Here is a 143,756-nt window from a genome sequence, read left to right as displayed (position 1 = left end):
TTTAGAAATGTCTCTCCTCCTCTGAGATGTGTGTTTTCCCTATGGAGAAAGCTATATATAAATAAATATATATCTATATATCTATATCTGTACACTTTGGGCTTCAGAAGATCAATATGTCCCAAATTAAATAAACAAATAAATATGAAGTTTACAAGAAATCTCTTCTGTTGTTGAATAATATTAGTTACTGGTAAGCCTACCACAGAGAAGGCAGTAAAAAATGGGTTTCCTGGGCAGACGGCTGCTGTCATTTAAGACCTGATTCAAAGCCCATGGAAGTCAGGGGAAAGGTTTTCATTGACTTCAGTGGTCTTTGGATCAAGCACTTGAACTGCAGTGTTTCCTGACACTGCAGCCTTTATACAAGCCATGGTGCATGTACAACACTATGTGCAGTGTAGGATGCACTCCAAGATAGGGTACTGAGAAGAAGCAATCCCAAGGTCAGTCAGTTTCAGTCTCTTATTTCAAGCTAATTTCTAAAACTAACCTGCTGTATAGGCAACATCTAAACACCGTCCAGCAGGAATAAAAACAAACTAGCTTTAAAAAAATCACATGTGCTCAAAAACAAAACAAAAAAAAACCCACCTTGCAGCTGACACATTAAATATGGGGTATGATCCTTACCTCACATAGATGTAAATCCAGAGCGGAGCTCAACCAGTCTGAGATTAGAATCTGGTCCCATTTTCCAGCCTTGTGCACCTTGTGTAATCCCTTATACTTTTGTGAAGTGGGTGTAAAGTGTTCCCATTCTGGTCTGGGAGTGGTCTACACCCACTCTGCATTAACATTGCGCAGGGCTGAATGACGACACACAGAGCAAAACATTGGAGAATCAGGCCCACTGATGCCTGGTGTACCGTGATTCATGATAGCAAACACACACACAGAGTACCCTGTTCTTAAAGGCATTGCTGTTGTCCAAGTTGGTGTTTGCTAGGCCCTGATTTCTCCCTTTCATAACCTAGAAATTGCTGGGGCTTTTAAAAACAGACCAAAGCTGCATCTGTAGCTTTAAAATAATAATAATAATAAATAATCACTTTTACCTGATGTCAAACTAAAAAAAAAAAAAGATAGCGGGAGACTGGCTGGAATTTTTAAAGGCTAAGTCACATAGAAGCAGAAGTCCTAATGACTTTCAGTAGGACTTCTGCTCCTAAGTCACTTAGGCACTTGTGAAAAAAGCACCCAGGATACACACACAATATAGTGTGTGTTGGGGACATGTGTTGGCTGCAAAATATCTTTCGTTTACTCAGATTGGAGTGAGGGGCTTAATTCTGCCACCTTTAGTCGAGTAGCACTTTCTCATGCATGTAGATATTGATGGCAGTGTTGGTATAAGTATTGCTCAGTATGACTAAAGGTTGTGGAATCAGTCTCCGGTAGAAAAGCTTTCCTCGTCAGAGCTCATGAACTTGAGTTACTACAATTCAGATGGCTCTTGCTAATTTATGGCCAGATCCTGAAGTTTTGACTCATGCCTTTCTCAGATAAAACTCAATAAAGACTGAGAAGAGACATCAAGATTTAGGACCTGATCATGCGGTCACATGCTACCAGTTGTAGTGCTTAATACCACTCAAGCTCCTGGGAATAATGGCTATGCCTGGTAGCACAGCAGCCTTGGGCTCCGCTCCGGCACCAGAGGGAGAGCAGACAAACTGCTGCATCCAGATGGAGTGCTCCATGTGGGGACCAGCAGCCCGCCTGCATGTTGTCAATTGCACAATCAGGGCGTCAGTGTGCTTCAGACGGGCGTATGATGAGTGCAGCTTTTACATCAACGTTTCCAAAGTGAAAACCTCTTGCAACCTGCACTGCTATAGGAAACAAAAAGACCTCGTTTTATGTGAGGCTAAGTCAGACCCTTTGCTTTAATTTTCCTTTTTAAACCAGGCCTTTTTTCCCTCTTGTGTTGAATTTGTAAGCAGACAGAGCAAGAGAAGGAATTTGAATGTCTAACAATCTGCAGGGCAGGTAGTGTCTGTTTCTTTGAGCCTGGCTATTGAACATATTAGGTAGATTTGAAAGCTAGTTGTGACCAAAAAGTTTCTTGTACGTTTTACTATAATATAAACAAAGATAATCATTACTTATAAAGGCTTTTATGAAGACCACCCATATAGAAGGAATCAAATACAGCATTTGTGTTTTCCAACAGGCCCCTAAAGTGATTAAGATGAGGCTTTGGGTTTTGGGTGGGGAATTATCTGCTTAAACATAACCCATCCCCTTTCTGTGTCCGGCATTCAGTCTGCAATTAGATCCTCTCTTTGCTCAATCATTGGCGATTTCATTTCTCCAAAGCAATAAACCCACAGCAGGGGACGGTGCTTGTGCAGTGGGGCGGGTCTTACTGAGGTCAGAGTCCCATGGACTAAATTGCATTGCTTGTTACTGTCACAGGTGAGCTAGTCCTTGAAATCCCTCCTGCTGTGCTGATGTCAGAATACAGCAGTTGTTCACTGTCCATTTGGGACCTAGTATTGCCCATCGACGATGAGAGTTTGAAGTGCTCAAGGAGTGCCAGATTGGGGCCCTTAACAATATAAGGGACACCCACAGGGACAATTGGAGTATAAACTCTGTAGTCCAGTTGAATTACAATGTAGAGGGGAAAAGACTGGCAATATAGCTACATAATCGTGTATATTTCTCTCTACGTATACACGTGAGCTGTGTGTGCCTACATAGTGTGTGCAAGTGTGTACGTATACACCGATGGGACCGAACCAAAACCTCAGACCTAAACTCTCTCAAACTTTGGGGAAAATCAGATCTGGACCTCCAATTTTGTGTCCAGGCCTCATCTTGAGCGTGTGTGTGTGTGTGTATTGCTGTGTTCTAATTAAATGCAGGCTATCCAATGAAAAGTACAGTTTGGTACTAAATTCTCTGTGGTAAGACTTTAGTCTGATAATGGAAAATGCTAAATAAAACCACGTACTGCTGTTAGCAGCTGCAGGCCGCCAGGTTATATTAGTCCATCATTGAAATCCAAATGTTTGAAGAGCCTTAAATCTTCCTTGAAGGGAAATGTAAATTGGGAAGAAAACAGAGCTCTTTAGGGGCCGTTTTTTGTTTGTTTGTCTAAAAGGGTCCTGTTGGGTGGGAAGGGAAAAACCAGTAGCATATTATTCTAGTTATTCAGGGTTTGATCCTGCATCATTCAAGCCAGTGGGAGTTTTGCCACTGTCCCCAGTAAAAGCAGGATCAAACTTGCATAGTGCAGGGACAAAGGGAGGTTAATTCTTATTTTTCTTTCTTTCTTTTTTCTTTTTTTTTCTCTTTCCCCCACCATAGAATCTGATGGACATGATGTTCCATCTGCAACTGCTTCTACTTACTACTTGTGTACAATTTATCCAGGTGGATCAGTGGGAAACTTAACAACCAGTTACGATTTAGTTTATTATTGTGTCAGAAAAATAGCAGGTCCAAAGATCAGACGGGCTGTTGGATTCTAGTGTTGGACTATTTGTCTTTCTGTTGTTGTGTTTTGGGGTTTGTTTGGGGGCGGGGGGTTGTATTAAAAGTGGCCTTTCGTAACAAAAATAAAAATAAATAAAATAAAATGCCTTTGAGTGGGTTAGATGGAGGTGAGACTATATTGCTGCTTTTGTCAATGTTGGTGTGATTGTCTGTTTGCACGCCTGTTTATAAATGTAGAGAAGTTCAAGCAAAGATTTTATTGTGTCTCTGATTTTTGTATGTAGCCTGTGTCTCTTTTGGACTGATCTGCATCCTGAGTGAATTTTTTGCATTTAAAAAAAAAAAAAGTGTGACAATTGTTTCGGGTCGGGAGGGGCGGGAAAGGGGGATTTGAAGAACATCACCGTGTGTGTATGGGGATGGGGGGGGGGGGGGGGGGAGAGAGAAGACGTAATTTGCCTCGTGTGAAAAAGATACATTTGATGTTTGTTTGTTTTTTCCCCCTTTGCTTTCTGTGATGTATATTAAGAAGGGTATTGAATAAAGGTAAACATTTCTTAGCTGGGTTACTGTGAGGTGCTGAAGGTCTCATCCAAAGCCCAAGGAAGTCAGTGGAAGTCTTTCCATCAACGTCAGTGGGCTTTGGATCAGTTCCAGAAGGCCCCAATTCAGCACTCCCTTTCTATTCAGTAAAAGCACTTAAGCACCTGCTTAGGTCCCATTGACCTTAATGGGAGTTAAGCACGCGCTTAAGTGCTTTGCTGAATACGGATGGATTTAATCACATATGTAAATACTTTGCTCAGGTGGGATGCCTTAACTCTCTTGTAGTCAATGGGAGTTGAAGGTGCTTGGCAGCTGCTCACCCCTTTCACGGTCAGGCCCTTAAGTCTCTTCTAGAGTAACCAGTTACCAGCGTAACCTTTTTATATTTATTTTTAAAGGACAGTGGAATTACGAAAGGAAAACCCCAATCTTTTTGACCTGTTCTTTTAGAGTTCTTTCCCATTCGTGGCTTTGTTTCTCCTCCTCTGTTTTATAGTTGTTGTTTTTTTTTAAAAGTCCCAAACTTGAACAGCCAACAAGCTACCAGCACAAACGCAGACTCATGTGCCAGGATCAGAGCAGTGTAATAATGGGCAGTGGTTCAGGGGGATGTTCTTTTTCTCATTAAAGTGATGTGAAAATGTTCAGCCTTTTCTGAACTCTAATTCTGGATTTCTACACCAGGTTGCAAAAAATATCGTTGGCCTGATTCTCGTTTACCTTAAGGGCTAGTCACACTGTTAGGACAGTGACAAGGGTCCTTAAAGTCATTGTTAGTTACATTTATGCCTAGTTTATGCTGCTGGAGTGGTGGTAAGGGACTTCAGTGTAAATCAGAATAAGTTCCATTAATTTGACCCCTTTCCTGGTGCTAATTACATTGTGAAATAGCATTTTTGGTGCTCTCCAGAATGTCCCGACATCTTTCAGAGTGGCAGACTGCATTACACAGGAAACTTACCAATGCTTTTGCTTCCAGGTAAGCACGCCGACCCTCGTCCACCTCCTCCCTACCCGTTGCCATCCTGTACTTTGGTACCTTTCTTGATTCCCCCACATATCATGCTTTCCTTGTTCAGAAAGGCAGTAAACAGTCAGTTCTCTCAAGCAGGCTGCATAACACACACACACACGTGCTCAAACCAAAACATAAAAGTATCACGGACCCGATCCTGCAAAGTGCTGAGTGCACGTGTCGATGGGACAGCTCCCATGAGTAAAGATTTCAGGATTTGGCCCGTACATGCACAGAAGAACTAATATGGACGCCTTACAGACACAATTACTACATTCCTGATTCAACAAAGCACTTAAGCATGGGTTTAAATATTATGCATGTGAGTGGTTACGTTGACTTCTATATGACTACTCCCAGGCTTAAAATTAAGCATGTGCTGAAGTGTTTTGCCAGATCAGGGCCTACGGAGGGAATGGAAAATCAAACCATCCCATTCCCACGCTTAAGTCGTCTAAAGAAACCTTCTTTCTATATAGATATAGATACAAATATCTCTGTCTAGATATCTACAGATATCTAGCTATAAATAGATCATTTAGGCACCTTTGTGGCTAAAAGTATTTACCTTTATCAGCTCTGAGATCTTTTCATTAAGAATCCTTCGATTAAAGGCATTGGTTATAAATGCAAAGTTACTTCCAAATGCTTGCCAGTGATTCAGTGGCAAGCAACCCTATTGTCCTTCTATTGAGCATCACAGGAAAGCCAAGCAATCTGAAACCAATCACACTGGGCAAATGCTGTCTTTGTTTACAGTGCGGACTTGTCACTGTGTTATCAATTTATTGAAATATTAAATATTGAAAAACCTAGACTGTAAAGATTTTTATGTGTTTGGATACATCTGCTCTGTGGAAAAAAAAAAACTAATTTTGTACATATTGTATTTTTACTATTCAGCTGTATTATATTGGCTCTTCATGCTCCAGAATTTAGGTATCAAACATGAATAATATCCATGTAATAAGCACTTGCCTGAAATAAAATATAAAACTGAAATAAACATGCACTGAAACCTGAAACAGGATTTTGCATCTTCATCCTTGTGCTTTATATACAGATGTTCCAATTTATTTATAATTTCCCAATAATAACGATGACATTTGATTCCCCATCTGGCAAATATATATTATCGGGCTTCATACTTGGGACTATTGATGGAAGTAACCACTATAGCCACTGGTATGAGTTTGCAAGATCAGGTCTTTGCTTTTCCCCCAGTGTATTGATATTTAATCTAGAAGCCATTCTCCTTAGTCTCCAGAATATGGTACATGCATCAAAACTGGAAAGAGAGACAAACAGACATCACCTTAAAAATCATAAGCCTTTTTCAGTCATCAGCATTCCTCAGAGAAGGCCAAATTTTATTATAGATCGAAAGCACAAATAAGAAGTCCTGGCCCCATTGAAATCAGTGGGATCAAATCAATGGGGCCACAATCACCTAACTTGTAAATAAGTATTGAGGTTCTTTCAGTCTTTCTTTTGGGAAGCTCTGCTGGCTTACGGACTCATCTTCCACCTGCCGGTTTCAGGTGAAAAGTAGCTGCTGACCCAGCTTAAGTTCTTGTTTTGGCCAGTAGTTTGCATCACCAATTCCTCCTACTGCAGTCACCCATCTTGACTGAGGTGCAAACTTTGCTTTGAGCACTGAAATGCCTCGGCCTAGGAAGAGCTGCAGTGCTAGATCAAGGTTAATGATGTAAATTAATCCAGTGCACAGGATCCTAACCTCTGGCTGAATGCACCAGGCTTACCCTGTCAAAGATTTTGATTTCTCCATGGGCCAGAGGCCCGGCTGCTCAAGATAGTTGGACGCCTAAGTGTGAAATCAATGGAAATTAGGCACTCAACGTGGGTCAGAATCTATACGGGTTTTGCTATAGACTTCAAAGGGGCCCAAAATGTGACCTTCAGACTTTAAGGCCCATCCTACTGGAAATCAGACTAACAATTGCCATAATTAGGGACCGCTGTTACCAAGTTCCTAGAATGTTTTTTCTAACTGGTGTCAAAAGAATATGTTTTGCCTTAGAGGTGTGTTATTAAACTCTCCCCTAGGCTATTCCCCTCCCAAGTAATTTAGAGCAGGGTATTATAACATGATTATAAGCAACAAAAACTCTGTCCACGTGAGGCAGTGAATGCAGGCTAGGCCCCTGCTGCAGAATGTTACAGTTTCCAACATGGTTTTTACTAGTGTTAAGGGCCTAATCCAGTGAAGTTCTGAGCGGCTACAGTAAGGTGCCCTCAGGGACAGATCTTCAGCTGCCATTGGCCATTGCAGTCAAGGATCTGCCCCATAGACTCCAATGAGATGGGAAAGGGGTAAAGCATTGGCAGGATTAGGCAAAAAACGTACGTCCCCTCCAATGCATCCTCAAGAAACTAAAGGAAAAACCGACCCAATGTATATTCTAGCGCCGCTGCATTCCTGTCGGACGCCTTATCGAATGTGATCGAATAAAGCGGGAGGGGGAAAGACTTTAGAGCCATGACTCTTTCAAGGCTTGCCCCCAACTGTTCTTTGTTGTTGCTGTGCTCTGTGTTTTACCCCAGAGCTGGTTTCTTTAGTGCCTTTCATCAGCGGGCAAAGTGGCCTGTACTTACCAGTTCTGAGTTTGCAGAGTGTCCTCTGCGAGAACAGCCGCTAGTTAAATGCAAGACATTATGATCTATTGGTACAAGCTTCCCATGATAATGAGATCAATTCATCTTACCCCTAGGCACTTTACAGCTCTTTTTAAAAAACATCCAACGCTCTAAGCAAGGCCCTGTCAACAGTGGTTCTCCACTTGTGAGGTAACTCCCTTCTCTTCATGTGTCAGTATAATAATGCCTGCTTCTGTAATTTTCACTCCATGCATCTGAAGAAGTGGGGTTTTTACCCACGAAAGCTTATGCCCAAATAAATCTGTTTTCTTTAAGGTGCCACCGGACTCCTTGTTGTTTTTGTGGATACAGAGTAATACGGCTACCCCCTGATAGGATGGTATAGTCACAGTGCATCCTCAGAACAGAGTCCTTGGGTTTCATTTCTGACTGAGTTGCGTAGCAGGCGAGAGTGGAATCTCGGCAGCCTTGTACCCAGGAAGTAACGTGGTCCTCAGAGGGAGATAATAGGAAGTATACACACCCCGTAGCAAACTCACTAGTTGGGGCTGCAGATAAGGAATATTTAGGTAAGAGGGATCTCAGTGCCCTCTGCTGGCCTGCGGATGCATCAGAGTGGCAGAACTGACAAAAAGTTACCCTACAGACCAGGTGGGCGAGGTAATATCTTTTATTGATTGAACTTCAGTTGGTCAGAGAGACGCGTTTGAGCTTACACAGACCAGAAGAAGAGCTCTGTGTAGCGCAAAAGCTTGTCTCGTCCTGTAAAAGATATTACCTCGCCCACATGGTCTCTCGAATACCCTGGGATCCACACGACTACAACAACCCTGTGTGCAAAAAGTGACTGTAGTCCATAGACACTAAGCTTCCTAAGGCGTGTAGGGCTTACGCCCAGGCATCAGCACAGCCGGCGGGACTGCTCCTGGTAGAAAACGTTTGCAGACTCAGGCCATAAAAAATGAGTGAAGTGGAAATGTGGGCTGGGTAACGTCCCGTTGCTGAGCACAGGTTTGAGAGATCTCTTGATGCAAGGAAGGTTACACAGTCAGAAGGCTGAAGATTTGTGTCTCTGTTCTCTATCCTTTAGGCACGTCACTGTACCAGGAACTGCACTGGTATAAGGCAGGCAGTGCCTTGCTGGCACTTGGTGCTTTTGCATGTGTGACCATGTGCGTGGATGGCAACAGGCAGAGACACTCGCTCGCTTTGATTTTCCGCTCTGTCCCGTATCTCAGCTCAGCACGGTAATGGACATTCACAGGGGAGGGACACCTCAGGTGCTGTAAATGCTGAAGTGCCAGGGACAGTGACTGTGCCTTGAGCAGCACTGAGGATAGACAGCACAAGCAGCTGGAAGACAGGCTTTCCCAGGCTGCCTCCGGGGATGAGAGACCAGCTCGGGCTCCTGAATCCTCCGCCCCTCTGCTGAGAAGGCTGCCAGCTAGTGCCACGGGTGGCCGGAGGTTTCGTGATGTGGATGTGACCGCTGAGAACTACATTTAGGCCACCGAATTCATGGCACCTACTGCAGTCAGATGGCAACTCACAAGCTACTGGCAGAAACAAGGCTCTGCAGTAGAACCGTAGGTGCCATAGCTCTGACTTCAGGAGCTCTGCTAGGTCAAGGGCCGGCCCTGGCAAATGCTGCTTTGTAAGCACCTTACGAATGGTGTGTTCTCTCCTTGCTCCCTGACTTGCACTCCTAGGTGGGAATTACTGCCGCCCCCTGTGATGCACACAGCCAGGACAGGGCACAAACCAACAGAAGGTTGCTGAGGATTTTCCAGACCCGCTGCCTTCCCCCTCTGCACTGTCTTTTGCCAGCTGCACATGAAAGAGAAGGTGTTAAAAGTAAACACTCAAGGGTGTCAGGCCACCTAGCCACTTGCTGCATGGAGATTGGTGCAAGCTGTGCTCACTGTAATGAGTGTCCATAACAGCTGTGCCAATTACAACAGCAAGCCCCTGTTTGATCAGATTGGAAGGAGGAAAGAGAAACTTGAGGGTGGATTCCTAAAACTGTGCTGTGCCCTGGCTGACTCCAGACCCCCCCAGACTTCCTAAACTGCAGCTTTAGCACCAAGTTGCTTCTACATGTTCTACAGTTAACAAACTTCAGTGCAGCCTCCTGTCTGGGCCTCTCTCCATTGGAGTCTGGGGTGAAATGACTTCCCAGCTCTCACTTTCTCCATTGGTTTCTGGATCTTCTGGAGGACCTTCTTTTCAAAGGCTTATTTTAGGGCTCTGCTCATCAAAGGAGCCTGGATACCACGGCAGAGGGACAGCAGACTGGGAGGAGAATGACTGTGAGTTAAACACTTTATTTATTTTATTTTTAAGGGGCACTGGGCAAGGGACTACAGCCTGTGCTCCTCAGCAGCTAGGTCATTTGTTCTGTGCTCTGCCTTAAAGCCAGTGGTTTGCATGTGTTTGTCCTTTTGCAATATCCCAGGCCGTGTCTATACTTCTGGTCGCTTCCTCAAAAGATTTGGATCCAGTCTCTTGTTTTCCTCCGCTTTCTCTGCTGCTTTGCCACTATTTCTACAGGCCATAGCAGTGCCTGGCATTTAACACACAGCTGTAGGTCTTGGCCCTCGGGCGCGAAGATTCTCTACCCCTAACAGCATCTGGGAGGGACAGACCAAAAGGGCGCTATGCGGGGGTTGGCCCACGCAGATGTTGCAGGATTTGGGTCCTCAGTTAAATCTACTGCAGCACTGGATGATTGTGGCAAAAGTGTGCAGCGTGAAACATAGAACGATAAGGACTGGGACACCCTAGGGACTGGGAGATATGTTTATCCTGGCCATAGCCTGGTTGGCATGCATACCTGGAGGGAGGCAGTGTGGTCTAGTGGATAGAGCACTGCACAGGGACTCAGGAGAACTGGTCCTATTCTCAGGTCTACCACTGATTTGCTGGGTGACCTTGGGCAAGTCACTTCTCTCTCTGTGCCTCAGTTTCCTCACCAATAAAATGGGACTGTTCACACTGAGTTCCTTTGTAAAATGCTTTGAGATCTATGGATTAAAAGTGCTATATTAAAGCCAGCTATTCGTTTATTATTATATAATAAACACTATGTCCAGGTCAAAGATCATCCCCACGGTTTCCGTAATCAGAGGGTCTGTGTGGTACCCCATGAGACACAATAGATGCTGCTCAGGGACAGCTGGGTGATGACTGTGGAAGACCATGTGATGGGATATTGTCCGATCACTTTAATGTAACAGAATCCCCCGATGCCAGGCTTGCAAACCTGAGCATCCGAGGAACTAACGCTGTCCTGGGCACCAAGGGGTCAGGGGCATGAATATCCAATGCAGAATGGCATACCTATGTGTGTGTGGGGGGGTCTCATTTGCAGATGAGGGTGGGGGGAGTTTCCCACAGGGGATGATCTCACAGGGCGCTATTAAGAGGAAGTACAAGGAACTCCCCAGTTAAGCCTCTTCTAAAGTCACTCTTTTGTTGCTTCAGAAGCTGGTTTAACGTACTGCTCCAGAAGGGATATTCTCTAAGAACACAGGGGTCCGGTACATGGTTATTCCCCTTGCCCTGCGGAGTTAATGCTCTTTTGGGGCTTTACAATGTGTCTCTTGGATGTGTCTTGCCCCAAGCACCTTGGTGCAGAGGCTACACAGTACTACACGGGAGCATGTTGTCGTGGTTAGACCAAGGGGCTGAGAAGCCTGGGTTCAACGACCTGCTCTTTCATTGAGTTTTGTGAAACCTTGGGCCAGTCTCCTCAACACTCTGTGCCTCAGTTTCCCTCTGGGTGACAGAACACTCGCCCCCCCTCCTGCGAGGTCTGTACAGTGCTTTGAGATCCTAGAATGTAGGAGTGCGACGTTCCATTGGTTTCTAGCCTTGTTCACTTGGCTTGCTGGATGAGGCCATGATATGTTCTGAGCGAGGAGAAGGGTTTCCCTCTGGGAGTAAAGTTTCTGGTGCCCTAGAGCACAATAATGAGCTGAGTGTGAAATGTTTCAACGGTAAAAGTCCTCCTGATGCCTTGAGTGGAAACGAACTCATTACATTTCTGACTTTTTACCTCTCCCGTCGCTGCCTGCTGCCAGGTGAGCTCAGGGCTTTCAGTCTTAGCAGCTGGTAAGGGTACAACAGGGACTGCCTGTATCTTCACTAGCGCTAGTCTCTTGGGAAACCTGCATTAGAAGGATCACGAAGGGCAATTCAGTCTTAATTTTTGTTCAAGGCTTTTTGGCATCGTGACATCACTTGGGTTTGAGTCTCTTGGGCGAAAGACCTAGGTGAAGTGCTCTCAAAATTATATTCCTAGTCAGGTAGTTGGTGACTGGGATCTTTCTCCTTGTCTCAATCTGCCAATAAGCAGGACCACAGACAGAATAACTTAAACCGATACCTCTGATCAAGCCAAGCCCAGAAAAGTGGCTGATTCTGTGTATCGTCATAGAGCGTACAGGAAATAAAATACCCACCATGAGACATCAGTGTCTGCAAGTGTGTTTGGTGAGATGGGTCTCGCTCCAACTGCTGGTGCACAGGTGTTGGCATCGCGAAATTCACCAGAACTGGCGTTGTTTGTTGGCAGCCTCAGCTGAGGGGCCCAGGACTGAATGGACCATGGTAACTTTACTCCCCTTCAAGGTCAGGAGTGACTTGCACGGCTCGTGCATGGATGCTTGTGCTGCTGCGCTCTGTTCTGGGAATAGGCTGAGAATGTTGGTCTCCAAGGTTGTCAAGTGACCACTTCCACCACTGAGAAAATCATTACCAATCAAAGGCTACAGCAGGGGTGGGCAAACTTTTTGGCGCAAGAGCCAGGTCGGGGAATAGAAATTGTATGGCAGGCCATGAATGCTCACAAAATTGGAGTTGGGGTGCAGGAGGGTGCTCTGTGCTGTGATCGAGGGGTTTGGAGGGCAGGAGGGGGATCACGGCTGGGGCAGGAGGTTGGGGTGTGGGGAGAGGCTCAGGGGGTGCAGGCTCCAAGCGGCGCTTACCTCAAGCAGCTCCCAGAAGCAGTGGCATGTCCCTTCTCTGGCTCCTATGCGGAAGCACGGTCAGGCGGCTCTGCATGCTGCCCCATCCACAGGCAGTGCCCCTGCAGCTCCCATTGGAGCGCGTAGGAGCTGGAGTGGGGCCATGCCGCGGCTTCTGGGAGCCCCATGGTGCAGCCCCCCGACCCAGAGCCCCGGCCGGAGTGGGGCCAAGTCGCGTGGTGCAGCTCGTGGGCCGGCTTAAAACAGTTCATGGGCCGGATCTGGCCCACGGGCCGTAGTTTGCCCACCCCTAGGCTACAGAATAGCCACCCCAGTTATCGTAGGGTAGCACTTCAACTGGGGTTTGAATGAACAAGGAGAAGTTGGGGGAGGAAAAAGTGGGATAGAACCGAGCTCTGAGCTTAACTTCACACTAGAATTTAGAACTCCCCTTGGAGTCAGCTGTTGAGAGTGGCCGGCTGTGGGCAGTGCTGGGAGCCAGGAACTGACTGACCTGCTGAATGACCTTGGGCAAGTCACTTCCCCTCTCCGGGCCTCAGTTTCCTCTCTCTCTGACTGGAATAATACTTGGCCATAGACGTGAAGAAAATTCCCTACCAAGCCACATACCCTGCCTATGGGACTCTCCTCCTCTTGGAGCATACACCGTGACTTGGGTATATGGAAAATAACCTCACTGAGCATCTTCTGCTCTGGTGAGACAGTAAGATCTCCTAGAGAATCTTCGCCCCCGCTCTCCTCCTTAATGTTAACTAGTCACATGTTTGTGTATCCAACTGTGAACTCTCTCATGAAGACAGGAAGACTATTTCAGCCAGCACTGTCTTAGTAGGCAGGTTCCCTACATAGCTACACCTATGATTTCTCACCATGCATCTGTGATACTTGCTTTACTAAGACTTGTGGGAGCTGGCACGAAGTCCCAGTCAGCACTGTGTGAATTTGACTCTGGAGTTGTGTTCAGCATGATTAGATTTTTGTAGTGAAGACAAGAGCAAACATCATCTTGATCCTAGTATCTTTGGTACAAAGTCCAGCCCTCAAAGGTCGACCCCAGAGCATGTACATTTCAGATGCTGCCTGATGTTCGACCCTGGGTGTCTCTCTCCTTTTGCAGGTGTGATCTTACACCCGCAGTGAACTGTGCCCACAGTTTCCTGTGCTGAATGAATCATCAAAAGCACAGACAAACTGAAAGTGCAAAATCATGGGTGTAATTCGCTGCAGGAACATTCTTATCCCCGGCACCGCCCACAAAAAGGCAACCTGGTTTGACCATCAGACTAGCTCTGTGCCAGCTCTCCCTGTGCTCCTGTAGCCTTTAGAGAGGTTTCTGCTTTATGTGAATGTTCCAAGTAAGCACTAAAAGCATGCTGGCGGTTTCAGTTGTTCGCTCATTGTTGCTTCTTAGTCTGACCTGTGTGAATTTCAGCTGTGGGGTGGGGCTGGTTTGTTCATCCAAAGCAGTCTATGTGATTTAAGCACCCAAATCCCACTGAATAAATCCCTTAAGCACCCTTGAAAATCCAAGCCCTCCAGCTGGGGATCAGTGTTTGCCTAGATATGGCTAAAAACCCTTCCCTGGTCAGAGCCACAGAAAGGAAGGCAGAAACATCTGCATTGGGTGTAGGCCCTGGAACAGTCTTTATTGTTCATTCCAAATCTCTGAATATCTCTACGGAAGAGAAACGGATGACGGGCTCCATTTGCTGGGGACCCCACCTGTGTGCCCTTTGGTGGTGAGGGGGCAGCATTGCTAAGGTGGATGTGTTGGGGGGAGGGGGGGTCAGCATTATCCAGCCGCTCGGAGTCCAGTCAGGGGGGTAGTTAATCAGTAGAAGGGATGTGGCTTGGAATCGGACAAGGCCTGGCTCGGGAAGGCCCATGGCCCTAATGTATTTTGATCTAAGAAGTGGCCTGGTCCTCGGGCTCATGGGTGTGTTTTTCAAGCTCTGGTTCAAGGGAATGTTTACGTCAAACTAAAAATCATAAAGAGCCCGGCCTGGATTTCCCCCCCTCGGAGAGGGAAATCTTGCAGGATGAGCATGGCACTATTCTGCTGCGTGGTGTGGAGGCACCAGAAAGCATGAGGAGTCACAGGGAAAGCAGTGCCCAGACTCCCAGATCCTAGGGTGGCCACAGGGGTAGCATCTGGACTCCTTGCTAGGTGCTCTAGTCTCCACGTCTCACCCTAGTTGTACAAGTTCCTCATTTAGAGGCTGGCTTTTTCCCCATCTGCCTGTATCAACTGAGCAGAGTATCTGAGGGGGCTGGGCTGGGATTCTTAAAGGAGCTGAAGGGAATTGGGCGCCTCTGTCTCATTGAATTACAATGGGGCAGAGGCATCCAACTCCCCTGGGCTCTTCAAAAAATCCCAGCCTTTATTTTGGGGGATTTTTTTTAAAAGGATATTTCCTCCCCATTGGATCATTGTCGAATCACGTGGCAGCTGGCCTGCTAGTTGACGTATGCATAGTGGGGGTTAGTAACTCAAAGGCCAGCCAGCAGGGTCTTCGGACCCACGTGGGGGGAGCAAATATTACCAGTAGAAAGAGGCTACTTAGAGAACTTCAGTTCTCAGCCTGGATGGGAGAAGAGGATCTTGGACTAAGCACTGTTTCAAGTTCAGATTTGCTCTCTGACCCCGGGACACAAAACGGAACCAGAAGGCTTCACAAAAGCACCAGCCTGTGACCGTGAGCTGACCATGTTGAGCCAAACGTTCTTTAGAAGAGTGAAAAACACCACCATGAAACTCTCTTTGCTGTTTTAACCTAATACAGCACATGTCAGTTTCCCAAACACTGTTCCTGATGTATTCCGGCATCAGCACAGGAGACAAGCGGGCTGTGGCAGTTTGGCTCTGATCTCTCTTGGCCCAGAGCAATCCTCTGGTGTTTTAGAAGGAGTTGCTCTTGATTTCTATACCAGTGTGAGAGCAGAATCAGGCCCTCCCCCAATGAACTAAGTCCCAGCTCTGTTTGGCACCTCTCACGCAGTGGATCGCTTGAGAATTTGGATCACGTGAGTAGAGCTAGCCAATCGGAGGAAGCTTTTTGGCTGCCAACAAATAGCCATGTGATTGACATCAGCGTGTTCCCTGCTAAGGACTGTACGGAGTTTGTTTGGAGGAGGGCGGCACTGGCTGCCTGCCGACTCCTTGCTTTTGTTCTTGCCATAAAGGCAGCCTGGGATTTTAACTAAATTCAAAGACTATCCGTGTCCCCTTTTAACCCCGCTAGCCTGGGGGTGGGGGGTATTTGTGACTGGGCTCCTAGCTAGCCTGGGTCTATTTGAGCTTAAGGCTCAAACACCTCTACGCTTTGGGGTGTTCGGACTCTGGGTTTGAATGGTGTGGTTTGGGGTCCATCTCCAGGGTGTGCCTGTAGCCATACAGAGTATGAACTTATATAGCCGTGCAGTGCAGCGAACCTGCCCCTTTCCCCTCTGATGGGGATTCAGCGTCCAGATCTGCCTCTGAACTTCTTCAAAGTTTGGGAGGACATTTGGGTCTGGGGTTTTGGGCCTGAGCTGTTAGCGAGTGAGGGGGCCGGATTCTAGTTCAGGTTTCAATCAGGAGTGGCAAGGGGGAGGAGGAAGATCCTGGGCAGGACGGGATTGTTTTTTGCGCTAGCGTTGAGGTGCTTCCCCCGCTTTTCACAGATTGTTTAGTTACAGGTGCAATTCCAAGCTTACCCTTGTATTTGATCATGATCTCACGGTATCCGCAGCTCCCCTGGCCAGACCTCTGGGTCCTGTCTCCAGGCCCGGCCTACATACTTCTGAGATGCTGTTAATTATGCCCCATTTGTTTTCTAAACCTCTAACAAAGGCCTTTCTGCTGCAACATTGTTACTCTATTTTCAGCACGCCTTGTTAGCTTGAAGTCAATTTGGTTAATTAGATGCTATTTAATAGGCAAGTCGTCCAGGATTCGTTCCCACTGGCATGAGAAAGGGCTGTTCCTCTTCTGCCAATGCTCTCGAAATGTCGTCAAATTATATAGGGCCTAATCCATTCTTGGCTCACAACTTACAATGCACTGCTGCAGGCTTCCTCTCTGGAATGCACAGCGGGCGTGTTCACGTCTTTTGTTTTATACCCAGGAACACATTAAAAATGGACTTTAAAGCCCCACTAGGTTGGCGGATGGTGTCAGATCTTAAAGCTGTGTGGCTTTTTTGACAGGTTGAAGTTGTGCTCACTAGTTTAGTTGTGACCATTTGTTTTCAGCATAAGGATCTTAATGCCAGGGTGGGAGACTGCAAAGCATAGTGCGAGCATGTGTCAGGCTTGGTCTACACTTGCCCCCCAAGTCGAACTAAGGTACGCAAATTCAGCTACGTGAATAACGTAGCTGAATTCGACATACCTTACTTCGAATTTACCGCGGTTCAGACGCGGTCCACACGCGGCAGGCAGGCTCCCCGTCGACTCCGCGGTACTCCTCTCGTTGAGCTGGAGTACCGCAGTCGACGGCGAGTGCTTCCTGGTTCGATTTATCGCGTTCAGACCAGACGCGATAAATCGAACTCGGAACTTCGATCCCCAGCCGCCGAACTAGCGGCTGGGTGTAGACGTACCCTCAGAAAATATGTCCGCTTTCCTCCCTGTGTAAGAGTTGCTATATGTCTCCCCACGTTCACCCCCAGAGGGAGTTAAGTGCTGGCATTGCATGGTAGACAACGGTGTCTTACTAGCGCAGTCCTTGGTGGCAGGCAAAAACTCTTGTAGGAATGAATTATGGAAAAATCTCTTATTTGGAATAAATTTTGTGTCGGTCTCCATGATATTACTATGCAAAATCAGGAGTCTCTCTCTCTCTCTCTCTCTCTCTTTTTTTTTTTTTTTTTTTTTACGTTTGTCCCCTGTAGGACAAATAAATCCTAATATTGCACTTCTCAGTGTCTAGTGACTTAACAGAGCTGTGGAGAGTCTTAAGGCTAAGCATGCATAGAAAAACTGATTATTTTTTTCCCTGTGGAGTAAACAGGATTGCTAAGGCCTGGGCACTCCAGAAGTATTATGGGTGGATACTTTGACACTACTGCGTTCTACAGTTCATACCATGAATGTCTTGTCTTAATTCTCTAGAAACATTTTTGGGAGCACAACTTTGTACGTGAGAGTTTGCACACAAAAGTAGCCTGTAGTACATATTGTGTGTATCTACTTTAATACTGCCTTGTGGATTTTTAGCCCAGCTGATCAAAATGTGAAAAATGTCAGTAATAAAGGCGATTGTGTCTAGTATAGTTCTATCGAACGTCCTTTGTGTAATTGGCTGGGTAGGTAAGTTTGAAAAATAATATCTTAGAATAAGTGGTTTGATACCTGGAGGTTGACGGGCCTTATATTGTATAAGAGCAAAGTCTGAGCGGGAAAGAATTACAGAAAAGAACGTTCTTTGCCGTAAAGATCCCCAAATCATCAGCTTTCTAGCAAAACACATAGATCCACCCCCACCCCTCCCCAGATCTGTTGTGTTTCTTTAGCCCAACACAAGTTATGCTTCAGTTAAACCCAAGTGACCGGGCTCAGTACAGGGATAACGTGGTGAAATTCTATGGCTTGTGTTATACAGGAGGTCAGACTAGATTATCATAATGGTCCCTTCTGGCCATGAATCTAATCCGCTTGCTGATTTTTTTTTTTTTTTTGGCGCGGGGGGAGGGGAGAGGAAGGAGGACAAGGAGAGGAGTTAAAGTTCCTGGTTTTACTTAGCATTTCTCATGTAAAAAAATCAGTGAATAACTTTACTGGTTGAAAAATGTCTCATCGTCTTTGGTTTGAGGGCAGCCCCTAGTGGTGGGTCCTGGGATGTAAGACTGCCTGATGGAGCAATAATGGAAGCTCCAGTTACATCCTCACTAGCAACAGGGTGGCTTTAAAAGTCCCCTCTAGTCTATGGTACTTTGATATGGACAAACCCAGGTAGCAGAGGCTCTATTTAGAAAACACGCTACATCCTGAGCCAGAGAGCGGCAAGGGCCGGCGAGGGGGGGTAATCGTTAGCTGGGTGTGTGGTGTGACCATGAACTGCTGAGTGGCTTGCCTCTCCTGGGCAAAGCTGCTGGATCTCTGAATGCAATGAGTGTCAGGGAGAAGCCCGTATTGGTAGCTATGAGACAGAGAGAGGAGTCTTGAATCCTTAGTTTAGATTGGTTCAAGCCAGCCGCCTCCTCTCAGCTGGTTCCATGTTCAGGGGAATTTCAGTGGGTCAGGCCAGAGGCTAAGGGAATTAGGCTCCCAAATCCAAGCCTTAATGTGTGACTGAGAAGATGAAAGAGTTTTAAACGTAATTAGGCACCGGGGAACTTGGTGGGGAAGACACGGGCTCCATCTTAACCATGGAGAACCAGACTGTGCTCACAAGAAATTGACACGGATTTGCATCAGATAGTTTAGACGAACAGCATGGTGAATGTGCGGTGCTGGGGAAACCAGCAGGGGCAAGGGAGTATCCAAATCAAAGACAACACCTGCCAAGCAGGTGCCAGTAGCTATGTAGATAACTCTGTAGCCGGGAATAAAGGATAGGACAAAAGTCACACCTCTGCTGGAGTTGCCTAGGTTAGGATTGCAGAGGTACAGTCCAGAGAAAGGGTACTGAATGAAGGAGTGCGGTATGAAAATAAGATACCTGGCAGAAAAATAAAACCTATAGAAGTCTATATCCCATGTTGAGGAGCTAAAAAGCAAGTGGAGATGAGCTAGAGTCCTTGACAGTGGAAGAAGCACGTTGACATAATAGGCATTTCTGACAAATCAATGGGTATTGTAACACCTGGCTATATAATATACAGGAAAGGGCAGATTAGGGGCATCGCGCTACACCTACAAGAGTCAGTATCATCTTATGCGAGAGCGTCTCTCAGGGGAGAGGAGCACGTGGTACGATCAGTATGGATACAAATACAATAGAGTTACATTACCTGCCTCCGGAGCAGAATGATAATATGTGCACAGTGTTGAATAAGATCAAAGGTGCAAAAAAAATTCTAATAATATTGGGTGACTTCACCTACTCGCTTCTAATGTGGCATTTTACCAACTGAGAACACCATTTAGAGAGAGAATTTCTCAACACCTTTAAATTGTTGCTTCTTGGAACAGCTAATTGTAGATGAGACAAGAAGCTACGCTCCTAGTTCGAAGTAATGCTACGGGTGAGCCAGTGACGACAGCGTAAATTCGCTGTTGTCTGAGATCCTACCAAAAACTAGCTGTGGAGCTTGAAAGTCTTCAAAAGGCAAACTTTGGATAAAAGAGGGAGCTAATCAAAAAGACCCAAATGAGGGAAGTAAAACTCAACCTCAGGGTGAAGCAGCTCAGAAAGCATTAGTGCATTTCCCTAAACAGGAAGGCAAGGTGAGAAAAGAAGTGGGATTAAATGGGTGAAAGATTATTTGCACCAAAGTTATTGGTCACACTTTTTATATTAAGGTTCCATTTTTGTAAGGGTGAACAAATGATTACTAGATGGACATTGGAGGTCTGTGTTTTGATGGTTATAAGCACCTCAGTAGGAGTTGCTGTAGATGGTTATAAGCAATCTATTCAGCTCTTGGACTCCGATTAGCCATTTATTAACCATCTATTACCCCCTTTATAAACTACTTTTAATTAGAAAGCGTGACCAAGGTATCCTTAAAAAATGGAAAGGCAGCCTGAACAAAGCCACTAGCAAGGAACATAAATGGGTTATTAAAATGTAAGATGGGCACGTGAAGAAAAAATAGACTGAATAAAGAGTTTGGGTTTTGTTTTAAAGTATATCGGCAGCAGCAAGCTTGGAAGAGAAGTTGGTGGGTCCACTGGAAAGAGAGTAAAGGGAACAATTAAAGAGGAAAAGGAGCCATCATGGAAGCTCATTAGCTTTGTTGAATTAACGTTGGGTGCGATCAGGCCCTAAAGTTGTAGGAAAATCCTTCAGCCTAAACACCACTCCCATTACAGTCCAAGGAAAAATCCCAGTTGCTTAACTGCAACACAGTCTGGTGTGTGTGTGTGTGGGGGGGGGGTGGTTATATATAATGCATGCATACACTGGATAATGGTTGAAGTTATTCAGGGAACCTTTAAAAATCTATTTGGTGGTGACCTACTTACTTTGAAAAGGGCGGCGTAGTACAATAGTCCATGCAGATTATGCATGGAAACTTAATTACATATCACTTACTATTCAGACATAAGCATAAGGTCAGCGTTCTCTGTTCAGCTTTTGAAACCTCCCCTCCCCCCTATTAAATGAGACTAAAGTTCACAAAAAAGCCTTGACAATATGTATTTATTCATATGTTACATTTAAAGATAAATAATTTTGAGCAATAAAGGAAAAATATTCTGCTCCTGACAAAAATAAATAAGGCAATGCACAATAGTCATAAAATACAATTATGCAGAACAGATACAACATTTGCAGAGATTTTTTTTTTTTTTTTATGTAGTAAAGAGTTGTATAGTACATTCCAAACAAAAAATAGTGCAGATTTTTTTTTTTTTTTTTTTTAACAAAAATTCTTCAGGCTGGGTTTCTTGGAGAGATTTTTTTCTCTTGGCGGGATTTTGAATGGAATTTGTTTTCACCTTTCAAAAGAACAAACAGATACACAAACTGCAAAGCATTTGGGAAGCCCCTCCGGCAACCATGCATTGATCTATAATACAATTTGACACCAAGCTATAAATAATAGTGGTTTTAGGTGGCTTAACACGCCAGCAACAGAATGTTTTTGTTGTTAATTTAATCTTGAGCATTCCCAAATTATTGGATGGTAACTGTTCTCCTCCCCTTCCAAATGCCTTTTATTTTGGCATTGAGTTCTAGGTTTCAAAAGGGCTCCTTCCCCTTTAACAGTCTCCCGCCGCCCATCTAACTTTGGCCCTTTTGCATACACCTGAATCGTATGCAAATTTTGACCCTTCTTTGTCCTGAAAATGCAAGGTGCAGCTTTTAAGGTGTTCAGCTACCAGCGCAGAACAAATGGCTAGCTAGATCTAACGAACTGCTCCTGGATGAAGCCTGCTAGCTTGGGAAAGTAGGCAAAGATCTGAGAGCGATGCTACGATGCATCCCAGGAATTCAAAGAAACAATCATTAAGTTGGTTGCACTCAATTTATTTTTCTTTCATAGATCCACTGGTATCTTCCCAAGGCAGCCTACTGTTTTAAGAGAGAGACTTTTGGGCCTTTTTAACTCATTGCTCCAATAACCACCGATACAGCGACACATTGCATAGTCTTAACACCTTTTAGGGCCAAATCCGGCTGCTTTTACTCACTTGAATAATCCCACTAAAATCAGCGAGACTACTCAAGGGAAGTTAGCACGACTCACCTTAGAAAGGAACTGTTTACCACTTTGACAACATTTAATTCAAATAGGTTTGGTTTGGTTTCTTTATTTAAACCACTGTCTTTTCCTCATCCCCTGTTCTATGAATTCAGTAAAACCCAGCTACAAGAACTGACTAAGCAGTACTACTGGCTAGCAGGAGCGCTTTAAATACCCGTCACTTTGACCCCTTCGCACATCATCTCTGCAGTGCCTGGGGTGCACCTCCCTTCAATGCTAATGAACTGCATTTTGGGAAGAAGCTCTAGTCCTCAATTTCAAAGGACCAGTAGCGGGCTGCTTGCTGCTATGGAGAATACATACTTCTGCACAACCTCTTCTCCACCTGTGCAGAATGGATTCTTGCTGAACAGCTGATGCATCATTCTGCAGAGAGAATGAAGCCCTGGGGAAAGTCCGGATGGTTCAAAAGTAAGACTGCACCATCCTGCAATCAGCAGCTTTTCCCATGGAAAAGAAGCAAGGAGAGGGGGATCTTTATGTATCGGCTAGAAGGGAGGGTAGGGAGCAATTCATTCCTGGAATGAATTAAGACTGAGAGGCATTTCAAAATACACCGAGATTTCCTCTGCCCTATTTTGTGAAATCACAAAGGAACATGTCACCTTAAAACGTCTCATTTCTCTCCTTAGTTCAGGTCACATGAAAGTTGATAGTGGTAACTGACTGCATGATATTTGGGTGTATCTGAAATGACGGACAGTCCTCGTAAGGGACCAAGAAACTATACAAATGGCACAGATCAAATGGACAGACTAGTGTAGCCAGGACGTTGTTGCAACAATATTCTGGGGGGGGGGGGGGGGGATTTTTTTTTTTGACTGAACAAGGAAGTTTTGAACACACCATTTTCTGGGCAGCTTGATCAAGTAAGGCATGAATGACAAATCCTCATTCATCAAAGTCAAAGGTCTACAGAAAGGGGATCAAATTTAAAAGTGACTTCCCCCTAACTTCACGAGGTATGGGCACATTACAGATTTATACATCTTCAACTCTACATTTAAACATTTTACTATTTTTTCAAAAAACTCTGAGCATAAGGGCCTCTACCCATTTTATTGTATAACAAGGTGGAGATACTGTATAGTCTCATAATATTAAGGATACAAAAGTTTGTTGTGTCTTTATACACCTGAAACTTATTTTTCTTGATTTTTAAAAATATAACAAAGACGAATGAGTGTCCTGTACTGATTCTTTGGCATAATTCAATCTGTATCTTTGCACAGACTGTAACTGAGGGTAATGTGCCTCAAATTTCACAGTGGGCCACTTGTGGATTATAATCTGTTTCAGAAATGCATCGGTTTACCAAACAACTTATACTGTGTAAAAGATGCAAGTGAAACAATGGGTAAACAGTCACGGTTCTAATACTGGCCAGTAAAAACAACACTTTAATGTTTAGTATTTTTCTAACTCTGGTCCTGTTAGTTCTACTGCTGAAATTTGGGTAGAGTTTTTCTTTTGTATTTTCAAACATACAACACTGATTTATTCCCTTCCTAGGAGAAATCTGTTAAAGATCATCTAAGATAGACCAATATGTGATGGGTGGGCTTTCCAGAAGTGCTTAGGGTTGGCCTAACTCTGCTTTCACTAAGTCCAAGGGGGAGTTTCACCAATGACTCCAATGGGCGCAAAGAGTAGAATTTTCAAAAGGACTCTCAAGATGATCTCAAATGAGAGCAACTCAAGATGATCTCAACTTAAGGGTGTTTGGATCCAGGGCTTTGGTTCAGGGCTAAATTTAATTTTAATAGCTCTCTTGGAAGAGATTTGACCATTTTTAATATTGAGGCACATTGGCAAAGGATGGAATTTTCAAAAGTGCGTAAATGATTTAGGAGCACAAGTCCCATTGCAAGTCAGTGGGATTTGTGCTTCTGGATTTTTTTTAAAAAGTGCCCACGTGCCTGTTCTAGTGAAATCAACGGGTAACTTCATTAGACGTTCATTAGGATCAGATCTTATCTCATGCTGGCACAGTGATAATTCTCTTTCTGCTGTATCATTAAACTTTCAATCTAACTGATCAGTTTGAAGACTCTCACAGTATGTCTTGGATCTAGGCATGTACTATAGGCTATGTGGTGACACTGTGGAGATATAAACACACTGACACTACACTTTTGACAAACGAAAGCCCGAGGACAGCTCCTCGGCTGGTGTAAATTGTCACAACTCCTTACCCCAGCGGAGGAGGTGTAAGTATTGTGCCACCACTATAAACTTTCAGCCTGATACGGAAATGAAGGCTGTAGGACCTCAGGAATACAAGCGAATGACAGAGAGAACTATTGCATGTTTACATGGAAACATTCCAGAGACAGCAAATGCAATAAAATAAAGGATAGCCCAATAAAATACACTTTGTTAATCCGGCAAATGCTGACACCTCCATGGGAATTAGTGACGTCCTGGATTTTATTTTTCAGAAGTCATGAAGTTCTAATAAGATAGGTCCTAAAGCTCTCTGAGAAGTCAGGTGTGCAAACTGCAGGGCACGTGTATTCGTGAGGTTCTACAGTACGTTAAAGCCCCCCTCCTGCCCTCCGTTTTCCTGTTGCAGATCCCCCTGCGCTTGCCCCACTCCACATAGGTGCAGGAGTGGGAGATCCAACCACACGAGCAGGGGCTTAATTGCCTATGCACTAAGCCAGATTTCTAACCTGAAAGTGTAAACTATATAGGGCCAGATTCTGCCACCTTGGAATACTTGCAGAGTAAGGTACTGACTACTTAGTGTGGGGCAGGATAGCAGAAATGTATCCCTGGTAGCTGGATCCTCTTTTTATTACAATTATTTATATGGTGGTAGCACCTTGGGTCCCCAGCCCAGAACCCTATTGTGCTAGGCACTCTCCAAACAGAACAAAAAGCCAGCTCCTACCCTCAAGAGACTATAATCTTTCTGGCCCAGATTCAGCACCACACTAAGCAAATGTGTAGTGGTCAGCGGCGTAGGGATGGATTTAATCACATGCTATGGGGCTTTGCTGAAGTAGGGCCGTGGGCATTGAAAATTGTTCTGAATGTCTTCTCAGACCAATTTCACTGCAATGTTAGCAAACAATCTGGACAGGATGATGTAGCATCTTGTATCTCTGGAGGCAGCAATTTACAAGTTGCCCCCTCAGATTTTAATCCTCTTCTAGTACGAGCTGAAACAGATGGTTGCCTAAGTGTACCTGACTCGCATGGTCCCTGCAGATATGCTGCAGCTAATGATATACTGCCAGGAGTCACTGTGGATCGACACCTGTCATGTTTTGGCCTAGTGAAGGTATTTGACCAGGATTTTTCTGAGTAAGCTGGCTTGGCTTTTCTGGTTCTCGGAGGCAGGGTGTTTTTATTCTCTTCAACGATCTGATTTCTAACCTGATTACAAATGGTTCTAGATAATGGGATGGACAGTCATCATACAGCCAAGAACACTCTTGGGAGCTGGGGCATCCTTTCACGTATCCTAGGTGAGCTCCACAGCATTTGCTTTTCTAAGATCCCGATCCAGAGCTCACAGACTTCACTGGGCGTTGAACTGGGGGCCTTAAGTCTGCATGCCCAGGGGAGTTTTGGTCAAGCACAAAATATTCCTAGTGTGTTAAGGGTCTGATAGGTCAATATATGACTCCAAAAACCAAAATTCCTTCTGTATCTCAGACATGTAGCTGGACAATATCTAGAGACTAGGAGAGGGTAGAATGCCAAAAAAAAAAAGTTTTGCCTCACAATACCAAGTGAGCATAACAAGGACTATCAAACACAAACCTCATCATCTGGTGGTGGAAAATTTCGTTTGTTTTAAAAGTCTATTACAAATCTCTGGACTATTTACTACATTACATGGAAGATGCAATTAAAACATCATCTGAAGTTACAGTGCAAGAAATGCTTCGTCCCACAGTCAGTACTAAGCCCGTTTCCCTTTCAGTCTGCAGTCACTTGTTTTCAATCAGTGTTTGCACTTTGTAGACGAGGCCCCTTGCGATCATCAGGATTTCCTGGGCATTGTGATGCTCCGCCATTTCTACAAGAGAGACAGACACCGATTTGTACCTGCCAGCCTCAGGCGTTCAGGCTCCTGCAAGCCAGTGAGACACCAAAAGCACTGCATGACGGGTGACTTGCACATTCAACGGTGTCATCAAAGTTCCAGGATTAATCCTTGGGAGCTAACGGTCCAGAGATCCTACCTGCAGTGCTAACAATCCCTTTTGTTTCAGTTTTAGTGCTGGGGAAAATCCCTACAGCCATAGGGATCGGAGGAGGAATAGGCTAGCACTCTGGTAAGCTTGAACCATACAGCTGACCTTCACACCCATTCCTCAGTTGCAATACAAGTCTCATACTGCCATCTATTTTAAAACGGTCTCATGCTGCCCACAGGACAGAAGTTTTATAGCCGCCCCGGAACTTTTTCCAACAAAAAAGGTAGAAACTTGTCTGAGAACAGGCTGCCCCTGAGCCTTGAAAACCCATTTTCTTCCATCACCCACATAGCTCCCAATCTATGGCAGCGGCTCTCAACCAGGGGTCTGGGGCCACCTGGGGGGCTGCGAGCAGGTTTCTGGGGGTCTGCCAACCAGGGCCAATGTTAGACTCGCTGGGGCCCATGGCAGAAAGCTGCAGCGCCGTGTCCTGGGCTGAAATCCAGGGCCCTGCCACCTGGGGCTGACACCAAAGCCTGAGCAACTTAGCTTTGTGGGGCCCTGGGCAATTGCCCTCCTTGCTACCCTGTAATGCTAGCCAGGGCTTTTATATGCAGAAAAACAGTGGTTGGGGCACAGCTGGGCCGTGGAGTTTTTAGAGCATGGTGGTGGTGGGGGCTCAAAGAAAAAGGTTGAGAACCCCTGATCTACAGCCACCAGAGAGGTTACCTGCATATAAACACTGGCTGTGAGTGAGGAGTGAGTCTGGGTTCCTCTGTTTTTTAGGTGCCCACCTTGAGACACCTTCTTAAGAGTCCTAGCTTTTGAAAAGTGCAGAACACCCGCCCTCTGGAAAACAGGCCCATTAATGTGTTCAGACCCAGAATCACTAGAAAAGCTTGGCCTATTTCCCACACCCTAATCTAAAAAACCCACCAGACAGTAATGGGGAAGGGGTAAGGACAGGAGAATGACACAATTCAGCTGTTTTTTATCAATGTTTAAAAAAAAAAAAAAAAACCAACAACAACCCATCTCTTACCATTAAAAAACTTGATGATATCGGTGAAGTCCATGTTGTTATCACGGATAATCTCGCGATAGACCTCCACTAGTGCTAAGGCAATGAAAAGGACAAAATGTTCTGAAGAGATGTGCTTTGCTGCCCAAATAACTTCCCACACTGTAAATACATCCTCGTACAACAATTCTGAATGGGAATAAACATTACAAGAGCATCTGATTATTCAAGCTGACCATTTCTGTTTCTCAAAGGACATCTTTTCTAGGGCCTTAGGCAGAGGTCAAACAGTACTAGAAGACAGATTCTGACACTCACATGAGTCATGGTGGCAAAACCTGCTCCTTAGTGGTTATACAGGCTCAGGGCGCTGTCAACGAATGAGCTTACTTTGGTTCTGAGTTTTTGTTTATACAAAACTTCCTATGAATAGGAACATTTTCCAGATTGAAAACTAAAACGACAGATCTCCCTTTTGGGAATGAAACGTTCCCTTCCAACACCGGGGATTTAAACAGCACTGGGCTGCTCCCTGGAGACTAGAAACTGACTAGTTCCATTGTGGGTCTTGAGTAAAAAGCAAAATATAACCAGCAGAGGGGGGTTATGGGAGTAGATGAGATTTTTTCGTAGATTATGAAGACAATTAACTAGTAATTTCACAAGACATACAAAGTAAATACAGATCACAGTGCAGGCATGTAATAACAGACATGAGTTTACCACTAGGTGTATAATCTCAGTGGCCTGGAGCACATTCCAAGCAAGACAGACACAAAGGAGTCAGTCAGTGTGCTCTGTGAGGCAGAGAGGTGGAGTGACTTGTCCCCATGCAGGCCAGAGGCAGAGCTGGAATCAGGCTCCAGTTTCCCCTTCCTCTGCCTTGTCGATTTAGATGCTAGGGGCCAGATGTGTAAAGGTATTTTGAGGCCAAGTTGGATTTTCAAAAGTATCTAGGTGCCCATTTTCCATTTATTTCAATGGCTTGAGGCATCTAGATGTTTTTGAAAATCCCACTAGGTGCTTTTAAAAATCTAGCCCTAAGTTCGTTGCGCCAGGTATCAGCTCTTACTTTGTTTATGGACAATATGTAGGGCCCCAATTTTGACTGGGGCGTCTAATCCTAAATCTTCACTATTTATTAACAAGAAACAACCTCGCTTCCTTGAGGGTTTGAAAGCACTGTCTGCTCTGCTGAGGTTGTGGCTTTAAAAAAGGTGCACAGGAATTGTTACAGCAAAGAACAAGCCCTAAAAGTCTCATGGCAGTTTCTGTATTTTGCTGGGCTGAGAGTAGCTGCTTCTTGTCAATGTTGTTGGGGGTACAGGCAGTGAGGCATGAATCGGACGCAGAAACAGACCATTAAGGGCTATCGGGTGCTGGTGGAAACTGGAGCAAGTCCATAGAAAGCAGTGGGGTTACTTCAGCTTTCCACCGACGTGCCCGCGAGCAGAGTCTGGCTCGAACAGTTCGAAACTCTCCGAACACCTGGGCCCAGTGACTGCGTAGGCTCTGCAGCAGTAACACTCAGACCTCAGTGGTTCAGGAGCCAAATTAGCCATCAACATGACCCAAAAGTCATGTGACTTCATTGTTTCATTTACTAGAGTGCTATATATTCACATTGAAACAGTATGATGGGGAACTACTTTGTTTTTATACATATTATGCTCAGAGCAAAATGACAGGCCAAGTATAACCAATTGTAGTTGATAAAAATAATAAATCAGATAGTAAAAGCATCCTGATTGGTTAATAATTTAATGAAATCACACAGTGTTTTAATCTCATGTGGGGTAAAGAGCCACTTGCAGCTCACGAGCCTCAGTCTGAGTATCACTGGTCTACAGAGTGCGTTTGGTTGTGAGCCTCGTTGGAGGAGGACTTGGGGGTCCCTTCAGAATCCTCTTCCCCACCCACTATCTAAGAGCTGCTCCAGCGAGAGAGAGAATCCACAGGCTCTCGTTTTTTCTCCTCTTCCATCTCTTCTCTGCAAGACCCGCACTTAAAGCATGTGAACATCTGTACTTTTCATAGCTGAGTGTCAACATTTCTTTAAGCATCTGATCTGGGGAAAGCTGGCGTATGTGTGTTTAAATGAACTATTGACTTGTTCTACAGCAAGCAGCGTCTCTTGGGTTGTAGCGATTGGTTATGATACACTTCTATTTAATGGTGGGAAAGGACATCTTGGTGTTTGGGATAGAGCAGGGGTGGCCAACCTGTGGCTCCGGCCCCACATGCGGCTCTTCAGAAGTTAATATGTGGCTCCTTGTATAGGCACCGACTCTGGGGCTGGAGCTACAGGCGCCAACTTTCCAATGTGCTGGGGGGGCTCACTGCTCAACCCCTGGCTCTGCCACAGGCCCTACCCCCACTCCTCCCCTCGCCCCCCACAGCCTGTAGTGCCCTTGCTTCTTCCCCCTCCCCGAGCCTCCTGCATGCCATGAAACAGCTGATCGTGAGGTGCGGGGAGGGAGCAGGAGGTGCTGATTGGCGGGGCTGCCGGTGGGCGGGAGGTGCTGGGTGTGGGGTGGGGGAGCTGATGGGGGGCTGCTGACGTATTACTATGGCTCTTTGGCAATGTACATTGGTAAATTCTGGCTCCTTCTCAGGCTCAGGTTGGCCACCCCTGGGATAGAGGATTATGTGTAATATGGTAGCATCTACAGGGCCCAACCAAGACTGGGTTGTGCTAGGTGCCTTGTACTATCTTCAGAGCTAATGCTGGGCTGATTTGTTAGAAGGCAAATTGAGAATTATAGGTAGGGTCCTTGGCATGACCATGGCAGCCTCTATTTACCATTCCTACCCCTAAAACCAACCCCCACAGCTGCTCGCTGCATTACACGCCACTGAAGTCAGGCTCTGAGTGTTATTACCTCTTTTAAAATCAAGCAGGAACCAACGATAGCAGAAGTAAAAGTGGGTGTAGTCTCCGTTTTGGTGCATCAATTCAAAGAGCTCACAGTCTAGAATCTGGAAAACAAAACCTTCAAACTTCAGTATCCTGCCTCCGACAGCACCAGTACCAAACGCTTCGAGCTGATTCTCTGTGCCCCACCCAGCCTGACCATGTGGTTCGAGTAGCTCCTTAGCTGCTCTAACACCACTACCTCTCTGTCTCCCTCCCTGTCGTGACCCTACACCAGAGGTGGGAGGGGAAGACAGCTGGTGGAGGAGACTTCCCCTACAGCAGGGGAATTCTCCACTGGTCACCCCCAACCAGAATACAGCTCAGGCCATAGTGGGCTAGAGCATCCAGCCCCTTGGTTTGGAGCGGTTGTGCTGGAAGAGGAACAAAATCTTTGCTCACAAGGGTACAGAAAAACGGGGTAGGAAGTTTGTATAAACCTCTGGGGCCAGATCCTCAGAAAGTGGCTGAGTTTCACTGAAGCGGACAGTAATGGCAACATACCCCAGCTGCAGATGCTTAGCTGAGTTCCCACCAGCACACAGGCAGGGGGGTGGCAGTTGTGTACAGCTGTTCGGACGGCACTTCAAAAACCAGGGGACAAAGCATCCAGCTGGCATAGCCGGATTAATATTGCTGAATGTGAGGTGTCTGATCACTCTAGCCCCTTAACGTCTCACGTGGGTGAGGGGGGAGAGACAGGATGGGACTGATACAGCAGGGCAGAAGTCAGGACTGCAGGCTTTTATTGCCTACTTTGCCACTGCGTGTCCTTGAATATGTCATTTAAGTTCTCTGTGCCTCAGTCTCTTCATCTGTACGATGAGGATTACCCTTACTTTCCTCGCCGGGGGGTAGTAGGCAGGTTGATATTTGTAGAGCTCTTTAAGGTCCCCAAGGGATAGGGCTGTTACCTGTCTGCAGCAGCAGCATCCTAAGGTCCCATCTGCACCTTTTGAAAATCTCTCCCCCCATGGCCTGAGTTCTTGGCAGACCATATTTCACCACCTGCCCTCGCTCCGGTAGGTCAAAGCAATGGTTAGTCATTGCAGCGCGGTAAAGCACCGGTTTGGGAGCCATGACGCCCCAGAGGGGTCCCAACACTGGTTGCAGTTCTAAACGTGGGGGTCATGGGAGGGGAAAAAAGATTGGGAGCTACTGCTTGAATGTCGGCAGCTCTGCACGCTGCTCACCCCAGCTATTTTAAGGGCTGGCTCGTGTGCACCGACATTTATAAAAACAACAAACCCAAACGGCACAAATCAAGACGTGTCAGTCACTTGCCATGGAAGCTCTTTGGAGCAGAGACCATTTGTTTGTTATACATTTGTGCAGCGCCTAAAATGGTGGGGCCCAACAATACAAATAACAGACATCTACCAGCCTGCATTGTGGTCGAAAAGTTCAAAGAAGCTAATGATGCGTCCAGTCCTGCAAGCCTGACTCACAGGAGTGGTCTCACTGATTTCCACAGAATTACCCATTTAAGGAGTGCAGGACTAGATTTTATAATCGGCTGCATTTTGTTATATGGAGTAATCTCTACTTACAATTCATAGTCTAACTCGCTGCAGAATGGAAGATCCATAAAATGCGAAGACCTCTCACCAGAGGTCAGGTGAATGTCTCAAACATAAAATGTGGAAGCGAATCAAAGTTAAGATGATTTCTCCCAGAGGCCAATTGATGGGCTAGTGCGTGAGCGCCTCTTTCACTGACGCCCGCCCAAGGTTCTGAAGTAAGTTGCTGTTCAGCAGCGAAATCGTTGAATGTGTTGGCCCTCCTAGCCATCTTCCTTATTTAATCCGTTCTGATATTTTTATTGCCCTTTAAAATCTGCCACAGAGCCACAGTATTGGACAGCCAGACACGGAAATACAATTTCAGCAAACTCCACTGCCCAGGATCTGTTCTAATGCATTTGCTCATTCAGCACAATAAGCCAAATGTAACCATTTGTTTGGATTAGCAGTGGCTCTCAAGCTTTCCAGACTACTGGACCCCTTTCAGGAGTCTGATTTGTCTCGCATACCCCCAAGTTTCACCTCACTTAAAAACGACTTGCTTACAAAATCAGGCATAAAAATACAAAAGGGTTACAGCACACTATTGCTGAAAAATGGCTGACTTTCTCATTTTTACCACTTAATTATAAAATAAATCGATTGGAATATAAATATTGTACTTACATTTCAGTGTCTAGTATATAAACAACTCATTGTCTATGACTTTGGCAGTGCTTTTTATGTAGCCTGTTGTAAAACTAGGCAAGTATCAGATGAGTTGATGGAAGCCCCTGGAAGATCTCTGTGTACCCTCAGGGGGACGTGTACCCCTGCTTGAGAACCACTCAGCTAGTTTACCCACCAAGTACCACCGGATGAATGATAAACAGAGACATCTAGGGGTGCCAAAAAATAACTTCCTCTGATTAAGAAGCCCCTATCTTAGAGTGTTATCAGCATATTGCTTACTTACAGTTTATGGTAATAAGTGCTACATGCACAAGTCTTTAAAAGATTGGGGCCTCCAATTTGGATATAAATAAACGTGTATTAAGTAAAATAGCTTCTTGTTAATGTTTTCACATTATGTGAATAACCTAATTATTTTTATTTTAATCTCAAAGTCTGCATTAAGGTTGAGCTGAGTTTTCATATTTAAAGCAAGGATTCAAGCGCTGACACACGTATGAATACAGCACATCTTCCCCAAAATTACAGCACTTAATCTCTAAGTACACAATGACTCTTCTGAGAATCTGCAATTAAACTGGTTGATTAAAATTTTATCCTTTAAGATACTCAGTGAGGTTTTTTGTCTCCAATGATTTTAACAGACACAAGCTTCCCATATTGTTAAAACTAATTTTATAAAGATCAAATGTCATATCTAAATATCTGTGTGTAGACATATTTGTAGCATTGGAAGTGTTTAGATCTTAACTGGTTAAGCTCAGTACCTGTCAGCCTCCTTGCATGCCAAATCTTTCCTTTGTTAATTTTAAAACGATAAAACCATTATGTTTTGTTCTTATTATTTGTAACCTATTTACCCTGCAAAACTGAGATCAGATGCAGCGGGGTGTGGGTGTGTGTGGTTTGTTTGGTTTTCCCTAAAGAGTTGTGATCTTCTTACAAATAACCCAAGCACTGGAATGGGTTACCTAGGGAGGTGGTGGAATCTCCTTCCTTAGAGGTTTTTAAGGTCACGCTTGACAAGGCCCTGGCTGGGATGATTTAGTTGGGGATTGGTCCTGCTTTGAGAGCAGGGGATTGGACTAGATGACCTCCTGAGGTCCCTTCCAACCCTGATATTCTATGATTCTATGAACCCAGCTAAAAAATTATGTGCATGTCTGTCCCTCTCTCTCTCTCTCACACGTACTTTGCTCAAGATACACACAATGAAGCAGTGGCCCAAACAGGATTATATAAACCAGGGGTCGGCAACCTTTCAGACGTGGTGTGCCGAGTCTTCATTTATTCACTCTAATTTAAGGTTTCGCGTGCCAGTAATAATTTTAACATTTTTAGAAGGTCTCTTTCTATAAGTCTATAATATATAACTAAACTATTGTATGTAAAGTAAATAAGGTTTTTAAAATGTTTAAGAAGCTTCATTTAAAATTAAATTAAAATGAAACCCCCCGGACCGGTGGCCAGGACCCGGGCAGTGTGAGTGCCACTGAAAATCAGCTCGTGTGCCGCCTTCGGCACGCGTGCGATAGGTTGCCTACCCCAATATAAACCATCACTGCTCCTGACTGCTTTTCCCCCACCCCCGCCCCACCTTCCTTGCCTTGCAGTGGAATGTTGGGGCGAAATAAATTACCCAAAGGTTATAGCCAGAACAGCCTTTCAGTCCAAGCCCTGCAGGTGAGCTCAAAGAAAAGCCAAGACAATTCAGTGTTCTTTCCTTCTCAATTGCTCTAGGGGGGCCTGAGCCTTCTCCCATTGAATCAGCCTGTAGACCCCTATGTCGTCATTACTCTTTGTAGCTGGTGTGCAGGATTGGTCCATGCGCTTTGTGGGCAGAGCTGTGCTGTACCAGAGAGCCTCAGCGCTCCTGCCAAGAGCTGTGTACGGGACTCTGCCCTATGCAGGTAGCAAGGGACGTTTGGGATCACAGACACCCGGGAATTGAGATGCTTAACCTCCCAATGGAGCTGTCACCACCAGGGGCGGCTCTATGTATTTTGCCGCCCCAAGCACGGCAGTCAGGCGGCTTTCGGCGGCGCGCCTGCGGGAGGTCCGCTGGTAACGCGGATTCGGCGGCATGCCTGCGGGAGGTCCGCCGGTCCCGCGGCTTCGGTGTACCCGCCGCCGAATTGCCGCCGAATCCGCGGGACCGGCGGACCTCCCTCAGGCATGCCGCCGAAGGCTCCCTGACTGCCGCCCCCACTGGCACGCTGCCGCCCCAGGCACGTGCTTGGTGCGCTGGTGCCTGGAGCCGCTCCTGGTCACCACCTCATTGCATCAGCAGGAAGAGCTTGCCCAAGAGCAGGGCAGCGTTAAGCTAGTGGGACACACAGACCGATACAAACATGCTTCCCCTGCCCTAACCCCAGCTCCTCTCCAATGAGGACTCGCCTGAATTAGCGATCGCATGTTGGCAAAATGTGTGTCCATAGCACCTCCGTTGGGGAAATTCTGGCTCATTCTCTTCATTAGGTGGCTGAAGCAGCTGTACGCCAGTTGATCTGTGGATAGAAGGTGGATGGATTAGAGTGCTGCAAAACCTGGGACCCACGTTTGTACTGGACAAGGCAATATGCTGCAGGGTAAGGTGGGGGTGCAAGGGGGGAGGGGGGGCAGCTTTGTCCTTCCAAATCTGTTGTTTTCCCCCATGACCAGTGCTGGGTGAAAACATGAGGCGGGCCACTGGAATGTCTGTTCTGATTGCAGAGCCTCTCTTACTGGGGGTGACTTGAGAGGCAGAAGGAACCCAGCTAGACTTGCAGATCCCATGTTGAGTTTGCAGCGCCAGCAGCTACAACAATACTGTTACCTCTGTTTACAAGTCAACTTTAGTCTGAGGAGAATACATAGGGAATCCCCAAGAGGCCATTGTGAGTCACTTCGCAACAGGAAGATGACTGGAACGCTGCAGGCTTCCGTTTGGGGGAGTTGCCGTTACATAATGCACACAGCTTCCTCCCAAACGTGGTACTTTTTTGACTCTGTGTGTTCCAAGGCAAAGCATTACAAAAGGAAAACTCGGCCCGCCTACCATTATCAAGTATAACCATGAGAGGAGCCAGTAGGTCACACATGCCCTGGACGTATCCGACCTCCAGGTGCTCCCAAACATAACTGCATGAAGAAAGAAACAGAAGAGACACTAGCAAACGTAGTCTCTAAATCCCCTCTGCTGGATTGTTTTTAGTGAACGTTAAGACGTTAAGTGTAGCTTCAGTGGGTGAATTCCCCAAGGAGGAAGCCAGTTGTGCTTACAGAAATCACCCTTAAAAACCTCTACAATTTAATAGAGAATGAGATCCTTTCTTACAGCTTTTTGGCACCAGCCTATAGCATTCTGTGTGAGGGAGAGAACTTTCTACTGCTCCAAAAACCCCCTATGGGGAGGTGCTCTGGGAATTCTCCGTGAGGGAACAGCTGCATATTAGTCATATTACAGCCAGCGGGAATCCAGCCCCCGATTCCAGTTTTCGGAATCATGCCCTAGGAAACTAAGTAGATTTAAAACACTGTATGAACTTCTAATACCACTTGACTGGGGCAGAAGGTAGCTCATACCACACAATTTAGATGCAGAAACTGTAATCCGGAGGCTTATGGAAAACCCCAACCAACGCACAGCCTCGAATGTCGGAGCATCCAAACTTTTCCGATGAGAAGTAAGCTTTAGTTTTTGGACTCACTTATTCTGGCAGAGCCGGATACTCCGCTAGCAGCAACATTGTTAAAGGGATGGTAATGACCGTTCTCAGGGGTCTGGGGTACTGGAGGGGGTTTGATCTGGAAATGTATCCTTCCCACCCACTTAAATATCACTCTAGCATCTGAGCACCTCAGTTTCCTTAATTAATTTGATCTCTGCTACACCCCTGGGAGGTAGGGAAGCATTATCCCCATTTTACAGGTGGGGAACAAAGTAGATTACAAAACTTGTCCAAGGTGATACAGAGAGTTGGAAGCTGGGACTTAACTAAACTATCCATCCTACCTCATCTTTTTTCTCTAGAAGCTTTTGGCCATACTTTACTGCACTCTGGAGGGATGGGAGAGGCACGCACTAGCTAATATTAACCCAAGTTAGCTGCAGTACAGTGAGGAGACGCGTTTGCTTTGCAAGCTGTGTTACCTGCACATGATGTTTCTGAGTTTCTCCAGGTTAGCAGCAGTAAAATACCAGTAATTCCGGTCGCACCTCTGGACATCTTTGTCGATTCTATGCAGATTTAAGGCAACAGTGTCCAGTAATTCTATCTAGGAGGTTTAAAAAAACCCAGTGAGTCACATTTGCTGTTAAACAAAAGATGCTTCTAGAGATTAACCTGAGTTAAGAAGCAGGAAGACGGCTGGATTCAGCCTCGTCCCCCTAAACCCCACGGGAAAGCGCTTTGAGATTGGCAGATGAAAAGTGCTCTATCCGTGCTAGTTATTATCATTACCAAGAGGGCGCTCCAAGCAGCACCGGAGCTCGCTTACCTGGCTCCTGCACTCACCGCAACAGCACAGGGGGAATCCTGGGGGGGCCGTGGCCTGAGTACATTGCGCTCTGGCAATTTCCAGCTGCGTATAGGCCCTTGGAGGCCAGCTGGCCCAGTTTAGAGCAACCCCTAGGATTCTTGAAACACCGTGGGAACCAGGGGCTGGTGCAGGTTGGCCCAGAGTGGGCGCCAGAACTGACTTCCCTCATTGCTGTTGAACTGAGTAGATTTTGGCACAGCAGAGGATTTGACCCCAGATGTGATTTGATTCCACTGAACCCGGAAAGCCTAGAATCCCACACTGCATCTTAAATACATACAGCTACCTGGGAGGCATTAATAGAGCAGCTACCCACTTCACTACTGTTGAAAGTTCCAGGGACAGTGCATCTGCTCTCACTGCTCAGCCATCCAAGCACATCCCAGCGTTGCAGGGGATTATTAATGGGCGATGGCAGGCTTTTAGCAGCAACAGGCCTGAAGCAAGAAAGCTTAAATCTGCCTCTAGCAACGCTAATATCCGAACAGGTGGTGTTGGGTCCAGATTAGGGCTAGGGTGCAGTTTCACGGGTTAGGATTTGGATCAGACGGCGCTAGACTCTCATGAGTTGTTCCTTTGAGATTTTGGCCACCTCTGAATTGGACCCAGAAGAAAGGCTGCTTCTGGATTTGGATCCAACCCAGCAGTAAAACAGCTCGGATGGATTTGGATGCAGGGGTTCCCCTCCCGCTCCCTGACATTCAGAGAGTTTAGGTGCTGGTTTTGGCCTATCCTGCTTGACAGAAAGGCTGAAATACATGCAGGGCCATGGGGAGGAAGAGAAGGCAGAGTGCTCTACAGACATAGGTCGATGCGTAATAGGATAAATGGTGACCTACTGTATAGGCAGCTCCACAAACAGAACCAATGTCCTCTCCAGACGTTAAATAATCCAACTGGGAGCACAGTTGTTCCTCCGTTACAGAATCCTGAGGCTCTGAGGGGACCGCCTTGGCTTTCTGAGCCTGGGCCAGGTCCAGATCTGGTCTTTCTAAGTCCGCGCTAACTTCTTCCTCCGCCCCGTCCTCAAAGCAGACACTCTGCCCGTCGTCGATGCTGGACAGGATGCCCGAAGCGACCGAGTAATTCCGAGAAGAAGGTAGCCCGGAGTCGGGAGAATCAAATTCTACTGACTGCTGTTCTGCTGCAGCCACGGCGACCGGAGTGTCGACGTTCACCACAGTCAAAGCGGGGTCAACCCGCCCTTTTAAATCTCGCTCTGCTGAGTCCATTTCATCTACAGAGATGAAGACCTGATGATGATGATTGCAGGAGGGGGAAAAAAAGGCAAGACCAAATGAGTCCCAAAGTCGTGTGTGGGGCTAGGTTATTTCAATAGATAAGATAACTGAGTCAGTAAAGCATCTGTATATTATCACACGCAGCATCCGTGCGTGTTTAAATTATAGCTGAACAGAGTGGATCTACCCAGATTTTACAATGAACTTAGAGGCTGGATGTGGCCAGAGAAGGGACTCTAAAAGTAATATCCACTTATATCTGCACACCGTGTCCTACATTTTCAAAAATGATTTGACGTTGAATGTCTCCGTTTTTGGGCACCTAACCCGAGTCACGTTTAAAGGGGCCTGACTCTGAGCACCCACCTGCTGAAAAATCAAGCCCCTTTATAAAACGTCTCTAGTTGGGCACCCAAGTTGAGCAATCACTCGTGAACCTGGAGATCCTGGCCTTCAACCTCATGTTCGCTTCCTTGTGTTGGGCAATCAAACTTCATCACTTTTTTTTTTTTTTTAAACTTGCTACAGATTTTGGGGACAAGTTCTGTTCTCAGTGAAGTGAGCTGACTCCTTATTGTTCGGAAGAGAAGTGCATAGCTTAGACTAACCTTGAATGTGTGTGTGATGGGGCTTTTATAGTCACAGATGGCTAGAGACGGGAGAGGCTGTTAGGTCATTGTCTATCCCTTCTAGCAATGTGGGTTTGTTCTGGACAATACAGTCTTACTGTCCACCTGACTTTCATTTTTTCCCTACAGCTTTGATGACTAAGATTTTTTTTTTTTAAACATATCCATGTGCATGAATTTAAGTTCTTTTGAAAAGTGCCAGATTAGCAGCCCTGGAGATGCAACCAGGGCAGCGCCCGTCCCCTACTCCAACGCACAGCCTACCGCTGTGGCTAACGCCTAACCTTATGTCATAAGGGCTATTCAGTCTGCCTACCTATTCTGTTCTCAGCATCTAGGCTTAGAGTGATGAGGGTGGAGCCAGACACTGGGGCCATCACTGATCTGAGCACCTGCCTACTAGCGATGAAACGGAGACCCACCACATGGTTGCTGGAATAGTAACTGCCGATCACTATTGCTCTTGGCTGGATTTGAACTCGGGACCCAAAGACAAAAATATCTTCAGAGCCATTATCAATCCCTTGAGCCAATCCATTCCCCAGAGGCTCTTAACTGAGAGGGATTTTCTGCTGCTGTGGTAGACAGGGGCCATAAAAGCTCCTTAGGCAGCTGGGGGAGAATACCCCCAATGCAGGCTTAGGAACAACCACAGACTACCCTACACGTGCCCCGTTGCAAGCCCTGGCATGGTACAGCCCAGGGGCCATAGCCCAAAACTCGACAGAGATTCCAGGATGCAGAGCTGCTGGGCAGGCTCTAATTGAGAGCAGCTCCCTGGACTGCCTAAATTATGCAGAGGGCAGTTTCCCAAGGGTGCCTCTGCTACTGTTGTTCCCCCCCAAGCTGTGCCTGCGTGCGCTAGGTTTCCAGCATCGCCCGTTGTACTGCAACATTCCTTGAGGATGAGTGCACAGGAGAGCAGAGAGCTAGACAAGACCGCGTACGTCGTTGCTGATGGTGGAATCCCTGTGGATCAATCGCTGAACGTGGCTGTCAATGCTGCTGCCTGAAGAAAACTTAGCAAAGATGGCAGAGTGCGACTCTTTCTCCCGCTGCTTCACGATGACCTCGCAGGCTTTCCACTCGGCCATGACCTTCTGATACTTGAGAGCAATATCTTCATCCACCTTCAAACAAAGACACAGACAGATACAGCTGAAATGCTAGACTCTCCTGGCAGGAGGGCATCCGAGACTGTCAAAGGCCCAGACGGCATGGCTTGCACTTCAGGAGAGATTAAAGCTAGTGAGGTGGCCAGACAGGATCTGAAACCCTGTTGAGCTCCAGGGAAACTGGGTTTGGGGTCTAGATCTCAACTCCAGGATGGGGCCCATCTCCAGCAACATAAGAATTGGGGGGCGACTAAATTCAGGGGTGGGTGTGTGTGTGTGTGTGTGTGTGTGTGTGTGTGTGTGTGTGTGTGAGAGAGAGAGAGAGAGGAAAGATGATCTTGTGATCACTGAGCTGGGATTTGGGACATTTTCCCTGAGAGACCTTGGGCAAGTCACTTAGTACCCCTGTGCCTCAGTTCTCCATCTGGCCAGTGGGGTTACCAGCCCTGCCCCCCTCACAGGGTGTTGTGAGGATAAATACATTTGCTTTTTGGAAGAGGTCAGCAAGAGGGAGCCACAAATAGCTAGACAGACGGGCAAAGTGGAATCAGGCGCATGGACAGAATGAGAGGCAAAGGACTGTAGTGAAATTTAAGGGCAGGTCAAGCTAGAACCAATGAAAAGGGAACAGTGAAGGTGCAGAATTCGCAGCTGCAGCCAGCCACTAACATCAGGCTTGTTAAATAGGAACAATCAAATCTCATGCTTCAGGGTGTAAGCTGCCACCACAAAGGGCAGGAAGGATTTTTTTTAAACAGTGTCATGTACAGCACTTCATGACTGGCCTCAGATAAATGAGAAGGGTGCTGCCCACCTCCTGAAATCTCATCTAGAGGTGAGGTGTGACTTGATGGACCAATAGCCTGCTCTAATCAAATCCTATGGCCTCCATACTGTATTTCTGCCCCCACCCCCACTTCCATCTTTGTAACCTAGGCCCCTGCAGTGAGCTCCCAGACATGTGTGCAGACCTCATTGCAGGATCAGCAGCTGAGTGCGATTCTAACAGTGGACGCTCCAGCTAAGACATCGTCGCACGCTAGCCAGATGCACCCGCCCTGGGTCTTGTTATTGGAATATACAGTTTTGCTACTGCTGGTTTCCTCTGTCGAAAGGAAAGAGCCATACTAGCGAGCTGGCTTCAGGCTCTGGGCTTTGCCAGCTGGTTGCTACTGTAGCCTTCTCCCTGGGCGCTGGGGGATATCTGTCAGGCGAGGTGGCTGTGGAGTCGTAAATCAGAAAGTACGACCCTTAGTGGGAGGCGGGAGGAGAGCCGTGGAAGGCAGTGTCCCCAGCCTGGCTGCTCAGCGATGACGGCATGATAGTACAGAAAGCAAAGGTGATAAATCATCTGGGATGGTTTCAGTTGAGGACCTGGAGAGCTGAAATTCTGACCGCTCGGATTTCTCACTTGCCTAATACTCCCTTCCATCCAATGCAGGCCTTTGTGTCCAGGGGCTGACTCCCCAAACCGATGCACCATTATTATGATTAATAATTATTTGTGCCCAGGAGCACCGGTCACAGATCTGGGCCCCACTGTGCTAGGCGCTGGACAAAGACGGTCTCTGCCCCAAGGAGTTTTCAGTCTAGCACTTCAATGGCACACGTTATCTAAGGATCCCAAAGCACCTAGCAAACACTGATTTATGCCTTGCAACCCCCTGGTGAATTTAGTAGTAGTCCTATTTTACAAATAGGGAAACTGAGGCACAGCTGTTAAAATGGGAATATAATGCAGTTGTCCTGATTACCAATCCCTGGCGGTAACCCCCAGACAAATATATCCTCTGAAGCTGGGACTAGAACCCAGGTGTCCTGACCCCAGGACCCCTGATTTAAGCACTAGGCAAACAGTCCCCTCCCAATAAATGCAGACTGGTCTTGTTTTTCTACTTACTGAATATTACCCGTACTCATCGGTTTTCCCTCCCTCTGGAGGAAAGGGAAAACAAGGAGATTGGTACTTTCTTGTCTCCCCTTTTGATTGCAGTCTGGCAAATTAGAGAGAGTTGGAGTTATCTGGGCTCCATCTCTAGTAATTAGTGTCTAACAGGAGCGGAGCCGGACTGGCAGTCGAGAGACACGTGCGTCTTGTGTCACAGGCGCTGCAGCGCGTTGCCAACATCGCTATTGCTAAAGCTCTAATTTATCAAGAACGGCAGCCTGGCGGAGAGGTCCAGCCACGGGCGCGGGAGGTGAGTCTCCGGAGCGCCGCGGTAGCCACACGCTCACACTACCACGTACACACCCAATCCCTCTGCCTGCCCTTTCCTCCCACTGAGACCTATGCCAGGCACAAGCCACGCCGGACTCCCCCTGCCGCATTCAGCGTTCAGGCTGCTCGCCTACGATTGCCCTTTGCAGACACAGACACGCGGGTCCATCAGCATCAGGGTCACGTCTTCAGGGCCACTGGGAGGCTGCAGTGTGAGGTCAGCATCACTTCACGCATTCCAATAAAGCATCTCATAAAAGGGAGACGCTGCTCACACACTGTTTGGCCTTCAGGCACAACAAAAAAAAGCATCAGGAGACCCTACAGTGTCTACCCTACCTGAAAGCCACGCCCAATGGTCTGCATGGGACCCTGCAGCTTTTCTGAGGCAGAGATGCCATGTGTTACAGGAACACGGCAGTGGGGCTGCTAGCTGTGTAGGCAATGTGCTGTCCGAATTTTCATCACAGCCCCCGTAGCCTAGGGCTGTAATGTGTAACGGCCCTGGGCGTAAATGTCGTTAGCTTGGCAAAAGTGGTGTGTGTGTGTTACAAATAGTATGTTAGCATTTACACTTCACAATGATAGTTCCAAGGAGGGGCAGGCGGGTGGGTGGATTTTTAAAGACCCATCTTACTTGCTTCCAGGAAAAGGGGACAAACCTACACAGCCCTCATGGTCCTTTGTAGGAGCGCCCGGTCTCAGCTTTATATGGGCAGTTTTGAACCGTTGCATTAAACCTGGGCGCACACAATGACCTGGAAGTTCAAGATACAGCGTTTGAACTGCCACTGGGTCACCCAGACAAATGTCTCGCTGCGACTTAACGAATGCGGGGCCCTTCTGTAGCCTCGTCTTTGCTGCAGCCTTATAATAATATATGGAGATATACCTATCTCCTAGAACTGGAAGGGACCCTGAAAAGTCATCAAGTCCAGCCCCCTGCCTTCACTAGCAGAACCAAGTACTGATTTTTGCCCCAGACCCCTAAGTGGCCCCCTCAAGGATTGAACTCACAACCCTGGGTTTAGCAGGCCAGTGCTCAAACCACTGAGCTATCCCTCCCCTTTTAGCAAAGCACTTCCCATGCGCTAATTTAAAAAGTGCCCTATGAAGGCAATTATCCTCCAAACAGGGAAACTCGGGCACAGAAAGGCCAGGTGGCTTGCCCACGGTGGCATCAAACTCAGGAGTTCGGATTCCCAAGTCCTACTGGAAAAAACCCGAAAATATGGGTTTTGGTGCCCTCTAAAGACCACATGCTAGGAGAGTGTTTCTTAAAATGGACTAAGTATTACACCTAGAGAGAGTCCTTTTGGTGCTTGCTAATTTTTTAAAAATTCGACATCCCATTTAAATCTCAGAAGCTGTGACTTACCCGATCCATTTCCTTTTTGGTCATGCCAAATTTGTAGTGACCTAGTAAGAAGGGCCATACTTCCTTTCGAATCTCATGCTGCACGCCGCCATAATAAACTCGTTTGAGTAATTCTAATTCCTTGTAATTCTAAAGCAGTCAGGAAAGAGGGGAGGGAAAATTTAATGCACCTTACTATTGAGCTGGCATAAAAACACTAAAGTTACTGGCAAGAATACAGCTAATGGAAAATACACCCAGTAGAAGCCTTAAAAAGGCTGGCAATGGGATACACATGGGATAGTTTTATTTCTAGGTCATTGGTTCCAATCTGGCCCAATATGATCAGCGGCCTATATAAAACGGGTCAGTTACTACTGGACTGGTGTCTATCATGGAATCTACCACTATGTAGATGCTAAACTATACCTTTGCTGTCCCCAGAGATGCAAAGGATCAAACAGGCCGTGGAGAATTAACATCTCTCCCCCTTCTAGGGAATTCACACAGTGTGAATCCATGGACAGTCCCGTAGAGCCCGGATTCAAGAAAGCACTTTAGGAAGGTGCTTATGGAGCATGTGCTCAGCAGACAGGTAGACTGACTGGGAAGCACTCTGAAATTTGCCCTGATATTGCTTGTGCTACATCTGTTCTGTAGATAGAGGACTCCGGTCATCAGAGCTGGCAATGACTTACTTTTAATGGTGCTATATTTGCTTCAAAAACTACATGTAAAACCTAATTCACTTTGGCTTTTACCGAAGATTTTCAGGCTCCTAAATTTGCAAGTCTTCTCATCAATGCTGCTTTCTGGGCTGCGCAAAATCAGGAACTGGATTGTCCAAATAAAAACATCACTTTAAATGTCTAAAATTGCAGGGCAAAAAGATCTAGCATTCCTCTAGATTGTCCTAGTTTACAAAATATCCTTCGTCCTGCTTAAAGATACTGATCCTTGATTCTCATCTGTGTGTTGTCTAGGCGTGGTGTCGTTCCTGATTAACCCCATGTGTGGACACATTCTGGAGTCAGAGCGCATTGTTCCCATTTAGCTGAAACCACTTGCTGGGTTAAGCTAAACAGCATAAAGGCACTCTTATTCTGGAATAAGTGTGTCCACACATGGAGTTCATCAGGAACAACTCCATGTGTAGACAAGCCCTTATTATACTTTTATGCCATTCTGGCAGCGAAAAGGGCTTTAAGGTGCGTGAAACAGCCATTTACGCCAACTTTCCACTACTCTGGTAGCTCAAAGGGGCCTTAGTGTAAGTGAGAATCAGATCTGCACAAATACTGGAACAAAGCTGGCAAACTGTGAACTCATGTACAGTTTTAGAAGGCAACACTTGACACTTGAAAAGACCCTTAGAAATATTTATAGCCAAATTAGGGAGGGCAGTGTGTGGGAGTTGGGTGGGGTGCTGACTTTTTCCCTTTAAGAACTGGGGGTAGGTTTTGTGCCCGTTACCTTTTTGTCCTTTTGATATTTACTCCAGACCTCTTTGGTCAGGCCTCCGGCAGCGCTGGAAGGCTTGTCGGGCGGGATAATGGAGTGGTTCACGAGGGCAGACAGATGCGTTCTCACCGTAGACAAATGGCGGCAGTAGGCAAGCCCTGCAGAGGGGGTGGAAATGGAATGGCAGGATCTCATATAAGCAAGCAGGAGACTGTATAGGATGCCGGCAGCTCCTTTTAAAGATGGAGCTGTGCGGTTTAAGCTAGAAGCAAAGCTTTCTTCTCCACAATCCCACATGCATGCTAGGTAGAATGGAAGGAGGATGCAAAGTTGACAACTATTTAATCTTGTGCCGGGAAGTGAAAAAACAAAGGTGTATTAGTAAAAGTACGTTATAACATGCAGAGCTTTAAGCATCAGTTTTCCACAGCTGCATACAGAAGAGCCGCTGGCATTACCAAGCCAGGATATTTGGGTCAGGATTCTGAACCCTCTAAAGTTCTAGGTTGCTTTGGCTCATTATGGAGAGAAGGGCCACCTGCAAAATTTGCATCTGGATTTGGCTTTCAAATGCCTCCCCCCATAGTTTGGCTTGGATCCCTCTCTAACCTAAACCCAGCCAGTGACCTGACTTTGCAGTCTAAGTGCAAACTAGTGTATGACACCGCGGGAGCTGCATGCCCTGTCCCTTTTGGAAAACAGCCTCACTTACATCCATAAAACGCTCTGGAAACAATCTGCCTCTTCATGCTTTCACACAGCATCTTTAATGGGGTTCTGTAGGGAGACATTTTTAAACACGAGTGTGTTACAGTTATACAGATCACAAGTCATGGAACACATCCCTAATCCCAACTGATCTACAGACACTGCCCCTTTTCCAAACCCAACTAAGACACAATTGGTTTTAAAAAAATCCAACAGGAAATAGGTCTTTAGATTTTAAAATTATTTGTCTGCCTGGGATGCTGCCCCAAACCACAAGAATATTTAGGTAACTCAGTACCACAGTGACAGGTGGATTACAAAGGCCACATTAACGTTCTGCTTCCTTCCCCAGACCTAAAGAAGAGCTCGGTGTAGCTGCGAAGCTTATGACCTTCCACCAACAGAATTTGGTTCGATAAAAGATATTCCCTCACCTACCCTTCTATCTCATACCCTGGGACCAACATGGCTACAACAACACTGTCATTGACAAAATAGGGATGTAAGTAGGGTGACCAGATGTCCCGTTTTTAAAGGAACAGTTCCGTTTTTGGGGACTTTTTCTTATATAGGCGCCTATTACCCCCCACCCCCATCCCGTTTTTTCACAGTTGCTGTCTGGTAACCCTAGATGTAAGCATCCTTTGAAGGATTACTGGTTTGCCTCTGTCCATAAAACTCAGCTGTCTCCACCACTGACCTAAACGGGCAGACAGAAGAGCTGGCTGAAGTTTTTTTGATTGAAATGTTCAAGTTTTTCAATTTAAAAAAAAATAATTGACCCTGAACAACGTTCAGTTTTAAAACCAAAAATTTTACTACAGGAGTTTCTGAAAACAAAACTTCCTGGGGCATTTCAACCACGACACCAACAATTTTAGAACATTCCTGGCCAAAAAATAATTGGCATTTTTTGACTGGCGCTACTAGACACCAGTGCTTCCCACCATGCAAGTCTAGAGGCGTGTCGAGCAACCTTCCAAGGGGACCAGGAGAAGGACGAGGCTGGGCCCAGCACTGAAACACATGCAGCAGGGAAAAATGCTGTGCCAACCAGACGCTTGGAAAACATGAGCTAAATGAAAACGGCACTCACCTGCTTCTATTGCTCATTTAGAGAGCACTAAACATAAGCACAAAAAGGCCTGATTCTCCTCTTGCGTACGCTGACGTAAAACCAATTTACTGCAAGAAGAATCGGGCTATTTAGAGACCTTGGTCCTATCACTATAATGTCTGAGTGCCTCCCAAGCACATCTCCTCACAACGCCGCTTGAGAGGTGGGCAGAGCAGGGCATTGGAGCCGGGTCTCCCAAGTTGCAGGCTAGTCCCCTTGCCACTGGAGCCTCCTTCCTCTCTGTCCCACAGAACAAATGTAATCCGCCATCTGACAAGGTCGAAGACTTTGCAAAAGAAGTGGCGAGAGCAGGAGAGGAGGCTGCTTAGCACATGGTGAGCAGGAGGCTCTTCTAGGTGCACGCTGGTTGCGCTGGCTATGCCACAGACTGAAAAGCGAAGACTTTCATAGAGACAAGGAGGCAGTTCTCTCTCTCGTAGTGATGCTGTAGCACCTCCACAGGGGGTGGCCCAGCCACAAACAGTGTGCTCCCTGTAACCCGGAGCAGGGTCCCCTGGGAGCCCTGCAGCGTCTCTCCCATAAAGCTCGCCATTGCTGCTTGGAGCAAGGGGCTTTGGGGTGACTTTTCTCCACGTACAAGGCCTTGCCTCCTAGGGTGGAGTTAGGGGACTGCTGGCTGAACAGGTGCAGCGGCAACACTTGTGACTTCTCCTCCGCCTGCCGAGGAAACCTACTGAAGACCATTTTGAAAAGTGCCGGTGGGGTTTAGGAGCCTAACTCCCAATTTCAAACGTGACCTGGGAATTTAGGAGCCTGTGTCCCACTGATTTTTTTTTCTTCCCATTGCGACTTAGGCTCCTAAATGCCTGGGTCCCCCTTTGAAATTGGGAGTTAGGCGCTCTTGAATTTTTTACCTCAGACTCAGATGGTGCCATGGACACGGACACCATGGCTTTTAAGTGGGATGGCAGGCATTGGTGTGCGGTGTGCAACGGGCGCCATAAGCAGCAAGCCCAGAGCTCTCCCCCACCACTGTCACTTTCTGCCGATAGTCAAGCCATCTCCCCGGGCCTGGCCCGTTTACCTGTCGTGAATGCAGTTGCAGCAGCTGGGGATGTCGTAGGGAGAGCTGCCTGATGAACAGGACAGGCACGAGGACCCTTGGCTGCAGTGCTCCAGCTGCCATGACAACAAGCTCGCACCGAATCCTTGCATCTCTATCATGTCACCGGAGTCTGGGGAAAGAGGGGGGAAATCATGGGCATAAATGGTTGTCTGCCCCTGCCCTCCCGCTGCTGATGTCTTGGTGCTTTGCTTTGGTGCAGGCTCTACCCTTGATGATAGGACGGGACAGAACTAGCGACCCTAAAACATTACTTTCCGCGCTAACGCATCTAAACCGGCCACGTCCTCCGCATGCTCAATTTGTCATAGAATCATACAAATGTTCAGCTGCAAGAGACCTCAAGAGGTCACCTAGTCCAGCCACCCATGCTGAGGCAGCATTAAATATACCTGACAGTGATGGGGATTTCCCAACTTCCCCAGATAACCATTAGGTGCACCCACGGCCCAGCACCCTGCCTGTTTCAAACGCAGTGTGCGAGGCAGGCTGCTCTTCTGCTTTCCGTAGATAGGAGCTAATTTTAATCAGACATTATAGTAATAGATTTTAAGGCCAGAAGGGACCATTATGGTCATCTAGTCTGACCTCCAGGGAACTTCACCCAGGAATTCCTGCAGTGAGGCCATAACTTCTGGTTGAGCTACAGTGAAAGATCCTGTGTTTTTAATTCCAGAGTAAAAATAGGTTCTCTCTCAAAATGAGACTGAACTTTTCGGTTCTTGATGCTGTCATTTGGGATCTGATCCTTAAACAGTTGCTCGCAGAGGTGGAAAGTTACTCCAGCACTGGGTCCCACTCTAATTCTCCTGGGGGTAAAATGCCATCGACCCATCATCACAATGCAACCTCCTGAGTCCCCTGAGTGCTTTTTTTTAATTGGCTTCAGCCAAAGCCTGGTTTACAAAACCAACATGAGCACAAAGGTAACACATCAATCATAAAGGTGTTTTCCATGTGTATTTAAATCTAGGGTGCTGTTCCTGGAACATTTCATAGAAACAGTATGCCTCTGTGTGCCTGTTTTCCTTCACTGGATCACCCCCAAGCGCATAAACTCGAGTTTAAGGCTCTGAACATGCAACTTCCAGGTGTCTGAAATCTCTCCACACATGGAAACAAGTTGCAGGATCAGCACTTAAAAAAAGGAGGCCAAGATTTTCAGAAGTCGCTAGAGATTTTGGGTGCCCAATTTCAAACCTTAAAGGCCTGATTTTCAGAGGGTGGATGCTTAGCACATTCTGAAAATCAGGGTCCCCCTTGAAAGGTGTCTAAAGCTGGGTACCCAGAAATCACTAGTAGCTTTTGAAAATCATGGCCCAAATTCTTAACCTATCCCTGCTGGTGCTTTTCATAAATAACTGGCCTTTCAGCTCACCCTTGATTTAAATTAAGGCAAAAGACAGAGTACAGGATGTCATTCATTGCATTAACATGTGCAAGCAACTCCAGTCCTCTGGGCCGTGCTTTCAAAATGTATGTTAAGTGCAGGGGTGGGGAACTTCCAAATTGTCTCATGCATTCTGCCATTGCAGGTAACAATACATTTTTTTTTGTTTAAAGGAGATGGACTCTATTTTTAATATAGATATAGCCATCAATGTAGCATAAAGCATTTTAACGGCATGGAAATAATACAAGATATGTTAACATAAAAAGCACAGGCTCATGCGGGAAGCAGTCATGAATATTTCACTTCACAAAACAAAGTTTAATGAAAAAATGCTCTTCACCTTAATTCTTCAGGAAGGAGCTGAATGTCCCAGTATTTACTGCAGCTTCTCATTTGGTTCAAATAAAAACCATTGGACAAACAAATGTTTTGAGATTTTTTTCCCCCTCCCCCTCCAAGGACAAGAAAAATGGGTGAGTTTTTGTTTTGTTTTTGTTTTAAAGGAACAATCTACTTTAAAAGGAGAGAACCCCACAGAACCTAAGGATTCAGATGAAAGGTACCTGAATTCGTGAAGAATTAGAGTGAACAGCATCTTCATTTCATTCATTTTTGTTGTTGTTTATCTGCAACTTTTGGCCACATGCAAAAAGTCAAGCATGTTGCAAAAATTAAAAGCAAAATGGCTAGCAAACCTGATCCAACAGTGTTGTCATTATTTCAAGGGAGCACTGATGGGTAGACAAGTGATAGTCAAAGCTAGCTCCCAGACAAGAATCACTAGTCAAATGGTATGTGGTCCTAGCTAGGTTGCTAACTATTTTTTTCAGGGTTTCTTGACATCTCTAATAGGATGGTTTTAAATATCCATTAGCTACCAAATAAAGCTGAAGTTGTCATCATTTAATTTATATTTTTAGTCTCATCTTTGCAGGCATGCGGTGTTACAGACGGGTCTTCTACCATAAGCCATTTCGAAGTCTCATCTGCACAAGAAACCTACTGTACAGATATTTCCTGCAAACACTATCTTCCTACAAGATGATGAGGGTTTTGGGGGTTCTCTTCACCTCCATCCCTTCTAAGAGCATTTTGGTAGAATATGAATCCAGCCCAGCTGAGCAGCGGTCAGACCTAATGACCATTTTGGCGACCTATGGGGATCACAGTGGACAGGGGTCCACATAACAACAAAATGGCATCATGGCAGTCCCAGCAGAGGCCCAGAGTAGAATGGACCAAGGGCAGTTATCCTCTCATTCTTATAGGTAGTGTCACCAAGAGTACGTCTACACTACCCGCCAGATCGGAGGTAGTGATCGATCTATCGGGGATCGATGTATCGCATCTCGTCTAGACGCGATACATTGATCCCCGAATGTGCTCCCCATTGACTCCGGAACTCCACCAGGGCGAGAGGCGGAAGCGGAGTCGACGGGGGAGCGGCGGCCGTCGATCCCGCGCCACGAGGACGCGAAGTAAATCAATCTAAGTTGATCTAAGATACGTCGACTTCAGCTACGCTATTCTCGTAGCTGAAGTTGCGTATCTTAGATCGATCCCCCCCAGTGTAGACCAGGCCCAAGCCAGGGATGACATCCACTTAGCACTAAACCCATTGCTCTGCATTTAAAGGTATGTGAGAGCTCTGAGGAATGAGGAAAAGATGGATTCCTGTAATCACTCAACAGCCTGCGAATGTTCTTTTGCTAAAGGAAGCGCGTGTTAAATCTATGGCACCTGCAGACACGACAGCTCCAAGCCAAGACTGTTGGCATGGAAATTGTACAGTGACAGATACTGCAGCTAAGGAAGGAGGGGGGTTTCTCTTGAATGAGGTTAGTCCTGGGACAGCCATGAACACGGGAGAGGTAATGCTTGAGTAGAACTGGGCTGAACATTTCGACAAAGAAAATCTTAATGACTGTTTTTGCAGATTTTTTTTCTTCTTTTTGTTCTATTCTTGAGCCAACTTAGCTTTATTTCTGGAGCCTTAGAATTCCATCTGTCCAGCAGACGATTTTCTGCTCCACAGGGTGAACTCCGATCACTTTCCTCCTTCAAGACAGGAGGGATTCTAAGTCTCCAGAACTATACAGCCAGGGCCAATTGGCTCATCTCTGCTGGGATGAAGGTTTGCTGGAGTGATCAAGTGCATCATTATGAACAGGTCGAGGGTGAGCGAACGGGGCTGGATTTTTGATGGGAGCAGAGCCTGTTGTACAGTAAGGAATACGGTAACCGATCGTTTTAAATCCACACAGTGGGCAGGAGGGCACTTGCGCGTGAAAAGCGGCTTGGTCTGTACAAGTCTCCATGTGCATTTAAGGGTAGATTGTACAGTCACCCTGAGACGTGCTGCCGTGGTTCCTTTTTTGCTGTATGGATGTACTCTAATTTACAACTTGATTCTTGTTTCCCCGCACGAGCTGAGGGGGTATAATCTGTACCAGCCCTTTACTCAGTGCATCTTACTTATTGCTACCTCTTAAGCTGCACAGGTGGAGGGCTTTCCCCCGGCCCACCACCTCCCATGCAGCAAAGTAAGGGGCCCCCTCCTCTCCGCTTACTTCCCTGTGTGAGCACACACCATGAGTCGTGACTTAACTCTTAATGGGGGAGTCTGGGGGAGGTAGATTCTGGAAGCGAGACGGCTCTGTCGTTCATTGTCATGGATCCTACCTTGAGATGGGGAGGAAAGGTGCTGCTAACCCTGCTCCCCCCAGCTTTTGGGTGCCTTCCCACCCCTGGCGTGAATGAAAAACGTTTGTCTTGCCATAATGCCAACACTGTTGTACGCATCACTGGGGCGACGCTGCCACAGAGCATTGAGGGGGCAGGGCCGGGGGCGGCGGATAAAAACCTTTCATCCTATTAGGAGCTGTGAGGTTCCGAGAGCAGATCATTGAGAGCATTGCGTGGAGCCGGTCTTCCTCCTCCTCATCGTCATCGACTGAGGCAGAGCGGCTGGCAGCTAAGTGGTGGTAGTTAATAGTTACTGCTCAAAGAAAATAGTGAAAGAGGAGCATAAGAAGAGAGGACTTGGTTCTAGGAGAAGTCTCAAAGGACACGTTTAGCACAGACAGAGGAGTCGGAGCTTGGGAGAGACCCTGGGAACTCCCCCGCACCTGGGTGGGAAAGAGACATTTCTCAAGGAGAAGAGCACGCACTCCATGGGCCAGATTTCAACCAGACATGAACAGCTGCATGTGGTCTCACAACCTGCAGTGCCTCCTGCTGGTGGGAGCAGACTGCGTGCCTAGCTCTGGGATTCTGCAAAGAGGGAGGGTCCCAGAGCTCAGGCTCAGTTTTATAGCCCCACGAGCTCGAGTCAGCTGACATGGACCAGACGTGAGTGTTTTATTTGCGGCATACACATTCCCTCACAGGCTGGGCTGAGGCTAAAGCTTGGCTCCTTATGGCCTATTCTCTGGGGGGGCAAGTGGGCGGGGGTGTTTAATTGATTTTGCCACTTCCTAGCTGTGATGAACCTGAATGGGAACATTGGATCCAAATCCCCTTTAAACTTGGGACTATGAGCCAAACATCTCAGGATGTTGCTACTTTCTAGCTTCTCCACCAATGGACGTGAAAATGAACCTCCTGCTAGAGAACCAGCGTGCAAGATCTCTTGTATAGAGAGAGTTCAGATTCACAGAAGAGAGGAAGGGGTTTGGGGGTGGGTTCTCCCCCCTATTTATTGTGAAACTTCAGTAGAGAATGCCAGGAAAATTGGGCTTGCAGGGTTTTGGGTGTGTTTGTTTTTTTTGAGAGAGGGTCTTCTTTTTTTTATGATTAGCGTTAATCTTTTCTCCTTTTAATAACAATCTTGCTAGGAAGCTGCCTGCGTAATAGAAATACCCTTCATAGTTAGAGCAGAATTGCTGTTGGATTAGCCGTGGGGATTTTTTTGCATTTGGTCTCCGTTTGAAAGTCCGGCTGCCTCCGTGAAAGTTTTGCATAGGGTTCAGCTGGAGAACACAAGGCGGCTTTATGAGTAGGACTCTCCATTTCTGTTTGGGGCAATGAAGGTTTTATAGCAGTGGTTCTCAAACTGTGGGTCGGGGACCCCATTTTAATGGGGTCGCCGGGGCTGGCTTAGACTTGCTGCTGCCCAAGGCCAGAGCTGAAGCCCGAGCCCCACTACCCTGGACAGCAGGGCTCAGGTTACAGGCTCCCTGCTGGGGCTGAAGCCTGGCTTTGCCCCTCCTACCCCGGGGCGGCGGCCTTGGTTCAGGCTTTGGTCCCCCCTCCTGAGGTCGTGTGGTAATTTTTGTTGTCAGAAGGGAGTTGCGGTGCAATGACGTTTGAGAAACCCTGTTTTATAGCTTTAAGAAAACCCACAGTAAACTATACCATGGATCCTAATTACCTTACAAGGCAGAACACCCCTGTGGCAATATCCCCTTAAAAAAATCTGGGTTGTCTCTTTCCCCCACAGATCCCATCATACCACTCTTGTGGGTTTTTTTTAAATGAAAGAACAATGAAGCCACTTACTGTTATCGTGCCTGTGTCCCGGATAGATAATCCTGAAGACATAGTCCGTAGCAGACTCCTCGTGTGGCATTTCCTCCAGCTCCACTGACTTGTTATTGTTTCGTTTCCGGAGCTTTGGAAATACTTTACCCTACAGTGAAAATGACCCAGTAGGTACAATTACCAAGAGATGAAGTGGTGCAGTGGAACGGTGTCAAAATAACAGACTCAGAAGGTGGCTCCAAGACCTGAGATGAATGGGCTGCAGGTACCTGGCCTAGCAAATGGTGGTTTTTCAAGGGGGCTGGGTACACAACTCCCATTGACTGGGAATGGGGCACAGAGTTCCCATCACTTCCTTTGAAAAATCCAAGTCTTGGATGAGAGACATGATCCTACTGCATATGGAACCTATGTACCCAGGGGAAGGAGGTCATTAAAGGGAACGGAGAAGAGACTTGTCAGGATATAGGGAAGGTGTCCTAATGGCGTCCCTTTAAGGACTGGCAACAGTCCATCAGTTAGGTGATATCACCAGGGGTGGTATCACGTTGCGGCTGGTTGGGTGATTCTGTCCACATCATTTTCAAACACCTTTTTAAAGTGTCTATAGCACTGGTTCAGGGATGAAACTATAATCAGGTTGTTATGGAATCTACGTCCTTATAAACAAGTCCAACAGTTTAGGGGATAATCAGTGGGGTTGTTTATTTTGCATTTACGTTCCTCCCCATGTCCTGAGTTTATTATTTGCATGGCAGTAGCTCCCCAGAGCCCCCTGGCCCCATTGCGCTGGGTGCTGTTGGACAGACACAGTAAGACCAACCTGGCCCCAAAGAACTTATAGTTCAAGACACTGGCTCTCTGCCTGACAGTACCTTGCCCTGCTGCGACCAAAGTGGCGGGTCTAATTGTCCTCGAGGCAGAAGGCCGTTTTCCAGGCAGGAAAGGAAAGCAAGGAGATGACTTCCCTGTGGGAAATGGAGTGGAGGTCTCTGGATCCCATCCTGACTCACCAAGACTAACGTCCCTCCGCTTTCCGCTGCAAAAGAGAACCCAGGATACGTTGGTGTGGCCTTTGGTTAGGCTAGAAGCATGATCAGTTGACCTCGCTGTCAAGCTGGATTCTGTTTGTGGTTGTCCCCCAAAATCCCATTGCACTACAGGGTAGCTAACTGAATAGACTCGGGAGTGAAGTTTACCAGATGTTTCCCATCTACCATGGGTGCTGGCTAGTGAGTCTTGCCCACGTGCTCAGGGTTTAGCTGATCGCCATACTTAGGGTTGTGAAGGAATTTTCCTCCAGGGCAGACTGGCAGAGGCCCTGGAGGTTTTTCGCCTTCCTCTGCAGCATGGGGCACGGCTCACTTGCCGCAGGATTCTCTGCGCCTTGAAGTCTTTAAACCACGATTTGAGGACTTCAGTAACTCAGACATAGGTTAAGGGTTTGTTACAGGAGTGGCTGGGTGAGATTCTGTGGCCTGCGTTGTGCAGGAGGTCAGACTAGATGATCATAATGGTCCCTTCTGACCTTAAAGTCTATGAATCTATGAGTAAAGGGAGCCTTGGCAGGCAATGAACATTGATTTTTTTTTTAAATGATGTCTACAGCATGTTTAAAAAAATAGACAGTCTACCAGCCCCTGATGCTGTATGGAATATGGGTGACCATTTCTAATATTATTGATACCAATATTACAAAATGGCAATGAATCTTACAAGATATGCCATGTAAGGTATCAGTGGAAAAGTTATGATTTGCTAAGTATGATACTCTTGTTTATTTGTATGCATCATCTTTGTATTGCGAGTTATAAATGTGTGGTATATTGATATCTCGAACTTGTGCTGTGTTTCTGGGTGACACCAGATTGGCATCAGCACTATCCAGCCTGCTTAATGGTCCATCAAAGGCAATCAGCTGTACAATTAACCCATTGAGAGAAGCCGGGGCTACACTGATGAGTCAGCAGGGCATGGCTGTGGACAGGGGACTAGTCCAAGAGCTTTTCCATGCCCATGTGCTTGTGTTTGGAACAAAGGGTGTACAGGCCACATGGCAAAGGATATAAAAAGGCAGCTGCATCTTCTCCATTTTGTCTTCAATCCTGCTTCTCACCTCTGGAGTAACTTCTCTACAAACTGAAGGTTTGAACAAAGGACTGATAGACCCATCCAAGCTGTCGATGTGTTCCAGAGGGACTTTACAAGCCAGCAAACTCATCAATGCTGCTAAGAACTTGATAAATGGACTCTGAAGTCATATGTATGGATCTGACTGCTTTGACCATTTAACAACTCTTTTCTCTTTCCTTTCTTTTATAATAAACCTTTAGTTTTAGCTACTAAAGGATTGGCTGGCAGCATGGTATTTTGGGTAAGATCCAAACTAGTATTCATCTGATGATGTGTGGCTGGCCCTTTGGGGACCAGAAGAACATTTTGTATAGTGAGCAGAGTTTTAAATAACTTCTCACTGTACTGGGCCTATGTGCTGATTGGGAGCCTGAGACTGGAATGCGATAAAAGGGGCTGCATGATTTTTTGTTTTGGCTTCTTGATAACCAGTGTTGGGTGGGGATTAGGAGCACAGTTTGTGACTGGTTGGTGAAAACCACCAGTCTTGGAAGAATCTGCTCTCCTTTTTGCAGGCTGCCCTGACTTTGGTAATTTCATTGCACGCTATCATAGGCACCTCGGGTCACATAGCCTGAATCCATTTTGGACATTCATTTCATTAAGCTCACAGGTCAGGCACATATCTGGTGCTCCTCACCAGGGTGGATGTAGCGGCTAGCAGTGGTGCAGCTTTTCTATATCACATAATGGTTAATCTGTATTGAACATTCAATCCAACCTCCCCCCAAAAACATAAAAGCACAGAAAGGGCCATAACTCACAGAAACATAGTCTGATTTTGACCTAAATTGCAGAAATCTTCTAAATATAAGCAATAATGCAACTATGTGCTCAAAATAGTACTGTTTTGGAAAGTTGGGGAAATATTTAGCCTCCAGTCGATATATTTTATACATTTTCCTGTACATCCTGGGTTGAGAACGACTGCTTTAATCAATGGCAAAAAATATGGAAAAATGCATAAAATATATTACCTTGGAGGTAAATATTTCCCACCCTTTCCAAAACAGTATTATTTTGAGCACATAGTTGCATTATCAGTTGTTTTTATAACTGGACTTCTGCCAATTGTACAATTTAGAATTGTATTTCTGCCAAGTTTGGTCAAAGTTAGACTCTTTCTATGAGTTATGGCCTGGGTTGGGGTTTTTTCCGATTGGATGCCCAATAACGTTTAAACATTACGTGATACAGAAAAACGGCACTACTTCCAGCAGCCACATCCTGATGTGATAGCAATTCAATTCTTCTAGCCAATGGGTTACCCTAACTCGTTAATAAAACCCCTTTTTAAATCTGGCTCGTAGATTAAAAAGGGGAGGGCAGTGTTATTGTTGTGGCCATGTTGGTCCCAGGATCTGAGAGAGAGAAGGCAGGTGAGGTAACACCTTTGATTGACCAACAACTGTTGGTTGACAGTACACACTTTTGAGTACACGCTTCTTCAGGACTGGGGAAGGAAGCCAAGTGTCTGAGATAATTACAAGTTGGGGAGATGGTTTAGCAGAAGGGGTAGCATGATGGAGGTGGTCACCACTGAGAAATAGATTGTTCTGTCTAAAAGGGTTGAAGTGGGCAGTTAAGAGTTGCAGGCAGTGTGGTGTGTTAGCTCACTAGAACAATTTGTATGTCCCTGTTGAGTATATGTATTTATATTTATGTATGTCCCTGTTGAGTATATATTTATGTATAAATATAGCAAGGTCATTTGATGCAATAAAAGAAGCGGTGGGGGTGGATAGTGGGTCATAGATTGTTGTAATAAGCCATCCATCCAGTGTGTCTATTCACTCCGTGCTTTTTAGTGTCTAGCAAAGTTATGAACTTAAACTCCCAGGCTTGTCTTTTGAGGATGTTGTGCAGGTTTCCTGAAGACTGATGGATAGAGCGATCGCTTTGTGAAAAGTGTTCACCCACAGGGGATATGGCGTTTTTGTCCTTGATAATTTTTCTCTGTGTTCATTCAAGAGTGTCGTGATGGTCACGTTTCACTCACACCAGTGTTATTTAGTGCAGTGAATGTTGCGATGGGCATGTGTAGGACCCACGGCTCTTGAAAGGTGTGTTGTGGGGGTGCTGATCATCCTAGCAATGGAGAGACAGCTGCAGGTTTGGCATTTCTTGTCTCATTTTTTTCCCCTCCTTTCCCTCTATGACTGGAGCGGTGTTAACTGGCTACTTCATCTTGAATGGTCCCTTGAAATATTAATTACTTAGGCTAAACAATCTGTTCCTCCTTGTGTTTAACTGTGACACTGAGAGTACCTTTCCCAGACCAGAAGAAGAGTTCTGTGTAAGCTGGAAAGTTTGTCTCTCTCACCAATGGAAGTTGGTCCAATAAAAGATATTCCCTCACTCATCTCGTCTCTCTAATATCCTGGGACCAACACGGCTACAACAACACTGCATACATATTTTTAGTAATTTTTTAAAATAAAATTACTTGGCATCCAATAATTAAAAATTGCTCCCTTTTGTCCCACAATAATTAAAAAGTAGAGGCTAGATTTTCAGAGCAACTGAGCACCCACAGCTTACACTGCTTGTAGTGGTGCGGCCACATCTGGAGAGGATTGAGCCTGCTGCAGCCTTGGCTAACACAGCTGGATCCTTTAGAGGAGAGGCTCATGCTTTTAGATTCAGAGGTCCCAGGTGTGGTCCCTGCTGCCAACAACCCACCCAGAAGCATTGTGTTACATTAACACTTAGGACAAAGTCAAATCTCAAGAGACCGTTGGAACAGCTTTACGCCGAGAAGTTCTCATTGGCTCTTTCCGCAAAGAAACTTAAAGATAAACCACTGCCTGCCTGCAGGGAAATAAACGCCGAAGAGGCAGCAAAATAAAACACGAACAGCGTTAACATTCCCCCTGCAGAAACAAGGCCCTCGAGCCTTTGCAGCCCCCCGGGGAATGAGGAGGTTTATGCTTACGTTGCTGATGGCAGTGAATGCAGACAATCTGACTGAACGGCACTATTAAGGCGTAGTCCCAGTACACACTAAGAGGGGAAAAAATGCAAGAGATGTAATGTTTTAATAAGCAGTGGCCAGACTGCCCAGTAAAAGCATAAGCACTGCACTAAATTAAGAGCAGCTTACTCAACTTGGCCGATTAAGTGGAATTTATGGTGAAGTAAAAGGCAGAGGAATTAGTTTAGCATAACATCTACTTCTGGAGCCTGCCGGTTCACAGTCACTGCCCTCCCATGCAAACAGCACTAATCTACTGGCTAAAATACAAGAATCAAGTGCCCAGAGCATAATACGCGAGACGGTTTTGTGCTTGAGATTCAGGACACCTGGGTTCTATTTTGCCACAAATTATGTGTGACAGACTTTTAGTTCTGCAGCCCTGGATTGCTGAAATAAGACTTGTTCCTTTACAATGGGTCCTAAATCTGGATTATATTGTTTGCAAAAGCATATGATCTGATGTATGCTAGGGTAACAGTGTGTGTGTGTCTCTGTGATCTAATGAGGCTGTCCCAGTGAGCACAAATTTAAAGCAAGAAATATTTCAACACTGCCACCCAGTAAATCTTACTCATTTTTCTTAGTGTCCAGAATTTGTTTCATAATAAATTATTCTGGAAAATTGCTGAAATATCTTTGCATTTTATTATTACTGTTATTTGTATGACAGCACCTAGCGATCCTCATTCAGATCAAGGCCCTGTTGTGTGAGGCGCTGTACAAACATATGGTAAGTGACTGCACCTGGCCCAAACGGGTCACCATCTAAATAGATAAAGCAGACAACAAGAAGGGAACCGAAGGCACAGCAAAGAAATGACTCACTCAAGAACACACAGCAGGCCAGTGGCAGAACCCAGAAATAGAACCTGGTCTCCTGATTCCTAGCCCAGTGCCCTGTTTGATGAACCATGCTCCCTTCAGTTAAATCAGCACTGTTGCTTATCTCTTACTCCTGTTACAGTTACCTGTGTCAAGTATACAAGACAGAGACGTAGCAAAGGGAATGTTACCTTTTCTCAAGCTCAGAGTCCCTCAGGGTTCCGTTCATGAGCTGATTGGGAGTCCATTTCAAAGTCAAGCTGTCTGCTGACTGATGAAGGGAGAGATAGCCAAGAATTGCCTCCATGTCGTCTTTCTGTTTAAAACGATAAACAAAGAAAAGCACATGGAAATCGCGATTTGTGTTATTGAGGAATAAGTCAGCTATCATGAGAGATCCCCTAACAGGCCAACCCTGTCTCCACAATTAGCCACGCTTATTCAGTGCTTCGTCCACTTCCAATGGCACTTGGACTTAGGCCATTAGCCACCATGATGTTCAAACTCACATCTCCCCCACTAACAAGTAGGGCTCTGGCATACCTGATCCGCAGAAGAGCCGAGCACCCACAAATCCAGCCAACGGGAGCTGTGGGTGCTCAACACCTCTGGAAATCAGAGAGGGATGAAGGACGAGGCTTAAAAGTGACAGCAGGCGCTTTCAGATCCACTCTGGTCCAGTGGACACAGGGTCCTGTTCCCAGCTCTACCTACCGTGTAACCTGGGCCAAGGCACTTCCCCTCTCTGGGCCTCCATTTTCACTCCCTCCCTTTTCCTCTCGTCCTTTTCGAGAGCGTAAGCTCGGAGGGCAGAGACTGTCTCTCGTTGTGTTTGTACAGCACCTACTGCTCGGGGGCCTGATCTCAACTGGGGTCTCTAAGCGCTACTATAATACAAACTAATTCACTACAACCTCTCTTTATTCCTTGGCAAGTGGTCTGCGAATAGGAGCGCGGAGAAGGCACTTAAGGCTGCAGAAATGGTAATAAATTAAAGCTCCTGACAGGGCCGAGAGTTTTCTATAAACTCATAGCCCTCTTTCAAGCAGCTTCCCTTCCTCTGCAAGTAAGATCTAGTAGCAAATCTGTCTTCTGTGTGTCTGACACTGTCAATTCCCAGCATCAATCCTGGGGGCAGATTTAACACCTCCAAACCCACCAGAAATAAATTAGGCAGACACATCAACCCTGCTAAACAACCTTGTTGGACAGGAGCAAAAAAATCAACCCCCAAACTATTGCTAAAACGTGTGCGTCCGTATCCGTCCACCCTTCAGTGGCTGAGGCGTGCTATTGGAATGATACAAGAGCTTTGAAACAAGTAGCCATTCACTGGTTTCTAAACTATATATTAAATGATTGAAATGCAAAATTATTCTTTGCATTGCAGGGCTAACTGATATAAAAGACTCACCCCCCTATTGTGCTAGGTACTGTGTGTACACACCCACACACACACACACCCGGAGAACCTACAATCTAAATCAGGGGTGGGCAAACTTTTTGGCCCGAGGGCCACATTTGGGTATGGAAATTGTGTGGCGGGCCATGAATGGTCACGAGATTGGGGGTTGGGGTGTGGGAGGGGGTGAGGGCTCCGGCTGGGGGTGTGGGCTCTGGGGTGGGGGCCAGAAATGAGGAGTTCAGGGTGCGGAGGGGGCTCTGGGCTGGGGCGGGGGGGGAGTGGGCTGTGGCTGGGGGTGCGGGCTCTGAGGTGGGGCTGGGGACGAGGGATTGGGGGTGCAGGAGGGTTGCTCCGGCCTGGGACTGACGGGTTCAGAGCGTGGGAAGGGATCAGGGCTGGGGCAGGGGGTTGGGGCGTGGGAGGGGTCAGGGGTGCAGGCTCCAGATGGCGCTTACCTCAAGCAGCTCCCAGAAGCAACCGCATGTCCTCCCTCAGACTCCTATGCAGAGGCACGGCCAGGCGGCTCTGCACGCTGCCCCGTCCGCAGGCGCCACCCCTGCAGCTCCCATTGGCTGTGGTTCCCGGCCAATGGGAGCTGCGGAAGCAGCGCTTGGGGCAGGGGCAGCCCCCTGGCTGCCCAGACATGTAGGAGCCAGAGGGTGGACATGCCGCTGCTTCTGGGAGCTGCGCGGAGTCACGGCACGCGCAGAGCGGCACAAGCCCCCGACCCCGCTCCCCAGCTGGAGCTCAAGGGCCGGATTAAAATGGCCGGATGTGGCCCCCAGACTGTAGTTTGCCCACCCTTGATCTAAACAGACAAAACACAGTGGGGATGGGGGAACAGTGGTAGACAGAAGTGAGATGACTCACCCAAGGTCATGCAGCAGGTCAGTGACAGACAAGACTAGAACCCAGGTCTCCTGACTCCCACCCCACTAGACCACTCTCTTATTAGAGAGGCTATTAGCATCTGTTTAATGTGGGAGGAGGTCCGTTTGATGGGCAGGGGTATAAACCCATTTAAATTGGCCAATTTTAATCCCCACTTGATCCCATTTCTCTCCTTCCTTTTTCATTGGCAGTACATATCACAGTTTAACTGGAAGGGGAGGTGGGTACCATTAGTGAGGTCTCTGCCTGGGAAAGGAGTCAAAGCTCCACCCAACACCCGGGCTGAGCCAGAAAGGATGGCACTCAGCAACCTTCCATCCCTGAAGGCTCATTCAGATGACGCATCCATCTTCCGTTGAGCCAGCTCAGGATTCAGATGCTGCCTCCGGAGCTGGATGGTCCAGAGGATAAGACACTGGCTGGGGATTCAGGATACTCAAGTTCCATTCCTGGCTCTACCACGCTGAGCCAGCCAGTATTAATCTCGCTCCAGTCACATGAACTCAACACACTTGATGCTCAGATACTTACTGGCTGGACCAGGACATTATTTTTCCCATACAGCAGGTGCGTCCTCGAATTCTGGTGCAAAGACTCCACGTATTCTCTAGCCGAAGCTGCAAATCGGTCTTCTGACATGCTCCCGCTCGAGTGCCGTTTCCGGATCTAGGAGACACGAGAGCCGTGGTTCAGCATGCAGGTTACATGGTACCAGTTGCAACTGTACGAAGAGGCCGCTCGGAGCAACAGCTCCACTAAAAAGGGCATCTCGAGAAATCTCTTTTTGAATGGACTTACTTTCTGCAGCCCTGGGTCCCTCAAAAAAGCCGCCTCACCCCGGCCAAAGAGGCTTGCTGCTCCCCACGGCAGGGAATCAGCACAGGAGGTGAAACCCCTGGCATCTCAAGCCACAAAATTTCAAATCTGGATCTCAAGCCTCCCTACAATGGGACGTGGGTAGAGGGGACATTTGGAGCCAAATGGACTTTCCGCTGTGACGAAGGCATGCACAAAAGTGGGTGTTGTCTAAATACCCGTCCACCCTTCTGCCCTTTTGTGGGGTTTCCTTCTGTGCCAACAACAGGGAAGGGGCAGGCTGCAAATACCTACTCCCAGCGCTGGGCGTTTTGAGGGCGAGTCCTGGTGCCCGTGAACTCCATGGATCCGGTGTCTCTGAACCAGCTCATCTGCTGACGGGTCTGTCCAGTAGTGGTCAGCTGTTTTCAGCTTGGTATATTCTAGTGCACACGGCCCAACTAGGAGGACAGTAATGAGAGAGGATCTTAAGAAGAACAGACATTTGTTCACACTCATCCTCCAGGTCAGAGGTTAAACTGAGGCCCTTTCTGCTCATGTCTGGTGAAGCTAATGATCTCACAGCACAGGTTATAACCTTGGTGTTCGGGCCAAATTCCCTCGCTTAATAAAGCAGGTGCTGTTAGGAGACTGCAAGAGAAATATTGCTGAGCACATAATACACAGCCACTGCACGATTAGTACCTCCAATTCCCTGCTGTGGGACACCACACCTAGAAAAGTACTTTAATAAAACCAAATTCCATTCTGCTCTATCATCAAAGCCAGCAATCAAATAGTAAAACAAGATGATCTGTCTCCATTCCCCCCCTGCTTCAGGGAAAATGCAATAAGCAAAAAACAAAACAAAACCCTAAACCCCCCCCCGGAGCGAACAATGAAAGTACTTACCAAGGAGAGAAGCTAGGATTGGTCCATAAACAGGATCTGCCAATAAAGCGTCTCTCTCATAATATTTGCTAGGAATAAAAAATAAAAGTGGATTAGAGTCAAGTGTTGGTATTTTCAAAAGCTCCAAAGTCACGAAGGAGCGTGAGTTCCATTGACTGCCACAGGTACTTGCTCGTGAGTCACACGAGTGCTTTTGAAAATGCCATCCATTGCTAGCTCCTAGCACAGCTTGCCCAAATCGAGTCAATGGCCTCAGGGGAGCGATACACAGCCGTGCGCATTCTTCAGAGCTGCAGGCCAACTCTTTGGGTTTGATCCTGCGGACAGGCACTCCGGAGCATATTGTTATTCCCCGCAGTCCTGTTGAAGTCACTGGAAGGGTAGCGGGAGTAAGCACATGCCCGGGGGTAAAAGTTTGCAGAAGGAGAGGCTCAGTTTTGAAGCAAAACCTTATTAAATAGTAATTCTACAGCCAAGCGATCATCCCAACGGCAGCTGCAGACAATTGAGTTACCTGGGTCTCTTAGACAGGCTCAACATTAAGGTGATCACAACTAAAAGGGAAAAAAAGTGATTTGATCTATTTTTAGAATATGTTTATATATAAAATTATGAACAATTTTTTTTATGTAGACTTGAAGTCAACCATTGTCGCTCTGCTCTTAGCACAATACACAAGAAACCCACAGATCACCACACTTAGCTCCACAGATCCAACAACCACCCCAGACACACGAAGAAATTCGTCATCTACAGCCACGTAGTCAGATACTGTAGAGTTTGCTCTGACGAGAAAGGCTGGGATCACCCTAAACACACTTAAAAATTGCCCTCACAAAACAAGGACACTCCACCAGGGAAGTAGATCGCACCATGGAATGGGCCCACACACCCCCAGGAAAGCCTGCTTCAATACCGAAAACAACAACAACCCACTGACCACACACCCCACTGGAAACCATAGGGGGAAATCATCAAGCAATATTTGATGGAAACCACATCCTGAAAGAAATATTTCCCAACCCCCCTCTTCTGGCCCTCCACCAACCTCCCAGCCTTGCCAAGCTCATCATCAGAAGCATGCTCCCTACAGACCAGGACACAGCAACTCAAAGCAGCACCAGACCCTGCCAGAACAATAGATGCAAAACCTGCAGACACATCTCCCCTGCTACAATGATCCATACCCCCCACAACACACTGTTCAAGGTCCATGGGTCCTACACACGCCTATCACAACACATGGTGTACCTCATCCCGTGCATCAAATGCCCCAAATCAACTATGTGGGTGGAACCAGACAACCACTATGCTCTTGAATGAACTCACACAGAAAATTATCCAGGACAAAAACACTGTAGCACTCTTGGGTGAACACTTTTCACACAGTGATCACTCCATACCTGATCTTTCAATACTTATCCTCAAAGGAAAACTCAACACCTTCAAAAGACGAGCCTGGGGACTTAAATTCATAACTCGGCTAGACACCAAAAGCTTTGGACTTAACTGGGACACTGGTTTTATGGCTCTTTACGACAATTTGTAACACACCCACACTGCCTGCTAACCTTTAATTGCCCACTTCATTTTAAGAGGTCTCCTACAGCATGTATGAACCCCTTATGCTTAACAATCTGTCCCAACTTGTATTTACCTTCCCCAGACCTGAAGAGCTCTGTGTGGTTTGAAAGCTTGTCTCTCTCACCAACAGAAGTTGGTCCAATCAAAGATTACCTCACCCATCTTGTCTCTCTGAACATAATATTATTTTGCTTTTATCTTCCACTAGATGGGGCTCAAACTCTATGCTATTTCCGATTTCCAAAAGGCGAACACCACTAAGCCACCAAGAAGTGATGTAATCCCACTGATCAGGAATATTCTCTCGCTTTAAAGAAAACTTTTCAGCATAATCGGCATGGACTCAAATACAGTCAGCAAGGAAAACACAGTACAAAACAAAGAGACAAGACACCCCCCATCCCAGGTCCAGGACCTGGATCGGGAACAGGTACAGGACTAGACTGGATTGGGAACCAGTTTTATTGAAAGAAGATTGGGTTGTCCAAGTCAGGCACCCACAACTACATGTGCTTGCATTGCACCAGATATGTATATCTCCATGCTTCGTGGGCACCTCGCTGGCCAAGTGCCGGTGCAAACAGAGCACCTGCTTTGCAGAGATAATTTAGGCAATCGTGCTCACCTAACTTTGAAGATATGGCCCCAAATCTTGTAGATTGAGGAAGTAACCATTATACTCCTGAAAGAGGGGTGCATTTCTGCAGCATTGTGGTGTGTTTGAAAGAGATCGTGGGCCTCACTCATGCTACCCTGCTATCAGGGGAAAAACCTGCTTAACACAGGAGGAGAGTTAGCCCAGAGTTCTTGAACCAAAATACTCCCATGCTCCATATGTCTCCAACACACAAATCACAAATGGCTGCTTAAGCAAACTGGGATCAGATGCCACCAACAGAATAGTTTTCTTTGGACATCACAAAGACCTTTCTCTTCCCTCTCAACAGGAAAATATATTCCTCTTCTGACCTGCTGCCAAGGAAAACGTAACCCAGACTTTGGAAATACTGCAGGAGAATGACAGAGTCTATATACTTTAACTGCCCCTGTGGACTCCCGCCGAATACCATTCTCCTTTGCACAGCCAAGCATACATCTCCATCGATCAGAGCAGCACTGAGAGCAAAGCAAGTTACATCCTCAGTGGCCGCAGAAGTGCTCTCGTTTTGTGACTAGCCTAGGCCAGGCCTCAGGGTTTCCACCGTTCCTTTCTTCTGAGGCCACCAAAGTCTCCCCAGTATACTCCTAATTCTATTGCGTCAGCTGTGGGGGTGGAGGAGACGAGGTGAGGACAACCTCGCTGGGGAGCCCAATGCAGGAGGAGACTTGAGTAGAATGCCAAAGAGCTTGGCCATGTCTGCTAGAATCCAAATGCATCACTTCCACAAGGTGCCTGAGCGCTCTGCCAGCCTTGAAAGGGGAAATCTCCGTCACAAACGTAACCCTTCCAAATAAAGGCAACATGTCGTCACAGGACTGACCTACCCCAATCAGACCTTCCTACCGTTTTCACTCCTCACCTCCTTTTGCTCCCTTCTCCCCTTTTTCCCTTTCCTCCGCAGAGGGCACGTGCTCCCCTGGCACGCTACAGCTTCTTGCTTATGAGTCTCAAAAGCACCTAAATGACTTCGGTGCCTAATTCTTATTGCAATTTGCAAGTCAACAGAACGTAGGTGCCTACGTCACTTAGGGCAGTGGTTCTCAACCAGGGGTATGTGTACCCCTGGGGTACGCAGAGGTCTTCCAGGGGGGTACATCAACTCATCTAGATATTTGCCTAGTTTTACAAACAGGCTACAGAAAAAGCACTGCCAAAGTCAGTACAAACTAACATTTCATACAGACAATGGCTTGTTTACACCGCTTAATACACTATCCACTGAAATGTAAGTACAATATTTATATTCCAATCGATTTATTTTATAATTATGTGGTAAAAACAAGAAAGTCAGCAATTTTTCAGGAATAGTGTGCTGTGACACTTCTGTATTTTTAGGTCTGATTTTGTAAGCAAGTCGTTTTTAAGTGAGGTGAAACTTGGGGGTATGCAAGACAAATCAGACCCCTGAAAGGAGTCCAGTAGTCTGGAAAGATTGAGAGCCAGTGACTTAGGGTCCTTTGATAATTTTACCCCTAGACTATAGCCAGCTGACATTTTGCAACGTTTAAAAAAAATAGTAAAAATATATATATATATTTTTAAATGTGTACGATTTTTTTACTGGTTCTTTGAGCTCTCCCGCACGGTGACATTTAACTGAAACTTCAAAACATTTTCACAATGTTTCAGAAACAAAATACAAATTGTTGGGGAAATTTTTTTTTTAACTTTTTTCTGCTCAGCTCTGAGTTTACAGATGGGACACGGACGACATTCGCTACTGCAAAAACACGGCGCACCTTGGTCCGACAAACAAAACCTTTGCGCTGCCAGCTGTTTGCTCCCCTCTTTACCTGCAGTTGTCCACCAGGTACTGGACGATTTTGTCCAGCACTTTCTCAATCAAGGCTGTCCGCACCCAGATGTGTCTGATGGCCTGCGGCGTCAGGACAGGCGTTTTGCTTGAGGTAGAGCCCTGCCTCTTGAGGGATCCCTGGCCATTCGGCTGATTTTTCCTGCAAAAGGGAGACAGTGAAAGTTGTTGGAGTGCAGATTTTTATGTTGACAGAGCTCTGCGTGCACATGTATTGGAATATACAATGTGCATCACACAAAATCAGATGTGAACACTGTGTTTTATGTTCACCGCTGCACTGGGGCTTTGGGGTTGTCAAGGTTCCCTCCCCACTCTAAACTCTAGGGTACAGATGTGGGGACCCGCATGAAAGACCCCCTACGCTTATTTCTACCAGCTTAGGTTAAAACTTTCCCAAGGCACAAATTCTTCCTTGTCCTTGGAACGGTATCGCTGCCACCACCAAGTGAGTTAGACAAAGATTTAGGAAAAGGACCACTTGGAGTTCCTGATTCCCCAAAATATCCCCCCAAACCCCTTCACCCCCTTTCCTGGGGAGGCTTGAGAGTAACCAAGGTGAGCACAGACCAGCCCCTTGGGTTTTTAGGGCACTAAAAACCAATCAGGTTCTTAAAAACAGAACTTTATTATAAAGAAAAAGTAAAAGCAGCACCTCTGTAAAATCAGTATGGAAGGTAATTTTACAGGGTAATAAGATTTAAAAACACAGAGGATTCCCCTCTAGGCAAAACTTTAAAGTTACAAAAAACAGGAACAAACCTCCCTCTTAGCATAGGGAAAATTCACAAGCTAAAATAAAAGATAATCTAACGCATTTCCTTCCTATTATTTACAATTTGTAATCTGACTTAGATGCTTAGTTCAGGTCTGGCTTTAGGAGATGTATTCTCCCTGCCCTGGTTCCTCGCTGACCCGGATAGAACACACAAAGGGAACAAAGCAAAAACCTTCCCCCACAGATCTGAAAGTATCTTCTCCCCTCATTGGTCCTTTTTGGTCAGGTGCCAACCAGGTTATTTGAGCTTCTTAACCCTTGGTAAAGGGGGGATTTTTTGCTACCCTTAGCTGTATGTTTATGACAGGGGCGCTGGGATCCAGAATTTTATTTAGCCCATTATGAAGAAAGGGCCAAAAGGGATGAATAATTTGGGGTGCCTCCATTTGGGGGATAACCAGACAGAGGTTTTAAAGGGGCCTGATTTTCAGGGGCCAGATGTTTAGTACCCTCAGAAAATCAGGTCCCTTGAAGGCATCTCAAGTTGAAACCCCAACTACTGGGACACTCAAAATCACTAGTCACTTCGCAGGGACCTGTTTACAAAAAGTCAAATCTGAATCCACAGGCAGTTTTTGAAACCCCCCCAAATGTGGGGGCATTTGGGATCCCATCCTACTTCCCCACTGTAGGTTGGATCCATTAGATTAGATAGACTGTATAGCAGGTCCACTGAACCCAGAGGAGCTGCTCTTCTGATCTGGCTGAGACTGCATCCCAACAGAGCAAAAATCTAAATGTTCCAGAGAATCAACTGCCTAAAAGGCGCAGACGTTTATTTCTAATCAAATGTAACTGCAAACTTCACTTAGTCCTTGTCGAGCTGCAGGAAGGACCGTAGAAAGGATGGATGCAGACATTCAAATAGTAACGTCTGGAGACTCATCAACGGCATTTGACAGTATCCTCCATCCTGAAGGAGCTCAAGGTGCTTTGTCAGCTGTGTATGTGACAGCCACCATCTTGGGCAGATGCACTGGGGATCTTCAGAGCTAATAGCATGAGCTGCTATAACTTGAGTTTAAGAGCCAAAGATTTCTAGTTGGAGCCATAAGACTCTAGATTCCCTGTGGATCAGGCACAGAGGGGGACCCGTAACAAATACTGACCAATGGGTTAGACATTCATCCAACACCCAAAATGCAGCCACCTCTGGGATGGAAGGCAGCAGCCCCATGAATAACTGGAGCACAGCACGCTGCACAAGAGCGAGGGCGGGGGCAGGGGAATTATGGAAAATCTCTACTCTTAGGAAAGTTCCATGAGATCTTTGATGGCGACAGAACAGCCATTGGGGGTCTCTCTCTCTCTCTCTTTTGTTTTTTTTTAAGGTCATGTCCAAGCGATTTGGGTTGAGAACCAGAGGGTTTGGCATGAGATTTTAACAATGAATTCAGGGTTTCCAAAGGGCTAGCCAGTGGCAGTGCATTTGATCAAAACTCATCCAAGTCCCAGTGAAATAAACAAAGGAATGGGAGGTGGCGGGTCGTGGGCTGCGGTGGCTACAGAACACACCTGCAAAGCAAGGCAGAGATCAGACCGCTCAGGTAAAGGAGGCGAGTTAGAGGGAGATGTATGCAGAGCCCAGGCAGGTCCAAAGGCTGGGGAAGGCGCACGCCAGTCAGCAGGACAGGGCAAGAGGTGGGGCTCATCTCAAGGAAACAGATATAATTAAAGGGAACGGATTATATACGCTGAGCCAGACTCATCCCTGGGAGGCATCAGTGGATTATGCCAGGGATGAATTTGTCCCACTGTCTCAGCCAATCTGCTCTTAAATCAGAGCAGGTGTGATCTGGCTTTGATGGGGGACGGTGTGCCAAATGCAGAGGGTCAGAGTTGAGCAGCTGCTCCGAGTGCTCTTTTGAACGCTGTACCCAGCAATAAGGTCCATGTCTAGCAGCAGCTCCCATGCGGCCCGTTATTGATTGGCCTGACTCGACCCTACTTTCCTTTGGATTTTTTACAAAACAGCCTCCAGCCTATGAAAGGAAATGGCCCAAATGCACACGCTATGCCTTATCGATCGATTCTTAACATGAGCTACTAACCCAGGGCCAGATTCGGGCCTCCCCCCCCCCCGGAGGTGCCCAGACATGCCAATTCTGACCTGCACACACTCCCTCCCCAGGCCATTGCTTGGTGCAGAGATTGACAGGCCCACGACACAATGGGAAGCAGTTCAGTGAGCTGCGCAAATACGAAATTGACACCACTGTGTTTTCCCAGGATTTGCACTCCACTGCCCAGACAGCACACTGGCTGGCCTACGCCCGTTCGCATCAGCCTCTCATCTGCTGTGCTCTGTTGTCCTCACTTCCCCTTCACACTTGGAGCCCATGGGTGCCAGGTTTGTATAATTTTTGGTGGTGCCCAGAATGGGTCCAAGCAGAGTTGTCCTGTCCATTGGACGGACCGGGGCAACTGCCCCGGGCCCCATGCTTTGGGGGGCCCCGCGCTTCAGGGGGATGTGGGGTCCAGGGCAGTCTGAGGGGCTAGCGGGGGGGCTGGGGCCGGCAGCAGCGAGCGACCCGGCCCCAGTCCGCCCCGCCGGCTCCCAGCGTCGCTTGGGGGAGGGGGCAGAAGCTGGAAAAAAGTGGGCAGGGACTTGGGGGAAGGGGTGGAATGGGGGCGGGGAGAGGGCAGAACAGGGGCGGGAAGAGGCGGTATGGGGGCGAGTTTGCTCGCTGCTGCAGGTGCCAGGTCCCCCACTAATCCTCCAGGCCGCCCTGGACCCTGCGTCCCCCTGAAGCACGGGGCCCCCCAAAGCATGGGGCCCAGGGCAGTTGTCCTGGTCCATCCTATAGACGGGGCGGCTCTGATTAAATATAAGCCCAAACATTGGTGGAGCCAGGCTCACGTTTCTGAATATTGGTGGAGCCCGGGCACCACCGGCCCATATAACTCACCACCTATGTTGGAGCCATGTTCATTTCCCTTCCCCCTAGCAGCGAGCTTCATATTTCCTGCTACCCGGGAGTTTATTGCCTTAAAGGCCAATATTGATTATCCTTATTGACACCGACATTCGTACGCTCGGAACCTGGCCAGGGATGCCTCCTGATCCCGTGGCAAACTGGATTAAGCCATGTAAACATCATTCTGAACCTTCCCTCCACCCGAGGAATCGCTGGTCCAAGGTAAAACCGTATGGTCTAGCAAGTTACAAGCTCAACAGTCGCTTGTCACTGTCGATATAATTAGTGACCTGAACAGAGTTGGAATCAGAGGCTGATCTTTGTAGCTGAGTTTGCTGCCTATAGCTTCCCAGTTTCTTAAAGGTGACCTACAAAGGGAAAAAGAAAATGGGTTTGTGCCCTTTTTTGCTTCTTTCTGATGCACTAAGGTGACCTGAAATGGGAGCGCTTTTTTTCTCCCCCCCATTTTGCATCAACGCGGCTTGTGCCGTTAGTTACGCAGCACAGAAGGAGAACGCTGCTCCTACAGAACGCCTGTAATGCGGCAACCAACGAATAATATAAGAAATGAAGATTATAAATACCATCATCAGAACAGTCACCCCAAACCCTTCACCTAATGAGGCAGTGCACAGGATGTAGAAAACAATTTACTGTAACGTGCTCGCATTCCTGCCAAGTGCACAGTATGGCCCCGACTCGGGAAAGCACTTAAACATGTGGACTAAAGCCATTAGATTGGAAGTTCTTTGAGGCAGGGACAATCTTGGTGTTTGTAAAGCGCCTAGCACCATGGGGTGCTGGTCCATGACAGGGGCTCCTAGGTGCTGCCACAACCCAAACCAATAGCTGTAAGAATAACTGTACCTAGTCAAGGCAGCTCTTAAGCATGTGACATCAATGGACTTAAGAACATGCTTAAGGGCACATCTACCCTGCCCCACAGTTTGGACTACTGGGGTGTGAATAGCAACACACCCCAAAGTGCTGCGCTGTAACTCCGCTATGCGGACACTGCAGGTACAAACGAAAAGGCTCCCACTTCACAGTAATGTAATTCTCTTTGAAGAGGATTGCGTTAATGCGCACACTTCGTTTGCACCTGCAGCGTCCACGCGGGCGAGTTACAGCACAGCACCACAAACTGTGGGGCAGCGTAGGCATGCCCTAAGTGCTGTCCTAAATAGGGATGCTTCTGTGAATCAGAGCCTCAGGAATCATTATAACAGTGGAGCCAGTTTCTCTGATTGTATACATTCAGTGAACTGAATTCAAGTCTCATCTGCTCTGTTTTGTTAGAGGTCACAGCTGGAGGTCCCGGAGCAGTGGACTGGGAGTTTTCTCAGCCTTTAATTGAAGGGGCGCGGATGTTGAATTTTTAACAAAAAAGTGTCTTTCTTTCAAACGTTTAAACCAGACCAAACGAAATGGAAAAAGGTAGAGATTTTAAATCAATAAAGAGGCCAGAGATGAATAAAAAAAATTGGCAAAGGAAAGGGTTTATTAAACATACATCAATGAAAGAGTTTGGTAATAAAAGGAAGTTAAATAAAAGGTAAGTGTTGGAAAAATAAACAGAAAGGAGGCAGGGTTAAACTAGCTAATTTAAATAAATGTTTAAATGATTCAGAAACATCACAGTGGGTGAGCGAATATCTTTTATTGGAACATCAATTGATGCTTACTGGAAACCTGTATAACTACAGGAACTTAGTGCAACAAGATAGTCAAGAGACCAAAAGTTCCTATTAGTACAAAGACCCTCGGCCAGGTTCAGCAGCCCCATTGTGCCCGGTGCTGTACAAACACATTGGAAGATGCAGTCCTTTCCCCAGTGAATTTACAATCCAAGGCCCTGATCCTGCAAAGACTTATGCACTTGAGTAGCTCCGCGGACTTCAATGGCATCACCGACAGTGAGTAAAACGGAGCATGTGCTTTAGACTTTCCAGGATCAGGGCTTCAGGCTCGCATGTTTAAAGTGAGGCCCATATTTACTACCTTGCTGAGTCAATCAGGGCCTGACCACTGTTACCTTCCTCCTTCCTCTTATTGTCTGTTACAGTCATTGGTTTAGCTCATCATCTATTAGGCCCTGATCCTGGAATGAGCTCCACGCAGGTGGGACTCCTATTCCTAAATGACCTCCGCTGAATCAGCCGGCAGGAAGGACACTGCAGGATCATGGCCTTAAAGTGGAAGCGCCGTGGGGAAGGGACCAGGTCTCGCTGTGTGTTCAGACAGCGCCTAGTTAGTACAATGCTAATTGGGGTGTATTGAATCCAGTGTCACTTGCCCTGTTCCTCTAGTGGGCCTATCAGGTCTCCTAACGCACGTAGAGAAAAAAGGGTGATACAGGGGAACAAACGAGCACGCAAAGATAAACGTTCAAGCCTTTACTCCATAAAGAACCAGCCTCTGCCACAAGGCGGGCAAATCGCTCCATCAGGCACTGGCTTTGGCAAGGGGCGAGCCGAGACTTCCGCTTTTCCTCTAAGCTCTGTTTATTCTGTTACCTGATCCCACCCACCTCCACCCAATCTGTCTGCTTTGTCCACCTGTTGCATCCTGGCCGATACCTAGACAGCGAGCTGCCTGTGAACAGCGACTGTCTTCTGTGTTATTTGTCTCGACAGCACCTGGTATAATCAGGGGTCCTGACCCTTGACTGAGGGTCCTGGGCACACCGTGATGCACATAATGAGTAAAAAAAAGAGCGTAAACCCAGTTCTCGTCCTTTGGCCCTTTGCCACTCACTTGAGAACATTTGAACTTTTGAAAATGTTGACAAAAATTCATTTTCGACAAGTTTTTCAATCGTTTTTCTGACCGGTTGAATTTCCCCCCCCAAAGTTGCCCAAAGTAATTTTCCGAGCAGCTCCACCAGTCAGTCCCCTTCAGGCCGCCATGACTTTCTCACACTAAGAACAGCCCTTGGCCTTACCTGCCTTCCGCCTGCTGCTGCAGCTCCTGCGCTTTCTTGCATATGTCCCCAGCTACCGCGTACGTCTTGCCAACTTTGGTGAAGAGGGCAGCGACCTTATCGGTCCGGAGGAAGCCAGCGGCTCTGCGTTTCAGCATGTGCAGGAGGCACACCTCCACCACCCCTGGAAAAGGAAAGGAGACATCACCGTGAGCACTTGGATCCTCCACTCCATTCTTCTTGGCATGGGTCAGTAAGGAGAAGAAAGTCAGCTAATGCAACGAATCGAATATCTAGGGAGGGAGAGAATATGGGCCAGGGTAGTAAGTAATGAGGACCCAGGAGTTCTATTCCTGCTTCAGCTGCGGACTCACAGTGTGACCTCAAACAAATCACTTACTCGCTTTGTGCCTCAGTTTCCCCATCAGGAAAGCAGGGATAACAATACACTTACCAGTCCCACGGGAGTGTCATCAGGCTGGCTAATTGAACGGACAGCCTGGGATGAAAGTTGGACTCTGCAGCCAGGTTCTCCAGGAACCTGCATAAACCCAAATATCCTGGCCGGTGTCTGTATCTATGTTTATATTTCTTCCTGTGGGCAATATTTTGTGCCTCAAAGAGTGATGGGTCCCCTAAAATACTACATTTTAATTCCCATAAATAATTGTAATACCGAGCTCTATATAGCACTTTTTCATCAGTAGACCTCAAGGTCAGTATAATTATCTCCATTTTACAGATAGGGAAACTGAGGCACGAGTAGTGAAGTGACTTGCCCAAGTTCACCCAGCAGGCCAGTGGCAGAGTCAGGAGTAGAACCCAGGTCTTCTGAGTCCCAGTCCAGTGCTCTATCCACTAAACCATACTGCCTAAAGCATCTCACTGGACGTGTAAACGCCAATACTATCATCCACTTGGAAGGTGAACGAGACCTTGATGCTGCTCCGACTGACTCCACAAGGCAGGATCAGGCCCTAAATTGGAGGTACACAGAGCTAAATATATGCGCTTTTACTGAGGACCTCTCATTCTTGGCAGGAGCTCCCCCTTGTCTTAGGGAGATCCCACGTCCTGTATAATCAGGTGTTTCCCCCAGTCTGGATACGTGTGCTTATTGCGAAGTGACAGACTGTTAGGGTGGCATGTTCCCCAACCCCTCCCTTGTTGCAGGGGTGATGTTGCCATACACTTGTAGTTTGTGTCAGCTTTGTGCAGAATGTCACCAGGCAGGATGTGTCTCATCCCGCCCCCATTTGGACAAATCTCCTAGTCCAACATGTTAAATGTTTCCCCATATACTGAGGTCATTGACATGAAAGCAATTTGCTGTGCATAATCTAATCTGGGGACTATGTAGCCTTCATCACTGCAGTATCTTGATTTGCAGAAGCAGGGTAGGACAAATCATCCATGGATCTTCCAATCCTTACATGCTACGTATTAATCCTACATATCACGGGGTGGGTGTTTGCCCAACGACCGCAGAGTTCAACGTTGTGCAGTGGCATGTGCATCTAAAACCAGCCTACCAAAACAAAACACACTGCCCCATACGTCGTTCGCCCCCTGGGCGGAGGAGAAGAAAAAGAACAAGCCATGTGTGACACGTTCGTCATGTCGCTTAATGCACTTCTGCGAGGCGCTCTGATCACACAGCAAAGAGGGTGGGATCAGAACCGAGATACACCAGAACAGATCTGACAACCTAGATCAAGAAAGCTATGGATGGGGATGGGGTTATGATCTATTTTCCTGCTTCTTAATGTATCAGATTCGGTGCCTATCAACTGAACTAGGCTCCTACAACACTGCCACCTGCAGAGAATTCACTAATGATCGGCCATGCTTTATTGGTGACTAACACAACACTTAGAGAAAAACAGGGGGGGGGGGGGAGAGAAGAGGAAGTGGTCTAGCCAAAAGGACTGCGTCTTTATCATAACAGACATAACCAGGCGTGTCTGAATCCAGCTGGGACAATTAGCGCTGGAGATCTTGGGGGAACAGGGCTGGCTTTCCACAGCTTTTACGCAATGAAAGAGGCTTCAGTGAGGAAGATGATGGATTTAATGGTGGGGGGGGGGGGGAGGAGGGTGTTGTGTGGGGGAGTATTTTTTTAATAAAAGGAAATGTACATCAAACACAGCAGCAAGAAGGCTGGATGGAGATATCCATCCCTGGACAGTGCAGCACATCTGGCTTGAGCATCATGGGATTGATCCAGTTCTCCCTGAAGTCTCTGGGGAAAAAACTGTCCATTCCCTTAGGCCTTGCTAGGTGGGAAGCCTCTAGATAAGACAGACGAGTCTGTGTAGGGACTTGTTTTAAAATCTGTTTTCTCTTGTGTTATCCTTTATTCCTGCTGTTAAGATTAAACAATACTTGGGTTTAAGCAGGCTGTCTGGTCACCGTATTCACTGCTGGACACAGACTCCTGAAGGGAAAAACCCAGTCAGACCTGCTGGGTAGAAACAGTGGAGATACAGGATGCTGTAGCTCCGGGGCCCAGTCTAGGTATGGGAGAATCATGTGACCCCACTACAAGAGAGATAAAGGCCTGACACCTGAGAGGGTGCACTCAGAGAGACCAGGACGGGGACAGAGATACAGCAAAGGTTGCCAGGCGTCCGGTCGAAAAGGGACCCTAGCGGCTCTGGTCAGCACTGCTGACCGGGCCGTTAAGAGTCCGGTCGGCGGTGCAGTGGGGCTAAGACGCCCTGGTTCAGCACGGCTCCCGGAAGTGGCCGGCACGTCCTTCTGGCTCCTAGGCGCAGGGGAGATCAGAGAAGCTGCCCCCGCTCCGAGTGCCGGCTCCGTAGCTCCTATTGGCCGGGAACAGCAGGCATTGGGAGCTGCGGGGGCGGTGCCTGCACACGCCGGGGGGCGGAGGGAGAGATAGCGTGCACAGCCACCGGGCTGCCCTGTGCCTGGAAGCCGGACATGCTGGTCGCTTCCAGGAGCTGCGTGGAGTCAGGGCAGGCAGGGAACCTGCCTTAGCCCTGCTAAGCCACCCGAGGTAAGCACTGCCCGGCTGGAACCCAAACCCACACCCCAACCCCCTGCCCCAGGTTGGAACCTCCTCCCACTCCCTAGCTCCCTCCCAGAGTCCGCACCCCCACTTGCACCTCAACCCCCTACTTCAGCCCTGAGCCCCCTCCTGCACCCCAAACCCCTCATCCCTGACCCCACCCCAGAGTGCACACCCTCAGATGGAGCCCACACTCCCTCCCTCCCCACAACCCCCTGCCCGAGCCCAGAGCCCCCTCCCACACCCTGAACCCCTCATTTATGGCCCCACCCCAGAGCCCGCACCCCCAGCTGGAGCCCTTACCTCCTCCCGCACCCCAACCTAGTGAACGTGAGTGAGGGTGGGGGAGAGCAAGCGACAGAGGGAGGGGGGATGGAGTGAGTTGGGGGCAGGGCCTCAGGGAACGGGTGGGGCAGGGGGCGGTGCAAGGGTATTCGGTTTTGTGCGATTACAAAGTTAGCAACCCTTTAGTGCAGCTGGCTCCGTATCTGTGAGGCTACCAAGCTGTTATGTTCGTTCTGCGATTCTTATCGCAGCCGACTCTGAAGTTCACCAGCCAAATAGTGACTCCCAAAGCCCACACTGGTTTTATTTCAGTCTTGCTCAATTCCCCCCAGAAAGCTGAACGTTACACTTCAGCTGCTGCAGAGAGCCTTGACACTACGGTGGACAACAGCTGAGCAATCGGTGGGGGAAAAGCCATTCATGTCTACTAGTGTTTAAAGCTATGCTGCAAATGACTCATCCAGGCAACGCTGTACGCAAAGGAGGACAAGATCGCTTACTCATTGAAAAAGTAAGTCCCTGAAGCCTCTGCAGAGCGCTCACCCCTCTCCGGAGTTTGCTTTCCAGCCTCTGAGCAATGTTCTCCCATGTTTATTGATTGCAATTTACCACCGACTGTCTGCTGCTAACATTGCAACATTACATTTTCATCACAAACAACAAACTGCGTTCCAGCCGCTCCGACATACATTACCTCCGCATTAGAACCTGGCAGCTAAGCGTGAAGAACGCAATACCTGCCTGCACTCTGAGCCCAAGCTTGCCAGGTGCCGAGTCCTTCCTGCACCCTCCTCTATCAGGCTTATACGGCTCCCATGACTGTAGCATCTGAGCACCTGGCAGTCTTTAATGGATCCATCCTCCCAACAGCCCTACAAGGTACAATGATCCCCATTTTGCAGACGGGAAACGGACAGATTCTTAAAGATGTTTAGGCACCCGAAGATACAGATCGGGGCTTTTGAAAATCCTACTGGGCACGAAGGTGCCTGACTCCAACGGGATCACACCTCTATTGACATAACTACGCTGGCACCAGCTGGACTGTAGAGACAGCCCCAGTTGGCACGTGGGTCAGCAAGTCGAGTTAAAGGCCAGTTTTGAGAGTTGACCTTGGGGTAGCTAACTCAAGCGAAGAACACACCATTTTTCACCAGAATCTCTCTCTGTACCTCAGTTCCCCATCTGTAAATTGGGGATAACAATACTCCCTTTCCCCTTTGTCTTCTCTATTTAGACTGTAAGCAATTGTATTTCTTACTATCGGTCTGTACAGTGCCTAGCACAATGGGGCCCTGATCTCAGCTATAAATAAATAATCAATCATAGGAATAGTAATAATCCACACCAATTTCCGTAGGTATCCTCGTCTGGGAATACTTGTTTAAAATCAAGGCTGTACGGTGAGTTTGTACTCTGCCTCAAGTACCTCTGCAGGCAACCCTCTGAACAAGACTACCTTCCTCAATGCACTTGCAATAGACACTCCAGATAAACTCTCATCTGTAGGAAAATTCTAAACACAGGCCTTGCTCCAAACAAATAGATGGTTTGAATCAACCTAGTTTTATTGCTAGCTCCTTGCAAATGCACTGGACCTTGGGAGAGACTAGAATGCATTTCATGCTTATCCTTCATCAACAAAAGGCTTTCATGTGTTTTCATTTTTAATTAAAGTAGTCGTGCTTTCCATTAATCAGTTCCTTAACTAGGAATACTCAAGATCTTACAGTCCGCTGGTTTAATAGGGTGAACAGCATACAGCGGCCACTATCTTGGAACCCAGATGGATAAAATACCGATCCATTGATTTTATTTATTTTTTTGGTCGCACATTTCCCCATGTTCGAAATCGCTGGAGTTTGAAGGCTACTTCAGTTGTCATTTACATTGACAGGGTTATTATTAGTGTAAAGTATTCATAAGCCTCTAAAGTCACTGCCAATTACCCTTCCCGGTTGTAAAAAGCGAACGCTGTAATTCATGGAGTTCTATTAATACACATTTAGTTCCCACTTACTGTTCCCCAGTTGAACTGTAAATACAGCTACAAACAAGTTTGCAGATTTCAAAAATGGCAAGTCAGGTGTACCTTTTATTTAGAAACATTATTAGTTAGTGTTATTTACATAATGGTAGCATCTGGAAGCCCTAACCAAGGCCAGAGCCCCATTGTGCCCAGGCACTGTATACACAGGATACGTCTACATTGTAGTCAGAGGTGTGACTGCGGCTGCTGCACGTGTAGACATCCCCGAGCTAGCCTGGATCTAGATAGCTGCAATAACAGCAGCAGCAAAGCTGGGGCAACATGGACTACATGACCCCACCCAGGACCCTGGGTATGTACCTGAGTGCCTAGGAGGAACTCAGCCCAGATCTCCTGGGTGCCAGCCCAATGCCTTAGCCACAAGACCATCCCCATCTGAAGGCAAGCATGGACCCCTCCGTGCAACCATCTCAGTGTCTCCTAAGGACCAATCTGATGAGAAATAAATACACAGAGTGGCGTTTGCAAGGGGCGGAATGCATTCCGGCAATGAGAAAAGCAGACCGTACAGCAATGAATCCCTCGCCAGCACTCTATCCCAGAGCAGATCTGAGAAAGCAGACAGTGGAACAGACAGGACGATTTGAAAGCTGGCGTTTGCATCAAGGACTTTTAGAACCAGAAGGAAGCAACAAGGAACAGCCCGGCCCACGGGGAAGCCGCCGTCACCCATCTGCATCACACACACGACATTACAGCTCTGACGCATCGCCCCACTCGAAGGCGCGTAGCGGATGTGGGCAAATAGAAGGAAATACCAACGAGACGCAGGAGACCAAGGATGCCAGGGTGGACAGTGGAGACATTAAGACAACTGGAGTGAGAACTAAAAAGAAGGAACAGTCCGTACCAAAGGGCTGTGGAGCACTTTGCCGGATACGTCTGGAGGGGCACGTGGCGGCGTGGGGAGCCTCAGAGAGAAGCCAGGCTGGGTAGCTTGAAAGTTTCAGCTATTGAGCATTGGGCAAAGTAATTCTACTTTTCCAGCCTGGGTGGTAAATTCAAGTACCTTATTCCCGGGGTGCTTCTCCTTTGGTAGGGTAGATAAGGGCTCAGTGTGATCCTCTTAGCCCCACAACCCATCCCAGGTACCAGACTGCTGATAATTTCCCTACTTTCTTGTACTGCTAGGGCTCCGTTGGGGCTTTTCAGGCACAGCCTCGCCATGGGGCTGCCCTGGGAACATTACTGCGGCATTATTATTATTGTTGCATTACAGTAGCACCTAGCGGCCATTCCCCCGGGGCCTCACTGAGCTAGTGTTGTACAAGCACACAGCAAAAGGCAGCCCCCGACCCCAAGAGCTCACAGTCGTGACAGACAGGAGGGGAAACTGAGGCAGGGAGCGGGAAAGTGACTTGCCCAAGGGCTCAGAGCAGGTCAGGGGTAGAGCCAGCAACAGAACCCAGGTCTCTTGACTCGGGTGCTCTAGCCACTAGACCCCGCCACTCCCTGTGGACAAGTAAGCTCGGCTGGCAAGCATGGTAGGTTCCTCACCCATCTCCTTGGATGGGGCTCAGGGACTGAAGGTGTGGCCAGCCTCTGTGTGGGTGGCTCCTTGCACCTCCCCCTCCGGCTCACCCACCCATGTGCAGGCAGCTCTGTTTATTATTTGTACTGCCGCAGGGCCAGGCTATTCTCAAGAGGTGTGGCGGAAGAAGTAGCAGCAGATTTAGACACTGCCTGGATGCGAGGACCCAGAGAGAGGCCTGAGTCAAAGAGGAGGCCGAGATTATGGGCCTCCGTCACCGGCAGGCAGGTGCTGGCCGCAGCGATGGAGAAAGGAGGGAACGCACACAGGTGCTGTGTGTAGCCCCAGACCGAGCAGCAGCTGGTCTCTGATCACCAATTACCACGATTTAGTAGGGATCAAATCAACCCAAGGCTGGGAGCCTCTGCAAGTGATTTCATTTAGCGCCTCTGAGACCTGCAGGGAAGCTCACCGCAAGCTCATGCTACTCGGCAATGACTAGTGACAGCCACACCGGTCTGCCCTGCCTGCAGGGCCTCGGGGGTCGACGGGACTTCAAATTGACTGAGGCCCACGTCGCTGTCCAGTGCAGCAGGCATAGTACGGGAGGGACTCAATCGACTCCCTGACGGAGGAGTCGAGCCGCCCAGCACAGGTCTTGGCTCTCCTCCGACCCTCTCCTTTCCCTTATGGGAAGTGGGAGATCTTCCCCTCGCGGACATCTTGGTCTTCTTGGCCAGGGCCGGGGATCGGCGCCGGCTCGTGGACAGCACCGGCGGGGCGCTCCGTACCGATGCTGCGGTGCTCGGTGCCGGGGTCAGCGCCGACTCCATCAGGAGTGTCCTGAGACGGACGTCTCTCTCCTTTTTCATTCTGGGTTTGAACGACTTACAGCTGCGACACTTGTCGCTTATGCGTCCTTCTCCTAGACACCTTAAAGGGCTAACGTGCGGGTCGCTGATGGGCATGGGCTGCTTACAACGAAAGCCTGGGGATCGGGGCATGCGGGCGCCACTCCAGGGAGTGCCAGAGCCAGTCCCCTACGGATACCGCTAAGGGAAAAACTTCCGGCACTGGCGCGTACGGAAGCAGAGTGGAGGAACAGGACATCCTTGCCTGACCCCTCAGCACTTAGCTCATACCGTGCGGCAGGAGCTTTGATCCAGACCGCCTCCAGATGGGATGGGCAGCTATTATTTTCCTGTGCTCTGGCTTAAGTAGGAGCCTCGGCCTGACTGCATCATCCCCGTGAGAGGTGCCGTCTCCGCTCCGAGTGCAGCGGGGGCGAGCGCTGCACGGATGCTCGTGGGGATTCACGAGTCCAAGCAGAGCTGCACGAGAAGAACAGAGCGTGCTCCCAGAGCTGCTCTTTCCGGCACGACTGCAGAGCCTGTCCCCTGTAAGGATCCCAGCCCAAAAGCAGCTCGGGGAGGTGAGGGGGCGGGGGGGTGCGCCGGCGCGTCACTGAAAAAACCACGTGAGATGTTTCAAATAAAGCAGAAATAATTGCTCGGGGTAGAACAGAGCCGGGAAGAGAAGCATCGCTGTTGCTTAGGAACCGTATTTTTTTTTTCAATAAGACAATAAAATATTAATGAAACAAATTTAGTAAAAACCACAGCCGAGACGGCTTTAATTATTAATATTCGCTGTGGCTGCTACCAAGGATAATCTCCACCCCGCCTGTCCTGAAAGCCCCAATATTTAATTATGTCATTGTGACATTTCTCATCACCACGAGTCATGAAAACGCTACTTAATTTACTAGAACACATGCGTAACGTACGTGCCAAGGGAAATGGCAGGAAAGGCATTTGATTGAACCACTGTACTCTCAGCATTCGGAGGTACTTGTCCTATTTCGGTGGACGGAAGGACGGCCTTGTGGTTAAGGCACTGGCCTGGGGATCAGGAGAGTTGGTTTCAATTCCTGGATCCACCTACTGTGCGACCGTATCATTTAATTTCTCTGTGCCTCAGTTGTCTCTCTGTACAATAGGGATGATAAGACTCTCTTTGTCTTATCTGTTTAGGTGATAAGGTATTCATGGCAGGGGCTGTCTCTTAATCTATGCAGGCATTTCGTAGCCCAGTGCATCAGAAGTTAGAGGCTTAAAGCGCCCAGTGTACCCATTAGAATCCACCCCACCCTCCAAGCTCACCAGGCCACACGCAGCTTCACGGCACATTAGTCAATCAGCTCATCTTGGCTACGTGAAGCAGCCTTTTGTGTGTGTCCAGACACAGGACCACCCAGAGGTTTTGGGGGGACCTGGGGCAAAATCTGGACTCCCCCACTCTTCCAAAAATATTAACGACGAGGGGGAAAGGGGTTTGGAGATGGAGCCCTCCCTTACTCACCCTGCAGGGGCTGGGCCCAGCTCCTCGCTCCAGGCGTTGTGACCTGATGTGCAGCGTCGCAGCACGACTTAGGTTTGGCCCCGCAACCCCTCCATCATGACAGAGGAGCCAAGAGGTCAAATTTCAGCAAGTGGTGTTGCGACCCCATGTGCCAGCTCACACCACCACGCGGTTTGGGGGCCTCGCACACAGGGGGCCCGGGGCAAGCTTCCCTTTTTACCCTCAGCCCATTGGTAGCCCTGGGCAAAGACAGTAATAATCTCATTGCATGTGTCATCAGATTCCCATTGTCCCCCCCACACACTGGAAAACCACACCGATCAGCCACTCAGAACCAAACTTGGCCAAATGGAAAACATCAAATGGGTTTAAAGCGCATGCAAAAACCTGCTGTTTCTTGAGTGGTGAACGGCTATATTAGGCTCTTGCTAAAGAAGATCGAGAAGCGACTGTCACTGGGGTAGGATGTGAAAGTACCTTCATGGGGCAAAAATACCTGGTATTTTCAGATGCTAATCTACCAGAGAAAGGCATAATGAGAACCAATGGCTGGAAGCTGCCTCCAGGCAAATTCAAATCTGAAATAAACCTCAATATTTTTTTTTAATATAGTAAATGTGATCAAAAACTGGAACAAACTACCAAGGGAAGCGGTGAATTTTCGAACACTTTAAGTCTTCAAATCAAGACTGGATGCCTCCCTGAAGATATGCTTTAGTCAAACAAGTTATTGGGTGATATACAGGAGTTAACGGGATAAATTCTCTGGCCGGGGAATATAAAGGAGGTCAGACTGAAAGAATTACCAACACTTCTCTAACAGAACTGCAGCCAGGGATTACCTCATGCTTCTCTGAAAGGCAGCCATTTCTGAAGTTGGACATGGCAGCTATTTAAGAACACCTCACAGCCCACACTACAGTTTATTAGGTTGAGTTGTAACGTGTTGTAGGAAGAGCTCATATCAAGTACCTCTTCTACCGCTCGGCGTATTGGAAGTTATCAGCTCACCCAGAGCGGTTTGTTACAGCACTTCACAGCAAGCTAGAAACTTAGAAAGGCCATCAACAGGAGTGTGCCAAGCAGTTACAATGAACAACAAGGAGTGCTTCCAATAGAATATCAGGGTTGGAAGGGACCTCAGGAGGTCATCTAGTCCAACCCCCTGCTCAAAGCAGGACCAATCCCCAGACAGATTTTTGCCCCAGATCCCTAAATGGCCCCCTCAAGGATTGAACTCACAACCCTGAGTTTAGCAGGCCAATGCTCAAACCACTGAGCTAGCCCTCCCCCCATAACTCCCCATAGACCTAAAGGTGGTGAGAAGTACTGACAAGAGCCAGTCAGGCTGTTTGGGTTCATAGGGAGCTTGGGTGAATCGCTGTTTGGGTTCAGGTCATATGGGATCAGATAGAAATTTCTTGATAAAGCTTCAGAAGCCGGGGAAAACTTAACCGAGCCTCCAACTGAGCTGGCTGAGACCCTGCAGAACTGTGGAGTTCTGGGGGGTTTCGTCTACAGGTGGAGCCTCCACAGAAGTTATAAGGCCAGAGCTAGATTTTGAACCCAGCCCTGGAAAACTTCAGGAATGATTGTGTCTGAGTTCCGGAATGGGCCCCAGTTCTAGGTTTCATTCAAAACCAGTCCAGTTTTATTCAAGAGTCAGGTCAAAAAGTTTGCAAACCTTTCGCCAAAGTTGGCCCCTGAGTTTGAAATGAAAATCCCAAACCAGACCTTGCCCTCAAGGTGGGTCTCCCGTGCCTAAAGCCAGGTCAACCCTAAAAAATGAGGCCAAACCAGCTACAGGGCTCCGGGGTGAGAAAAATCCACGCCCCCGAGTGACGTCGTTAAACTGATCTACTCCCCTGGATTAACGACAGAGAGAGAAGAACCCCTCTCATCACTGCAGTGGGTGGATACACGGAAGCTCTGCAGCGGGGCTGCAGCAGAGTTTCTAGTGAAGGTAAAGTCTCAGAAATTGTCCTCCCTCACATCTCATAGGAGGCTTTGTGTGGCACACACTCTACTGCTGAGAAACCGAGCCACATGGCCAGCTCCTATGACGCTGAATGAGCCTTGAGTTAAAGGTCTCGTTTTTTTGGAGCCTGGTTCAGGTCGAATTGCCATAGGTCCCCAGAGCCATGAGGGTTTTCAGGGTCGTAGTCGGCTTCTGCCTTTCCTTTGGTTTTACTGGCCTAGGGGTTTTATCAGATTTCTGTACTCAAGGCAACTCATACAAACGGATGACTGGCTCTGTGGTAAATCTGGGCTGGATGCACAGCCCACTGAAGGTAGTGCAAGTCTTTCTATTGACTTCAGCAGGCTTTGGATCAAGCCCTTGAAGCATTACATGCGGCTTTCTCCAAAGTGTGCTCCATACAGTATTTCCCTTACCTAGGAGAAGGATGGCCCAGTGTTTACTGTGCTAGTCTAGGGTGTGGGAGGCCTGGGTTCCATTCCTCCGCCACTTACCTCCTGCGTGACCTTGGGTAAGTCACTTGGTCTCTTCTGCATTCAGTTCCCCATCTGTACAATGGGGCTAACAGCACTGCCCTACTTCACAGGGGTCTTGTGAGGCACCCAGACACTACAGTAATGGAAGTCACATACAAGCCTAAGACAGACAGAAGCCGGAAAAGTGGTGCTCAACATTCGCAGTGCCCAGGATTTCTCTCTCGCTTGCCTTTTTTTTTTTAAACCCGTAACAAAAACCAGACGCCCACATCAGATTCAACTGACCAAAAAACGTTCCAGGCCCTTGCCAGTCTATCTCCACCCTACCTATCGTCTCTCACCTGACAACGAGCTGTCAGCACTTGCGTCTGATCTGCCTGTGGGGCTGGTCTCCACTTTCCGCTTGCTGCATTTTCAAAGAAAAACCTTTGTGCGGTCTCCCGGGCTGCCCCACACCCTTGGGAGGCACTCCCCATACACGTCGACAAAGCTACCTCCTTCTCCACCTTCAGCTCCCTCCTCGGAGCTCGCCTTTGCCGCGATGCCTGCACACGCTTGCCAACAGTTAGGAAGGTGGTTTGCAGAGACCACTGCCCTTCAAGTTGGCCAGCACTCCCTCATTGGTTCCTTGTTCTACTCCCTCTGTCTCTAGTCTTATACTTAGACTGTAAACCCAGGGCTTAATTTGTAATGAAAGAGGTGCCAGAGACTCAAGCAATTAGGTGCTGGGACTCAAGCAATTGTTTTACTTTCATAACTGATGCAGCAAGCCTAGAGGTGCCGGGGCTTTGAACTGCCAACCCCAGGGGTGCCGGGGCTCTGAACCGCCGGGCCCAGGGGCGCCGGGGCTCTGAACTGCCAAGCCCTGGCACTAATTAAACACTGTGTAAGCCCCTTGGGGCAGGGACCAACTCAGCGCCTAGTACAACGGGTTCCTGGTCCACAACGGAGGCTTCTAAGAACCACCACAATACAAATCAAACAACAATCAGGAGTAAAAGCTCAACGTCAGACGCTTTGCAAACGTTCCACTTCCCAACAGAAGCAGCAGCCGCCGCTCTCCCCTTCTCTGTGAAAAGGCACCTGGGACCACAGCAGAAGAACGCCACTGCCTCGCCATCCGGCCCCCTACGCTCATCGTGTTCTGTTACAACGAAACCTCCACTTCCAAGGGAATTCGCGTTCTCTCTCGGCCAGCATCTGAACTGAACTGGATTCTCTACGGCAGGTTCTTGGCACGCATGCTAGGGGTGGGGACAGATGGAACAAGCTCGTTTACCTGGAACGTGATGTACCCTCCTATTCTTTTGTTGGGGGTGTCAGAAAGGAGGAGAAATGTTAATTGGATAAATGAAAGGACATGGTTTTCACACTTCGTCTTTCAGCTCTTCCCACATCCCAATTAGCTTGAACCATCTGTACGGGCCACTCCCAGTTTCCACTTGTTTACTGCACCAATGTTCCCTTATAAATTGGATTTAAATCTATACAAATCCATGTTAAAAATCCCTAGATGGCTTTAAGTATCTCTGGTACAGATGGGATAGAACACAGCACTGCATTCCCCTACCCTGTTGTGGTGGTGGTGGTGGTGGGGGGGTGTCAGATAAATGGGATTCTTACGAACAACCCAGAAATCAAAACAGACACACCCCTCGTCTGGGCTGTCACTGAGCGTAGAGACTATTCCCTTGCCCTGCAGGGAAACAAGCATCTTTTGGGAGTTGGCAATAGAGTCACTGGGAAGGGATGTGGCTGCATCTTTTTGAAGGTGGGCAGGACCTGCAAGGACTGGAGTCTGCAACGCTGGGGCTCAGAAGAGCCAGAGCCAGCGGCGTTCGAACAGGTGTGCGGAGGAGAGAAAGTGGGTGGAAAAGGCATGTTGGCGGACATACATACCCATTATTGAGTCGGTTGGTTCTTTGGAGCAGGGGCCATATTTCCATGATATGCATGTACAGCGCCTAGAACAGGGGTCGGCAACCTTTCAGAAGTGGTGTGCCGAGTCTTCATTTATTCACTCTAATGTAAGATTTCGCGTGACAGTAATACATTTGAACGTTTTTAGAAGGTCTCTTTCTAGAAGTCTATAATATAGAACTAAACTATTGTTGTATGTAAAGTAAATAAAGTTTTTAAAATGTTTAAGAAGCTTCATTTAAAATTAAATTAAAATGCAGAGTCCCCCGGACCGGTGGCCAGGACCCGGGCAGTGTGAGCGCCACTGAAAATCAGCTCGCGTGCTGCCTTCGGCACGCGTGCCATAGGTTGCCTACCCCTGGCCTAGAACAACAGGGTCCCAATCCAGACTGGGGCCTCTCGGAGCCACCATGGCAACAAACAATTCCAAAGCCAATAATGCACAGGTGAAGCCGACCCCAAAACGGGGCAGCCTTCCCCAATGCTCAGACTGGATGAGCGGCGTCCTATCTGCGACGGGCCAACACCGTTAATGAAGCCACAAGCTCAGCCAGTGACAGGGCCTCCAAAGCAAACGGGAGGAGCTCGGCTCCGTTACTTCGCTCATGTCACTCGGCTGACAGCAGCTGTCCTAAAATTCATTATCTCCAGTCAATTCTGAGGCAGATCCCCTGCAGTATTGAACCGGCTGAGGATACGGTTATTGATTTGCAGTCCAAATAATCGCCTCCCCAGTAAGCTTCGAAAAATGTCACCTTTTTATTACATAAACCCAGCTGGACCTTTCTGCACTAGACAAGTGGCTTCATTTTTCTCCCCTTTCCCCTTTAGTGAAATCTCGCTGCGGTTTAATGCACTGTATGCTAAGAGATCTCCGGAGACCGAGGCAGAGGGGGGCAAGATGAGGGACCTCAGAGAGGTTTTTAATGGAATTCATTTAGCAGATGGATTTTGCTTTAGCTTGTTTTCATGGAAACTGTGCACGGGGAACAGGATTTGTAAGGCTGAAGTGTGAAAATAAAAAAGAATGAAAGTGAGGGAAGATAAGAGGCAAGCAAACTACACGCCGGCCTGTCTTCAGCACACAGCACACTGGCAGAGCCAGGCAGCACATGCTGGGAAGATCGACCGGCTGAGGTCCGGGACGGAACGTATTTCCTAGGACCATGCACTGGTCCAGCCCCCAATGCAGGCTCTCAGCAGAGCCGAAGTGTGCCCATTCTGCTGGGCCCTCCGTACCAGCTGGGAGCCCGCGGGTTGGAAGGAGACGATGGATTTGCCCTGTTGTAAAGAAAAGTGGCTACGTTTCGGGGAGCAGGGAGATTGGGTGGGGCGGGCCACTAGATGTCTGTGTAATGCACCGACCTCGATGAAAATCTGAAAGGAACCCAACACTTTTCCAACAGGCCTCGCTCTGATCGCCGACACACGTCCCTCAGACCCAAACCTACAATGAGCAGCGGGACCGAGACGAGACGGCTCCTCCGTGTGGTAGCACAAGGAACCATTTGCAAACGGAAAGGGACCCCCCCTGATCGTTTTGAACGCGTGTGTCCCTTGGACCATTTAACACCAGGCATCAGCACACGGAGTGGCTGGTTCACGAAATAATTGCAGGTGGCACCGTTTTGCAGAGAGCAAAACACTCTGAGATAATAGAGAGGGATGAAGCCAACCTACCAGCACCACTGGCCGAACTCCAGCGAAAGGGGCATGGTTAGCTTACAGTTCTTTGACTTTATCCACATTAGTACTTTCAAGACTTTAATACTATGTATTAGTATTATAGTAGCACCTCGAGGCCCACCTGAGATCAGGACCCCATTGTGCTGGACACTTAGTTTGTAAGCTCTTTAGGGCAGAGACCCTCTTGTTGTTGTGTTTGTACGCTGCTAGTGCAAAACAAAACAACAACACAACACACACACAGGCAGACACAGTCTCTGTCTTGACTAGCTTACTGTCTATACTCGGGTGGCCAAACTTACTGGCCCTCCGAGCCACAGACGTTCGAGAGCCGGGGCACGCCTGCTGGGAGCCGGGGGTTGGGACTTCAGCCCTGCTGAAGCCCTGAGCCCTGGCAGGTGCGCCTCACAGGGCTGAAGGCCTAAGACCCCCTCTCCCCGCTGGGCAGAAGCCCCTCCTGCACCACCCAGCTTCAAGGCAGAGGTCCTGAGCTGCCCCTCCAGTCTGGTAGGTGGAGAATGGGGGACTGGGGGGGGGCTCTGCGAGCCGCACTTTAATGGTAAAAGAGCCACAGTTTGGCCACCCCTGGTCTATACATACCAGACACAAACAAAAATTATTGTTATTCCCATTTTAGCAAAGGGGAATTGACGCACAGAAAGATTAAGTGACTTGCCCAAGGTCACACACAATGAATCTGTAGCACAGCCAAGAACTGAATCTAGAGCTCCTAAGTCCCAGTCCAGCGCCTTAACCACATGACCTGCCTTCCTGTGAAGGGGACTCCAATGAGACTACGGGTAAGAGTAAGACCTGCAGCGTCAGACCGCCTATCTCATGTAGATGAATAGTTATTCTTCATTACAGACAAATTATGGAAGACATTCTTGCAAAAAGGTGTGTTTAAAAGCAAAGGCTGAGATTTTCAAAGGTGTCTAAGAGACGTGGATTGCTGCGGAGAGTATAAGGGAGAGGGAAGAGAGGTTGCAATCAATCCAGTTAAATCCCTTCCCCACAATTACCACCTAGAACTAAACCCAATACCAAATCGGATTTAGTCTAATACAGTCCAGACTTTATCACTCTGCATCTCTTGGCTTTTGTTGCATGCAGCCATTAGCTCTGCTCGTGCGTGGCACTCGGTGGCTGATGTACCTTTTCATTAGTTTCAGTTTCCTTAGGAAGGGTTGAGGTATTGTTTCAGCATAAGACTTGGGCCATCTGAGGGCTGGGATTTCATTGCATAGATGATCATCCTCAGGGCTCCCATCATCAATATCCTCATACCGAGGCCTCTTCAGCACATCTTAATAAGGCCAGGTCTACACTGAAAAAGTTAGGTTGACTCAGCTTCATCACTCAGGGGCGTGAAAAATCCACACCCCGAGCAACGTCATTAAGCCGACCTAGCTACCGCCTCTCAGGGAGGTGGATTTCCTACGCCAGGGGTTCCCAGACTTGTTCTGCCCCGCTTGTGCAGGGAAAGCCCCTGGCGGGCCGGGTTGTTTACCTGCCGCGTCCTCAGGTTCGGCCGATCACAACTCCCAGTGGCCGCGGTTTGCTGCTCCAGGCCAATGGGAGCTGCTGGAAGCGGTGCGGGCCGAGGGACGTACTGGCCGCCGCTTCCAGCAGCTCCCATTGGCCTGGAGCGGCGAACCGCAGCCAGTGGGAGCCGCGATTGGTCGAACCTGCAGATGCAGCAGGTAAACAAACGGGCCCGGCCCGCCAGGGGCTTTCCCTGCACAAGCGGCGGAACAAGTTTGGGAACCACTGCCCTACGCCAACGGCAGAACCCCTCCCATCGGAGTAGGTAGCGTCTACATTGAAGCGCATTTCAAGTGCAGACAAGCCCTTAGAGAGCTAAAGGCATCGTACTTCCTCTCCAGCTTTTAATCTGACCGGTCCGCTGAGAAATCACCATGCCGGCGGTAAATCAGTTGGAAAGGCAAATGCTTTTCAATGTGTCACTTTGGTTTCATTTCGGAAAGCCGCTATTACTTTAATGTGTTTGTTAAGCATCAGTCTGGCAATCGGTCCATAACGCACAGAGGGAAATACTCTGGTGATGGGTGCTCTGAGAACACGATTATTTATTGTGTGTATTACAGACGCTCCAAGAAGCCCCAGCTGAAATCACGGCCCCATTCCGCTAGGCCCCGTAAAAACTCATAGTGAGAGACGGCCCCTGGCTTGAAGAGCTTACAGTTAAATAAGTAAGCCAAACAGTGGGAGGGGAAAGCTGAGACAGAGAGGTAAGGTGACCTGGCCAAGGTTACAGAACGGGATGGTGGGCAACCAGGAAATAGACCGCAGGTCTCCTGATTCCCAGTCTAGTGCCCTGTTCACTAGAGCACATCGTCTACCAGGGATAGATAAGAAGAAACAGATGAGAAAGGATAAGATAGGACACACTTAAAAAAATATAATTTTGAAAGATACCCTGTTTCTAGCAGAATTCCCCATTATAGTAATACAGGACACGGGACAAGGAGTCTACGAGCTACATAATAAATTCCTCTCTTTGCCATTGTTCTGTTTATTAAAACCTCACTCCAAATGTTCGCTTAATAGCTTCTAGCTTTAGCCTTCTCCAGCCCCTTTCATTCAAGGGGCTCAAAGTGCTCTGCACACATTAGCCTCACGAGTGCCTAGCAGGCCGATATGACTACGCCCCCTTCACAGAAGGGAAAAACCGACTGTGGCCCAGAGAACTTGTGTGACTCATGGTGACACAGTATTCTTGCCAGCAAGTTAAAAAAGTATGGCTTGGATGAATGGACTATAAAGTGGATAGAAAGCTGGCTAGATCGTCGGGCTCAGTGGGTAGCGATCAACGGCTCGATGTCTAGTTGGCAGCCGGTATCAAGCGGAGTGCCCCAGGGGTCGGTCCTGGGGCTGGTTTTGTTCAACATCCTTATTAATGATCTGGATGATGGGATGGATTGCACCCTCAGCAAGTTCACGGATGACGCTAAGCTGGGGGGAGAGGTAGATACGCTGGAGGGTAGGGATAGGGTCCAGAGTGACCTAGAAAAATTGGAGGATTGGGCCAAAAGAAATCGGATGAGGTTCAACAAGGACAAGTGCAGAGTCCTGCACTTGGGATGGAAGAATCCCATACACCGCTACAGGCTGTGGACTGACTGGCTAAGCAGCAGTTCTGCAGAAAAGGACCTGGGGATTACAGTCGACGAGAAGGTGGATACGAGTCGACAGTGCGCCCTTGTTGCCAAGAAGACTAACGGCATATTGGGCTGCATTAGTAGGAGCGTTGCCAGCAGATCGAGGGAAGTGATTATTCCCCTCTGTTCGGCACTGGTGAGGCCACATCTGGAGTATTGCGTCCAGTTTTGGGCCCCCCACTACAAAAAGGATGTGGACAAATTGGAGAGAGTCCAGCGGAGGGCAACGAAAATGATTAGTGGGCTGGGGCACATGGCTTAAGAGAAGAGGCTGATGGAACTGGGCTTATTTAGTCTGCAGAAGAGAAGAGTGAGGGGGGATTTGATAGCAGCCTTCAACTACCTGAAGGGAGGTTCCAAAGAGGATGGAGCTCGGCTGTTCTCAGTGGTGGCAGATGACAGAACAAGGAGCAATGGTCTCAAGTTGCAGTGTGGGAGGTCTAGGTTGGATATTAGGAAACACTATTTCACTAGGAGTGTGATGAAGCACTGGAATGGGTTACCTAGGGAGGTGATGGAATCTCCATCCTTAGAGGTTTTTAAGGTCAGGCTTGACAAAGCCCTGGCTGGGATGATTTAGTTGGGGATTAGTCCTGCTTTGAGCAGGGGGTTGGACTAGATGACCTCCTGAGGTCTCTTCCAACCCTAATCTTCTATGACACAGTGAGCAACTGGCAGAACTGGCAATAGAACCAGAGTCCTGACTTCAAGACCCATCATGTTCACACCTGCTTTACACAGCTGTAACTCCATTGACTCCAATGATGGAACACTAGTTGTTTCAATCAGGAGTACACGAGAATATTATCGAGCTCTTATATAGCGCTTTTCATCCACAGATCTCAAAGCACCGTCAATATAATTATCGCCATTTGATAGGGGATGGGGAAACTGAGGCACGGGGCGGTGACGTGACTTGTCCAAGGTCACCTAGTAGGCCCATGGCTGAGCCAGGAATAGAATGCAAGTCTCCTGAGCTCCCGTCCAGTGCTCTATCCACACAGTGAGGAGAATCAGAACCACTTTAACTATCAGAAGGGAGATTTTTGATAGCACATAGGTCCCTAACTCCCACTGAAATGAGGAGTCAGGTCTGTAATTCCATTAGCCAGCATAAAGTATCCTACAGCAGACTCCCCGGAAACTCTACAATAAGATACCCAGCCACGCGGCTTACACATCATAAGATTTTCAGGAGAGCCGAGTCTTAATTAGGCACCAAAATAAGTGGCCAGATTCTTTCCAAAAGGCTCAGCACCCTATTTTGGGGGAGCTGCTGGGTGCTGAGTGGTTCTGAAAAATCGGACTCCAAAACAGAGATGCGTAAGAGCTATAGGGTTGGTTCTTCTGGCGCTCAGGGGTGAGGGAGTTGGTGTGATTCTAACATGCTATTAAAAGGGCGGTTCAGTAATTGTACAAATCCTCCATTTTTGAACATGTTTAAAGACAAGAACAGCAGCTACCAGCCTCAAGACTCTAAAATCAAAATATGCTATAAAGTGATCGGTCCAGTAGGCTAATATAGCACATAGTGGGAGACCAGACCCTCTCCAGGCAATAGGAGATGCTGCAAACTTTAACCTTTAAAAGCTGTTGGCAGCAAGGTAATTTCTAGTGACTAGATCACACTGCATGGAATTTCTGGTAAGCCTTGCCTTAGCTGCAAATTAAACTCCTTGGGTTAATTACAAGGGCCTCTTGAAGACTCCCCACATAAAAGACACTCTGCATATTCCGAAGCAGCAGGACACAAGATCCAGACCAGCAGTCTTAAAGTTCCATCTGGAGGTTCCCTGCTCCGTAGGGTGAAATCTATTGAATGTTACTGAATTCCTATTCAAAAACTAATAATAAAGACAGCACTTTCCTGCAGGGGGGAATTTGAATGCTGAAAGCCGTGACCTGGCGTGAGACAAGTGTTATGTTACTGCCAGAATAGGCCAAATGTTTTCCACCGAACGTGGTTTAAATTTTCGAATGAATTTGCTTGGAAGGTCGACAGGCAGAACAGTTTAAATGCTTTTGGCCAATGGTTCAGTTATGGGCGGGTCAGGGGGACATGTGTTCTAATGTGGACACAGCCTAAGGGCTTGCCTGCATGGCAAAGCGATTGTGAGAAAAGCCAGGGGTGTGAATTTAAAGGGCAATAGCAATTGGGCACTAACGCCCCACATGGCTGCTCTTATTCCTTGCTAGGAGTGTCTTTGTGCAGGTCAAATAGACGGGGCAGTGAATATCTTTTATTGGACCAACTTCTGCTGGGGAGAGAGACAAGCTTTATAAAATTGGTGCAGGGTTCCAGAACCCGGATGTCTACACGGTAATTTTGTAGCCCTGCGAGCCCGAGTCAGCTGATGCGGGCACGCTGCGGGCGTATGGCAGTGTAGACGTACCCATAGAAGTCAGTGGCTAAACACTCACCGACTTTGAAAGGAGAAGAAGCCACGCCTGGAAATAAAAACAGAAGGAAGCAGGGCTAGATGCTTAGCTATGGCTGGCTGATCAAAACAACATTACAATGGGGTTACCGCGTTCTCTTCGCTCCCTTGCTACTCATCGGATTAGCGATCATCTATGTGTCTAATTGCTAATGAGCTTTTAGGAGACAATTTTGTCGGACTGAAGCTCATCACTCTGCTCTGGGCCAGATGCTGAAGTCATTCAAGTTTCTGTGCGTACTTTATTAGCTCTGTGATGCTGGACAGGAGGGGCAGGGATGACATCTTTCCAGCTAATACAACTAGAATGGCCGTTCCTTGTCTGCTAAATGCAGCTTTTCGTAAGTGATTCATATGGGCGCATGGTTAACCGGGGCCCACAGCCCTGATCCCATTGACGTGCAGGTTAAAATTCCTTTTCACGTCAGCGGTGCAGGATCGGGGCCTGAATCTCCGTTCAGAATCAAGGTTATAGTTATAGGGCTACCAATGCGTCCACATGCTTAGAGGGCGACATCTGCTAATTCACTGCACAACACTCATTCTTCCAAAGACTGATCGCCTAGTCTAAGGGCTGGTCTAAACTGGGGGGGAGGGAGGGGAGGGAGAGGGGGAATCGATCTAAGATACGCAACTTCAGCTACGTGAATAGCGTAGTGGAAGTCGAAGTATCTTAGATCGACTTACCTGGGGTCCACACGGCGCGGGATCGACGTCCGTGGCTCCCCCGTCGACTCCGCTACCGCCGCTCGCTCCGGTGGAGTTCCGGAGTCGACGGGGAGTGCGTTCGGGGATTGATATATCGCGTCTTAACGAGACACGATATATCGATCCCCGATAAATCGATCGCTACCCACCGATACGGCGGGTAGTGAAGACGTACCCTAAGAGTGTGTCTACACTGCACGCTAAGCCCAGGCTCTGACTCAGGTTTGAGCCCAAGCCCTGTTTCCGTCCACACACAAACCAGTCTGACTCAGGTCAGCCAGCACTCAGGACCCAGGTCCTAGGACCCCGTTAGGGGGGTGGGTCAGAGCCCCGGTCCTGCTGTGACTTGGGTCCAAGCCTTGTCATTTTGCAGCATGGCTGCAGCTTTAGGATACTTCTACATAGCAAAAGCTTGGATCCCACTAGCAACAATAGCAGCATGGGTTGCAGAAGCTTGGCACGAAGCTTGGGTATGACGTACTCAGCTCTCTAGCCCGCGCTGTGCTGACGTCCCCATGTTAGCTGCATTCGAGCTAGCTCAGCTACGCTAGCCCGGCACCACTTTCACTGTGTAGACGCACTCTTAGAGTGTGCAGACCCAAGTCCTGGCCCTTGTCCCAAGACCACCGGGATCGGACGAAAAGGAAGGGGAAGGGCCCAAGAAATGGAGGGAGAGGCAGGGGAGTTTGGGACACAGAGAAGAATGGAAAGAAAGAAATCGCTGAGGATTAAAAAAGAAAGAGAAGGAGCGAAACCTGCACAGGCCGAAGTGCCGTGATCACGTGCACTATCAGTAATTAGTGGATGCTCACCGCAAGAGACACGCAAAGGTCAGTCCAGGCTAAGGACGCCCTTGTGGCCGTATCTGACTGCCTCATAGACACTGATCAAGTCAGCCTCTCAAAGCCCCATGTGGCAGGGAGGTGGATAGGGGACTGAGGCAGAGAGATTTAAACGCGTTGCCTCGGGGTGCAACGGAAGGGTGGGGCTGAGCAGGGAACTGTGCTCCTAGCTCTGAAGTCCCACTCCAGGGCCTTCCCCCCAGATGATGCTTCCTCCTAGAGAGAGGCCTTGAATGTTCAACCCAGAAGCCTATTCAGATCTGTGAGAGTCCTTCCACCAGGCCCTTTGTGCTAGGCACTGTGTGCACGCAGCGGCTGTCCCTACCCCAAAGAGCTTACCGAAATAGACACGCTAGGCTAAGAGTGGGAGGGGAAATGAAGGTACACAAAGGTGAAGTGACATGCCCAGTGTCACCCAGCGGGTCAGTGGCAGAGCTGGGGATAGACTTTAAGTCCCCTGACCCTCGCTCTTTAGACAACATTAAAATCACGCTTGGACTGGGAACAGGGAAGCCGATGTTGTTTTCCAGCTCTGGAGTGGCTGACACTCCTGCTTGTGAGCCCCGTCTCCCCTTGCAGGCTACGCAGGCTGCCCTGATTTGGTCCCAAAAGGTTGGCCAGCACGGAGGTAATAGGGAACGGTGTATATTGCCCAGTCTACACCACTCGGCAGCACATCATGCCACCTCGCATTTGAGGGGAGAGGAAATAAAATGGTAACCGTTGGAGTATTTTTTCCTCATTTTAAATCTCTCTCGCTGATCCATGAAAAAAGTTACTCCAAAAACGCACGTAATACTCTAACATCAGGCCTCGCCGACGGTTGTCAATCAGGGGCCTTTCAGGGAACAGTCACAAAGCAAACACCGATCCCTACAACACACAACCAATGCAAACGGCACCTCACGTCAACACGCACGATTACCCCAGAGCTTCGGTGAACAGGATGTTTCGGTTCTGACGACATGTTCAAGTCTATGGATCAAGTGCTGTCAGGACACTGCGGCATGGGCCCGGCAGACAAGCACAGCTACTCCAGAAGGGAGGGAGGGCCCTGTCAGGTTTTGCTGACCAGATAAGAGGCAACGGTTGAATCTCCAGTGGAACTGCCAGTAAGGGCGCAGGTGTTCAGAAAAAAAACACGAAAAAGAAAACAAGAATGGAGGAGGGGAAAAAATGAGGTTGTCTAATATCTTGTCTTAAACTCACTGAGCTCCGGTCCACACAATGCTGATCAAAACGCTAAGAATTGTTTTTACGGTCCTTTTGGGTGTTACTTAGAATAATCACCGAGCGCGAGAGACAACAGGTCCCCAGCTCGGTCAGAACAACAGGTTATTATGCATGGGTGCTTTGAGCTCAGCCTGGGAAAGAAAAGGACGTTGTGGGCCGATTCTCTTGGTCTCCCTAGATTTCATTGTGAAAGCTGCATGATGTTCACAACGGTATGTTCCCCTCTAGGTGAAATGTAGCCCATTTTAAAGCAATTCTTTTATGATACTGACAAAAAAAAACCCTTCTTCATCTGTCTGTTGCTGCAGTTCTAGCCTGAGGCGAGGCCAGTGAAGTCATTGTCTCCATTGAAATCCAGACAGTCAGGCCGGCATAAAACTGGAGGGACGCAGCCACGGATCAAGTCTGCCCATTTCTTCCATCCAAAGTGCGTCCTTTTATTAGACCTTTATAAAAGTCAGTCGGCATCGGCTGGAGACAATGAAACTGCCGTGTCACCTAACACAACCCCCCCCGCATCGCAGTGGTGTTAAAGGGTGCGACGCGCCGTGGACCGTGGTCATTGAATGATGCTAACCTGTTGTGCTTTCAGAAGCGCTTTTCACCCGAGATTCTCCATAGCCCTCTCCATAGCCTCACTATGCCCCTGAGAGGTAGGCAGGTATATTATCATGATAGCCATTTTACACAGGGGCAAGCCAGATGAGACTGCCAACTCCTGCTCTCTGACTGCGTTGTGCTCCCCCAACCTGCCAATATTCCAAAATTTATTCTGAATGCAATACTGGATCTCAAAGGCCCACAAACAAATCAGGCACCACAATGGAACTCAGGAGATGTGCATACAACTAAAACAGAGCTCACCAGCTGTCACCGATAGTGCACTTGCCCCGCCCAGACATACCCATGCTTCCTCGGCTGAATATCATTTCAGGGCCCCATTGCGCTAGGCACTGTACAAACATGTGCTAGGGGATACCGTTTTACAGGCTAAATAGACAAGACAAGGGATAGGAAGGAAAACAGAGCCACAGACAATTCAAGTGACTTGATCAAGGCCACACAGTAGGTCAGTAGCAGAGCTGGGAATATAACCCCGGGTTTCCAAATGCTATTCCAGTGCCCGAGCCTTTAGCCCATGCTGCCAATCCTGTAAGCACTGCATTGGGTAGTAGGTGTTTGCAGGGACTGGCTCTTTGGCCATGTCGAAATTTAGAAATTTGCCCCGCTCCCAACAATCAAAGGCCAATTAACACCAGCGCAAAGGCCTAGGTGTGGACAGGGAAAGCCATGATTTGGAGCATACCCCACTTTCAAGGTTGGATCATACGGGATTCTGGAAGTAAACTGATCCTTGCCAAAACACTGCAATTAAGATTTATCCAAAATGTTAGTTGACAAGATACTGGCTTAGTAGATGTGATCATCTATCAGATATGGCCCCCCCTAACTGTAGTATCTGAATGCCCACAGTCTTTAATGGAGTTATCTTCCGACACCTCTGTGAGGAAGGCCAGTGGTATTATCCCCATTTTACAGATGGAGAACTGAGGCACAGAGAGGTGGTGACTTGCCCAAGGTCACAGAGCAAGATTGTGGCACAGCAAGAGCTTGACCCCAGGTCTCCAAAACCGTAGGCTAGCTCCCTAACCACTGGACCTTCCATGACTGAGGAATCATGTCTCCCTCTAGTGGCTGACCCTAACAACTACAACAGCCTAGGACTTTGAAGGGGCTCTCTTTTATCTTACAGAGGTAGAGTCCGGGGTTTTTTGGTGCTGAAGTTGATTCCTGCTGATGACACGCGTGCGTGAGGCGTGGGGCAGTGGCAGAGCTCGTTACAGAAGGATGAGGCTCGTTCCAGCCTCGGCTCCTGGAGTCCATTTCTGATCGCTGGCTGGATATTTAACAGAACGAAGCAGTGCAAAAGGGAAAAAGCCCATTTCGCTGCTGGGCGTTTAATGGACCCTGGGAAGAGCTGGTTATTCTGGTATTGATTTGGTTTTACCCAGCTGACTAGGTTTCTTATTTTTATTTGAAAAGTGCCTCTGACGTCTGCTGCATGATAATAAACACTGCAGGCGCAGTACAGTGCCTGGGATGCAAATAATCTCGTTAATACACCCAACCTGCTAGCACACGGTGCCACCGAACGGAGCCCTGAGACGACTGCGGCTAAGCACTAATCATGCATGATTATGAAATAATTGACCGCTTCAAAAAAGCTTAATAAGGAATAAAGGAGCCAAACTCTTGCATGAAACCAAATCAGTCTTCAGTGGAGGGTGGGAAGGGAATTCATCATGGCAAAGCGTCGACTCCATTCCTAGCTGCAGCTGCCGGAAGAGGGAATCTATCTGATTCTGTGTTTGTACAGCACCTAGCACAGTGGGGTCCTGGTTTGTGACTCGAGCTCCTGGGTGCTACCTCAATACAAATAATAATCTGCCGCATGGCATGCTGGCTCTTTGGTCAATGCATGCAGGAGTGCTATTCAGCCCAAAGTAGGAGTGAGCGGCCAGTTGGGCTGAGCGAGGGCCCTGCCCTGTCCCCTTTCCTCAACCTGGGAGCCACAGGTAGATGTGGAGGCAGGGTGGTCCATAGAACACCTTCCCCATGGAGGTACAGGCACCAATGCTTAGCACACTGCTCCCTGCAGCAACCTCCCCCACGAAGCATTCTGTCCGAGTTCGTCCTGTGCAGGTAGGGAGCCCCACCCCAGCTCACCTCCGCTCCGCCTCCACCTCCTCCCCTGAGCGCGACATGTGGCCGCTTTTTCCCCCTGGCTCCCAGCGCTTGCCGCCGCGAAACAGCTCAGGGGAGGCGGCGGGGCCGGGGCGGGGATTTGGGGAGGAGTCCAATAGTGGCAGGGAGGGGGCGGAGACTTTGGGGAAGGGGTTGGAATGGGGGTGGGACAGGGGTGGAGTCAGGGCAGGGCCGGGGGGGCGCGAGCACCCACCGGCGCCATGAGAAGTTGGCCTCAAGCAACCACCTGCCCATGCTATATGGCCACTCATCACTTTGTGCCTGCCCCGCAAGGTACCCACATGGGCCTGATCAGCACAGTGCTTCACCAGCAGCAAATGCTGACCCTCATCTGTGAAGGCACGACAGTATTATCCTCCTCGTTTTACAGGCAGAGAAACTGAGGCATGGAGACACTAAGTGATTTCCCTGGGGTCACACAGGAAGCCCGCACAGCACAGCCTGGAACTGGACCACGTCCACCGAGTCCTAGACCCATGCCTTAAAATAGATCATCCTGCCTCAGCCTGCCCAAAGCACCCAGACTGGCTGTTACCGCCCAAGACCACAAGGCTCCAAGTGACAGGAGATGATAGAGGAGCTCGGCACTGGGCAGGAGGAGCATCTTATGCCATAAGGCTAGGAGTCAGTGGCCAAGGTCCCCCTGAAATGGGCAGCTGACTCCATTGGGCTCCTTAGAGAATCCTTGCCTTAACTGCTCAATCCAGGGGCTGTGTGTTCCTCTCTGCTCTGGCCAGCCCCCAGCACTGCCTATGGAGCACTCGGAGCATTGATTTTAGGTCTGACTTAGGATCCACCAATGCAACCTTCAGTACATGCTAAAGGATCCATCTCCACTCCTTCAGAAAGGATCGTTCTTGGCTTAAAACAATGCGCACACAATGTCCCTTCCAGGCAATTCAGAACACTGTAAACTCTTTATAAACTAGCGTGCTCTTACGATTACTTGTCCCCGTGATCCCCCCTCCCCCCCGTAGCATTCATCCAGTTACATGTTATTCAACTCTTCTTTAAAAAAATAAAAATAAAAATAAAAGGCAGTGTCATTTACACTTTCGATTTGAGCATATTACCATCTGTCTGAAATTTTTCTGGAGATTCCCTTTGGGAAAGCATCTTTACGTGCAAGCTTCCAACACCTACGGTTCGTTTGAAAGGAAAACACAACAGAAATGCACATTGAGCAACTCTTCTATTTTGCTTTTCTGTAGCATCTCACTCGCAGGATAGGGAAGTATCATTATCCCCATTTTACAGATGGGGAAACTGAGGCAGAGAGCGGTGTTGTGACTTGCCCAAGGCTACAGAACAAGTCTGTGGCAGCGCCACAAATAGAATTTGAGGGGAAAATCCTGGCCCTCTGAACTCAACTTGATAGCCTTTCAATGATGGGTGTGTTTCAATTAAAGACTATTAAGAGTAAATCCAAAACAATGGATGCTTCTTTAAATGATCAGTCTAGTGAAATCTGAGGACCGGGGGCTAGAGTAGAAGATGGTGGATGACGAGTGAAATGCTCTAAATAGTGTGAGAGAACATGACTCACTTCCCAGCCGAAACTGTGGGTGCTGTTAAAAAGCTGTTGCATTCCACCCCAGAAGTGGCTGCATTTCAGTAAAGGGTGAAGGTTTTTCTGCTTTAAGGGGAAAAAAAAAAAAGGTGTGTAAGTATGTTTTATACACACACACACACACATACACCCTTACCTTCATTTCCCTAAAGCAGAAAAACCTCATTTCTGAAGTGCAGCCACCTCTGGGGTGGAATGCCACAGCTTGTTAATTTATTCAGCTTTATCATTTGATATACGCCTCTGTCTAATTACAATAGACTCTGACCTTCTCTTTGGACACCTCTATTTACAAAGTAGCCTATAACTTCTATAACAATTTTACAAGCACTGTCCATCTCTGAAAAGGCTTCATGTTCTTCCTGGCTTTGACCTCTGAACAGCGGGAGCAGTGATAGAGGGGAATCTCGGTTTGTTTATGTGCATGTTCACAACTAATCCACTGGGCGATTTATCTTTTTGTTTTAAATGAGACTTCAAAAATGCCAAGGTCAGAGAGCCAAAAGGATTAAAGCAGTCCAATGTCTGGCTAGACAATGGCTATTTACATCGGTCTCTGGCTATATTCTAAAAGTTGACATATTTCTATGGGCTTGACAAAGAGAAACCGACCTCTATTCAGTTTTCATTCCTAGCACTATGTTGCCGTTTACAAGCTTTTTGGCACATTTATTTTTAAAAAGACCCCAGCCTCTGTACATAGAGGGTGTGATTTTCAGAGGTGCTGAAATGGATGGGAGTTGAGGATGCTCAGAGCCTTTGAAAATGACACACAGAGTCATTCAAACCTTCAGTGCCTTTTGGTAAACATGATTTTTTAAACTCTCAGTTACCGTGTTTTAGATTGAGGGACACCCCGGCGGCTATCTAGGCAGAGACCTTCATTTTTCACTTGGCTGTGTTACATAGATCAAATTAAAGAAAATTGTGTTGCCATGTCCTGAGATTTTATAGAATCATAGAATCTCAGGGTGGAAGGGACCTCAGGAGGTCATCTAGTCCAACCCGCTGCTCAAAGCAGGACCAATCCCCAGACAGATTTTTGCCCCAGACCCCTAAACGGCCCCCTCAAGGATTGAACTCACAACCCTGGGTTTAGCAGGCCAATGCTCAAACCACTGAGCCATCCCTTCCCCGCCAGTGATATTTGGATCTTTTTCTTAAAGCCTCAGCTTGTGCAGTCATAGGACTGAGTGAGAATCTCAGCTATTAATTTTTTAAATAAATTCCTCTCTTACGTTTGAAAAGTGAACTCTAAAGGCTCAAAACCCAGAAGACAAATCAAAATTCATTTGTTTCAAAATCTGGTGGTTTTTAAGCCAAATTCATGATTTTTGGAGGGGTGACACTCATGATTTTTGAATGCCAGGGGATGGCAATCATGAAGCTTGGCGACACTGATACTGTTATGGATTTGGGGTCCCTGGAGGTAAAAAAAACAGAACACAAGCTTCAGAATCATGCAGTCATAGATTCCTAATTAGATTTTCTCTGTCAAAACATAATTATCTTCCCAGCAGAATTTTTTCCCTTTTTGCACAAAGCTAAGTTACATAATTAATGTGGAAAACAGTCCCACTGCTAAACACAACATTTTAGCAGTTAACCCTTAGGTCAAAATAAAGAGACTACATGAGCATATTGGGGGCCCCCCGTCTAAAACTCCCAGACTCAATCCAAACTATAAAGTGTAGCCAAGATTCCCAAGAGTGACTCCTAGTGACTTTGGGTGCCCTGTCTGGCACCCCTTAAAAGGGCTTGGTTTTCCGAGGGGGGTGCTCTGCTTTCTGAAAAACCAGGCCCCTTTTAAGGGGTCTCAGGTTGTGCCCCCCAAAATGGAGGCAGCTAAAATCAATAGTCGCTTCTGACAATCTTTGCAAATAACTGCGAAGGACGGTTTTGCAGCTAAAATCCAGCACTTGGAGGCAAGAGGTCTGGGCTCGAATTCCCAGCTCTGCCGGACACTCAGACTCACTGCGTATGTGAGCACTCACGTGAGTACTGACCCAGGGGGTCAGCAGCTAGCCTGATCTACAATGTCTACACTGCTGCTCATCAACCCGGGCTGGGAAGCATGCTGCCAGCTGCAGCGTAGACAGACCCTCGGTGTCTCCATTTACCTCCTGGCAAAGCTGAGATGATCATTATGTACTCATTGGGATGTTAAGATTCTTAGTTCAATAATGTTTGTCAAGTGCTTTGACAGTCTCAAGGGCAAAGAATTACAAAGGGGCTCTGACAGTGCTGGTATAGTCAAGGATTTCCATTCTATAAAACCTTGAAAATGAGGTTATAATGCAGATATAAAAACAGAACAGTCTCCTCGTTTCCTTTTGCTCTCCCTGTGTTATATCCACATGCTCGCTATAGTCCTACACTGAAATTGTAAGCTCTTCGGGGCAGAGGCTGTCTCTCTGCTGTACTGTAGCCGGTACAATGTAGCCTCTAGATTCTGCAATATAAATCATGAATAACAAAACCTACAACATAATCACTACTACGAATCCACTTGGCAGAGCCCCTTTAAGTGTTTCAGTTGAGCGTATTTGGCTTGCACTCATATCTAAGGACCGTTTTGAGCAACAATCACTGAACCAAACCCAAGACAGCTCCCCTTCCACCGGCCCCTGCTCTCCCGACTCCTGGCATTCACAGGGTTAAACAGCCGGCCCAAATCCTGCAAAGATCTGCACAGGGGCTTCACTTTACATACTGTGATGTCAACGGGGCTACTCACAGCGTGCAGAAGTCAATTGTAGGCGAGGCCAGCTGCCCTTTGTGTAATCAGCGCTGCCCTCAGTGGCATTTGCCCAAAATGAAACAAGGTGCAATTGCTGCCAAGAGGTTATGGCGGACTTGCCTGCACTCCCAAATTCTGTCCAGCAGCAGCTTGGAGCAGCGGGAAGATTGAGTGCACTGCAAGTGAAAATGTACTGCAGCGCAAAGGCCTGTCCTATGCGAGGCTGTGATGTACCCCACAGCGTGTCTACTGCATCACAGCTATTTAGCTGGGGGGGATCTTTACGACCGGGTCTTCCCTCGGAGTCATCTTCTCTTTTGAGTGGCTCTATATTTTTTTGTTAACTGAATTCAGTGTGGTCCCCGGCATAGTTCCTCCCTTTCCACTGTACTTCATTAATTAGTAGCATCACATTAATTAAAAGAAGCTTGAAAGTTAAAGCATTAAGCAGGCTGGACTCCCCGCAAAGAGCATATTGTATAAAAAACAAAAAAGCAATGAAACCATTATCACTCCTTCAAGACGCTCCAATCAGAAGAGACTGTGGGTCTTTTGTCAACCCAGCAGCACTGTCAACACTCCTGCGCAGGCAGAGGGGACAAAACCTCTAGAAGTCACAGTGTTGAATCAAACTTTATAGCAGTGGTTCCCAAATTGGGGTTCGCGAAATGTTACAGGGGGTTCTTGGGAAAAAATTCCCTAATGGCGGACAGAGCTGTCCCTAAGGATCCCGGGCAGCACGAGGCCAGCAGCCCAGAGCCCCTGGACTTCCAAAAGCTAAGCAGATCAAAGCAACCATATCTATCACACTGAGGAGATTTAAACTTCAAGACTCCTTATAAGAAATGGAAAGGGAGGTGGATTTTTTTGCTGTTTTTAAAATTAAATAGGCAGCTAGTATTGTTTTAAAATTCTTATGAAGAACAAGTTTAAGCTTTGTTTGCCTGGTCTGCTCAAGACCTGAATGCCTGTGTAGGAGGAGTTGGCTTCTTAAATACCTTCATGCTGTTTCACATCTGATACTCCTTGATGAAACATAGGAGCCTTGTCTTATAACAGGCTTATTCAAAGTGATACAAGCTACGAAAGTGAGATCTTGGAAGAGTGTTGCCGTTTTCATAATGTAATAAAAATACTGTAATGATAAATAATAATTAATAAGAAATAGTGTGTAATAAGCATGTCATAAAAACAAATGTTATATTTCCAAGATCACTGCTTTTATAATTTATACTCAGGTAAAGGAGAAAATCCCTGGAAATATTCATTTTTAGGAGGGGGTTCGCGAGACTTGACATTTTAGTAAAAGGGGTTCACAGGTTGTTAAAGTTTGGGAACCACTGCTTTATAGCGAAGAAACGCCAACTTTCCCCTCGCTGCACAGACGGCCCATCTCTGTCAGTGAAGCTTTAAGGTTGGTGCCCTGTTGATTACAAGACACTGATTAATGTCAGTTAGATACTTCTCGGTGAGTACAGAAGTCCTTCTCCAAGGATTCTGAGTACAAGCACAGCACTGCCAAGGCCTCACAAGAGTGAGAAAGCCACTGCTAGACGAGCAGAGGGGAAGGTGTAAAGAGCGAGACAGTCTCTGAGCCAATTCCAGGCAGAGAACAAAAAACGACAGAGGGCAATTTAGATCTGGGCCCTTCAGTTCTAGGGACCGGGGCTCCGCTGAGAGCTGTTTGATGAAGAGGTCTGTCGCTTGTTTCTAGCCTCTATTTTGGAGAAGCTGGTCATGGTGGTGGCAGGACGGGGAACCTATCAGGGACACGTTTTAAACTGGGAATGTGTCAAACACTGAACCTGTCGACCTCAGCAAGATCCATCTCACGCCACCACAGGGCCGAAGAAGGGTACAGAAGCCAGTTCCTGTTTAGGAGCAAGTAGCTAGATTTTGGATGGAGACACTTTGATTGTTAATAGGACAAATCTGGAAGTGTCTACTCAGTCCCGACTCAGGTCAGCTCCAACTGACTTGAGACCGCAGGATTTAGCTCAAAGTCTTTGAAACGTAGAAGGGCTTATTATGCCATCTCTCCAGTACCATTATTCACATATAAAGGAGCATTATTTCAATGACTGATTACTAATACGAATCTATTATATCATAGACTCCTGCCTGCCTATTTTGCAGTGATTACACCCCTTTTTGTTAACAGGATTTCACATGCATGACTAAATGTAGTTACATCAATGGATTATTCTATTCCTGCTAAGATTCAGGCTGCTGGCTGCAATCTGCATTGCATCAAAATACATTACTCACTCATTACATTTATCACCGGACAGATCATAACACTGTTTTTGTTTCTCTCTTTTTTTAAAAGTCCTGGACGTTTAGCAGAGATCGCTGAGTTACACTACAAAGCAGCACCAGGGCAGTGAGACATAACCCAGGGCCCTCAACAACAACAAAAGAAATTCGAACCCGCATAAAAAAAAAGGAATCCATCAACCTCCAGCAGCTTCATCATTAGTAAAACCTCAAACCCCACACAGAAGAAAGATTTTAACCTCCTCTGGAGGGATGGCATGAATATACACACAGAGAGGAAGATGAACTGCCAGACCAGATCAGAGCAATGGTCTATCTAGTCCAGTGGGCAGTACCAGATGCTACACAGGAAGGTACATGATTCTGCAAGAGGCAGTTATTGGCTAAAACTGCTCCCGTAGGGAAAGTTTCTCCCTAATCTGCATTAGTTAGAGGTTGTCTTAAGCCCTGAAGCATGCGGGTTTATATCCCTTTTAGTATTACAGGTCTGGAGGTTCTGGTTATCTGCAGTCTTTCCCCCCCCAAAACACTTCCCACAGTTGCTATCATTAGTACGGCTCCACTGACACTAGCAATGGTGGGAATGCTAGCAGAAACCAGCTGCCTGTGTTTTAACCATGTCATCTAACCAAGCCCAGGGCCAGTCTAGAAAGAACAATGGTTAGAATCCTTACGGGAATCAGAGCTTTGTCTTTGCTAGAGCTCCTACCATTCCCACCACCGGTGGGTAATTTTAAAAGGGAAGAGCCTAGTGTACGCAAGACTTAAGGAACACCCTGCTTGGGAGCATTTGTCTGCACCGGTGCTAACAAAAGGTGGAAGCTTCAGTGTAGATATAGCTTGTGTGCTCAGAATGCACGATAAGATTCACAGATTTTAATGCCAAAAGGGACTGTGAGATGACTAGTCTGACCTGTAGAACACTGGCCACAGAATTGCACCTGGTGAGTCCTGCATCAAGCCCATAACTTCTGGTTGATCTACAAGCATCTCTCAGTGCCGGAAAGTCACTTACACATTTTCCTAGTGTGAGCAAGGCCACCACATATATGTTAAGGAGTGTGTCTACACACACACACACACACACACACACACACCTCACTGATAAGAAATCCACCTGGAAAGTAATGGGAAAGGAAACCTGCTCACAAAAGGGGGACGAACCTGTCCATTTTGCTTGTTGCAAATAATAACGCTGTTGCCTTACTATAGCTTTTATTTGTTTTTTTACGATCCCATGGTTTGATTTGCAATAGACCAGAGATTGCCTTTCCTTGGCACTTCTGGATGTGGGCATCGATGCAGATGGCGTTCCTCAGGGTTACATAACCCACTAACAATGCCCTGGGGTTAAGGCCTAATAACGTTTTTAGTAAATGAGTTACTTTACAGAAGTCACATCTGATATATCCATTGCCTTCCCCAGTCAGGAGAAGCCTTTGTAAGTCACTGTTTAGAGCAATCCTATAATTTCTACAATTACTGCCCTCGCTTAATGGCCAACTCATGGAAAGTGGTAAACAAGCTCCGTGACAATGCGCAGAAGGAGGTAATTGATGGAGAACGCAGCTCATTTCATCCGCTGATGTGATCTCCACTTTATCATCATTGTACGACAATGCCCAGCTTTGGCATTTGGCTTCTTGCTTTGCAGTGGGGATTTGTATTTAGCCGTTAACCGGTGCTTCGAAGAAGTGGTTTCATTTTGCTCTGACAATCATAACGTGCCCCGTTAATAAGCATCTTCATCTGACTGGGTAGGTGCTTCTGGAGACGTCCTGTCTAGACGCGGCTCACGTGACCCCCAGCACAATACAGGTGGCTGAGCTGAATTATTTTATCATCTCACTGAGCTTAAGAGGCAGGAAGACGTAAATAACAGGGCAAACTTGAAAGCGGGTCTACTTAACAACCTGAAATTGCTTCTGCCGGCAATTCCCTGTTGCCATCGACAGTATCTGTGTCCGAATCAGAGGTTTTCCACTTCACAGCCCTGCTGCGACTCGGCTCTGCAGAGAAGTAACAGGACGCAGCGCTAATAATAATAATATATGGAGATATACCTATCTCATAGAACTGGAAGGGACCTTGGGTCATTGAGTCCAGCCCCCTGCCTTCACTAGCAGGACCAAGTACTGATTTTTGCCCCAGATCCCTAAGTGGCCCCCTCAAGGATTGAACTGACAACCCTGGGTTCAGCAGGCCAATGCTCAAACCACTGAGCTATCCCTCCACTAAGCCACACAGAGAGGAGCCAAGGAGAGCAAAGAGGGTAGAGAAGCCCCGAAAGAAGCAAAGTGGGGAAGGTGGCTCCATGGAATGTTTCCCCACAGTCCTATGAGCCTGCAGAAGCCCTTATCCAGGGGGCTTTCAAGGCCAAAGAGAGGGCAGAAGCCAGGAGCCGTACGCCTGGTGAAAGATCGGTTTGAAAAGCACTGAGCAGTATCAATTCCTGCTCTGCACTTCCTTCAAAAATCAGGCCCCAAAAATATCACGGGCCGCTTAAAAATCATGAGATTTTTTTTTTTAAAGCAATAAATGTTGGGTTCTTTTTCTTCAGCAGCAGCAGCACACAAAGGGAAGTGCAGCAAGTCTCGAGGGTAGACCAGAGGAGCAGTCCCTCTGCACAGGTGCCCCGGGGCCCACAAGTTCAGAGCTTGATCTCCCAGTGGACCCTCATGGATTGGAGGCAGCATGCTCTCTGCCCAGCCACAAACCTTCCCCCACACGGGGAGACTGCAACTGATTTTGGATCCGTTCCCCTCCTCCCATGGGACTTTCCACGGACTGACACAATACGGCTCGTAACCCAGTGCTTGCGACGACGCCGTCAGCCTGAACCGAAAAGGATCTGGGACGTCAGCATCAGAACCCCAGGGGGGATCTAGGAGAAGAAAATGGGCTGGAGGGGAGCAGACCCATCTGTGGCCCTTCTACATGTTATGGGCCTACTGCTCTTGAGTGCTGAATCCCCCCAACTCCAGTGCAAGTCAATGGGAGCTGCGGGTTCTCAATGGTCGGTAACAGATGGCCCTCGAGAACACACAGCGCAGCTCCTGGGGTTGGTAGGCCCAGTCAAACCTCCCACTGCCGTGCACCTGACATGGCTTCCTTTGTGCAACTCTTTAAAATCAGTTCTTAACACTCAGGAGAGAAGAAATCAAACCCATTTATGTGACATTACATACGCATTTTACACTCCGTGGCAACAGTGTTGCGGGGGGGAGATACCCTGGGGCATGGTAAATGGATTTCTGTTCTGAGAAGAATAGATTCTCAAGTTTTATTCGGTGTGAAAGACTTTTGCCGTTAGCCATTGGTTTCACTCAGGCGCTAGGTCATCTGCCCTGGAAGGGTACATCACAGATCACGTCGTCGGCTCCAAAATTCACTAACACACAGCCCGGCGATTAGAAACCCCATCTTTGCTGGCGTTTCTTCTGGCAGGCAGGAGGGAAGGGCGAGTCTGTTGCCATTTTAAAAAGCAAGTACCCCAAAGGGACCAGCGCGCTCACTGGAAGTGCCTCTCTGGGGACATGATGAATGTGTTGAGAATGACACAGAAGAGCTTAATTGAGTCAATCTGCCCTCATACGGCTCTCCTACCACAGCGGCTCAGAACTTGGGTGTCGAGTGACTTGCTTTATATCCTCTGTGACAGACCCAGACCAGCGGGGTCCAGGAGTCTGGTAGAGGGCAAATATACTGGTCACTGGATGAGTAGTTTTCTGTTCCCTGACTGACCAGAGCAGGGGCTGCACTAGAGTAATCAGGAACCTGCTAGAACCAGTTAAGGCAGGCAGGCTAATTAGGACACGTGGAGCCAATTAAGAAGCTGCTAGAATCAATTAAGGCAGGCTAATCAGGGCACCTGGGTTTTAAAAGGAGCTCACTTCAGTTTGTGGTGCGACTGTGAGGAGCTGGGAGCAAGAGGCACAAGGAGTTGAGAGTGAGAGGGTGTGCTGCTGGAGGACTGAGGAGCACAAGTGTTATCAGACACCAGGAGGAAGGTCCTGTGGTGAGACTAAGGAAGGTGTTTGGAGGAGGCCATGGGGAAGTAGCCCAGGGAGTTGTAGCTGTCATGCAGCTGTTACAGGAGGCACTATAGACAGCTGCAGTCCACAGGGCCCTGGGCTGGAACCCGGAGTAGAGGGTGGGCCTGGGTTCCCCCCAAACCTCCCAATTGACCTGGACTGTGGGTTCTCCCAGAGGGGAAGGTCTCTGGGCTGTTCCCCAACCCACATGGTGAATCTCTGAGGCAAGAAAATCTGCCAATAAGCGCAGGACCCACCAAGATAGAGGAGGAACTTTGTCACACCGCACTTTCTGACATTTGCAGTCCTACAGATGGGAGTAAGAGGCTGAGTGAAAAGGCAAAACTAGGGAAATATCCGCGGAGAAAAGCACCCATCGGTGTGAGCTATGGAACAGGGACAAATCCCACCCTGGGAACAGTCAACACTAGAGAGGGCAAAGCACTAGAAAAATAGACCACAGGAGAGAATCCGGCACTGTATCCTCGACAGTGGGAAGAAAATTGCAAAGGGTCTCCAACCCAGCAAAAAGAAAAATATTCAAAATCAAGCAGGGTTGCTGAGGGGCACACGGGAAGCACTGTCTTACCAACGCGGCTGGTCCCACATTATTTTTTTTAAAAGACCACTTTATGCCCTGATCCTACAGATGGCTTTGATCCTGAAATACATTTTCTCCATCCTGGTCTCACAGCTCGTTTCAGCTTCTAATAAACACCCATCGAGGACCAACTAGGCCAGTTAGAAACAAAGCTGTTTTCTTGTCAGTCACAACGTCTTACACAATGGGGCTCCTGTGTTCAGCTTTCAGTTGAATTATTACAGCTCCTCCAGCAGCGTCAAAGCTGCTTAATCAAAGCCAACACGGTGGTCTCGATGGAAATGCATGAGGCAGATCCGAGCGGCCTCAAAGCAGGACATGGAACTTGGCACGTCGGCAAACCGAGGACGCGCAGTTGCGTGGATGGGAAAAGGACTTTGCAAAAATTCCCTGCGGTGACTTGTTCTGTGCAAGCCGCACAAGAGCGGAGTCCGTCAGAACCCTTAAAGCCACAGAAACACCGGCCTGAGCTCTTTGGGAGTGGACCCACTGCTCTGCTATTGCACACATTGAGGGATCTCTCAAACTCCACGTTCTTGGCAAGATGGATTGAAACGTTTCCATGGATTTCTGACAAGACTGATCCTTACTGACAGTCCCACTGCTGAGAGAGTTTGTGGGTTATTATTTGTAATGTAGGTGCTGCACAAACATAGTGTAAGAGATTGGCCGAGCCTCAGCATAATATGGATTTAAATATGCAGACGATGCTAACGCAAGCCTGGTCATTGTGTGCACGAACAATCCTTAGGAGAAAGCTGTTAATGAGCAGGCCTGGCAGCTATTATATCAGTCTTAAGTCTGGGTAAGTTTAGGGCTGTTGTCAAGTGCTGTGCCGAGCGCCCTGGAGAATGAAGCTCTCAATCCTCACAATGGGTCCAGGCCAAGCAATGGCCATGCAAGTACCCCCCACACACACCCTGCCGTCACTGGGAGGGACCACAGAGGGGTGAGAGGCCAATTTACTCTGCCCATTCCCGCCTCAGCCATCCCACCAAGACTGCGGATGGGGGAGGGCCACAGGCCGAGGTGACAGCCAGGATGTGGGCACCGTCCGACAGGAAGTGGACAGAGACCCAAAGGCATTCCAGAACAGACATCGAATCTCAATCTAGTTCAGCCACTGCTGCCCTGGGCGGGATTCAAACCGGTGACCTAGAGGTGAAAGGCTCTCACTTTAGAATCACATCCACTATATAGAGAAAGCCCCAAGCCGCTTTAGTCTGCGCTGAGGACTAATCTATCTAAGGGCACGTCTTCACTACCCGCCGGATCGGCGGGTAGCAATCGATCTATTGGGGATCGACTTATCGCGTCTAGTGAAGATGCGATAAAATCGATCCCCGATGGCTCTGCCGTCGACTCCGGAAATCCACCGCGGCAAGAGACGGAAGCGGAGTCGACGGCGGCGCGGCAGCGGTCGACTCGCCGCCGTCCTCACAGCCAGGTAAGTCGACCTAAAATACGCAACTTCAGCTACGCTATTCACGTAGCTGAAGTTGCGTATCTTAGGTCAACCCCCCCCCGTAGTGTAGACCTAGCCTAAGATGCTTATATGGCCCCCCATGACCATAGTACCTGAGTGCTCGCAGTCCTTGATGTATTTATTCTCGCTACACCCCTGTGAGGTAGGCAGTGCTACCACCCCTATGTTACAGATGGGGAACTGAAACAGAGGAACTAAGTGACTTGCCCAAGGTCACACGGGAAGTCTGGCAGAGAAAGGAACTGAACCTGGGGCTTCCGAATTCCTAAGCACTGGCCCACCCTTCTTTTATGGTTCATCCCACAATGAGAGGGGCTCAGATTCATTCTCCGTGAGTACCATTCTACACAAACAGTCCCTCTGAAGTCAACAGAACTGCGTGCAGAGTAAGACGCTAACCAGCGTGAATAAGGGAGTCTGGCTCACCTAATACAAAAGTTTCCTCCCTCCAACTGAGTTATAATAAATCCCTGAAACCTCGATTTTTTTGTCATTTCTTTTTACAATAATCATGGGAGGGGAAGGGTCACCGTAATTCCATTTCCGTTTTTGCTCCTTACTGAAATGCAAACGATAATCCTATATTTCAAAAAAAAAAAAAAAAAAATGTAGCCAAGCTAATTCAATATGTAAAAAAAAAATAGTGGGCTAATTGCCTCATTACAGTCAACACTATTATTGGTCATTAATTATGAAAATGTTTTGTTTACAAGAAACAATATTAAGTGGCAATCAGATCTACAGTGAAAGAACCCAGCAATCAAATATCACTACTGCTGTATGGCTTTTCCATTGGAAGACTCTGTGACCAACAGTAAAAATAACTAAATAAGGACATACGTATAGTGATCACCCAGGAATTGTGCGAGAGGAGGATATTATTTATATTGGGGTAGGACCTAGAAGCCTTGGTCATGGAGCAGGACCCAACGGTGCTAGACACTGTACAGCGTGAGAAGCTGGTTCCTGGCCCAAAGAGCCATAGAGTTAAGAGCCCAATTTTCAAGAGCAGCCCCAAATTTTCAGAGTGCAATTCACTAGAGCTGGGCAAACGTTTTCTGGCAAATCGTAATTTTGCTAAAAAAAAAAAAAAATGTTGGGACACAAACTATTTGCAAATTCAGGTCCAATTCAGCAAATAATTTCAGATAAAAACACCTTTTTTTAAAATGTCAAAATGAACCATTTCATTTCGAGTCAGCGTGCATCAGCATTGTAACAGCAGTACGCTGATGAAACCTATCAAGCAGGTAAGCTAGTCAAAGCTATTCTTTTCTATTCCCAGAACTGGCCCTTGGGTAGGGCGAATCGGGGTGACCTCTCTGGGCCCCACGCTTTGGGGGACGCTGCGGGCCGGTGCGATTGATGGGTGCAGTCAGTCCCGGAAGAGACAAATCCGTCACTTCTGCTCTGGGCCCCGCGCCCCCCTAGGGACAGCCCTGTCTATTCCATATATGTTTTCACTGTAGCAGCTAAGCACTTTCCAGGTGTGCAAAACCAAAGTCTGCATTATCAGTTACAATAATACATCGTGAGCCGTTCGCAAAAAAGTGGCACATCTGCTCAGGCCCGTACATTTTTCCATGACAAGAACGTTTCAACATCCCAATGCAGGACATGCATAGATTTCATCTAGGGTGACCAGACAGCAAGTGTGAAAAATCGGGACGGGGGTGGGAGGTAATAGGAGCCTCTCAAAGAAAAAGACCCAAAAATCGGGACATCTGGTCACCTTAATTTCATCAGCCTGCAGCAGTGGAAAGTCTACCAGCAGCTGATCAAGGCATTTACTTCTTAAATTGGGTTTGTTATTAAGAGGTCAGATTTTGAGGGCAAGCTGATCCCGAGGGGATCTGGGTCCGGGTCTAAGAAATGATACTTTCTATCCCAAATTCTCTCTTCAGAACTCTAGGCTACAAAGAGACAACGCCTATTACTTTTGGAACAGTGCAATTAAAGCTCAAATCCTTTTAAATAAATCCTTGTCTCCGGGGATTCCTATTAATGAGCCCGGATCTAATCCTGCCGCTAAGAAGCTTGGATTCATTTGGTATCGAGAGACTCAGAATTGTCCCTTCTGTGAAATAATCTGTAGGGCACTAAGCTGATGTAAAAACAATTATTTGTCGGCCCTTGCAAAAAGGAATTAGTAGCCAGACTTTGGAAAGAACTACAGAATAGCCAGCGAGGCAGCTGTGCCTGCTCCACTCAGCGGACTGGAGCTAGCCGTGTCAATTAGAGAGTTGCATTTAGGCAAGCTGCAGTTTTCAATATGCTTTTCTTTCCGTTCCAGCGCTGCTGTTTAGATTTTCTATCTAGTGGGTTCTCAACAGCAATCAAGAGAAGGGTAGGGGAGGTGGGGGGAAAGGGATCCTGAAGTTTAAGAACTAATTAAGGCAAGGGTTGCTTGGATTCAGTGCCCTATCACCTCTCATTCAATACTGAAACGCTCCTTAGAACCCTCCTTTGCCACAAAACCTACAAAAAACGTGACAACCGTTAGGTCGTTGCTGTGCGGAGACCACAGCATAATCATGCTGACCAGTATTGTCTCACGGTTTCCTTGTGCTCCTCCGTTGGTCGGTCTGTCTGTCTCCATCTGTTATCTCTTGTCTTCTTGGATCTGGACTCTCTGTTGGTTCCGTGTTTGTACAGTGCCTAACCCAATGGGGCCCTGGTCCACGAGCTCCTAGGCATTTTGGTAATACAAATAATAAACAGCAACAGGAACTGGGCAGTGTCACAGTGAACAGCATTCAACAGCGTGTTCTTGATTTCTGTATCGAGCCAGGAAAGGCTCCACTGCAGCAGGGCACAGGAACAGGGAGTGGGACAGATTCACCCCTGGTTTATGCCACTATTAACTAGCGGGCTGAGGCCTGGACATTCGCTGGTGGTTAGGGAAAAGTTGCAATGGCAGGAAGTAGCCACAACCTTTCCTCCGACAGGGGACCCAAAAAGGAAGCCAGTCCCACCCAAAATATCAGAAGAGGTGGGCAGGGCAACTGGGAAACACTATTCACCTTCCATCCCCAATGCAGCCTCCTCTGGCTTCCAAACCGCCCTCCCTTGATATAACCTCAGAGGGTGGGCAGTGACCTGCCCTGTCTCTCTAAGGGGCGAATCACACCCTACCCAGACACAGGTCTCAGAGGTTGGTCCAATGTAAAGTTTTAATCCCTGAATAAGGTTTTTAAAAGAAGCCCTGAGAGCACCATTAAATACCGTCCTACGATGCTGACACTTCTGCAATACCAGAATGGAGCTTTTCAATTTATACACTATAGGGATTCTGCATTTTCTAATGAATGGGTTTAATTACCAGCAACAGGTTTATTATTCAGGCAGAAAATAGCTTTCTGTGCAGTTAGTTAGAGGGAAAAGCTTGTTAAAAAAAAAATCAATCAGATTTTACGGACTTGGACACACACAAAACTGAATAATTTTAACTCATTAACCTCCTGAAAATGTAAGAATTACATTTACATTGACAAAAAGCAGATTGGATTTACGTCTAAGAAGTCCATTTTCCAGTGCTTGGCTGTTTTCCCCAGTTCCCAGTAATCTAGCTGAAATGTAATGTCATTATGTTACAGTAAGAGAATTTAGGATCACGTCACTTAATTTATTTAAAATACTTGTCCAAGGTAAACAACCTCAACTGTTGAGACAAAGGTTAGACATTATAAACATTCCTCTAAATTACAAGCCACACAGGAACACATTCCTATCCAACAAACTAAACTGTTTCACTGTAAATCAAACTCAAGTATCCCATTGTCTTTTAAGACAAATACAGCAGGTGTTATATGCAACGGGATTCCCATGTAGCTAACAACAAAGACTTTGACAAATCAAATAATAATTATGCCAGTTGCAACAATGTTTGCATGGTTAACTTCAGCGTGGAAAAAACTACCTGTTTTTAGCCAGTGTAGTTATCAATATATCTTAAAAATTAAAAAAAAAAAAAATTAAAAAGACACTTCACATTTAATTATTGTTATTACAGGAGTAGTGCACATTTGGTGGCATTCAGCGAGCAGCTCAGAATGTGCACGGTATGGATTGCTTTTTAAAATTTCATTTCTATTAGGTTCTCTTAAAACATGATCCCATGAATAATAGATACAAATGGAATAGTGAGAATTGGAGATCAGAGACTGTTATTACAACTCAGCAGATGTAACAAACAAGGAAACTATAAAGTGCATTAAACAAAGGCAGTGAAGGTAAAGGAGAGATTGGAGGGAATAAATATCTCCATATCTACCAGCCAAACAGGTGATTTGGTTGTAAGAAGGATCAGATATTATACCAACCCTCCTTGTCCTTCCTTAAAACTCTCCTTTGCCATGACGCCTACAAAAAACTTGACTGTGGTTAGGCAGTTGATGTACTGAGACCTCGGCCAATTCTGTCTCACTTCCTTGCGCGCCTCCACCGATCTGTCACCATGTGTGTTATCTTGTCGTGCTAAGATTGTACGGTCTTTAGGGCAGGCGCCATCTTGTTCTGTCTTTGTACAGCGCCTAGCGCAATGGGGTCCAGGTCCGCGACTGGGGCTCCCAGGCACTACCATGATACCGATAATACTTAATAATAATAATAAATTAGGAAACTCGTGCTGCTCTGCTCTGATACAAACTTGTCCAGACTTGGCGCTCAAAGCACCGGCCTATCTCCTGTTAAAAACACACGCGGGCTATGCCTACATTATGAGCTACCAGTGATTCCCCGGCTCGTGTCCACATGCTCGTGGTGGCAGAGTCACGGCTGAGCTGTGCCAAGCGGGGATGTGCGCAGCTGTGGCTGTGACTACACTGCTATTTATTCTCACCCTAGCTCGACGAGAGGTAGCATGAGGAAGTAGACGCGAGCAGGAGACTCGCACCCCTAACACTGAGTGTAGGCACAGCCACACAGAGAAAGGCCAGGATTTTCCAGGATGGCTAATGATTCTAAGTCCCTCCCATGTTTCCCAGTGGCCAATCAGAGACCTGTTAAAAGGACCCAATTTTCAGAGAGAGGCTGCCCAGTACTTTCTGAAAATCAAATCCATGAGCCACAACTGAAAAATCTTGCTCAATGTCACACCTATTATTTCCTGATACATTCCACAACTGATTTGTCCGTCGTCTCTCTCCAAAGAGCACTGGGAATCAGAAATATGACCCAGCTTTCTGCGGATCATTAAACAAAATGCCCTCATTTGCTTTCTCTTTTACAACAGTGTCAAGAACCATTATTAGGGCTTAATGGACTGATGTAGAGGAGAGCAAGTCTCCCCCATAGGCACAGCTGATATGTGCTGTAACCATGGGAAGGTATCTCAGAAGCGACAGCCGCAATCAGATCTCTGAGCAGCATGGCTTCACTTACACGGATGCCCCCTGCCCATCCCATTTATACATCAAGACGGCGTTATTCGTCTTAGCAAAGTCGCTTCTTGTGGCCTCACAGGTGCATAACGTACCTCAGGGACTTCATATCAAACCACCCGGAGCTGTGCAATCATTTCAGTGGAAAGCAGCAGCCCACTGATTCCTAAATGTCAAAGAACAAATAAGACACCAAGTAGTAGGTCACGGTCAGTTTTTCTCACTTCACACTGGGAGGATCTTCCAATAACTCACAGGCCTGTGTTCCTTGCTGATTCTCCCCGGGAGTTTGGTTAAGAAGCGAGCTAGATTTTCCCTGTCCTATTTGCTCAGCATTCTGGAAGCTCAGGCACTGCAAAGCTCTCCTTGCCGCTTTTAATCAGTAAACAATATTTGAACACCAAGCTGTTTTTTACGGCCAGCATTCCAGACCTCCTTTTCAAGACGTCACATCATTTAGCACAGTGGGTTTCAACCTGTGGTCTGTGTGGACCCTGGGGGTCCGCAGACTGTGGCTAAGATTTCCAAAGGAGTCTGTACCTCCATTTGAATTTTTTTAAGAGGTCTGCAAATGAAAAAAGATTGAAAACCACTGATCTAGGATCACAGAGGGACCTTTAAGAAGCTACATTACTTTACATTGATACATTAGACATTACAGACATTACATACTGGACTATGCCACCAACATGGTTGTAAGTGTCAAGGATTGCATAAAGAAGGCTGTCACCTTCAGCCCCCAACTAAAACCTCTCCAGCGCATCATCAGAGATCTACAACCTATCCTGAAAGATGATCCTTTACTCTCACAGATCTTGGGAGACAGACCTGTCCTCGCTTACAGACAACCCCCCAACCTAAAGCAAATACTCACCAGCAACCACACATCACTGAACAAAAACACTGACCCAGGAACCTATCCTTGTAACAAAGCCCGATGCCAACTCTGTCCACATATCTATTCAAGTGACATCATCATAGGGCCTAATCACATCAGCCATACCATCAGGGGCTCGTTCACCTGCACATCTACCAATGTGATATATGCCATCATGTGCCAGCAATGCCCCTCTGCCATGTACATTGGCCAAACCGGACAGTCTCTACGCAAAAGAATTAATGGACACAAATCTGACATCAGGAATCATAATACTCAAAAACCAGTGGGAGAACACTTTAACCTGTCTGGCCATTCTATGACAGACCTGCGGGTGGCTATCTTAAAACAGAAAAACTTCAAAAACAGACTCCAACGAGAGACTGCTGAGCTGGAATTGATATGCAAACTAGACACAATCAACACAGGATTAAATAAAGACTGGGAATGGCTGAGCCATTACAAACATTGAATCTATCTCCCCTTGTAAGTATTTTCACACTTGCTTCTTATCAAACTGTCTGTACTGAGCCATCTTGATTATCACTTCAAAAGTTTTTTTTCTCTTACTTAACTGGCCTCTCAGAGTTGGTAAGACAACTCCCACCTGTTCATGCTCTCTGTATGTGTGTGTATATATATCTCCTCAATATATGTTTCACTCTATATGCATCCGAAGAAGTGGGTTGTAGCCCACGAAAGCTTATGCTCTAATAAATTTGTTAGTCTCTAAGGTGCCACAAGTACTCCTGTTCTTTTTGCGGATACAGACTAACACGGCTGCTACTCTGAAACCTAAGGATTGCATAGTATTTTTGGGACTACGGCTGGGAGATTTAAACTAGGTTATGCACCTCAGCCCCATTGAAATCCAAGGTAGGTATCGAATTCCCTTAAATTCCTTTGGGAAAAAAATGTAGCTTCTGATTTAATATAGCACGGAAACAAGGCAGAATGAAAGACCAAGAAAACCTACGAGTAAAACAAAAAGGAAGTAGCATCATCTGCACCACCTGAAGCAGGAGGAGCCTTTGCTGGATATTTTATAGTAAAGGTGCTGAAATTTAAGCCCACGGATGGGCTGCACCAGCAGCCTTCCAGAAGCCCGAGGGCTAGACGGATTTTAAAAATAAATTAATACAAATACTTCAAAGAATTAAGGGTCTGCTGAATAAACACAAATAAGAAGTGCCCCAACACCAGCTCTGAGCATCATGCTGATTGTTTAAATTCATAAAACCAAATACTAATTGTTCTTTGGGGCAAAGACTGTCTTTTTGTTCTGTGTTTGTACAGCGCCTAGCACCATGGGGCTCCGAGGCACTACTGCAAAATACCCTACCCCCTTTCCACCAAGCAACAGCTCTAAATACCAACCCTACCCCAGCGTTCCTTGCTCCCCTCCTCAGAGCCCAGATGAAACAAATGGGCCCAGCAGGGAACCCTGGAAATCAACCGTTCTGAGCTATTTTAGAGCAGGATCGGAGAGTATTCCCACAGCAAACACCCTGCCTGCAGCCCCCTTTCTATTATATGAAGGGGGATCTGAACCATTAACATCTTCTCTGGCCCCAGCTGTAGCCATGTGTCATGGAGGGAGATAAAACATATATGTGTGTGCAGGGATCGGGGACGGGGGAGGGAAGAATCCACATGGACTACAATGGGGCGGGATCAGGCCTTCCTGCCTATAAATTAACTTATCACCTCCGGCCGCATTATCGCCACAAGAGAATACTAAGGGGAGGTTGCAGATTCAGTAAGGCATCCTTGCAAAAACAAAAGTAACTGCTGTTGTAACACACACACACACACAAGGGCCAGGCCCATCTCAATGTGACTAGGACCCTAGATGGGTTTGCAAGGGCCAGATGCAGAGATCATCAGAAGCCTCCACACCCTATGCCTCTGGATGATGCGTCTGGATGCGAGAGCTGCATAAGGTGTGCATGGATACAGGCATTAGCCTCTTCAAAGGGGATGGGCAACATGGAGCCCAAGAGCTCGCCCCTCCTCTGCATCAGGGAACGGAGCCAGGCCGCCTGTAGCAGCAAGAGTACACTGATCATGCCAGGATGATGAAAGGTCCGGTGTGGCCTAGCTGAAAAGGAAGCAAACAGGGAGTCATGAGATCTGGGCTCCCTTCTCAGCTCTGCCACTGACGTATTGTTTGACCTTGGTCAAGTCACTTCAATTCTCTGTGTCTCTGTTTCCCCTCCCCACCCTTTGTCTGTCTTGTGTATGTAGACTGTGAGCGCCTCAGGGCAGGGACTGTTTCTCACTATGTCCATGTACAGCACCTGACACCATGGTCCCCGGTCATGGGTTAGCCCTTGAGAGACGGCTGTAATACAAATAACTAAGAATCATCATTCGAGAGTTAACTCTTGGAACAAGCCTAGTTACAGCCCCGCCCTCCTTGTGACCCTTGCAAATTTGCTAGTATGGATAGCGTGAGGGTGCACATGTAGCATTCTTTCGCAAAGCACGGTAGGGTCTGCTCATCTAGTTGCGGTAGGGGCATGTCTACACACGCCTTATCACAGGGCTCTGGCTTGGAAGGCACCACCTGGCTCAGAATATTTACTACCCATCAGCATTAAGTGAAGTTACAGGCCCAAATCCCCAGCACAGGGCTGGAACAGCGGAGCTCGCTATACGCACATCAAATACAGTTGCTGCAATGAGACACAGCCCTTTGAATTGTATTAAAATTCTAATTTCAAAAATGCAATTGAAAGCCTCTAAAAGGACCCCCCCCCTTTTTTTTTTTTTTTAAATAAGGAAGTTATTATTATAGCACAATCTGAGCTGGCTTGGTGTATCTGGGGGAAAGAAACTCTTTAATAGGGTGTATTTCAGCTTTCAGTACTTAAAATATAAAGGAATAGATTAAAAAAAAATACCGAGCTAATGAAAGACCTGAGAGAGGCAGGGCTTGATGGAGAGACAGCTGTGAGAAAACTAGCATGGGAAGATTCAGAACATGAGTCACATGCTCGTGAGAGGAGGAACATGAGTCGTCAAAGGACTAGGACTATTTCCTAGTCTTCAATGTAGATATTATAGGGCTGCATTTGGGTCACGGCAATTTTTTTGAGGCGTGGCCCGGGGAATCGTGGATTTCTCACGAGCGAAATATCAAAAGCAGAGGGCTATTAGCAACAGTGGTGGATATTTGCTGAGTGGTCTTGGGACTGTTGCACACCAGCAGGAGTCAGGAGAGATGGGTTCTTCTTCCTAGTATTACAATAGCACCCAGAGGTGCCGACCGAGATCTGGGCCCTTTTGGGTTTGACTATGTGTTTCTACGGTGCCTAAGACAGCAAAGTTCCAAGGTGCTTAGAGTCTAAATACATAAGTCAGACAAAGGGCGTTTAGGGGAATCAGAGGCACTGAGGGTTTTTTGGCTCTGCCCCAGGCTTCTAGGGTGACCCAGGTGTCTGGCTGGTGGGTCCCACATGCTCAGGGTCTAACTGATCACCATATTTGGGGTCAGGAAGGAATTTTCCCTTGTAGTCAATGTGATTGGCGGAGACGCTGTGGGGTTTTCGCCTTCCTGTGCAGCATGGGGCACAGGTCACTTGCAGGCTGAAACGAGTGTCAGTGGTGGATTCTCTATAACTTGAAGTCTTTAAATCCTGATTTGAGGATGTCAGTAACTCAGCCAGAGGTCTATTACAGGAGGTCAGACTAGATGATCATGATGCTCCCTTCCGCCTGAAAGTCTAAGATACTTTGTCTACCCGTGTTTCAGTTTCCCCATCTGTCAAACAAGGAAACTCCTCACTTCACAGGATGGTTCTGAGGCTTACTGAACAGATGTTTGCAAAGTGCTTGGATGCTGTCAGATGGAAGGTGCTAGGAAAGGGGTGAAGTATTAGCGTTCCGGGCAGGAATGACTTGGCCCACCACTGACACACAGTCAAGGCTGGGGGGAAGCACCACCACCCAATAGCGTCCCCAAACTAATCCTCACAAAACACTCCTATAAGACAGGAATGGCAATATTGTTACCATGTTACAAATGGGGAAACTGAGGCACAAAGCAGCGAAGTGTCTTGCCCCCAGGGGGAAGAACAGAACCCAGATCCCCCGACTCCCAGCCCTTCTGCTCTGAACCCTCCCTTTGCATTCCTCTGCACTTGGCTTTTGTGGAGGCAGCCGCTTATCTCAAGCAGAGAATCTAGCCCTCACACTCGTCCGCCAGGCATTTCCCTTGACGTCTGCAGTCTCTGGCTTGCAGGCAATTTCATCAAGTTGTTAATTCTTCGGTTCCCTCCCTGCGATCCTGTCAGTTCTAAGGAACCAGCATCCAAGTGGAAACGAGGCTGCTGGTGGCTAGGGACAAGCGAGGCTCAGGCATATTTCACTGAGCTGGAAGCGCCTGCATATTCATTACTGCGAACCGAGCGCGTCCGTATTAGATAATGATGGACAGGAGATAGGGGTGCTTCTACCGTCCCCTTGTTTAGCAAATGGGCAGGCCGGGCGGGCAAGTCTTTCTGATGAGGATGACAGAATGTTCTTCGTAACTCTTTGAAAGCTGGAGAAAGGAAGGGCGCTGGAGGAAAGGGAGGTGAAAGGGGAGCCTTTTCCTCACCCCCTAGAGAAGACGTTCAGCTCAAGAAGTGAGGCCCGGTCCATACACGATTAGATGTCAACACCAGTTACTGTTACTAGGGAAACAGCTCCACACAACCCAGGCTGGAAACATCCCCAGATCCAGTCCCCTAAGGGAACACCCATCACAAGGGATGCTACAAAGATCCCTGGAGCCTGCCTGGTTTCGTTTTCTGAGAGCTTTTGAGAGCGCCAGTGTAATTACGGGTGCAATCCAGTTAAGTTGCAGAGGAGTCCTTGGCGACTCCTCCACGCTGTCGAAAGTAGCGTGGTGGCACCCTTGCACGGGGATAGGGACAGAGGAACCCCTGGGTGCCAGGGTAGAGGGTTCCATGCCAACTCTGAATCTGCCTGCAGGGCATTAGGGCAGGATGTTGATGGAGTTTTGCTTGTGCGGGTCTAATGACAGAGGGCAACCAATGAGGGGGGTGCAGAGGAACAGTGGCCGCTACAGAGTGGCTGTGTTGCCCTGGGTCAGGGTGTGTGCGCGCATGTCCATCATCCCGCCTTAGGCCTGCCAGCCGCACGGAGCCCGAGTAACTGGGATTGATGTGGGATTCGAGACTATCTACTCCGTGAGGTTTTCCTCCACTTCAAATAGCCTCATCTTCCCAGAAGGTACGGGCAACCCTATAACCACAAACCAGCATGCACAGCCCAGCTCTTAAGAGCACTCCCATAACAAACCGGTGTGCGCACAGGTCAACAACAGATGAAGGGGTGGGGGGTGCCTAAACAGGTAAGAAACACATCTGGTTTCAAGGTTCCATGACCTTGTTATAGGCAGGAGCAGAAGTGGGGGAAGACACATCCCGCGTACATCCGACAGTGCCTTTGATCTAACAAGTGTGCTTGAGACACTGGAGAAGCTGTTTAGAAATGGTGCATCCTCAGGGAATTTCCACTCTTGTGCTGCCAAGATCTAAGAGTTTTCAGGGCTGCAGCCTCAAAGCCTGGTCCTTCCAGCTGCTAAGCTCCGACTAAGAGGTGCTGAGTGCACTGCATACCCCGCTTGATGCTGCTGGCTGTCGGGAGCTCTTAGCATCTTGCAGGATCAACCTCTAAGCGCCGTCAGTGCAAGCTGCTTTTGGCTTTTCTCCACAGTTTGCCCTGTTGTTCCCCACTTGGTCAACCACTCTACCCTGGGTCCCTTCCAAGCACCAGGGCACCATAGGGCTTTGCAAGGAAGAAGCTCGGAGGTTGAAAAGCAGGATGGGGCGGACAACAAGCCTTGAGAACTAATGTGGGTTAGAGCTAGGGGCAGGGAGGGAACATGGTGAATTAGAGTCATCAGGGACTCACACAAATATCTTCTGCAGGGAGTTTGCCTCCCTTGAGTTTCCTTTTGAGTTAAGCTTTTAAATGAACCAAACTTAAATCACAACCACCAAGATCCACCTGGTTTCCTGTCTCAACCCTGGGGAGGGGAGGGAGCTGGAGGCCATTTTGTTGCAAAGATATCTTTCAGCCCAGGATGTTTTCCAACCTTTCAACAACCAGGAGGGCAAGGTGATGGGCAGGCTCAATTCCAGTGGGCTACTGAAAGCGTTCAGCGGGACGGGCTCTTGGCTGGAGTCCGTTTGGAACAGAACCAGGCTGGCTTTGTCGCCATCGTTTGTAGCTCTAACATAGGCACATTAAGCACCGGTGCAACTAATCTCACAACCCTTACTCGGGCAAATAAAGGCAACAAGATCAGGTCCTAAGGTAGTTTTATTGAAACTGTGTTACAGCTAATTTCATCCCAGATACCGCTAACTGCTCCTAATCAGAGGGACGTTCCTCCAACACGTTAAAACTCCTTGTTACAACAAAGTTATCATAACATAGCTCATGTGTATCAGTGGTAATTATGTTCAGTTATTCACAGTGACAACCTGTGCTACAGCCCAAATCCCAAGGAACATTTTTCTCTTTTACTCAGACTGACTTGGGGAAGCCAGTGGGATTTCTGCCTGAGTAAGGTCCTCACGGTTTATGGCTATAAATCCCAGTATATACCATAAATCAAGGTGTAATTATCATTTAAAGGCACCAGCTTGGTTATTAAGCAAATCCAAGCCCTTTTTTCTATATATATACACAGTGGCTGCAACAGCATCAAACGTGACGGCGCTTAGCCCAGTAATAAACCATTGATTCAGCTCACTCTGCAACGAAGATGCTGCCAGCACAGAGCCTGAGCCTTCAGATTCCAAATCTGTTAAACTGGGTTTCGAAATCAAGAGACAGACACAGTCAGTTTTCGCCAATCATGCTCACAACGTGAAAGCACATTTGCTGCAGAAGAAAGCAAGCACCAATAACTAACACAATAAGAAACAAACCAAGCTTAAAGGACTGCATGTCTCCGTGCTAACCGAGCCAGATCTTATCTGCTCAGTGTGATGCTTTAAAAGCTAACAGATGAAGGAATAAGACAACTGAATAAAATCTTTACCAGGCAGACAATGGAATGGAAGCTTCTGCTCCACCAAGTGAATATATTTGATAAGAGTAAAGGTTTGTGCGACCCACAAATGAAATATTTAAAGGCAGGAATAGAGTATTTAAATCCAGGCTGATCATTTTGAAGGTCTCCAAGCTATTAACATTGATCCTTGAATTCGTTGCTAGTGAATGCAGAACACTCTCTTCCTTTCTTTCAAAAATGACTATATAAAAAAGTAATAATAATTTTTGCCATTGTGTAAATGAAGCAGGGCTGGAGATAAGATTTTCCAGCACAGGCAGAACAACTCCGGAGGTCTGGTTAGGACCTACACTACCAAAAACCCCCCACACTTAAACCTACAATACAAGAAAATCTCTCTTCCTAATAGGATTTGTATTACAGGCAGGGCCGGTGCAAGGAAGTTTCGCGCCCTAGGCAAAACTTCCACCTTGCGCTCCCTCCCCCCCCGTGGCAACTAACCACGCCCACCCGCCCCTCCCACCCGAGGAGACCCCCCCCCGCAGCAGCTAACCCTCCCCACCCAGGGAGCCCCCCCCTTGCAGCAGCTACCCCCCCTTGCAAGCCCCCCCTCCATGGCAGCTAACCCGGCCCGGGGAGCCCCCCCCCCGCGGAAGCTAACCCCGCCCCCCTCCACAGCAGCTAACCCCACCCGGGGAGCCCGCCCCAGCTCTCCTCCGCTGAGCATGCCGGCGCTGCTTTAATTCTCCTCCCCTCCCAGGCTTGCGGCGCCGATTGGAGGAGACTTAGAGCGGGGGCTGTGTGCTCAGCAGAGGAGGCAGAGTGGAAGTGATCTGGGGGCTGGGGCGGGGAGCGGTTCCCCTGTGCGCCCCCCGTTACTGCGGGCAGCCCTCCCCGCACCCCCGCCCCAGCTCACCTCCACTCCACCTCCTCGCCTGAGCGGGCTTTTAGGCGCCCACCGGCCCTGATTACAGGACCAACCAGAGAACTAGATTTGAAGCCCCACCACGTGGAACAGCTCCTGCCCTGGAGAGCTTTCAGCTGAGGGGTGTTTTCTTAATTCAGTTGCAAAAATGCGACTCAAACTTTCCAGCTTGACTCATTCCCCCGCCCCGACATACGGCAATGGCTCCTGCCAGGGAAAGAGCTGTGGGTGGCGTAAAAGCAAACAAACCCTCCCGTGCTGGCATTATTCATTCCCTCCCCACGAATGCAGCTCAGACGGACTTCGCAAAAGGGCTTTTGCGTCCCTTTAAGAAACACGGTCCCTGTCCCGCTGTGCTCCTCATTAGGCCATGTTACAGTGTCGGTACAAAGTGTGCTGCTCTCAGAGAGCAAAGCTTTGAGTCATGTAACTGGAGGCCTCAAAATCCGACGTGCTTAAAGAAAAGGGACATCACTGAGCTATAAATAGGTTTGAAAACACATACATCTACGTCCAGCTTTTTCCACAACAGTGCCCGTGTCAGTGCTGTTTTTTCCTCTTAGTCAGATCACAGCGAAAAACACCACCAGCCACCTCCGAGTGGTATGGGATAGTTCTGTACTGAACAGCACCGAGGGGAAGGCAACCCAATCCCTGGATTGAAATGTCGGCCGAGGGGAGCTGTCCCTGGTCCTGAATCATGGTATTTCCTTTAGTAACACACACAGGAGAACATGTACAGGGGATGGGGGCACAAAAGTGAGGATTAGCAATAAGGTACCTTTGAATCTATGGCCCAGTGCAGAAAGCTTTGTCAAGGTGAAGTGTGTGCGACCAGAGCATCAGCCGTTTTAGTGTTTGCTCCTCCAGTCGTCTGCACCGTCTAAAAGAGGTTTCATCACAAACCAGGGATGGTTCATCCTCTGGGTTTAATGATGACACAAGCAAGATCCAGGAAACCCAGCAAAACTCTGGGCGCTCGTTCCCTGCTCCAGGACCCGAACCACACAATGCAAGAAGCAAGGACAGAGGCGCCTGTTCTCAGGCTCTGTTGCAATGTGTTTGATGAAGCTAGGAACGTAGTGGCCCTAACAGTTTTGAACCTCTGAAGCGGGTGAATATTCCACCTGAGCACGTGGGAAGTTAGCCATTTGGACTCCTGTCAAGGTCCAGCAGAAGAAAAGCCGTAAATGCCTGCCCTACAACTTTACCCCAATAGGACTAAAGAAATTATCACTGGTAGTACAGAAAAACGTAGTGGCCCCAATTGGAGACTGGGGCCCACTGTACTAGGCGCTGTACAAATACAGAACAAAAGTTACTATCTGCCCCAAAGTGCTTACAATACAAGCAGCTAATTCAGCAATTCTCTGAATGAGAGATACACATTATTTGAAGGCAGGTTTTTATTGAGATCTGGATTAGCACAACTCCTGGTGAAACTAATCCTAGCATCTTTTGTCAATGTATTTGATGACAAGGAGCTAGATCTTTAGCTAGGGTCAGAGTGTATAGCTCTAATGAGGTCGATGGAGCTACTGCAATTTACATCAGGTGAGGATCTGGACCAGGTCATCTGTCTTTTTACAATTCCTATAGACATGGCTGGACCATGTAGCTAGACAAGCACCGTGAACATTTTAAAATGTATGCAGGAGTTTTCTGTTCTTTGGCTAAAATCTCTGACCTTTGGGCCAATCCGTCTCCCCCGTGTCAGTAATTCCACAGGGAGCTGGGGGAATTCCACGGGGTAATGGGAGGATGGATCCTCCCAAAGGATACAGAACGGGAGCAGAGCTGCTACTCCAGACTCATGCAGGATCTGTGGCCCCAGCATTCCCTCTCCGCAAGAGGATAGGAGAGAACCGGAGACTTCACGTAGTGGCAGCCAGACTGGCCTCATGCCCACAGAACAGCTGCACCAGCGGCCCCTATGGATCTGAGATCTACAACACATCGGGGGTGCCTCAGGGTGAAATTCTTCCCCCCCCCCCATGCCTTTACATGGAGTTTGTCTGGGGAACTGTGCAGAGGGTGGGCGGGGATGGAGTCAGCCCCCAAGCCCATGGACAGGGAGTGACAGCTCCACAGCCCCAGTTCATCCCTACACAGTGGTTCATGTTCACTGAACCATTGGCCGGGGCCCTAAACGTCCCTCCACACATTGGACTATGCAGAGATGGCACAGAGCCCAACCCTCCGTGCATCCACTCCAGCGCTGTCCTCCATCCATTCAGCAAGACCAATGGAGCCGGCTAGGCTGGGCGAACTCCCGCGTAAACACTATCTGCATCGTGGGGGATGGATCTATCTGCAATGGACTCAGTAGTCCCTGACGGTTCCGAGTCCTTTGCATTCCTCCTTTGGGTTCTCAAAAATACCTCGGTTTCACCCGGCCCGCCTCCCACATGCGGAGCGAGCAGGGCTCGTGGTGATACGTGTATGGGGAAAAGGCGTGGGTTTGCTAACTCACACAGACACTCGTAGCCACTCCAGATCTAGGACGACTAGCAGCCTTGCAATTAACACAGTGCATAACAGGGACCAAAAAGCAATCACGGCGCCTTTAGAGAGGCTCTTGCTAAGCCCAGCTTTGCAGGAGCGTAAAATGATTCACAAGTATTCTATATTTATAAAAAGAAGACTTGCGGCAAGTTACTCACATACTGAGTTTTAAATAGAGGGAGAATAAATCTCCTGGAGAGAGAGAGACAGAGTTGGAAAACCCAAAGCAGGGCCCAGCCAGGCACTGTTTAGCCAAGTCTGCTGGAAACACTGTGGTTTCTCTATTCAATTAGCTAAGGTGATATCAAAACATCCAGCTTCACCTAGTCCTTGTACAGAGTTAATTATGGTCTCTTCTTACATTCAAAGCAGCAGCCCCGCTTCAAGTCAGAATACTTTCTTAGGCTAATCAAGACTGTCTAGCAACAGCAAGCGGGCTAATGAAGAGTTACTCACTCCTTAGGACACAATATCACACACTGAGAACAAGAGCCCAGCTGGGGATGGGGGACGGCAACAGGAATTTTTGACAGCGATGCTTAATTTCAGATGAAGGGTTTATCAGATACTAACAGCTGCCTTTTCTCCCCCTTACACAGACATTACACTGGCTAATCTTTCTTTGCAAGGCAGGAGTACAAACTGGGTAGCAGACAGTGCACTCGGTATGGAAAATGAGAGGCTGCTTGCATATTTTATACTGATATCACATGGCTTTAGCCCTTGCCATACCCCCCTCTATTTTAAACACTATGTTGAGAGGTGACTGCACACAACCTTTCACGTTCCAGCCGAGATCAGAGCCATATTGCACCGTTTTTTCATGCCCCTCATGATATTTGGTGCTAACCTTCAAACTCTAGCTTCTGGAGTCAGTGAGAAACTTGGTCATCATTTCTAAAAAAATTAAGCAAATTTCTAACCCTCCTGGCTGTGGAGAAAAGCAAATAAGCATGATCCAGATAAAACCCAATGCAAATAAAAAACCCCCCAAATTTACCTTTTCTAAATCTCATGATTGTTCAGGCCTGGCTCCTGTTTTTTTTTAAATGCTTAGGCTTGGCAGTACTGCTGCTTGCGAGATGCTGTACGTGTACATAATCAGAAAAAGTCCCTCCCCCAGAAAACTTAAAATCTAAGGCCCTGATACTATGACGTGAAACAATGCAGACCACTGAAGTCAGCAGAGGTCTGCCAATGTGGTGCTCTGTGGAGGATCAGGATCTATGCTCACAAGAAAGGCAAAGGGAAGTATTATTTTTCATCCTGTCTTACAGATGAGGAACTAAAACAGTGTCTAATGGAATTAAAAAATAAAGACAATTTTTTTTAAATGCAGGCACCCACTAAGCAGAGCCTCAAAGAGCAACAGCTGCAAAGCCACCCACTCCAAAAGACGGTGCTATGTGCATCAACCACAAACAACAAGGAGAAAGAGGTGCATAAAATATGTAGTATGGGCTAGCTTGGTCCTACTAACTTGGCCAAGTGCAGGGAAGTAGTGGGTGGGTGGGTGGGCGGGGGGGAGACAGGGGAAGGATTTCTCTCTCCCATCCCCCAGCACAAGGGGAGCCTGGGGAGGAATTTCTGAAGTGTGTGTCTGAGTCCGCTGTGTCTTATTCAGGCCCGTGCCTAACGGGACAATTTAGTCCTTAATAAATCCTCTGCCACACGTGACAAGCTGGCCAACTTTTTGACATAAGCATCTTCCGAAGGGCCAGACAACTCTACCCAGTCATCACAAGCTTCAAGCCTCAAAAAGGAGATGAACCAACGTAACAAGCTTCAGCACCAAGTTATGTCAATCGCCCACCATCGCAGACACCGCAAAGCGATCATTCCACTGAGAAGGTGAGCGAGAGGATCCAGCTGATTTTAAAAAGACAGCTCAATCCAACCACAACTTTTGAACAGCGCGCACTGACCAGATTTAATCATCTCAGTTCCCGGGATCCCACAGGGATCAAAATATCAACTAAACCCTCACCCAGGGGATTAAATGTAGCCAACGATGACTTTATATCATATACATACGGATCTTCAATAACCATCCAGGAAACAGACAAGAATGTGGGTCCCAGCATCAATGTATCCTTACAGAAGTTAGTCACACGGCTTAATGCAGTGGTTCCCAAACTGGGGTTCGTGAACCCCTGGGGGTTCGCGAAATGTAACAGGGGGTTCTCGGGAAAACATTCCCTAAAGGTGGACAGAGCTGTCTCTAGGGACCCCGGGCAGCACGGGGCCAGGACCCCAGAGCCCCTGGACTTCCAAGAGCTAAGCAGATCAAAGCAACCATATCGATCACACTGAGGAGATTTAAACTTCAAGACTCCTTATAAGAAATGGAAAGGGAGGCAGATATTTTTTGCTGTTTTTAAAATTAAATAGGCAGCTAGTATTGTTTTTAAAATGATTATGAAGAACAAGTTTAAGCTTTGTTGTAACGGGAGTTGTTTACCTGGACTGCTCAAGACCTGAATGATTGTGTAGGAGGAACTCTTTGATTTGGCTTTTTAAATACCTTCATGCTGTTTCACATCTGATACTCCTTGATGAAACATAGGAGCCTTGTCTTATAACAGGCTTATTCAAAGTGATACAAGCTACGAAAGTGAGATCTTGGAAGAGTGTTGGCATTTCCATAATGTAATAAAAATACTGTAATGATTAATAATAAATAGTGTGTAATAAGCATGTCACAAAAACAAATGTTATATTTCCAAGATCACTGCTTTTATAATTTATACTCAGGTAAAGGAGAAAATCCCTGGGAATATTCATTTTTAAGAGGGGGGTTCGCGAGACTTGACATTTTAGTGAAAGGGTTGTTAAAGTTTGGGAACCACTGGCTTAATGCATTACTGGAAGGTGCTCTGATACTGAGGCTGGTTAAGGACTTTAGGTATGTATCTGGCCACCATTACCACAGTATCTAAGCACCTCAGAATCTTTAATGTATTTATCCTCACAACACCCCTGGGAGGTAGGGCAGTGCTATTATCTCTTGAGGCACTGAGAGAATAAGTGACTTGACCAAGGTCAAACAGGAATAGGCAGCAGGATTAATTAATAGGCAGCAGGTTTAAAATAAATAAAAGGAAGTATTTCTTCACACAATGCACAGTCAACCTGTGGAACTCCTTGCCAGAGGAGGTTGTGAAGGCCAAGACCATAACAGGGTTCAAAAAGAACTAGGTAAATTCATGGAGGATAGGTCCATCAATGGCTATTAGCCAGGATGGTGACCCTAGCCTCTGTCTGCCAGAAGCTGGGAATGAGTGACAGGGGATGGATCACTTGATGATTACCTGTTCTGTTCATTCCCTCTGGGGCACCTGGCACTGGCCACTGTTGGAAGACAGGATACTGGGCTAGATGGACCTTTGATATGACCCAGTAGGGCCATTCTTATGAAGCATGTGGCAGAACAGGGATTTGAACCTGGGTTTTCCAAGTCCCAGGCTAGTTCCCTAACAACTGGGCTATCCTTCCTATCAATAGAGTATAAACATATAGTTACTATGGGGAATAATATATGCAACACACACACAGTCTCTCATTCACTCATATTGCTACATCCTAAACGGGGGACACAATTGTGATAAAGACCCCAAACTAGAGGGACACACCTATTATTCATGCAGGACATTGCGGGATTCCTTCCTGTAGTTTTCATCACTTAATCATGAATTTGCCATCGCAGAGAATTTCCAGCGGAAGTCATATTCAACAGGAAAAGCAAGAGGACCCTCAATGTGTGTGAAAGTAGGCCCTCTGTGACTGAAATGAATGAAGTCACTATATGCGAGGGGCATCTGAGAGGCCATGTACACAAAGCTGCAAAGCTCCCACCATCTCTGTTTACTAAATCCAATACGAGATTGAAGCCATTTTGTTTACTTAATCTCAACTGATAAATCCTCACAACGCCTCACGGTGGATTTAGGGCAGAATTTGACCTGCAGATTCTATGGCTGGGATTTTTAGTCATCTTATGGAATTTTGTTGTCCAATTTCCACTGAAATCCAATGGAAATTGGGCACTCAACTCCCTTTAGGTGCCTTGAGGGGGAGAAAAAAACAAATCAGTCCCATGCTGCGTCTGCAGGTCTGGAAACGTATACATCTGTTACCTGAAACTTGAGCAAATTTATCCTTGGCACACAATAACCATAGACACCCCAGGAAGCCATATTTGCAGAGGAGAATCACCCTCTCTCATATGTTAACAGGCAGGCACAAAAGTGAAAGTGGGAATGAGAATCTTGCTTTCCAGACACAAAGCTTGCAAGTGAAAAATTGTGACCCTTAGCACTTTGCATTCAAGATCTGCCATCAATAGTTATTTCTTCAAACAACCCCACGGGCTTCTAAAGCCAGCTTCAGCTTCCACTATTTGAACCTCTGCGCCACTATCAATACTTCGTTAGATATTTTTAGCCACAGGACCCGTGTGCCATGAAATCCAAGGGAGGAATTTCTATGGATATTCTCCACAGGCTAGTGAGTATCTCCCGCGGCTAAATCTGATCGCACGTCAAAGAGTATTTAAAGTATCAGTAGAGGGGAGGCAAGGATTTATGGGCAGACATTCCTTTGCAATTTAAACAAGTTTTAATTCCCAGCAATATGTGGTCGGTGTAAGGGGGTGAGGGTCTGGGGCAGAGGGTGTATCCAATATTGGTGAATAGTGCCAGATTTTTGCAAGCGTGGGCTGGATATTCAAAAGAGCCTGGAACCCAACAGCACCCATTCTAGCCACCTAAATGAAGGGATCAGAGTTTATCACCCCACATCTCATCTTCTCAATGGGAGTTGAGCTCTTTTGAGAAACTGGCCACGCAGTTCTATTTATCCACCAGCACGGACAGTGTAAGTTTCACCCCACCGCCACAGGCATGGACCTCAACCCAAACCCAAAGCAACCACTCTCCAGAGGCGAGAGGGGAGTTTTATCTCAGTACTCATTCAAACTTTGACATCTCTGCTGAGGGGGCAGGAGTTTTTCCTGGCCCTTGTTACGCATGGGGTTAACTACAGCTTTCTCCCCCTCTGCTCAGGTGCCTTTGGGAAGACTGCCATCTATACCCATAGGAGTGAGATGGTCATTATGCTGAGGAGTTTTCCTGATTATGTTAAACTATTTTCTTATTGTAAACTCTTGCCTTTAAGTCTCAAGAACAGAGGACAAGTTCATGGAGGATACTCCATCAATAACTATTAGCCAAGATGGTCAAGGACACAAGCCCATGCTCTGGGTGTCCCTAAACCTCTAACTGCCAGAAGCTGGGACTGGACGACCGGGGATGTATCACTCAATAATTGCCCTGTTCTGTTCATTCCCTCTGAATTATCTGGCATTGGCCACCATCAGAGGACAGGATACTGAGCTAGATGGAGCATTGGCCTGACCCAGTATGGCCATTTTTATGTTCTTGAGGAAGAATCTCCAATGGGACTAAGCATGTGTCTAAGTGTCTGCCTTAGATCATGACCAGCTGCACAAATACATCATGTATATAATATTGCACTTGGCTAACACTGCCGTGGAAAGTAAAATGTGCCAAAGAAGAATTGAAACATCCTCTAGCCAAATGGATGGCGTAGGCATCAAAAACCCTACCTGATTTTTACTATTTCTATTCTTGAAAGACCACACCCTTTGGAAAGGCATTTTGGGTGAGACTCTGCCATCCTTACCAGGAGTGTAGCTAGGGGAGGAGCAGGGGGAGCGGCCGCTCCCCCACTGACCACATTCTTCAAAAGTGGCACCTTAGACGCCGACTCTCTGGGTGCTCCGAGGCTGGAGCACCCATGGGGAAAAATTGGTGGGTGCTGAGCACCCACCGGCAGCCCAGCTCCCCGGTCCCCGCCTCACCCAGCTCACCTCCGCCTCCGATCCTTACTCATACCATATAGCACCTTATTCCTCAAATAGTGCCAGTGAAGCCAGTGGTACTACTCACGGATGAAGGCACTTCTTAATGGGAATATAGGTGGCTGAATCGGACCCTTTGCTGCAGCGGGAGGATCACAGAGGGTGAGCCCCCCCCTCCAAGCTGAACTTCGATACTGACAAGTGCGTCAAATAATTTTAAATCTCTCTACTTGCTTGCCAGTATTGATACCGCTTTGTTGACTAGCACTTTACTCAGCTCGGATAACTGTAGCTATGGTCAGTATCTCTTTCTGGTTTTCGGGAACTAGCTCAACGCCGTTATGTTTGGGTCTGTAACGCAGGAAAGGGAGGTTGACCCCTCACCATGCACAATTCTGAACGGTATCAGAGGGGTAGCCGTGTTAGTCTGAATCTGTAAAAAGCAACAGAGGGTCCTGTGGCACCTTTAAGACTAACAGAAGTATTGGGAGCATAAGCTTTCGTGGGTAAGAACCTCACTTCTTCAGATGCAATTCTGAACGGAAACCTCTCTCCTTCCACCACCTCTTGTAATACGTTAAGTCCCTTCAAACTGTCAAATCCATCTTGGATATAACACAGCTAGAATCAACAGTGTTATGACAGGGCTTAATTTGACCCAGAGGAACTCTAAATGAAAAGGTATTAGAATTACTCCGTGGGAGCCTTGATTAGGTTTCAAGGGTCCATTTTTAATTACGTACATGTGTGCTGTGTTCATGAGGGATGGTGCAAGATGGCAAAGAGCAGTCAAAGGTGGTAATTAAAGTGTTTTCACCCAGCCCAGGCTACCTATTCATTAAGTTAGTCAGTTTTGCCGGGAAAATCGATGTTAGCAATGCAAAAAGGAATGAGTCTTCTGAAGGAGGAACTTTAGATGGAGAAATCAATGCACCCTTCCAATTAGAGAGCTCTGGGACCTGAAGCATGTGGCTTGATGCATACTATTTTGTGTGAAATTTTCAAAGCTGCCCAGGAGATTTGAACACCCTGGAAATGGATGGAAAATGGACAGCCAAATCTCACAGGTGCAAAAATATCACCCAGGACAAAGCTATAAGAGTCCTAGTTATTGGTACAGATACAGCGCCCTAGCTATCCCCATCTCTCAAAACGCAGAGGGTCATTTTTCAAGGCACCTACTAAACTCTCTTCACAGCCTACTTCTAAGAAAACTAGGCTGCTTACAAACAATATTTAGCCCACATCTAGCATTTTGTATTCTCAAAGCAGGCCGTCTTCATAGCAGTCATATGAAGGGTAGGTGGCTATCCCGATTTTAATGATGGAGAAACGAGCACAGACAGGTTAAATGACTTGTCCAAGAATTGTTTCCTGTTCCCAGACCTCTGCTCAGCCCACTAACCCACACTGCCGCCCCCAGGAATGCTCTGATTACTGGGGGCCCCAGTGTGCTAGGCACAGTACAAACGTATAGTGAAGAGATCACCTCTGCCACAAAGAGTTTACAATCTAACTAGACAACTCAGACAAAGGATGGGGGGTAGCGGGAAGAGAGAGAGAAGTGACTTGCGGCGAGTCAGTGGCCGAGATGGGAATAGAATGAAGATTTTTCTCAGTCCAACCCCAGAACCCCATGCACTGGACCACGCCACCTCTCAGATACTGGGGTATGTGATCATTGTCACAAGAACATAAAAGGAGCTAAATGTGAGGTAGCTGGGTGGAGGAAGGGGCTGAATTCTGAATTTTCTAACTTCTGTAACATTCGGGTCTCTGCTTTCGCAATGCAACAGTGGTGCACTTACACCCCCCAGGGAACAAACATTGATTTTATAAGGAAATTAAGAAGAAAGACCACCGGTTAGCTGCACCGGTTTCCAAATGTATCATTTACCACATAAGGCGATGATGTGACTGCTGTCTTCATGCACAAATTTCCTGGTGACGGCTTCTTCCATTATCTGTTTTACCTGAAAGAAAAGACAAAGCATATTGATAGGGAGATTTTACATGTCGGTTCCATCATCTCTGTGGAAGGAGAGTCCAAGGCAGATAATTTCCCCTTTTGTTCCCCTCCAAATTCAGACCTTTACGTTTACTTGAACTGTTTGTGCTTTCGTTACTCCAGTCATCACTCCAGGATTCATTTCTATACCCCAGTACAACTGAAATGCCCTTAAATGCGTCACCCCAGCTGCATATCAGCAGCAAGCAACAGGGTAGGAGGCAGGGCAGACTAAAAAGCCAGGTGCAGTTCTGCAGAGGTGCTGTGGCTGTAACCAACTTAGACTATAGAATATGGTTCCTTGGTGGTATCACTGCACCACGGAACTAAACACTATCTTCAGCCTGGCTCCTTGGGTTAGTGAATGACAGGAACGTAGGCCAATGAGCAGCTTCTTACTACACCATCACGCTACATGAAGACATCGGTTAGCAGCATATTGGTATTAGATACAATGGTGGCTGCTTCCTTGGCTTGCTGGCAGTCAGAAGACCGCAGCCATCGCAACCATTAGCAGTGACTGGGACACTAAGGGTTAACAACCCCACACTGATCTCTTGTGCTCCTGCTCCTCACCGGAATACAGAAGAAGGATGGCCCAGTGGCTAGGACTAGCCTTGGGGTTGGGAACCCAGGTTAAGCTCCCTGCTTGGCCACAACTTGACAACTCACTGAGGGGATTGGTCTACGCTGCACTCAGAAGCGTGACTGCAGCATACCCGATCCAGCTAGCTCCAATATCAATAGCAGCAATGCCACGGCAGCACGGGCGAGCCGCTCACTTGAGTACATACCCAGGGTCCCGGGCAGGGCTGCCACAGCTTCATTTTTATTGGCGTGAGCATATGTCTACACATGCTCTGGTCACACCTCCCTCCGACTGCGGGACGGACCAACCCTTCACCTCAGATTCAGTCACATCCGCTCATGTGAGTGACAGAAACAAAGTTTGGCTGCTGCAGGAGCGAAGTGCAGCCAACACAGCTCAGCAAGCAAGCTGGATTCCACCCCCTCTTGTGTTTACTAAGCTCCAGGCATGGACACCTGTGCAAACCCACCAAAAGCAGGTGTTGCCGAGAGCTCCAGCTATAAACAATGAAGTAGCAGAGGTGCAATTGAGAGCAGTGTTTGGCCTCTATTACAATAGACAACGAATGAGGAGAAAAGGACTCAGCTTGACTCTCAGATCCCAGGTTGAGTTTGCAGGGCTGCGAAGTTAGAAGAGACTTTTTTTTTTTTTTAATAAATCACATTCCTTAGGGAAGCCACTGAGAGACCAACAGGGGACTCATGATTCTGTTTGTACCAATCCTCGTTGAAGTGTCCAGTGGGTCCATCGGAAGGTAAAGTCCTTAATGCAAGTTTCAATGTACTGCACAAACCCTTTGGAATGACGCATGCATTTGCCTTCCTGTGCATAGCTACTTCAGTCCATTAAATGAGATAATTCTAACCCTGCTTCTCCACTGGGCACATTCTGCTGTTTTTCAAACCCACAGACTCTCCCAGTGCTATAATGAGACAAGCATCCTCAGAGAGGTTTCCAGTGACCTTTCAAGCGAATTAGGCAGAGAGAAAAACCCAAGATCAGGCTGATTGCAAATGGCTTACGGAGAGGGTGCGAGGCAGTGACATTTCGTAGCAACAGCTCAGACAAATGCTTCCTGACACCGGATCTCTTTGCAGGTGGGTTGAATCGACATAAGCAAGTCTGTTTTCAAGGGAGGCATTCAGGGTTTTAACCGTGCAGCTCCCACAGATTCAGAAAAAAAAACAGGTGCTGCAAAGCAAACACCCACACATGCTGCTTTGAAATTCTTTCCCCCAGATCTGTTAAAAACAGATTCAGGAGGAGATTTCGTTCTAAATGCAGGGAGTTTGAAATAAAGTGATCAAGCAGAGTAACATTTGTTCATGGCTACATACATACGTAAGATTTTATGTTTATATATACAAGGGACGCAGCGTGGCCTAGTGGATAGAGCACTAGACGGGGACTAAGGAGACTTGGGTTCTATTCCCATTAGCCTGCTGGGTGAGCTCGGGCAAGTCCCTCCTCATGCCTCAGTTTCCCCCTCTGTAGGGAAGTCCCTCCTTTGTAAAGTGCTTTGAGGTCTATGCATGGAAAGCCCTATATGAGAGCGAAGTATTACTATATACTGACAAAGGTAAACATTTGGAATGGAAAACTTTTGCTCTAGTGCCGTGTATTCTTATTACTTGCACTAGGGTAGCACCTAGAGGCTGGCGCTGAAACCGGGGCCCCTTTGCGCTGTAGAAACACAGAGTAGCTGACAGTCCCTGCCCCAAAGCCCTTCCAGTCTCAGCAGAGAAGATGAATACTGGAAGAAAGCATTATCATCATCTCCATTTTAGAGAAGAGAAACTGAGGCTCCAGGTGATCCAGTGATTGGCTTGAGGCCATGCAGGGAGTCTGCCACAGAATTCAACCCAGATCTCCCAAGTCCCAGTCTAATGTGTTAACCATAGCACCATCCTTTTTCAGTGTAAACAGCCATATGGGAGAGTAAAATGGGCAAGACCACCTCCCTTCAGCGCCTTTAATATTATACCCTGGTCGCCTTTTATTTTTATGTATTTCTACTACTTTACACATACTTATGCTTCTATACCCATGTGAACAATTCCTCCCCTTAACAGCCAGGCAGCAACCCATAATTTCCTCTTAAGTAGATCTCACTTCACTTCTAGGAGGTGCAATCACCTTCCACGTATTCAAAGAGTCATAAAACCACTTATCTGCCATTATTGCTCGGCGGTGGAAAGGGATGAAATGGTTTAATGATAGGCCTTCACGTCTGCCGGAACATATGTTAGCTCGCTTAAATGCCAGTAATAAAAAGAGGAAGATTTCAGGTCAGAAAAACCTGATGTCACCAGGGATCGAAAACCTCGATTTTTAGACCCAAGGAAGAGGTGCTGTTCTGCTCAGCATCCTGGCAACCAACTCAAACTCCTCTTTGTTTTCGGAGTCTGCAAAACTCAGCTTTTGCTGTTTGCGTGATCCTGTCCCCTCCCTTTCTCACCATATCTCAAAGCCATACACAATTCCATAGGTGCCCGTCTATTCCTGGAACTCCAGGTCAGCCAAGCCTCCCCCATTTCCCAGATTGGGGCAAGGACTGGCTCTTTGTTATGAATTTGTACAGCGCCTAGCACAATGCGCATCTGCCTCGTTACACTCATTTATCACAAGCGAACTCAATCCTCCCTAACAATGCAGAGTGCCGGTTCGGAGCCATAGCCTCAGTTGGGTCTGTTCTAGAGGCAAATCCCCAGTAACTGCTGGTTTCGCTCCTTTCTGAATTGTAATTATCGAGCTCCAACCCATTCCCCAAATAAAGCCAAGACAGATTTCATCACAAAAAGGTGGGCCCACTGTGGTAGAAGACTTAACCACCCATCACCCCCTTCCCAACCCGCACACTGGTGTAGTATCTTTTTTAACCCACAAAAACCCAGAGTGTTGGAATCTAGGGCTGCTACTAAAAAGAGATAAGCATATGCTCCCCTTCTCCCTCCGCAGATACGCTCAGCACAACTACTGATCTGTCAACGCTTCAGACGCTAGCATCTTCTTCGTGTATTGGCCTTCTCAGTCTCAGCTTTGCAGGGGAAATATTGGTCCCAGAGGACGGGCGAAGGACAAACGTAGTACCTGTCTTGAAAAGGGGGTACGAAGAGGAGCCGGGGAATTATAGGCCAGTCACCCTAACTTTGATACCGATTTAGGACCTTTCAGGCCTGCGCTGACATAGAGCATGAAATAAAACCGTCACATGGGGCTGCTGATGAAAGCAGATGAATGATCAGTCACCAGCCCAATCAGCGGCATTTTGTAAGAGCGGCCATACTGGGTCAGACCAAAGATCCATCTAGCCCAGTATTCTGCCTTCCGACAGTGGCCAATGCCAGGTGCCCCAGAGGGAATGAACAGAACAGGTAATCATCAAGTGATCCATCCTCTGTCGCTCATTCCCAGCTTCTAGAAAACAGAGGCTAGGGACACCATCCCTGCCCATCCTGGCTAATAGCCATTGATGGACCTATCCTCCATGAACTTATCTAGTTCATTTTTGAACCCTGTTATAGTCTTGGCCTTCACAACATCCTCTGGCCAGGAGTTCCACAGGTTGACTGTGTGATGTGTGAAAAAAAAAATACTTCCTTTTGTTTGTTTTAAACCTGCTGCCTATTAATTTCATTTGGTGACCCCTAGATCTTGTGTTATGAGGAGTAAATAAAACTTCCTTATTTACTTTCTCCACACCAGTCATGGTTTTATAGACCCCTATCATATTTCCCCCTTAGTCGTCTCTTTTCCAAGCTGAAAAGTCCCAGTCTTATAAATAAATAAATAGGAGAGATTGATATTTCATGATTTGTATGCCAGCCTTGTGACGTATTGAACATTGGGGCTTGGCAAGAAGAGAAAGACCCATAGGACCATTTGCGATCGCTATCCCACCCTTTTAGATGGGGCCTTTGGACGAGTCAGAAGCAGCGTGGGGAGTAGTGGATTGCATAGTCAAAAGGGGAAGCCGTCGGGAGAGAAAGCCCCCAGCTCTGAGAGTGGACTCTGTAACGCAGCACTTGAACATGTTTACTTGAACAGGTTTAGCCTTCCCTGTGTTGTATTTACACCATTGTTGACTTACAAGCTTGATTTGTGTTTGCCGTGGAAGGAAAACAATAAAACGTCTCCCTAACCTTTCCCCTTTGTGAAGTGCCCGATTGAGACCATCTGGATAAGAGTGACTAAGCAGGACCAAGCTAGGTGGAAATGAAAAGGCCAGGCTAGCAACGCTGCTTTGTCTATTCAATTTCCACCTGAAGTCAAAGGCCAACTAACGATGAGCCAATGTTCCAGCCAAGATGGCCCTGGGTGAGAAGTCAGGAGACCAGAGTTCTATTCCAGCTTTGCCACTGACCTTGGGCGAATGATGGCGCCTCTCTGCCTCAGTTTCCCCCATCTGTAAAATGAGAATAATGATACTGACCTCCCTTCGGTGAAACGGTTTGGGCTCTGTGGGTGAACAATGTTCTCTAAATCCATACTTAAGCACCTCAAAAACAGGCCTGATCTACAGAGGAGCCAAGTATCTACATGTGCCACTGCTGTGAAGGGGAGCTGCCCGTGCTCAGCACCTCTGAAAGTCAGGCTGCTGATTCAGAACCACAAATATGGAGCGAGACACAGGTTCGATTCCCCGCTCTGCCACAAACTTGCTGTGTGACCTTGGGCAAATCACATCATTTCTCTGGGCCTCACTTCCCCATCTGCAATGGGGATAACAGCACTGCTCAACCTCACTGGGGTTTTGTGAGGATAAATACATTAAAGATCATAAGCTGCTGAGATATTAAGTCCCTAAAACGGATCGGGGATTAATGCAAGGGAGAAAGGACTCTTGATCTATTTCCTTAGAGTTTTCATGGGGGCAGCACCCTGCATGAATTACCGGTAGATAAGCCTTGATTTGCCCAGCTGACTCTCTCAAACATTTTTGAAGCCATGTGTTCAGTAATCCGCATTCTGTCATTGGTTCTCTGTCCCCCTGTAGTGGCTGGTCCACATAAAGTGATTTAAGAGTCTTCAAGCAAATGGACCCAGTCCTTTAGCTCAAGCAACTGAGGCAGGAGATCCTGGGTTCAAACCCTGAAGAAAATTCCGATTGTAAGCTCTTTGGAGCAGGGACCATCATTTTACTCTGTGTTCATACAGCGCTTAGCACCACAGGGACCTGGTCCATGATGAGGGCTCTTAGGCGCTACAGAACTAGTCACCACC

The 143,756-nt window shown here is 47.5% G+C and overlaps 1 protein-coding gene across 2 annotated transcripts; it reads right to left on the bottom strand.

Annotated features, from left to right (window-relative positions):
* Positions 1 to 25,918: 25,918 nt before the first annotated feature.
* Positions 25,919 to 137,909, bottom strand: SGSM2 (small G protein signaling modulator 2). Of its 2 annotated transcripts, XM_065418274.1 has the most exons (23): positions 137,834 to 137,909; positions 74,218 to 74,380; positions 67,558 to 67,719; positions 63,520 to 63,587; positions 62,923 to 63,068; positions 62,344 to 62,478; positions 59,708 to 59,832; positions 58,649 to 58,720; positions 54,460 to 54,616; positions 53,603 to 53,732; positions 51,966 to 52,100; positions 47,671 to 47,821; positions 45,513 to 45,577; positions 44,813 to 44,958; positions 43,361 to 43,489; positions 39,597 to 39,779; positions 37,619 to 38,032; positions 36,391 to 36,515; positions 35,296 to 35,378; positions 34,656 to 34,765; positions 30,032 to 30,128; positions 27,171 to 27,338; positions 25,919 to 26,007 (listed from the first exon to the last, which is right to left on the bottom strand). In XM_065418274.1, the coding sequence occupies exons 1-23, from the start codon at positions 137,895 to 137,897 to the stop codon at positions 25,919 to 25,921; spliced, it is 3,117 nt and encodes a 1,038-aa protein (XP_065274346.1). In that variant the 5' UTR covers positions 137,898 to 137,909. The 2 variants fall into 2 exon arrangements, with proteins under 2 accessions (XP_065274346.1, XP_065274347.1); XM_065418275.1 differs by lacking the exon at positions 51,966 to 52,100.
* Positions 137,910 to 143,756: the final 5,847 nt, after the last annotated feature.

Source organism: Emys orbicularis, chromosome 17 (genome assembly GCF_028017835.1).
Source record: "Emys orbicularis isolate rEmyOrb1 chromosome 17, rEmyOrb1.hap1, whole genome shotgun sequence".
Classification (NCBI taxonomy): Eukaryota; Metazoa; Chordata; order Testudines; family Emydidae; genus Emys; species Emys orbicularis.
The sequence above is the reverse complement of the archived record's forward strand: the minus strand, read 5'-3'. Positions and strand labels throughout refer to the sequence as shown.

Coding starts and splice junctions, on each gene's coding strand:
- SGSM2 (XM_065418274.1), bottom strand. CDS start 137,897: ATGGAAGAAGCCGTCACCAGGAAATTTGTGCATGAAGACAGCAGTCAC. Junction 45,578..47,670: donor TGCAACTGCATTCACGACAG/GTAAACGGGCCA, acceptor GTCTCCCTACAG/AACCCCATTAAAGATGCTGT. Junction 36,516..37,618: donor TTTGTGGAGCTGCCTATACA/GTAGGTCACCAT, acceptor TAAACCTCCTAG/ATAGAATTACTGGACACTGT.